At 43.8% G+C, this 144,179-nt stretch overlaps 3 pseudogenes across 1 annotated transcript; 1 reads left to right on the top strand and 2 right to left on the bottom strand.

The window, feature by feature from the left end:
• Positions 1 to 35,119: 35,119 nt before the first annotated feature.
• On the bottom strand, positions 35,120 to 142,695 carry PRKY (protein kinase Y-linked (pseudogene); annotated as a pseudogene). The gene is made up of 8 exons (NR_028062.1): positions 142,189 to 142,695; positions 112,562 to 112,730; positions 90,498 to 90,761; positions 75,433 to 75,552; positions 60,437 to 60,532; positions 49,234 to 49,311; positions 44,778 to 44,924; positions 35,120 to 40,955 (listed from the first exon to the last, which is right to left on the bottom strand). The product of NR_028062.1 is annotated as a protein kinase Y-linked (pseudogene) (transcript).
• On the bottom strand, positions 37,888 to 37,994 carry RNU6-941P (RNA, U6 small nuclear 941, pseudogene; annotated as a pseudogene).
• RN7SKP282 (RN7SK pseudogene 282) lies at positions 92,072 to 92,370 on the top strand (annotated as a pseudogene).
• Positions 142,696 to 144,179: the final 1,484 nt, after the last annotated feature.

Below are 144,179 nucleotides of genomic sequence, written 5' to 3'. Positions count from 1 at the left end.
CTGCTCACAGGCCTTGTGGGAGGTTTGACTGTGTGTTTGCTACATTGCCTTCCAGTTCTGTGGGTTTATGAGCAGGTGCAAACACAGCTAAGAATGCAGGCTGCTTGTGTTGTTTCAATGTCACATGTTTTGAACGGTGAAATGTATGTTCTTTGTGAACTGAGGACACATGCCAACATGCTATGGTTCTTATTTCCCTTTGCTTTAAGGAAATGATTCTCATATGTTAATATGTTGAACATGGAAGTTAACGTATTTAGCACATCCTATATCAAAACCATTAAAAAACTGAGAGAAAATGCTAAAGGGAAATAATTGTATTCCAAACAACTTGCCTTCTTCTATCTCTATAAACCTTTTTATTTATTTATTTTTAAATTTTTCTGGAGACAGGGTCTCATTCTTGTCACCCAGGCTGCAGTGCAGTGGCATAATCATAGCTCACTGCAGCCTTGAACTCCTGGGCTCAAGCAATCCTCCTGCCTCAGCCTTGTAAGTAGCTAGGACCATTGGCATGTCCCACCATGCCCAGCTATTTTTTTCATTTTAATTTTTAGTAGAGATGGGGCCTCACTATGTTGCCCAGGCTGGTCTAGAACCCCTGGGCTGAAGCCATCTTCCCACCTTGACTTCCCAAAATGTTGGGATTACAGGCATGAGCCATGCTGCTGAGCAATATTTATAAACCTGATTCTACATAATTGTATTTTTGAAACCCATACCTTACATATTTGCTTGTTTTCATTGCATTTATTAATCATTTCACAAGCCCCAAGGAACTTCCTATAGGTTAGATGAGCAAAAGCCCAGTTAACTTGGGCAGTCTCTCCTAAATGTTCCCTTCTTGAAAGAAAGAAGAATGTGCTGTGCTTGAGAATGCAAGAACGTTTTCCATCCCTAAAAACCAGCATTACTGGTCATAGATGACTCCTGTACAAATAGCCTTTTGAAATGTTTTTGTGGATTTCAGTTTTTGTATTGATAATATCTAGCAATGCACGCTTCTTTCTGCAAATGAGAATCCACATTTTCAGATTTTCCGGCGTAGGGAATTCATTCAAGTTTTTGTGCAATTGGGAGCCTTCCGCAACATCGATGAAAGATGTGTGCAGGCTTCATGCCCTAGTGTTGCAATTGATAGGCAAACAGATGGTGCTGCGGAAGCCATTCTTAGGTAAATAAAATCTGTGGTAACAACACAAAAGCCAAGGTGGGGAAATATTTGAAAGCGGCCTCTTGGATATTGGGGCTTTCTGTTTCAATATGGCCTTTGCCCCTCCTAAGATGAGTTTGTAATAAACTCAGATAGATGCCCTTGTCTGAACAAACCACACCTAGGATTTGCAAGCCACTGACCATCACCCATTGGTTGGAGGGGGACAGCTGTAGGAGACAGCTGTTTGCGGTTAAAGGCATAAACCACATTTATATGTTGTGAAATCATTTTTTCAGGGATCCAGCCCTGGAGCTCTTTTTCCCATGGTCTTCATTTCAGTGTCTTGGCCCACAGAGGTCACTGCATTGGACACGCCAAATTACGTCTATATTGCATCAATTTGGATAAAAGAATATTCTTGAAAATTTTTTTTTATTTTTCTCTTTAGCAAATTGCATGTGTTGAAGTAATTTCCCCTTTTGTTTTCATTATCATTAGCAACCTTTTAGCCAGAGGGATCTCATTAAAACTTGTCATATTTTCTGTTTTGGGCATAAGAGTGTAATGGGATATTTTCCCATTCATCTTGTCTGTTATTTACTGTTCAAGAAAATTACCTTTCCTCTGGGAACAAAAGAGGAGTGGCACAGTGTGAGCCAGAAGGTTGGACAAAGACAGGATTATATAGGGCTTTGTGAGACTTGGAAAAGTGTTGGTAGTTTATTGTTATTTTATTATTATTATTATTATTATTCTAAATGCAAAAAGAAGAGATTATAGAGAGTAACTTATGATTTCAAAGGCTTTGATGTATTATGAGTGATGAATAGTTTGGAGAAATTTATAATGAGAGGAACAGGCAGTTCTTCCAGTACAGCCAGGAAGCTGAGGATGCAAGCTTAAACTAAAATGGTCAGAGTGGAAATAAACAAAAATGAACTCATGAGATATATATGTTTGAAGGCAGAATGTTTCATCAGTATGTTGTTTATTTGCACCATAGAATTTTTAAAATTCTGTTATTTATTTCTTTTGGAGTTGAACGTTTTATAAAAACTGTAAAAGATTTAATAAAAAATATTGGAAAAGGCCAGGCACAGTGGTTCATGCCTGTAATCCCAGCACTTTGGAAGGCCGAGTGAGGCACATCAGTTGAGGTGAGGAGTTCAACACCAGCCTGGCCAACATAGTGAAACCCCATCTATACTAAAAATATAAAAACTAGCTGGCTGCAGTGGCACATGCCCATAATACCAGCTACTTGGGAGGCTGAGGCAGGAGAATCACTTGAACCCAGGAGGCAGAGATTGTGGTGAGCCACGATCACACCACTGCACTCTACCATGGGTGACAGAGCAAGACTCTGTCTCAAAAAAAAAAAAAAAAAAAAAAGAAAGAAAGAAATATTGGAAAAGCAGATAGCACTAAGAAGCGTTGGTGCTACTTCTAGAGCAAATAAAATTTGTCTCATTCTGGAAATAAAATGTCTTTTCTAAGTTAAATTAAGAGACAAATGTTTGGGGCTTTCTACTGTATTTTGGGCACTGAATAAAAATAAGAATACAATTTCCATATGTAATATAAATAAACATTCATGTAAAAATATGAACAAACTTCTAGGTAGGATGGTAGCAGGAGACTGGGCATATAAACCCACAGATCTCCAAGAAAACCCATGTCATTAGGCAGAATGCCACAATATTACCCAAACTTCACAGAATTTACCCCATTCAGAATTTGGCAGAAAGAAAATGAAGGGTTATGGAGAAGTAATCTGCAAACCACTTTCCTCTAATCCTAAAGAGCAGTAAACCAGTGCTATGGTCTGAAAGTTTGTGTTACCCCAAGATTCAGATGTTGAAATCTTAATTCCCAAGGAGATGGTGTTAGGAGATGGGGCTTTTGGGAGGTCATGAGATCCTGAGGGTGGAGCTATATGAATGAGACTAGTGCCCTTATAAAAGGGACTCCAGAGAGAGCTCCTTTGTCCCTTCCGTCATGGAAGGACACAGCAAGAAGGCACCATCTCTGAAGGAGAGAACCTTGATCACATACCAAATTTTCTGTCACATTAATCTTGAACTTCCAGCCTCCAGAAGTGTGAGAAATAAATTTCTATTGTTTATATATTTCCAGTCTATGGAAATTTATAATTGCAGCCCAAATGGACCAAGAAAGCTGGCAGAGTTGGGGGAAATGCAGAAAAGAGAAATAAAATGGATTCTCACTAATGCCCAAGGAATTGCAATGAAGGATTGACCATGGGGTGAACATTCACACAATCAGAAGACTAGAAAAAGAACAATGGCTCAGGTGCTGTCATTCACACCTGTAATCCTAGCACTTTGGGAGGCCAAGGAAGGCAGACCACTTGAGGTCAGGAGTTTGAGACCAGCCTGGCCAACATGGTGAAACCCTGTCTCTACCAAAAATACAAAAATTAGCCAGGTGTGGTGGCAGCGCCTGTAATTCCAGCTACTCAGGAGAATTGCTTGAAACTGGGAGGTGGAGGCTGCAGTGAGCTGAGACTGTGCCACTGCACTCCAGCCTGGATGACAGAATGAGACTCTGTCAAAAAAAAAAAAAAAAAAAAAAAAAAGGAAAGGAAAGAAAAAGAACAATGGTTTTCTGAGTTACTTCCACTCCACTAACCTTCCTTTTTAACCAATCCTGTCAACAGAGGAAAAACTACCGCTCATCCGAAAGAGGGAAGAGGACTCCGGGAATAAAGACAAATTGCTATTTCTGAAAAGGTTTATTGTGAAAGCATGCAAAATTTACTAAATTATGGTGAAATGCATAGACAAGAAAACCTACACTGATGTGGATAAATTTTCTTAGGAAGTGGCAAATGTCAGATTATATCCTGCAGAATATCAAGGCTGAGAAATGGAAGAAAACTCAGGAAGTTCAAAATCAAGAGAACAGTTTAATGTAATGAAATAATAGGTTTGTTGTTCAGCAAGAATATATAAAAAAAAGTTATCCCAGAAGACAAGTATATTCAACCAAAAGAAATCACAAAAAGAAATAAAAGTTTCTTGAATTGATGGAAGACCTAAGTCAACAGATGAAAGCAGCCCAATGAATTTGAAGATATGACAAGATGCATTAATTTTGAAACCTTAAGGCACATGATACAAGTAATTATGATAGAAAGGCAACATTTTAAATTCTAAAATAATGAGCTAATATGCAAGTTCACATTGATAAACTCTGGATAGCGAATGGGAGTGGCTGAGGATTTTCACACTCAGATGTCTAGCCAGTGAGTTAATGGCTGAGGCAGTGTGGGCTAAGGAGATGTAGGTGTAAATGCTAATATTTAGAACTGCATGCTGAATCACACTGAATCAATTTTAACTGACAGTTCTTACTCCAGGATGTCAGCCAGAGATGGTGGGATTTTTTTAAGGGAAATCACCCAATACAACAGTTTTATAATTCACAAATTCTTATTACATTTTGGAGAATTCAGCACTTCAAAAACCACATATATAGGCTGGCAAGCCCTGTTTTGCCCACAACTACTGGGTAATGACCTCAGCTCTGCATATCTGCCTCCCCCAAGCCACACACATGTAAAAAATGCTCAGCTTCTTTCCACTTGATACACACTCCCCTGTGCATTTCCTCTTTTCTCCTGTTTTTGAAGGTTGTACCATATCTTCATGTATGTCCCATGATGTCACTCTTCTGTTGGCTTTCTCCGTTCCCCATCTGCCACCTAAATTTGTAAGATTAGGACCAGCAGAGACAGAAGAGGGAAGGTGATATGGCTAGGCTTTGTGTCCCCACCCAAATCTCATCTTGAATTGTAATCCCCATAATTCCCACATGTCAAGGAGAGACAAGGTGGGTAATTGGATTGTGGGGATGATTTCTGCCATGCTGTTCTTATGATAATGAGTCAGTTCTCATGAGATCTGATGGTTTTATAAGGGGCTCTTCCCCCTTCACTCAGCACTTCTCCTTCCTGCCACCTTGTGAAGAAGGTGCCTGCTTCCCCTTCCTCCATGATTGTAAGTTTCTGGAGTCCTCCTCAGCCATGTGGACTGTGAGTCAATTAAACCTCTTTCCTTTATAAATTACCCAGTGTTAGGCAGTTCTTTATAGCAGTATGAAAACAGACCAATACAGAAGGGAAGAAAGGTAAACCTAACATGTGTATCCCAGTGTCTATGTCAGGAAATGCATCAGAAGGGAGCAGAATTGCCATCCCTAATAGAGCCAAGGAATTTGGGGGTTGTTGCCTGGCAGCAGTCCTTGAAAGAGGAGAAGGTAAATGGGAAAGAACCTCAAATAGAGAGATCAGGATGGCAACAGCACCCCAGGTCTTAAAGAAAAAGAACCATGGAGTGATTCCCCTTGACAGGAATAGTGAAGGGAGTTTTACAATCAGCAAATTCTGGTGTTCGTGTTGTGATGTCTATGGTGCTCTCACTGTATTACTAACAAGAATGTAATGTCTACAGGTTTAACAAAGAAGGGACAAACAGAAACAAGGGGAATGACGAAGGCAGGCTTCTGAACACAGATAGTATGAAGGAGGAAGGAAGGGCGTAGTGGTTGCGCCAAGAGGCAGAATTTGGAGAGAACGTGTCTTGGAGAATATAAGTGCCACTGCTGCCAAAATCCGCTTCCAGATAGCCTTGGAAATATTGGGAAGGTCATGAAAAAGTCCCTGTTGCAATGGAATGACTTCAGATCTTTTATCTGGGTAGAAAAGGGAAACGTGACCTCAAGTGATTGAAGAGCTCTAAGCACTCAGGCAACACTTCCCAATGCCAATCTGATAAAATCCCCTCTTGGGACTCTGTAGATGGTTCAAAATAAAATCCCAAGTTTTTTGTAAGACACCCAAGACTTTACTCTTCAGTCTCCTCTCTTTATGTCATCTTGATTTTCCTCTATTGGGCATCCCCAACAGGAGAGATTTCCTCTCCATCACCCACAGAGGACAGGAAACACTTTCTGGAGAGAGTTTTGGCTTTCACATTTGGGGTGCTAGTAGCATCTGGTGGGTAGAGCCCAGGGATGCTGCTCAAAACCCTAGAAGGCACAGGCTAGTCCCTCAGGACAAAGGATTATCCAGCTGTGAATGGTGGTAATACCAAAGTGAATAAACCTTGAAGTATATCCAGGATGTTGTTTCTAATCTCAAACCAATTATATACCCTTCTTTTCTTCCCTACCCCTTTGTGTTCACCTGGCTAAATCCTAATTATTCATACTTTTTTGGTGGTTCTTTCAATTTGGATATCAGTAGCAAGAGTTGAGTTGACTGTGCTTCTTATTCACAATCACCATCACCTATGGCAAGACCCTTTCCTTGTTAATATGTTTCTTCCCAATTCACCCCCAGATCCCCACTCCTGGAAACTCACAGTCCCCTCATGAAATCTGTTTGACACGTGGCCCTTAACTATGCCTGTTGTTTGTAAAATTGATAGTGTTGCCTTATGAGTGTATGTTTTTCATTTAGAGAAATGGTATTGTGCTATAAATGGCATTCTGGTTCTTCACGTCACTAACTCAATAAAAATGTTTGCAAGACTCAATGATGTCTCAAACTCCTAACAAGTGATCTGCCTGCCTCGGCCTCCCAAAGTGCTGGGATTACAAGACTGAGCCACCACACCCGGCTGAGAATTCTTTTAATAGTGATCTCCAGTTTAGACCTTATAATAGTGTGAATACCAGGCACACTAAATAGTAGAAATATGAACTGGGGTCTTCCCAGAAACTTTCTGCTATATCTTCTTGTGAAGGCAAGAAAAGGCTTAGCTATAAAGAAGCAATAAAGCATATTCACTACAGTTTTTAGCAGTTATTTTGCAATAATGAAAATTCTGGTACATTGCCTCTTTCTTCTCACTGGTTTCAAAGAACATCTTTATTTCTGCCTTCATTTTGTTATTTACCTAGTAGTCAATCAGGAGCAGTTCGTGCCGTTTCCATGTAGTTGTGTGGTTTTGAGTGAGTTTCTTAATTCTGAATTCTAATTTGATTGCACTATGGTCTGAGAAACTGTTACGATTTCCACTCTTTTGCATTTGCTGAGGAGTGTTTTACTTCCAATTATGCGGTCAATTTTAGAATAAGTGCAATGTGATGCTGAGAATAATGTATATTCTGTTGATTTGGGGTGGAGTTCTGTCGATGTCTATTAGGTCTGCTTGGTCCAGAGCTGAGTTCAAGTCCTGGATATCCTTGTTAATTTTCTGTCTCATCGATCTGTCTAATAATCACAGTGGGGTATTCAAGTCTCCCATTATTATTGTGTGGAGTCTAAGTCTCTTTGTAGGTCTCTAAGAACTTGCTTTATGAATCTGGGTGCTCCTGTATTGGGTCCATATATATTTAGGATAGTTAGCTCTTCTTGTTGCATTGATCCCTTTACCAATATGTAATGCCTTTCTTTGTCTCTTTTGATGTTTGTTGTTTTAAAGTGTGTTTTATCAGAGACTAGACTAGGATTGCAACCCTTGTTTTTTTTTTTTCTGTCCATTTGCTTGGTAAATATTCCTCTATCCCTTTATTTTGAGCCTATGTGTGTCTTTGTACATGAGGTGAGTCTCCTGAATACAGCAAGCACACTGATGGGTCTTGACTCTATCCAATTTTCCAGTCTATGTCTCTTAATTGGGGCATTTAGCCCATTTACATTTAAGGTTAATATTGTTATTGGTGAATTTGATCCTGCCATTATGATGCTAGCTGGTTATTTTGTCTATTAGTTGATGCAGTTTCTTCACAACATCAATGGGCTTTACAATTTAGTATGTTTTTGCAGTGGCTGGTACCGGTTGTTCCTTTCCATGTTTATTGCTTCCATCAAGTGCTCTTGTAAAGCAGCTCTGATGGTGACAAAATCTCTCAGCATTTTCTTGTCGGTAAAGGATTTTATTTTCCCTTCATTTAGGATGCTTAGTTTGGCTGGATATGAAATTCCGCATTGAAACTTCTTTTCTTTAAGAATGTTGAATATTGGCCCCCACTGTCTTCTGGTTTCTAGGGTTTCTGCAGACAGATCTGCTGTTAGACTGATGGGCTTCCCCTTGTGGGTAACCTGACCTTTCTCTCTGGCTGCCCTTAACATTCTTTCCCTCATTCCAACCTTGGTAAATCTGATAATTATGTGTCTTTGGGTTGCTCTTCTCAAGGAGTATCTTTGTTATGTTCTCTGTATTTTCTGAATTTGAAGGTTGGCCTGTCTTGCTAGGTTGGGGAAGTTCTGCTTGAAATATTCTGAAGAGTGTTTTCCAAGTTTGTTCTATTCTTCCCGTCACTTTCAGGTACACCTATCAAATGTACGTTTGGTCTTTTCACATAGTCCCATATTTCTTGAAAGCTTTGTTCATTTCTTTTCACTGTAATCTTGCCTTTTCACTTTATTTCATTGAGTTGATCTTCAATCCTTGATATCCTTTCTTCTGCTTGATTGATTTGGCTATTGACACTTGTTTATGCTTCACAAAGTTCTCATGCTATGTTTTTCAGCTCCATCAGGTCATTTATGTTCTTCTGTAACTTGGTTATTCTAGTTAGCAATTTGTCTAACTTTTTTTCAAGGTTCTTAGCTTCCTTCCATTGAGTTAGAACATGCTCCTTTAGCTCAGAGTAGTTTGTTATTTTCCACTTTCTGAAGTCTACTTCTGTCAATTCATCAAAATCATTCTCTGTCCAGTTTTGTTCCCTTGCTGATGAAGAGCTATGATCCTTTGGAGGAGAAGAGGCATTCTGGTTTTTGGAGTTTTCAGCCTTTTTGTGCTGGTTTCTCCCCACTTTTGAGGATTTATCTACCTTTGGTCTCTGATGCCAGTGACCTTTGGATATGGTCTCTGAGTGGATGTCCTTTTTGTTGATGTTGCTACTATTCCTTTCCGTTTGTCAGTTTTCCTTCTAACAGTCAGGCTCCTCTGCTGCAGGTTTGCAGAGTCTGCTGGAGGTGCACTCCAGGCCTTGTTTGCCTGGGTATCACCAGGGGAGGCTACAGAACAGCAAGGATTGCTGCCTATTCCTTCCTCTGGAAGCCTTATCCCAGAGGGGCACCCACCAGATGCCAGCCACAGCTCTCCCGTATGAGATGTCTGTTGGCCCCTACTGTGAGGTGTCTCCCAGTCAGGATACTCGGAGTCTGGGACCCACTTGAGGAGGCAATCTGTCCCTTATCAGAGCTCAAATACTGTGCTGAGAGATCCACTGCTCTCTTCAGAGCTGACAGGCAGGGACAGTTAAGTCTATTGAAGCTTAGTCCACAACCACCCCTTCCCCCAGGTGCTCTGTCCCAGGGAGGTGGGGGTTTTATCTATAAGTCTCTGACTGGGACTGTTGCTTTCCTTTTTTTTTTTTTTTTTTTTAAGATGCCCTGCCCGAAGAGGAGGGAATCTAGAAAGGCAGTCTGGTCACAGTGGCTTTGCTGAGCTGCGGTGGGGTCTGCCCAGTTCAAACTTCCCCATGAATTTGTTCACACTTAGGAGTTAGAGGCCAACCTGGCCAACATAGTGAAATCCCATCTCTACTAAAAGAACAAAATAATTAGCCAGGCCTGGTGGCACATGACTGTAATCCCAGCTACTCAGGAGGCTGAGGCATGAGAATCGCTTGAACCTGGGAGGCTGTGGTTGCAGTGAGCCGAGATTGCACCACTGCATGGCAGCCTGTAGGACAGAGAAATACTCTGTCTCAAAATAAATAAATAAATAAATAAATAAATAAATAAATAAATAAATGTCAGATTTCACTTTTACCTGCTATGAGTCTCAATAGGGGAAGTCCTTTTATTCCATCTGTATTCAATCATTGTCCCAGTTTTCTGAAAACTAGGAATGTGCTTTTGTGGTTTAAAGAGTTAATTCATAGAAGAGCTTGCACATCTAGTGAAATAAGATGCCCTCTGTCTGCTCATCATATCCCATGGAGTGTTTTAATATTGCTGATATCACTAAAACGAGATCATATGAGAAGATTCAATGAGAAGACAAATTCATTTAACACATATTTATTAAGTGTCTATTATGCTTCAAGCATTGTGTTAGGCACTGGGGATACAAGGATGAACATAGCTATAAAGAGTCTATTTTCATGGAGCCCACAGGCAGCTGTGGGAAACAAACAGCAATCAAACAATATCACTATGAAATTCCAATTACAACCTGAGGTGAAGGTTTGAAAGTAAAGGAAAATAAATCCAGAAAGCAATTGACAATAGAACAAAATCTACCTGAGTATGATGAAGAAGGCTTTCATTAGCAAGTAACATTTGAGCTGACATTTAAAAGATGGGAAAGAGTGTTAATTAGGTGAAAAAAGGAAGGTGAAAGAGGAAGACTTCTGAACCAGCAGCTTTTAAACCTTCTTGTAACCACAAATATGTACAAATATTTTAAATTATAATACTCATGCAAACATATACATATATTAAATTTAAACAAAAAAAGACTCAATGATGTTGCTGAATATGCAACAATTGTGCTGCTTATTGGTGCATGGTAAGCATCTACCACATTTTATGAGCTTGTAGAGTGATGAGTGCCTGAGATGACCTTCATATTCTATGCCACATGGAATATCTGGAAGGTGTCCCTTCATCCATCTCTAGATGCATGAAATTATAAGGTGCACCTTATAATTTCTCTAGGATTTATGCCAAGAAGTTATATTGCTGGGTCATGAGATGTCCACTTATTTCACAGAAAGCTAAGGCCTGGCAAGAATGCTCTTCAGATAGCCATCCCAATATTCATCCTTATCAGGTGAGCAGAAAAATTCCCATCCTCTCATACTCTTGAGAACACTAGGTATATTCCAGTTTTACAGAGTTTGCAATATTTATAGGTATAAAAATGTCTCTCATTTGTTCCTTTAATTTGCAATTCTCTGATCTTAGCTGTTGATAGGGCTTACTCTTCTTTGCATTGACTATTCAGACCTATTGCCTTTTTTTGTTTGTTTCTATAGGGTTTCCCATCTTTTTTCCCATTACTTTGAAGAAGCCCCATCTATAGTCTAGATAATTTCAGTTTTTTTTTAAATTTGGATTTCACAAAGAACTGCTGTCATCCTCTCAACTGTTAAACTTTGTCCGTGATACCCTTCCCAGGATAGAACATTTTAATTTTGACATCTTCAAATTACTCGATGTTATACCTAAGAATTTGTGCTGTTAGAAACTTGCTTTAAAATCTTTGCCCACTTCTAAGGCTGGAGAGGCATTCCTCTTCATTTTCTTTTACAAATTTTATGACTTGATCTTTAATACTTTAGTCCTGAATCCATCTAGAGATCATCCTTCTAAGGAATGATTAGACAAAGACTCAGCTTTCTTTTCCTTCATATAATGAATTAGTTTCCACAATGCTATTCACTATTAATGTGTAATGCCCTTTTTCTCATATAGAGAAGGCAGTAACTTGGGGCATTCCATTCTGTTCTATTTTTATGTTTAGTATATACTAGTCTGTTTTCAAGCTGCTAATAAAAACATACCCAAGACTGGGTAATTTATAAAGGAAAAAGGTTTAATTGACTCACAGTTCCACAGGGTTGGGGAGGCCTCAGGAAACTTACAATCATGGAGGAAGGGGAAGCAAACACGTCATTCTTAACATGGTGTTAGGAGAGAGAGGTGCTGAGCAAAAGGGGAGAAAGCCCCTTATAAAACCATAAGATCTCGTAATAACTCACTCACTCACTATCACAAGAACAGCATGGGGGAAACTGCCCCCATGATTCAATTACCTCCCACTGCGTCCCTCTTACGACACATGGGAATTATAGGAACCAAAATTCAAGATGAGATCTGGGTGGGGACAGCCAAACCATATCAGCCACATTCACCACCAGGAGCGTAAATTCTCTGGCTACTCTGATGTTTCACTATACTGTAACATTCGTTATACAAATCCCTTTCCTTGAATTTTATTTTTCCTCTACAATTGACTTACTTCTGTTTAGGAGTATTTTTAAAAAGATCTTTTAGAATTAGTTTCGCATTGTTAAGCTTAGTTAAAAAATATTTTCAATGGTAGTGTATCTTACCGTATAGTAATTTGCAAGGGAATTCTCTTTTTCATTTTTGCTTGGGTTCTCACACAAAAAAAGCATGAGACAAAAGCTTCAGTGTAGGTAAGTTTTCGGAGGATGTGCTCCCCAGGAGCAAAGCAGGAGAATGAGAAAGAACACGGAATGAGGAAGATTCAGTATAAGAATGCAAAGGATGCTGGGTGCAGTGGCTCACACCTGTAATCTCAGCAGTTTTGGAGGCTGAGGCAGGTGGATCACTTGAGGTCAGGAGTTTGAGGCCAGCCTAGGCAACATGGTGAAAATCTGTCTCTACTAAAACACAGTAGTGCACATCTGTAGTAGCACCTACTCTGGAGGTTGAGGCAGGAGAACTGATTGAGTCAGGAAGGAGGAGGTCTCAGTGAGGCCGAGATCACACCACTGCATTCCAGCCTGGGCAACAGAGCAATACCTTCTCTCAAAAAATAAAAGTAAACAAGCAAAGCCTGAGTCATGTGCAAGCAGGACCTCCTGGGAAGCTTATTGATTACTGATTGCTGCCATCAATTCTATCTTTTTTCTTCCAAGCTTGGCTCTTGTCTTTTTTTTTCAAAGCCCTCTTTGCATCTCAGCCCTGTCCCATCTGCTCTATTAGGTGATGCTTGTTAGTTGTAGCACCTGCCCTTCCAAACCAGGAAGAGGAAGTCTAGAGACTTTAGTTTCTCCATTATTTCTTCCTACAAGTTCCCCTCAATCCTCAAATAATGTCCATAAAAATCGGGTGTTCCCATGAATGTCCAGAGATCCCCTCTTTTCTCCAATGTGACATCTTCTGTTTCCTGCAATCAAACACTCAACAATTTTTACTGAAGTCATTTCACTCTTCCATCCCCAAAGTGCACACAAGAGCTGTCCCAGTTTTCTTTCTTTTCATTCCCAGATGGCCCTGTTAGTGTTGAGTTTCTTGGCTAGACAACAGCAGATGTACTCTCACACAGACAACAGCCTTTTGTACTATTTTGTATTGTAGAATTGTGCAAAAAGAAAGAAAGTGAGAAAGGGAGAATGGGGGACAGAGTAGGAGAGATTGCAAGGAGGGAGGAAAGGAAGAGAGGGAAGGAAGAAGGGAGAGAAGGAGAAAGAAAGAAAAAAGAAACAAAAAAGAAAGACAAAGGAAGGAAGGAATGAAGAGAGAGAGGAAAAAAGAAACAGGAAGGGAAAGAAAAAGAAAGAAAAACCAGGAAGAAAGAAAAATAATAAAAAAAGAGAAAGGAACTGAGAGAAACAAAAGGAAAGAAAAGATAGAAAAGAACAATTGAAGAAAGGAAAGAATGGTGAAAGGAGGAAGGGAATGAGAGATGAAGGAAGAAGGAAAAATGGAGGAAGGAAACAATTTTTAAAAATAAATAATATAGGCATTATATAACTACCTATGACCTCGAAGCCCCTACTTCGATTTGTTCCACCTTTCCCTATCAAACCATTGGACACCTTACATGCATGGATGGATTTAACTCCTAAAATAGAAATGTAATATAACCGCTTAGTTTTTCAAATTCATTCAATTCATTATGGCATGCTCTCTCTCTTACACTAAATTTTTTTTTTAAAGGTAGAGATACAATTATTATCTTCTTCCAGCAATAGAGACTTTGGCAGTATATAGTTTAGGCACAGGCTCAGCCACAATGACATCATCTAAGATCAGAAAGAGAACAGAAAGAAAAGGAGCCACTGCAGAGTGCACTAAGTTAGGGCAGAGTCAACCCTACTACACCTGCAACCCACAGCCTCTCCTCTGTGGGACTCACTGCTTCCTCCCCTCCATCTCTCTAGTGCATGAACCACATCTCTAATAAACACACGACTCTTTCTCTCCTGCCCCACATCAGGGATCCCCAAGCCCTAGGCCACACATGGGTACCAGTCCCTGGCCTGTTAGAAACTGGGCTGCGGGCCGGGCGCGGTGGCTCACGCCTGTAATCCCAGCAAGTTGGGAGGCCGAGGCGGGTGGATCATGAGGTCAGGAGATCGAGACCATCCTGGCTAACAAGGTGAAACCCCGTCTCTACTAAAAATACAAAAAATTAGCCGGGCGCGGTGGCGGGCGCCTGTAGTCCCAGCTACTCGGGAGGCTGAGGCAGGAGAATGGCGTGAACCCGGGAAGCGGAGCTTGCAGTGAGCCGAGATTGCGCCACTGCAGTCCGCAGTCCGGCCTGGGCGACAGAGCGAGACTCCGTCTCAAAAAAAAAAAAAAAAAAAAAAAAAGAAAAGAAACTGGGCTGCATAATAGGAGGTGACTGTGGGTAAGCAAACAAAGCTTCATCTCCCCATTGCTTGCCTGAGCTCCCCATTACTGCCTGAGCTCTGCCTCCTGTCAGATCCGTGGCAGAATTAGATTCCCATAGGAACTCAAACCCTATTGTGAACTCCACATGCAAGGGATCTAGGTTGCACTCTCCTTATAAGAATCTAATGCCTGGTGATCTGTTACTGTCTCCCATCACCATCAGATAGGACTGTCTAGTTGCAGGAAAACAAGCTCAGGGCTCCCACTGATTCTACATGATGCTGTGTTACATAATTATTTCATAGGTAGTATGACATAATAATAGAAATACAGCCAGATGTAGTGGCTTATGCCTGTAATCTCAGCACTCTGGGAGGCTGAGGTGGGTGGATCACCTGAGATTGGGAGTCCGAGACCAGCCTGACCAACATGGAGAAACCCTGCCTCCACTGAAAATATAAAAAATTAGCCAGGCATGGTGGTGCATGCCTGTAATCCCAGCTACTTGGGAGACTGAGGCAGGAGAATCTCTTGAACCCAGGAGGTGAGGGTTGCATTGAACTGAGATCACACCACTGCACTCCAGCCTGGGCAACAAGAGTGAAAATCTGTCTCAAAAAGCAAAAAAAAAAAAAAAAAAAAAAGAAAAGAAAGAAAGAAAGAAAGTGCACAATAAATGCAATACACTTCAATCACCCCGAAACCCTCTCCCCCAACCTGGTCCATAAAAAAACTGTCTTCCACAAAAACAGTTTCTGGTGCCAAAAAGGTTGGGGACTGTTGCCTGACACCATCTCTTTGTCCTTCAATACTCCTCTTATCTCCTGCCTCCTTCTGTCAGAGGCATTTGAACAAGAGCAACTCCATTTTGAGTGGGGACTATAAAAATGAGGTTGAGTCTTGCTGCAGTCCCAGAAAATTAGGCATTCCTAGACTCTAGATATTTATGATTAAGAAAACAAACTTATGATGTTTACTGAAACAGACTCAGACTTGGGAGTGTCGAGGCATCCTGTTGTCTGGAGAACAAGGGCATTCCTAATTTTGCTTTAAATATAATAATATCAACTCTTGCAACATATAGTAATTAGGAAAATTAATGCTTTATCACAAACCCATGTAGCAGAGCACATCTCCCCAAGAGCTATTTTTATCTTATGTATACACAAGTGTTAGAAACAAGTGCTCAGTGCTACAAAGAAAAACCCCAGCAATTAGACAGAAAATTTCTCAGCAAGGCAACTTTATTTCTGCAGAACAGTGCTGCCTGTGCCTGATGCAATTGCAAGAGCAAATCGAACAAAGGAAGGGGCTTTTAACCCTAATGCAGTCCCTGCTTCTGTGTCCTTCCCCTATTGGCTGGGGTTGGACCTCACAATCAAAGTTGATCCCGGTTGGCTTAGACCTAAATTTTTTCTAAATAGGGTAAATGTGCAATTTGTGAGAAAAAGAGAAGAAGGGAGAAGACAGTAGGGTTGATTTACAACTTGTATAACTTATTCCCAGGAAGTTGAGTCTTTGAAGAGGAACTTAGTTGTCCCAACAATTTCCCACTTTTCTGTTTTGTAGTTCTTTCTCTGCAAATTTCTTTAACAAGATCTGGCTTTGTTGCTCTTCTTGATCATCTAGGAACAAGAGCATATCTGAGTAGCAAGGGGAAGCAGTAGGGGGAGTTTTTGTTAGAGCTGGTTCTATGAGTCTTTGGGTTAACCCGTGAATACAAGGTATGATACAGCAGCCCACAAGGATAAGTACATCTGTAACAATTGCCAAGGAGGTAAATATTGAGGTCATGAATCCCTTCCATTTTCCAAACCACCTTTCCATGAGGCCCTTAAAGGGGTCATCTATTCCAGAGTTTTTGGCTAATTCATTTGCTAGGGTGGTAAGGTCTTGTAAGGCTTTTGTGATTGTTCCATTGGAGGCTGTAAAATTATTTGGGATAAAAGTACAACATTGGACTCCAATTATGACACAGACCCCACTGTTTTCTGCCAACATCATTTCAAGGGCTATCTGATTTTCCCAGGCCATTTCATGTGTGGGGCCTAACTGTTCAGCGATTCCCTTGATGGCATCTCTGGTATAATTGATGAATTGCTGTTGATTATAGTGTATAGTTTTTCCAGTCTACATTTTTATTCATAGTTGGCCACCAGAACAAAACAGATTTTAACCCAGCGGCTATTTGATTTTGAGGTTTAAATTCATTTAGTACCCCTCATGGGACCCTGATGGCATCTATGTAAATATGGGGGTCAAATGACCGGTGAGAGGTCTCTCTCTTTTTCCAGGTTAGTTCTCTATTCTCTTGTGGATGAAATGCCAGTGTGAAAGGGATAGCCAATTGGATTAGAGCACAAGTGCTGCTCCAATTGCTTGGCAATGTACCAGTAAAGGTCCTCCACAATACCACCACACATCTCCTCTGGGGTGGACAAGGGCCAACTGATTAGTGAGCTCTTGAAAGGCTTGGAATCACTACACCCCATTAGATTTCCAAGGGATGTCAAATTTTCAACTTTTCCTGACAGACATGAGGTAAAATTGGCATTGGGACCTAGAAACTGAATGGACCTTGTGGGCTGACCCACAGGACTCTTGATTTGTGGAAACAGTAGTGAAAGGTTAGGGCATGCCTTGTTTCCCTAGGCTGTGGGGTGCTGAAAGAGAGCCACCATATTGACCATAGCTGGCTGGTTAGCTTATCCGAGTGGAAAAGGAAAAATTTGGGTTTCTAGCCTGCCCATTGCACAAGGGTAACAATTGCTTTTATTTAGGGTGTAAACAGAATATTTAATCTATTCCAGCCAGGCCTTTGGATCTTGGTACCTGGTTTCAATGGCTAGAGTTTAAGTTTTTGACTTCTACTACAACACTTTGGTTTTATCACTGGGCATGGAGAGAGAAATGGTTTGATTTGGTGGGCTTGGGGAGTAGGAGGCAGTAAGAAGTAGAGGAGGGTGAATGAATTGCATTTCAAAGTAGCCTATAGGATCCCACCCAGCAACATTGCTTCCCATGCCATAGAAGCATCTTAAAGTATGACTAGAATTGTGGGGACATTAATAGAGATTTGCACTGGGTTACATTGTCGGAGTTGGCAATTAGAGGGGGTAGTTCCTTTGGTAAAGAGGACGTAGGGCTTTAAAGTGGTGCAGAAACCTTGTGTGGAGGTCCAGTCCTGATACTCAGTAGTCCAGAGAACATTTTCCCAAGAAGTACAGGACAGTAATTGGCCCCAGAGAACTGTTTACTACAAGGGTTGGGGCAAATATATTTTTTCTGAAGGGGCTAGCTGTCTTTGGCTTTGGAGATCTCCATAGGGTATGACAAGATAGGCATGAAGAAAACTGTTTGGGGAAAGGGTGATCAGGTTATATTGATAATGAAATGTCCTTGGGCAACTAGAGGGAGAAGTAAGAGACAGATTAAACTCTTTTGAATGTTAATTTGGAAGGTGTTGGTCCTGGAGTGATGGTCCATGATTCCACAAGGATGGGGCCCTTTTTACCCATGTGTGATGAATCCATCCTTTTTCGGCCACTCAAATTGTTGTTTTGGTTGTTATGAGCAACAGGTAAGGTCCTTCCCAGGTTGGCTGGAGTTTTCCCTTTTTTCAACTTCTGATAAGGACGTGATCCCCAGGCTGGTGTTGGTGAACTAGGAATTCAAGTGTTGGAGGTTGTGCGAGGAGGCCTTGAGTCCTGAGGGAGGAAAGGGTGGAAGACAGACCAAATATATAGTTTTTAAGAAACTGATCTTTTATTTTGAATGTAGGAAGGTCAGTAGTGGAATTTAGATAAGGCAGCCCATAGAGCATTTCATAAAGGGACAGGCCAAGATCTTTTGGAGGAGCAGTTCAGATTCTTGATAAGGCAATGGGAAGCCATTTTGTCCATGGTAACTGGGTTTCTAAGATTAATTTGGTTAGGTGGTTTTTTAGAGTTTTATTAATCCTTTGTATCTTCCCTGCTGAGGGTGGGTGCTGGGGGTATGATATTCCCATTTTATTCCTAATGCTTGGGTTAGTCCTTTAACGATGTGTGCACTGAAGTGGGTCTCATTATCTGAATCAATGTTCTCTATTAGTCCAAACCTGGGTATGATATGTTCCAACAGTACTTTTACTACCTTACTGACTTCTATGCTTGGGAAGGGGATGGTTTCTACCCAGTGGGTGAGGCGGTCTGTTATTACTAGTAAATATTTGAGATGGCCTATTGGGGACATTTCAGTGTAGTCAAATTGGACGCTTTGGAGTGACCCTCACCCTGGGTTTCTTCCCCTGGAAGGCTGCCTTTTTAGAGCTTGCTTATTAGTTTTTCTGCACGCTATAAAACCATCTGCCACTTGCCTAGCTACAGTATATATCCCTATACACTAATAGGTTCTGAGGGGCGCATTGCACATAGCTTGAGGACCCCAGTGAGTTCTTTGGTGAAGCTGTGACAGTATTTCCCAAATGAGGGGTTTAGACAACATTTCTCTTCCATCTGGTAATACCCACTTTCCCTCTGAGCTTTCCTCATCTCCTCATTTTTTTAGTTTTTCTTGGTCTGCGTGGGAGAAGATGGAGATTGCAGCTGGAGGGGAAGATGGGGGTTAGATGGAAAATGGGTGACTCCTGGGAAGAGGCAGCTTGCTTAGCTATTTGATCTGCAAAGTTATTTCCCTGGCTTTTAAAAGATTAGTTCTTTGGGTGTCCTGGGACATGGACAACTGCAATTTCTTCTGGCAGCTGAAGATTTTCTAGTACCTGTGTAATTAACTCCTTGTGGATGACATGTTGGCCTGTACTATTGATGACGGCTCATTCAGTCCAGATTTTTCCAAAGGTATGGACTATTCTGAAGGCATACTTAGAGTCAGTGTAAATGGTTCCCTCTTCATTTGCAGATATTTTAAGCCTTGGCTTAATGCAAAGAGTTCACGTTTGGGCAGATCAGTTATTTGGCAGTATTCCTCACTCTACTTCTGTGAGGGTTTCCCACCAACTACACAATACCCATTGTGCCTTTTTGCTTCAATGCCTGGGAAGAGACATCTATAAAGAAGTGACACCCTGTTTGGAAGGCAGTCTTGCTTAAATCTAGTCTGACTCTGGTTTGGTAACTGATTGGATCTAAGCATTTATGTTCAGGTTCTTCTGGGTTTGTGTTTCCTGTTAGGAAAGCAGCAGGACTGAGTGAATGATCAGTGGTTAGTGTTACATCATCCCTCTCAATAGCTTCATATTTTAAAATTCTTGAGTCAGTGAGCCACCTGTCTGCCTTCTGATTAAGCATGGTTCTCATGTCCTTCGCCCACTTTTTGATGGGGTTGTTTGTTTTTTTCTTGTAAATTTGTTTGAGTTCGTTGTAGATTCTGGATATTAGCCGTTTCTCAGATGAGCAGGTTGTGAAAATTTTCTCCCATTTTGTAGGTTGCCTGTTCACTCTGATGGTAGTTTCTTTTGCTGTGCAGAAGCTCTTTAGTTTAATTAGATCCCATTTGTCAATTTTGGCTTTTGTTGCCATTGCTTTTGGTGTTTTAGACATGAAGTCCTTGCCCATGCCTATATCCTGAATGGCAAAGCCTAGGTTTTCTTCTAGGGTGTTTATGGTTTTAGGTCTAACGTTTAAGTCTTTAATCCATCTTGGATTGATTTTTGTATAAGGAAGGGATGCAGTTTCAGCTTTCTACATATGGCTAGCCAGTTTTCCCAGCACCATTTATTAAATAGGGAATCCTTTCCCCATTGCTTGTTTTTCTCAGGTTTGAAAAACACATGAAAAAATGCTCACCATCACTGGCCATAAGAGAAATGCAAATCAAAACCACAATGAGATACCATCTCACGCCAGTTAGCATGGCGATCATTAAAAAGTCAGGAAACACAGGAAACAACAGGTGCTGGAGAGGATGTGGAGAAATAGGAACACTTTGACACTGTTGGTGGGACTGTAAACTAGTTCAACCATTGTGGAAGTCAGTGTGGTGATTCCTCAGGGTCTAGAACTAGAAATACCATTTGACCCTGCCATCCCATTACTGGGTATATACCCAAAGGACTATAAATCATGCTGCTATAAAGACACATGCACACGTATGTTTATTGTGGCATTATTCACAATAGCAAAGAGTTGGAACCAACCCAAATGTCCGAAAATGATAGACTGCATTAAGAAAATGTGGCACATATACACCATGGAATACTATGCAGCCATAAAAAAGGAGGAGTTCATATCCTTTGTAGGGACATGGATGAAATTGGAAATCATCATTCTCAGTAAACTATCGCAAGGACAAAAAACCAAACACCGCATATTCTCACTCATAGGTGGGAATTGAACAATGAGAACACATGGACACAGGAAGGGGAACATCACACTCTGGGACCTGTTGTGGGGTGGGGGGAGGGGGGAGGGATAGCATTGGGAGATATACCTAATGCTAGATGATGAGTTAGTGGGTGCAGCACACCAGCATGGCACATGTATACATATGTAACTAACCTGCACATTGTGCACATGTACCCTAAAACTTAAAGTATAATAATAATAATAATAAAAGAATGGTTCTCACTTGGTGAGGGGTACTTATGATGAGATTTCCCCCAAAGGTTATTTTCCTGCTTTCTTCTGTTAGCAAGGCAATTGCTGCTATGGAATGGACACATCTAGGGACTCTGTAAACCCCTGAGGCAAGACTCTTCGTCGGTACTGTTGTTTTCGACTGGAGTGAAGGTCCTCCCACTCAAACGCAAACATGTCCCGGCTGTCCTCTGCCAAAGAGTAAGCTCAAAATGCATCCTCTAAATCTATCATCATGAACCATTGATGGCCGTGTGGGATTCTACTGACAATGGTGTCAGGATTGTGAACAACAGGTTGGGTGGTTTGAACTATTTGATTAATAGCCCGGAGGTCTTGCACTAGCCGGTATGACCCAACTGGCTTCCTTACGGCAATATTGGAGTGTTATAAGGAGACATACAGCATTCAAGGAGTCCGTCATGGACAAGGCTTTCAATTAGGCTTTCAATTAGGTTTCAAATAGGTTTAAAACCTATCCTGGCTTCCAAGGGAATAAAGTATTGTTTTCTTTTTACTACTTCCCTGGGAGTTATTAATTTGACATGGTTTGGGGGAAACTATAGTTTTCCTTGATTTCCTTCCTTTGACCATACATCAGGATGGATTAGGCTTTCTTCAGAAGTGGTGAGCAGGTTTAAGGAAGTAAGTTTTCCCTGATTAACATATGGGCCTATTTCTAACCCTAACATCAAGTCCCTTCCTAATAAGTTAGTTGCTGCTTCAGGAATCAGCAAGAACTTAATAGTGGGTGACTTATTATTATATTTGACTTCAGTTTACTCTAGAACTTTTGCCCTGAATCCTTCCCCTTTAACTCCTGAGACAGAAAGGTCCACTGCTGAGCATGCTAAACCTGATGGGAGAAAACATAGGGAGCAGCGAGCTGCTCCTGAATTGACTAAGAAAGTGACTATCTTTGATTTGGGTCCCATGTTAAATTTATCAAGGGCTCTTGGTGGGACTTGAGATGAAAGCTGTAGAGTGCCTGACCCCCTACTATTCTTCAAATGTCATGAATGGAAGGACTTTCTTTTCTCTCTCCCATTCAGGATATTCCTTTTTTAAATGACCTGGCTTTCCACACCTGAAACATTTGTTTTCCCTTCCCTATTTCCTGATTTTCAGATTTTATCCTTTTGCCTCCTGGGTAGGGTGTGCTAGCCGGGTACTTAGGTTTACAAGTTATACTTCCCTGGTCTCCCTGTTGAAGAGTTCCCTTTTGTAGGGTGGACAGCATAATTTCTGCCTTTTGCTTCTGCCTTTCCTCATCCCTCTGTACGTATACCTGTTGGGCCTCTCTTAAAAATTCCTCTATGGGATGGTCTTTTTGGTTTTCTATCATTTGTAATTTCTTTGTGATGTCCAGCCAACTATTGATGACAAAGTGGAGCTTTAGCATCACTTGTCCCAGTGGGTCCTCTGTGTCTAAACATGCATATTTTCTCATCTGTTTCTTAAGTCTGTTTAAGAATTCCAAAGGCCCTTCATCTTTCCCTTGTTGTACATTAAATGCTTGGGAGATATTTTGAGTTTGAGGAACTGATTCCCTAATCCTTTTAATTCTCATATCTCTGAGATCGCTCAAGTTCTCTCGGTGGGCTGCATGTTGTTATCCCGCTGAGGGTCCTGGGCCAGGAATTTATGCTCTCCTGCAAGGATATTTTGACCAGGAGGGTGTTCATGCTCCCAGATTGTCATAGTGGCCTTGTGGAACATGGTTCTTTCCTTTCCTGAGAATATCTAGGATAGACATTAATTCAGCTCAAGTGTACAATTGTGGCCCTAGAAATTGGTCAATTTGACTTTCAACTCCAAAAGATCATCTACCAGTGATCTGAGTTCCTTTTTAGATTCCTAATCTCTGAGCTTGTTAAGGGGGTATTTATGAAGCCAATATCACCCCCTCCTAGTGGTACTTCGTTTAAGAGAAAAAGGGTTGGAACAGACTTCTTTGAGGAAGAGGGGAAAGAAAAGTGTTGAAGATCCCTTTGGGATTGTTCCATTTCCTGTTGGAGCTTTTCTAAGGAGGGGGATGTTTGAGTGGCAATCCAGAAGGGGTGTGTAGTGTTAAGGTCCTTGGGGCAGGATTATATGGAGAAGGGACTGAGTGTTCAGCTTGAGGCAGAGGGTTAGGTGGGGAAAGGTGGTCTAAAGGATCCCATGCATCTTTAGATGTAGAATACAACTTAGCTAGGTTGACTTTTGGGGGCTTTGAGTTCAGCTTTGCTTTTTCATTCTTTAGGGGGTAGAGAAGGACAAGTCCCTGTCTCCATAATCTATCTCCTCTTGAGAAACTGGACTTTTATCATTTACATACTGGATTAGGAGTTGGCATATCCAGTCCCCGCTCAACCCTAACTGTGGCCAAAAGACCAAAGGTTTCAGGATGGGTTCCTTAGTCCAAATAAAACAGCAATATTTTATCATTTGCTGTCTTTTCTTGTGTTTGGTCCTTTCATTATCTTTCCGGTATCTTAACATAAGGCCTAGCGGACTGTCAGGGGGAATTTTATTGTCTGCTTGGTCTTTTGTAGTCCCTGTCTTACCTGTCATTTCCCATCCTGGAGGTTGGTGAGGCTCAATCTCTTGTATTAGAGATTTATTGCACTCCCATTCCTGGAGGCTAAACCTCCCATTTTGGTAGGGTTCAATCTCTTGTATTAAAGATTTCTTGCACTTTCGTATCCTGGAGGCTAAACGCCCCTTTTTCCCAATGGAGTTTTCTTACTCTCTGCTGAGCATTTGCTTCAACCTTATTGGCTGCTTTCCTTGTGGGAATTTTAGGTCCCTCTTAGCCTTGGCAGTTCAGTATAATCAACTGACAGGAAAATCGCGCCGGGGCCATAAAAACAAGGCAGTGGGATGCATCTTCCCATGAAATATAATCACTAGTCCTTCCTGAAAGAGAATGGGATCCCAGATGAGCCCCTAAGTTGTTAGAAACAAGTCCTCAGTGCCACAAAGAAAAACCAGAACTTAGACAGAAACTTTCTCAGCAAGGCAACTTTATTTCTGCAGAAAGGTGCTGCCTGTGCCTGATGCAATTGCAAGAGCACATCAAACAAAGGAATGAAGGGATTTTTAACCCTAAGGCAGTTCCTGCTTCTGTGTCCTTCCCCTGTTGGCTGGGGTTGGGCCACACAATCTAAGCTGATCCCACATTGGCTTAGACCTAAACTTTGTCCAGATAGGGTAAATGTGTGATTTGTGAGAAAAGGAGAAGGAGGAAGAAAAAGGGGGTAGGGTTTATTTACACCTTTTACAACTTATAACCAGGGAGTCTTTGAAGAGGAACTTAGTTGTCCCAACACAAGCATTTTACCTAAGGTGGACACTTTCCTCCTCTGTCAAGAACATCCTACTCTGTCTATGTAGTAGCTCTGTTCTTTCACCACTTTACTTTCTTAATAAACTTGCTTTTATTTTGCACTGCAGACTCACCCTGAAATCTTTCCTGTGCAACATCCAAGAACCCTCTCCTGGGGTCTGGATCACAACCCCTTTCCTGTAACACTTCCTCCTTGGCCCATGTTGATGGATCCCATGCTCACTCACTTCTGTATCTGCAGTTCTTTGCCCTGCCTGCAGGGATAGCATCATCACATAAATACCCTCAAACACGTGGGTTTTCTGGTGCATAATATAAGTTGAAAATAACCAATGGAAGATTGTATGAATATGTTTACTGTTGCTAATGAAAAATGTCAAACTCTGTAAAATGTTTGAAGAGATTTGTTCTGAGCCAGATATAAGTAATTAATAGCCTGTGACACAGCCCCAGGGGACCCTGAGAATATGTTCCCATGGTGGTTGGGGCACAGCTTGGTTTTATACATTGTAGGGAGACATTAGACATTAATCAAAACATATAACATGTACATTGGTCTGGTTTGGAAAGTCAGAACAACTAGAAGAGTGGGCAGCTTCCACATTACAGATAGATTGAAAGATTTCCTTATTGGCAGTTGGTTGAAAGAGTTATTATCTAAAGACCTGGAATCAATAGAAGGGAGTATGTGGGTTATTGTTGATGTAAAGAGTCAAACTCTGTCAAATATTTGAAGAGATGTATTCTGAGCCAAATATGAGCGACCATGGCCTGTGACACAGCTTTCAGTAGGACCTGAGAATATGTCCCCAAAGTGGATGGGGTGCAGCTTGGCTTTACATATTTTAGGAAGGCATGAGACATCAATCAAATACATTTGAGAAATGCAATGGTTTGGTCCAGAAAAGCAGGAAAATTCAAAGAGAGGAGTAGAGGATAGGGGCTTTCAGGCTATTGGTAAATGTGAACATTTTCTCATTGACAATTGGTTGAGTTTGTCTAAAGACCTGGGATTGATGGAAAGGAAATGTTCAGGTTGAGATAAAAGATTGTGAAGACCAAGGTTCTTTTGAAGTCTTATAGTGGCTGTCCTTAGAGACAATAGATAATGAATGTTTCCTATTCAGATCTTCAAAAACGTGCTAGAATCTACGTTACTCTCTTTAGAATTGGGAGGGTCTGGAAGAAAAAGATCTAGCTATGTAAATAGAGATTCTCTACAGATGCAAAATTTCCCCCACAAAGGATGGCTTTGTAGGGACATTTTAAAATATGGCAAAGAAACATGTTTTGGGGTAAAATAATTTGATTTTCTTCATCAGGTAATGTTATGCCAGAGTCAGACTGGAAAGTAAGTCATGACATATAGAGTTAAATAAATCTGATGAGAATTTATGATTTGTAGGCATCACTCCTCAGACCACTCAGATAGGAATTTGGGCAAGATAAGAAAAAATCAGAACTTTGTCTTCATTATGAGGAGTTGTGGAGCCCCAGGTTCCACAGATACAGATGAAGCCTCCAGGCAGCAGACTTAGGGAAGAATAGATTGTATATGTTTCTTTGTCTTTTTTTTTTTTTTTTTTTTTTTTTGAGATGGGGTTTCATTCTTGTTGCCCAGACTGGACTGCAATGGTGTGATCTCAGCTCACTGCAACCTCTGCCTCCTGGGTTCAACTGATTCTCCTGCCTCAGCCTCCCAAGCAGCTGGGATTAGGCATGTGCCACCATGCCTGGCTAATTTTTTGTATTTTTAGTAGAAACAGGTTTCACGATGTTGGTCAGGCTGGTCATGAACTCTTGGCCTCAAGTGATCCGTCTGCCTCGGCCTCCAAAAATGCTAGGGTTACAGACATGAGCCACCACGCATGGCCTAGATTGTAAATGTTTCTTGTCAGAGTTGATTCTCTCCTGGATTGAGAATCAGGCCTAGAAAAGGAATGGGACTCTCTTCAGAATGTAGATTTTTCCCACATGAGACAGCCTGGCAGGACTATTTCAAAATATGTTAAAGAAATATGATTTGGAGTGAAATGCTTTGATTTCCTTAGTGCTTGCTGTCTGTCATGGGGTGATGTGCCAGAGTCAGGATGTGCTAGAATCAGGCTGGAATGTGGTGTCTTACTGCTCTCAAGAGTCCACTTTGTCAGTCCTAATGAGAAGTGAAGCCGGCTGGACTTCCTGGGTCGAGTGGGGACTTGGAGAACTTTTCTGTCTAGCTAGAGGATTGTAAATGCACGAATCAGCACTCTGTAAAAACGCACCAATCAGCACTCTGTGTCTAGCTAAAGGATTGTAAATGCACCAATCAGCCCTCTGTAAAAATGCACTCATCAGTGCTCTGTGTCTAGCTAAAGGTTTGTAAATGCACCAATCAGCACTCTGTAAAAACACACCAATCAGTGCTCTGTGTTTGGCTAAAGGTTTGTAAATGCACCAATCAGCACTCCATAAAAATGTACCAATCAGTGCTTGGTGTCTAGTTAAAGGATTGTAAACGCTCCAATCTGCACTCTGTAAAATGAACCAATCACCCTCTGTAAAATGGATGAATCAGCACTCTGTAAAATGGACCAATCAGCTCTCTGTAAAATGGACCAAGCAGCAGGATGCGGGCAGAGCCAAATAAGGGAATAAAAGCTGGCCACCTGAGCCAGCAGCTTGGGTCCCATTCCATGCTGTGGAAGCTTTGTTCTTTCACTCTTCACAATAAATCTTGCTGCTGCTCACTCTTTGGGTCTGCACTAGCTTTAAGAGCTGTAACACTCACTGCGAAGGTCTGCAGCTCCAATCCTGAAGTCAAGCGAGACCATGAACCCACTGGAAGGAAGAAACTCTGGACATATTTGAACACTGGAAGGAACAAACTCCAGACATATCATCTTTAAGAACTGTAACACTCACCATGAGGGTCCGCGGCTTCATTCTTGAAGTCAGCAAGACCAAAAACACAACTGAAGGAACCAATTCCAGATACATTTTGGTGACCCAGATGGGACTATCAACTATCGCCAAGTGGTAACCACCATTGGACCCCTTTCACTTGCTATTCTGTCCTATTTTTCCTTAGAATCAGGGGCTAAATACCAGGCAGCTGTCAGCCAGTTAAAAGCAACTAGTGTGGACACTGGACTAAAGACATGAGTGTCAGGCTTTCTGGGAAAGAGCTCTCTAACAATCCCCAACTCTTCAGAGTTGGGAAAGTTGGTTTGCCTGGAACCAGCTTCTGCTTTTCCTGTACTTCTGGGCTGAGCCAAGAGTCGACAGAGAGGAAAGCCATTCAGCTCCTGGGTCCTGACGCAAGTTGGTTGACCCTGTGGCCATGAGTGGAACTCTCAAAGTCATGTCGCCCAAGCGACTTGCCCATCTATCCTATCTATCCTGATCCTTGCTTGCTGGGTCCTAATGCCTTTCAGACAAACTTCCTCTCTCCTCTCTTCTCTGAGGCTAGTCTCACTTCTAAAAACCTCTCCTGGTCTCTGGTGCTTTTCTAGTTTCTCCTGTAAGAATGATTTCTAGTATAAATTCCAGAACTCTGTTACCTTTTTAAAGCACCTGGGCTCACCAATCAGAAAGACATAATATTTGCCCAAAGCCCTGTTATAGAGGGGACTATCTGGAATTTTAGGATCCTCCTCAAACTAGCAGGCCTAACAAAAGCTATTCCTGAAGCTATGATAATGGTGAGCTTCAGAAATGATATCCTTCCTATTCAAGTGAGGACAAAAAGTGTCACTCTTCCAACCCTGGAGATGCTTCCCTCCCTCAGGGTATGGACCTCCACTTCATTTGTGGGGCATAACATCTTTATAGGACAGGGGTAAAGTCCAAATACTAACAAAAGAATGTTTAGGACTCTAACAGTTTTTCGAGAATGCGTTGGATAGGGCTACTAAATCCGATCTTCCTCGGTCCACCTTGTGGTCTAGGAGGAAAACTAGTGTTTCTTCTGCTGCATCGCTGAGTGCAACTATGCAGATCAGCAAGGTCCAGAGACTGTTGTGGGTTCTTGGGCAAGAGATGTTTCTGCTGCTATGTCGGTGAGTGCAACTTTTCCAATCAGCATGGTCCAGGGACCACTGTGGGTTCTTGTGTGGGTGGGCAAAACAAACCAAAACCACAGGCAGTTTTGTCTTTCAAATGGGAAACACTCAGGCATCAACAGGCTAACCTTTGAAATGCATCCTAAGCCATTGGGACCAAACTGACCTGCAAACCCTGAAAAAGAGGTGGCTCATTTTTTTTTTTTTTTTTTCTGCACCGTGGCTTGGCCCCAATATTCTCTCTCTGATGGGGAAAAATGGCCACCTGAAAGTACAAATCACAATACTATCTGGCAGCTTGACCTTTTCTGTAAGAGCAAAGGCAAATGGACTGAAATACCTTATGTCCAAGCTTTCTTTTCACTGAAGGAGAATACACAACTATGCAAAGCTTGCAATTTACATCCCACAGGAGGACCTCTCAGCTTACCCCCATATCCTAGCCTCCCTATAACTCCTCTTTCTATTAATGATAAGCCTCCTCTAATCTCCCCCACCCAGAAGGAAATAAGCAAAGAAATATCTAAAGGACCACAAAAACCTGGGCTATCGGTTATGTCCCCTTCAAGCTGTAGGGGGAGGGGAATTTGGCCCAACCCGGCTACATGTCCCCTTCTCCCTCTCTGATTTAAAGCAGATCAACGCAGACCTGGGGAAGTTTTCAGATGATCCTGATAGGTGCATGGATGTTCTACAGAGTCTAGGGCAAACCTTTGATCTCACTTGGAGAGATGTCATGCTATTGTTAGATCAAACCCTCGCCTTCAATGAAAAGAATGTGGCTTTAGCTGCAGCCTAAGAGTTTGGAGATACCTGGTATCTTAATCAAGTAAATGATAGAATGACAGCTGAAGAAAGGGACAAATTCCATACCAGTCAGCAAGCCATCCCCAGTATGGATCCCCACTGGGACCTTGACTCAGATCATGGGGACTGGAGTCATAAACATTTGCTGACTTGTGTTCTAGAAGCACTAAGGAGAATTAGGAAACATCCCATGAATTATTCAATCATGTCCACCATAACTCAGGGAAAGAAAGAAAATCCTTCTGTCTTCCTCAAGGGGCTATGGGAGGCCTAAGAAAATATACTCCCCTGTCACCAGACTCACTAGAGGGTCAACTGATCCTAAAACATAAGGTTATTACCCAATCACAGATATCAGGAGAAAGCTCCACAAGTGAGCCCTGTGCCCTGAACAAAATCTGGAGGCAACCTTGGTATTGTATAATAGGGACCAAAAGAAACAGGCCCAAGAGGAAAAGCGAGATGAAAGAAAGGCCACAGCCTTAGTCATGGCCCTCAAATAAACAAACTTGGTGGTTCAGAAAGGACAGAAAATGGAGCAGGCCAATCACCTGGTAGGGCTTGTTATCAGTGTGGCTTACAAGGACACTTTAAAAAAGACTGTCCAAAGAGAAACAAGCTGCCCCCTCATCCATGTCCACTATGCCAAGGCAATCACTGGAAGGCAGACTGCCCCAGAATGCATTGGTTCTCTGGGCCAGAAGCCCCCAACCAGATGATCCAACAACAGGACTGAGGGTGCCCAGGGCAAGTGCCAACACATATCACCACCCTCACTGAGCCCTGTGTATGTATAACCATTGAGGTCCAGGAAATTGACTTCCTCCTGGACACTGGCACAGCCTTCTCAGTGTTAATCTCCTGTCCTTGATGACTGTCCTCAAGGTCCATTACCATCTGAGGAATCCTGGGACAGCCTGTAACCAGGGATTTCTCCCACCTCCTCAGTTGGAATTGGGAGATTTTGCTCTTTTCACACGCCTTTCTTGTTATGCCTGAAAGTCCCACACTCTTATTAGGGAGGGATATATTAGCCAAAACTGGACTTATTATCCACATGAATATGGGGAACAAGTTACCCATTTGCTGTGCCCTACTTGAGGAGGGAATCAACCCTGAAGTCTGGGGATTGGAAGGACAATTTGGAAGGGCAAAAAATGCCCTCCCAGTCCAAATCAGGCTAAAAGTTCCCATCACTTTTCCTTATCAATGGCAATATGTCTTAAGGCCTGAAGCTCATAAAGGATTACAGGATATTGTTAAACATTTAAAAGCTCAAGGCTTAGTAAGGAAATGCAGCAGTCCTTGCAACACCCCAATTCTAGGAGTTCAAAAACCAAATGGTCAGTGGAGACTAGTGCAAGAGCTTAGACTCATCAATGAGGCAGTAATTCCTCTATATCCAGTTATACCCAACCCCTATACCCTCATCTCTCAAATACCAGAGGAAACAGAATGGTTCACTGTTCGGGACCTCCAAGATGCCTTTTTCTGTATTCCGCTGCACTCTCTCAGTTTCTCTTTGCCTTTGAGGATCCCACAGACCACATGTCCCAACTTACATGGATGGTCTTGCCCCAAAGGTTTAGGGATAGCCTTCATCTGTTTGGTCAGGCACTGGCCCACAGTCTAGGCCACTTCTCCAGTCCAGGCACTCTGATCCTTCAGTATGTGGATGATTTACTTCTGGCTACCAGTTCAGAAGCCTTATGCCAGCAGGCTACTGTAGAGCTCTTGAATTTTCTAGCTAATCAAGGGTACAAGGCATCTAGGTCAAAGGCCCAGCTTTGCCTACAGCAGATCAAATATCTAGGCCTAATCTTAGCTAGAGGGATGAGGGCCCTCAGCAAGGAATGAATACAGCCTATACTGGCTTATCCTCACCCTAAGATATTAAAACAGATGCAGGGGTTCCTTGGAATCACCAGCTTTTGCCGACTATGGATCCCCAGATACAGTGAGACAGTGAGATCAATTATGGGAAGAATAAGCATTTACATCACAGAAGCTGTCAAAGGCTACAAGTTGGGGCTTTATTTTACCCAGGGGAAATGGCTCACCAGCACAGCAGCCTCTTCCTCTTCTTTATTTATTTTATTTTATTTTATTTTTTGAGACAGGGTCTTGCTCTGTCACCTGCACTGGAGTGCAGTGGTGCAATCATAGCTCACTGCAGTCTCTACCTCTGGGGCTCAAGTAAACCTCCCACCTTAGTCTCCCAAGTAGCTGCAGCCACAGGTGCACACCATCACCACACTCAACTCATTTTTTTAATTTTTTGTAGAGACAGGGTCTTGCTATGTTGCCCAGGCTGGTCTTGAATTCCTGGGCTGAAGTGATCCTCCTGCCTTTGCCCGCCGAAGTGCTGGGATTACAGGTGTGAGCCACTGTGTCTGGCATAACAGAGTTTTCCATCTTCTTAATGTTGTTCTCTTTTTTTGTCTTGTTTTTTGAACCACACAGGAGACTTAATAATCCCTTACAGTCTTGAAAGGACAATGGTAGCCTGATATTTAAGGAGTTCTTTTCATCTGGCCAGCTACTGGCTTGTTTTTAAGTTGTCAAGAGAATGCCAGTGATAGTGGGGATATATCAAAAAGTAAATGTGTGACAAAGTCTGGAATGCCTGTAGGAAAAACTCTGAGGTACTAAAGAGTTCTGGAAAAAAGGAGATTTCCAGCAGCCTAAATGTAAATTTTAGCAAAAAATATATTCCATGAGCAGCTATCACTTAACCAATACAAAGCAGATGGGTAAACCTAGGAACAAAAATAATTCTCAATATAGAAATAAAATGCACTGTAATCTATTATTCAAAATAACTGGCAGAAGAGACAATAAACTACTTCAACACATCTACTAATTTACTTCCAAATGTTACCTAAATATGGCAGGTCCACAACTACTAGCGAATATTCACGTTACACACAGACTATGAAATAAAACACAAAATGGGCACTCATAAAAAATAAAATTAATGAAAGTTTTATTTGGCATTAATAACCTAACATGACATGGAAACCCTTTACTATGTGATTAGTTGCAAAGTTCAGAAGTTGAAGGAATAGGGAAAGATGGTTTATAACAATTGTTTAGTTTTTGTTTTGTTTTTTTTTTTTTTGAGACGGAATCTCACTCTTGTTGCCCAGGCTGAAGTGCAATGGCGCAATCTCAGCTCACTGCAGCCTCCACCTCCCGGTTCAAGTGATTCTCCTGCCTCAGCCTCCAGAGTAGCTGGGACTACAGGCGCATGCCACCATGCCCAGCTAATTTTTGTATTTTTAGTATACAGACAGGGTTTTGCCATGTTGGCCAGGCTGGTCTCTAACTCCTGACCTCAGGTGATCCACCTGCCTCAGGCTCCCAACGTTCTGGGATTACAGGCATGAGCCATGGTGCCCAGCCCTGATTATTTTATGTAGTATTGTTTGTAACATAAAAGTGGCAAACCATTTAATTCTCTTTTTCTTAGGCAACTAGATAAATTACAATGAACCTTATTCATAATGTCATACCATGACTGCAAATGAAAATACAGCATGATGGAGGAGAATCATCACTAATACAGTTTCACATGAGGAATGCAACACCTACGTTATCAGATACTGTTCTAGGTGCCAGGGTTTCAACAAACCCAACCAAAGACCAAATTCCTTGCCTGCCTGGAGTTTGCATTCTAGTGGGATGAGGAAGACAATAAACAAAGTAAGTAAGAAAAGGGTACAAACCAGTAGAAAGTGCTCAGTGATGGAGAGAAAAAATAAATAACTTTGGGAAAGTGGTAGACAGTGTTGGAAACAAGTTAAAATTTTAAATAAAGTGCTGGAGGAATTGAGAAGATATTTGAGCAAAGAGTTGAAGATGGTGAAGGTGAACGCTATGCTGGTATCTAGAAGAAAAGGGCCAGAGCAAAGGCCCCATGGCAGGAGCTTTTGGGATGTGTTCTAAATCAGCAGAGTCCAGGCATTGGCAGTGGATGCCCTGGAGAGAGACTCTGGGACATTATTGACAGCGGATAATGGAGATGCTCCTACACTGTTGTTATAATGTTATTTTGTCTTCTGAGTGCAACAGAGAGCTATTGGAGGTTTCTGATCAGAAAGGGAGCCCACAGCAATAATTACTGCCCCTATTTGAAGATGGATCCATTAATACGGAGAACAGCTTAAGAAACATGCCCAACACGATGGCCCCAGTGAGAAGCAGAGCCTGACCCACGTCTCTGACTCATGACTCAAGGCACTTTCAGGCACCCGAGGCTCTTACTTACAATTCACTACGCTGTTCATAGAAATATTTCCTGTTTGGCAAAAGATCAAATGTTGACTTGGCGACATTGACTAAAATCCTGAGATGAATTCAGAGAAAGGAAAGGCAACACATCAGAAAAAAATATCCTTCAAATGCCCACTGCAAGAGATCTTTATACCTCTTTTCTATTTCTTGTTGTGAAAGCTTAAAGGAAGATCACCATTCAAGTTCTGGTTCTTTGTTTTGCTCTCAGTTGATGGCTCCCAAATGGTCCCCAATCTTATTTTTCTAAGTAGTGGTTTTCAACCAGGGGAGATTTTACCTCCCAGGGGCTTTTGGCAATGTCTGGAGACATTTTTAGTTGTCATCACAGGAGTGGGGGCCAAGGGGGATACTGGTATCTAGGGAGTAGAGGCCAAAGATGTCTATCAGCATCCTATAATGCATAGAATGGCACCAACGACCAAGAATCACCCAACCTCAGATGTCAGCAGTGCTCAGTTAGAGAAACCCTTGGCTTTTGCATGACAAATTCTATCGTTCAACCTATCTAACCATCTATCATCCATCCCTATAAACCTATTGTCTATCATCTATCCCTGTCAACCTATTATCTAACGTCTATCTATTCATCTATATCTATCTACCTGTCATCTACCTATCTACACACACACACACACACACACACACACACACACACACCCCTCCTGGGCTCAAGCAATTTTCTTACCTCAGCCTCCTGAGTAGTTAGGACTACAGGCATGCACCACAACATCCAGCTAATTTTTTCATTTTTTTTGTAGAGACAGGCTCTCACTAGGTTGCCTAGCTCAAGTTTTATAAATTGTAATAGAACTGTGAAGCCCATATAACAATTACCAAAGTAGATACTGATAGAGAACTCTATACATGATGAAGTGGTTTTATTTCTGGGATATGTTTTAAGACTTATTTTCATTGTCACAAATGCTGTAACATTTACAATACGAAACATGACAATATTTACATATTACAATATTAAAAAATTTTAAAAATAATTAAGCCATTTAAAATATTGACTAATTCAAATTTGAAAAGCTAACCAAACCCCTCAAAAAGATATAAATTTTTTAAAAATGAGCCATCAAAATTTATTCTGCCTGTCTAGAAAGAGTATATTTACTACAATCTTTGCAGCCTAGAATAAGGATGATCTGTCATTACTTAAAGAACACATTTAAAGGCAGAAAGCTAAGCTAAACTTCGGTGAAGATAAAGGGACAGAAAATGTTAGGGAATAGCCAAATCAGGTGAAGAGTAAGAAAATAAAGGTATAGGATCAAGATATAGGCAAATGGTTAAAATGTTCTGTGAACCCTGAAGGAGTCATCGCTGAAGGTGGGTCCCAAGTCACTCAATGGGACTACATTGTCCAGGCTGGTCTCAAACGCCTGGGCTTAAGCAATCCTCCTGCCTTGGCCCCCGAAAGCACTGCACTTATAGGCATGCACCTCCGTGCCTAATTATAGCAGCTTTTTTGCACCCTGTGCAGCAGAGACTGTGTATCCTGCAATGCGGAATATCTGCCATGTGGTCCCTACAGATAATTGCCCATCCCTGGATTAGACCAAAGGAGAAAAGTCACAGCTTGTTTGGAAACAGAAGCGACAAAACTCAGACTTCTGAAAAGATATAAAGTTTTATTAAACAAACCTAGAATCATCAGTATTATTACATAAATTAGACAGCGGTAAAATTTTCCTAGGGCATATGTACAAATCACAGTGATTTCCATTGCGCAACAAACAAGATTAAAAATAGGCACTCCCCTCCCTGACCCCCCATGAGAAGGTGGGGTCACTCCGCGGGGTTCCCAGTTCTGGCTCGCCAAGGGGTGCACAAACCTGCCAAGGCACTCTGCCTGTGTGCACAGCATCCGGCAGCAGTCACAGGGGCCCCAGAAGCACGTTGGCAACAAGGTGAGGCTGCCCAGTGTTCAGCACAAAAAAAGAATTCAGCTGTGACAGCTGAGCAGAGCTCAACAGCCATCTCAGAGCACAAGGACTGTGGAAAAGCTTCAAATCCCACCTGCTAAAACACAGATGTAATGCTTTTTATATACAGAACAGACATGTCCACCATGGAAGATCAAACTAAGCCTCAACAGAACTTCCCAACACACAACAATTTACAGAGAAACATGACAGAGCATCCCCGTTATTAGGAAGGACTGTACTGCTGGGGGCAAGGCCAGATGGTTTGCAAAGCAAACTTGATTATGAAAAGGCTTGGTGAAAATACAGCCCACCTTCACCAAGACACACACACAGACAGGCACACACCCCAAAGTATCCAAATGCATTAAGACACCTGTTCATGTGCTTTTCTTCTTGCTTTTAAGTGAATCCCGTCCATTTAAGTTATACTAATTAGAAGGCGTTCTTGCCTCCATCAGCAAGAGAAAAACAGTGCATACGACTCCTCCAATGTGTGTAAAATGCATGCTAGGTAGATTGAAGGAAAAACGAGAGGAACCCGGGCACCCCATTTCAAATCTGTACAACTGGAGAAATCAAAGGCTGCAAGGACTGTGTAGACCTGATGCAAAGTTAACTGGCTGCAAAAATAAAACCCAAGCCAGTGCTGTCTTGCACTCTGTTCACTCAGCAGCTGGAGCAATGAATGATTGTGACATTCTGGTGGGGTATTTGTGCAGCCTGAGTTGCACCTGGCTACAGAGTGGAGCCTTGGAGTCTTTAACAGTGTTAAGCCATAGTTTCACAGTTACAATTGTCCAAAGAACTAGAGACCATGTAGGTCAAACACAGAAATGGCGAACAACACATCCCAAACCACTCAACTGTTTAGTTCCACTGGTGATTTTTTTTAATGGGTAGTGATTTCAAATGATTTGGTGTTTTTGTTGCTTTTGCTTTTTCTTCAAAGCAAACAAATAATTTGGTCTTTAAGTATGGACAGAAAGAAACAAAACGCTGAATGAGAAATTCAGTAACAAGTGATTTTGCAGTTGTTTGATGGGCATGGAGAGGGAGTGGGGCTGAACTGCATTTTGAGGGGATGAAGCGTGCAATCTTACCCCACTGCTGGGGGGTTTCTGTTTCTTATTCCATCATGCTGACAGCAAATATAATTTGCCCATCGCTGGCTATAGATATGTTTAGGCTAAGCAGGATTTAGACTTCTGTTGTGAAGGAATTAGAAGAATTCAGTAGATACAGTGTATACTATTCGGTTGTGACTTTATTTCCTTCCTGGCTTTATCAATGCCTATGAAAGCAGGCCGGTGGCATTTCCCTTCAGAAAAACAACCTCTTGTTACTTCTTGTTTTAACATTTCCATTTCCTAAAGATATTCTCTTACTGTATCCCAATTTAAGAAAATACTGCCAATTCATAAAATTACATGGAGCAAAGTAAATTTGTAATGTTTTTCTGATACAAATTTTGTGATTATCGTAAGAATTTTCCTCTACATTTTGCACAGTGATTGTTTCACGATCATCTATGGGAACATTTTGGAATGCCCACCCGGGTCAACTATTTTTATTTATTTTTTTTTTTATTTTTTGAGATGGGAGTCTCACTCCTTCGCCCTGGCTGGAGTGCAGTGGCGCAATCTTGGTTGACTGCAGCCTCCGCCTCCTGAGTTCCATATTCTCCTGCCTCAGCCTCCCGACTAACTGGGATTACAGGCATGTGCCACCACATCTGGCTAATTTTTGTGTTTTTAATAGAGACAAGGGTTTCATCATGTTGGCCAGGCTGGTCTCAAACTCCTGACCTCAGGTGATCTGCCTGCCTTGGCCTCCCAAAGTGCTGGGATTGCAGGCATGACACACTCTGCCAGGTAAACTCTTTTTAAATTATTCAGTGATTGTTCCATGTTTTAGCTCATTTTGATTAAATTAACCTCTATATGACATTGGGACATTTAAATTATGACCCCGCCATGGGCAGTTTCCAGGTAGCCTGTGTCTCTTCAAATGCTGAAATGTGTGTGACGGTCAAAAGTGGGTTTCACACCATCACACGTTCTTGGAATTGCTTCTAATTTCTCATTTGTTCTGTATGGCTGGAGGCTGATCATGATGTCTGTAAAGAACAAGGTCACCAATGTGCTTACATATTTCATTTTCCTGCGTATCAGTTCACAATTAAGGCATTTCAGGCTTTCCTGATGCTAATGCTCATCTGAGTATGAAATCCTGGATAATAAAACAGACAACATAAAATTACACATATGGACTCATGGGTTTATGTACTTTTTAAAGTGTGCTCAAGTGTTTCATTTATGGTTTTATTAATAATTTTTAAAGTAGAATGTTCAATAATATTATTACTATGATTTATTTTTATAGTCAGCAAACATGAGACTTCATGCTTTTCCTTCTAGCTCCACGTCGGTGCACAGTGTAACCTTTTTTTAAAAAAATATGGAATGCTGCATGAATCTGCGGATCTTCCTCGCGCAGGGGGCCATGCTAATCTCCTCTGTGTCATTCCAATTTTAGTATACCTGCTGCCGAAGTCAGCAACAGTTTCACCTTTTCACATTCACAGTAAAACTGATGGGAAACCGCACGCTAAATGTTTAGGCAGCGATGGCCCTCAACTGTTAATCCCAACAGGATGGTGAGTGAGAAGCACAGGCTGAAAATAGAGTTGTCTAAAACATTTCCACATTTCACCATCTGAACATCATTTTCCACTGAGTTATTAATTGTAAAGAGTTTATTCTGCTGAACCTACTAATTATTCTCACCTACTGAGTTGACCGTCACGTGAAGAAAAGGTCACTGATGAAACAGGGTGGCTATGTTCTGTTTCTGTAATTTCACTGTTTTAACATCTTTTTTTTTATATAGAGATGGGGTCTCGCTATGCTGCCCAGGCCAGTCTCAAACTCCCAGGCTCAAGCAATCTTTCTGCTTCAGCTTCCCCAAATCCTAGGATTATAAAAGTGAGCCCTACAACCAGCTTCACTGTCTTTTAAAGCCTTAAAGTGGACGTTCTCTTCATACCACCTTCAAAAGCAAAAAGCCATTGAGGTTTTTTGGGTTTTTTTTTTTTTTTGGAACAGGGTCTCACTCTGTCACCCAGGCTGGAGGGCAATGGTGTGATCTCAGATCACTGTGGCCTGGACCTCCTCAGGCTCAAGTGATCCTCTCATCTCAGCCTCCTGAGTAGCTGAGACTACAGGCATGCTCCACCATGCCCAGTTAACTTTTTTGTATTTTGTAGAGATGAGGTGTTTCCCAGACAGGTATTGAACTCCTGGGCTCAAGCAATCCTCTCGCCCCAGCCTCCCAAAGTGTTACTTAGGATTACAGGTGTGAGCCTGGCCCAGTGCCTTCTTATCTGTAGGCGAACTCTGGCCAAATCTGATTACATTTCCCTTGACATTTTGCTACATTTTTAAAAATGTATGGCTTTTCCTAACAGAAACTCTCCACAGTACTGATGTGTGATATGTGTGCAGAAGAGAGGTAGCAAGTGCTAGAGGGAGAAATCTCTTCCCAGATATTGCTTGGAAAAACAGCTCCAATAGCAAGGAATGCACCGGATGGCTCCAGAGAACCTGAGCTACTGAGTTTTGAGAAGAGATTAGGAGCCGAGGGGACCCAACTGGCTTCTCACTGCACACATTTTCACTAACACATGGCAAGGGTATACTCCACCCCTACTCTGGGTGCAGAAGGAGACAGATGAAGGCAGGGCATGAGAAAAAGAAGAGGTGGAGAAGAAAGTCTTGGAGGTCTGTGTGAGTGTACCCCTGTTGTCAACAAGGAATTCCTGGAAGGCTCCAAAACCTACTTCTTCAATGCACTCACCCCTGCCACAGCTGGGCCCTGTGACCTCATACACAGCAGATTTGAGCAATGCCATATTTGAGGTGAGTCACAGTAAAGAGAAAAGGTGCACCCTCTTCAGATGTCTACAGCCAAGTTTCCAGCCAGGATGGTCCAGAGAAAAAGCAAGGGAGAAAATGAGTTATGTACAAAGCCAGAACCCACACCCTCAGTTTATGCTGTGTCTAGCATGACCCACATTTAGCAAGAGATGTTTCAGAACAAACTCACTGTATGGCTGTCATGACATCAACACCCAGGGAAGAACATCTGGAGGTTGCTCCTTTCAGGTGTCTCCCCAGTCATTTCCCAAGAGAACACTCTCACGCCTGGATTATTCTGCATAAAACAGCATGACTTGTCGAGGAGAGTATTAGGCACACTCAACATGAATATTTAAAAGGAGAAATTAGGAACAGGTGAGGTTCCTTTTGACTCTGCCACCCACTCACATCCTATAGATCATCTGTTTCTCGCTTTTCCCAAAACTAAAGGTGAAATAAAATCTCTGCATGAAGGTCAGCCTTATAGATGAGCTGATCTTAAAAGTTATTTGTGAACTGTGGGAGGTGTATTTTTTCAAAAAATTTCAACTGGGACTTTAATAGGTAGCCATTTCCCTGTGCAGGATGAATTTTTTTTTTAATACAGGGTCTTGCTCTGTCGTCCAGGCTGGAGTGCACTGGCACAATCAGGGCTCACTGCAGCCTCAACCTCTTGAGCTCAAGCCATCCTCCTACCACAGCTCCTGAATAGCTGGGACTACAGGTATGCACAATGACACCCGACTAATTTTTATAATTTGTGTAAATTCCATACAGACAGGGTTTCACTATGTTGCCCAAGCTGGTCTCAAACTCCTGGCCTTAAGCAATCCTCCCAACCCAGGTTCCCAGAGTGCTGGGACTACAGGAACAAGCCACTGCACCTAGCCTAGATGAAATTTTTTAATGTGACACAGGTTTTCTGAATACAATGCATTGCTCCAACAACTTCAAAGTCATTGTGGATTCCTGCAATAAATTCGCTCCCACATCTTCTCCATGTTTCTTCTTTTAAAGTCTCAAGTTACTAGGTAGGAAGAACTAAAGATACTGAATGTAGACACCCCCGGCCCCCGGATATCTTATTCCCCCAAACTATACAATGCATATGAGATGATTTTTTTAAAAATGCATGCAACATACCCTTCAGATGTTGTCCCCAAGAGAAGGGAAGATAATTTGAGAAACTGAATTGAAAAATAAAAATAATAGGCTCTGTGAAGTATGTATATTTACATCACTGCACAATTTGTGCATCTGCCATAATGACTTCTATATATACACACACACACACACACACAATTTGTGGTTATAATCAAATAAGTCCAGTTCAAACTTATAAAGTCTATGAGAAAAACCAAGACAACACCAAAAGATAAGATAAAATCTATAACGAAACAATTTTCAAAACCTTCCTACAGTGTGGAATTCTGGTTGCTTAAATAATGCCAGTTCCATGAATTTCAACTGTGCTCTGATCTATTTCTATACACACAGGTACAGAGAAAACTGGAAATGTCCTCAGGCCGTGAAGAAGACATTTTGCTTCTGGTCTGCTTAGGTGCAGTTCTTTGTTCCAGGCAGATTCCAATCTTCCTGTTTCTAGCATGAAATAGGATGAAAGATTTTATGAGTTGCTCAGTAACTGGATGAATTTTGTAATCATCATCTCAATGATAATACAAAGGTTTCCTTTTCCTAAGTGATAACAAAGAAAACTTCCCTTTGTAATTCTTTTTGCAAGGATCCATAAGCGTGAATTCTAAAAGGAGAGGCCAATAAAAAGGAAATGAAGAATGTTTTAAAGGTAAGGGGTTTTTTTGGTTGGTTTGTTTGAGACGGAGTACAATGGTGCGATCTCAGCTCACTGCAACCTCCGCCTCCAACTTCAAGTGATTCTGCTACCTCAGCCTCCTGAGTAGCTGGGGTTACAGGTGCCCGCCACCACGCCTGGCTAATTTTTGTATTTTTTGTAGAGACAGGGTTTCACCATATTGGCCAGGCTCAGCTCCAACTCCTGACCTCAGATAATGTGCCCACCTCCGCCTCCCAAGGTGCTGGGATTACAGGTGTGAGCCACTGTGCCCAGCCCTGTTTTCATTTTTGAGATAAGTCTAACTCTGCTACCCAGGCCAGAGTACAGGCACAATCACAGCTCACTGCAGCTTCAACTTTCCTGGCCCAAGCGAGCCTCCCACCTCAGCCTCTAGAATAGCTGGGACAACAGGTATGTATCACCACGCCTGGCTTTTTTATTTTTTGTAGAGATGGGGTCTCACTATGTTGCCCAGGCTTGATCTCAAACTCCTGACCTCAAATGAGCCTCCCACCTTGGCCTCCCAAACTGCCAGTATTACAGGTAGGAGCCACCACACCCAGTCTAGAGAATGTCCTATCACATGCTTATCTATAAATAGATAAATTTATCCACCGATAGATGAACTACACAAGAAAAATGGGATCCCTAATTCAATATGCTTCCTCAGAGAACCTTACAGCAAGACAGAAAATATTTTATTACAAAGTAAAATAAAAGACATAATGAGTCAGTTCTCCTAAATTCCTCCTCCACATTCAGAAAGTCATGCAGGGTGATTCAAACAAAGATGAACAGCTAAAGCATAGTGTGGTTTTTTTTGTTTTGTTTTTTGAGGAGTCTCACTCTGTCGCCAGTCTGGAGTGCAGTGACGTGATCTCAGCTCACTGCAACCTCTGCCTCCTGGGTTCCAGTGATTGTCCTGCCTCAGCCTCCTGAGTAACTGAGACTACAGGCGTGTGCCACCATGCCCAGCTAATTTTTTGTATTTTAGTAGAGATGGGGTTTCACCACGTTGGCCAGGGAGGTCTCAATCTCCTGACCTCGTGATCTGCCCACCTCGGCTTCCCAAAGTGCTGGAATTACAGGTGTGAGCCACCACGCCCGGCCTAAAGCACAGTTTCTAAGCTGCCTTCAAGTGCAGTGATTCATCTGAACTGGTGTCTTATTCACAGGAGAAGATTTGGTTTCATGAAGAAATATCTTCCTGCATAAAATTCCTGAACCTAATCTCTCTTCACTGAAAATGCCAGAGATGTGTTTGGTGTACAAATTACTTTCGATAAAATTACTGAGATAGATTAAAATATTGCATATGGGCTGGGAGCAGTGGATCACACCTGTAATCCCAGCACTTTTGGAGGCCAAGGCGGGTGGATTACCTGAGCTCAGTAGTTTGACACCAGCCTGGCCAACATGGTGAAACCTCTACTAAAAATACAAAAACTTAGCCTAGTGTGGTGGCATGCACCTGTAAACCCAGCTACTCAGGAGGCTGAGGCAGGAGAATTACTTGAACCCAGGAGGCAGAGGTTGCAGTGAGCCAAGATAGTGCCACCGCACTCCAGCCTGGGCAACAGAGCATGACTTTGTCTCAAAATAAATAAATAAATAAATAAATAAAATAAAATTCATTAAACAGAGCCCTGACCACTAGCCAAACTATATTAAAAATGATTCCAGCCGGGCACAGTGGCTCGCGCCTGTAATCCCAGCACTTTGGGAGGCCAAGGTGGGCACATCATGAGGTAAAGGGATCGAGACCAGCCTGACCAACATGGTAAAACCACATCTCTATTAAAAGTACAAAAATTGGCTGGATGTTGTCGCATGCACCTGTAGTCCCAGCTACTAGGGAGGCTGAAGCAGGAGAATCACTTAAACCCAGGAGGCGGAAGTTGCAGTAAGCCGGGATCATGCCACTGCACTCCAGCCTAGCAACAGAGTGAGACTCTGTCTCAAAAAAATAAACAAATAAATAAAAATAATTCCACTTAGCAAAAATAATACTTACACATGCTTTCTCAAGAATACATACCAGACTGAGAAAGGCTAGACCTATGTGTGAAATCTTTTTCAGGGACAGTAGGCGCAGCTGTGGACAGTATGTGATGAAACTATTCACTGATTATGAGACAAAAATCCATCAAGTGGAAGCTTTTTTGTTCTTTAAGTAAATTTTATACTTGAAGGGGTCTCTATTAGAGGAAATATATGGTTTATCAACTAGGGGTCCTTCATACTAAAGCAAACCAGTCTTTACATCATTTTAAAGATTTCCTGGAGAGACACAATTTGTAAGATGTTATGGGCGAGTCAGCTAAAATGTAAGCCCCAGAGTAGAGCAGAGAAACAAAAAGAAGAAAATAATTCAGGAACATCTTATGATTTTTAAAACCCATAAATGGATTTCATGAGCATTTATGAAGTTGGTAAAGTTACACGCTCTCATGTTAATACAAACCAGTCACCACTGTAAAAGCGTTCATCACACACTGAGAGGTGAAGCCATGCCATGGAGACAGGTTATCTTCTCAAGGTCATAGCCACCTATTCCTCTATCATTTTTTTGTCTATTATTTCAATTTGTATCCAGCTTTCCTCTTGGTACATCCATGTAAACACCTGCCCAGGACGGAGGGCTCTCATTCACCACATCTTTCAGCAGGTTGGTTCCTCTCCCCAGTCAGCAATTGTGACATTTGGTGTCTGTTTCAAATGGTGTTGGTTAGCCAATTGGCTTTCCACTTCACATAACTGGGAAGACTACAGGAAAATTACGGGAATGGAAATCAAAATGGGAAAAACAAGCTATGTCAATGAATAGACACATCACTGACAATATTTTGCTTCACTGGTATTTTTCTTGCTTGTATGTTACAGGAAGAAAGATCTAGTTAAAGACATACAAGCAGTTTAGAATTGAGGAGTAACTGGAAGCTCTTTTTAATCCATACTTAAAAACTAATAATAGATTTTCAAAGGCCCAAGGAAATAACACAGTCAAAACCCTTTTTCAGTCATCTTAAATTAAAGCTTAGCAAATTTCATGAGGGATTCTTAAAAAATATTATTATTATTTAAAAAATAATAGACCTTCAAAGCCTCAAAGAAGTAATAGATTCAAAATCCTTTTCCAGTCATCTTCAATTAAGCTTAGCAAATTTCCTATGAGAGTACATTTCTTCTTACTATTTTTTAACCAAAGGAGACCTAAAGAGACTTTTGAAAATACTTGTTAATTATTCTAAGGAAGCTCGCCTGTCACTCAGGGTTTCTGGAACAGGGACCAGAGGAGCTGGGCTTCTCAAATATTCAGGCACACACAAACCACCTAGCGGTCTTATTTAGACATGCAGGTTCTGATGCATGTCCAGAACATGGATTCTGGACTGTCATGCTGATGCCTCTGACGGTCACATGCTGACCTGGAGTCACAGGCATGGCTGTGTTTATTTCGCTGACCCTTGCAATCAATCCCCTTTGCTCTGCTTCACTGCTGACCTCTGTGTGCATGAGGTTAAGCCCCACTCAGTAAACACAGCCTCACCTGGATGTGGGGTCCAGCCAGTCTCATTTTCTGGTAATTACTAAATATAAAGATATACCTTCCAGATGTGAGCTCGTCCTCAGAAATTCTTGAAGATTTCTAAATCCTTCTGCGGCACGGGCGCGGCTGTGTCCCAGTCATGCTCAGGGTAAGTTTCGAAGTTGGAAGTGTCGCCGTTGCCAGCTATCGTGGGCACGATGGGAGGCTATAAGACATGGCCGAAGCATGAAGGCATGGTTAGAAAGGAACAGGACGCTTGGACGCTGCATATACCCCTTTACTTCTGTCACTGTACCTAAAAATGAAAATGATTTGCAAAACACTAAAGCTGTCTTCCCTTCATTTATGAATGAAGCAATCTTGGAATTAAAATATTGTGAATGAGGCTGCGTGTGGGGACTCACACCTGTAATCCCAACACTTTAAGAAGCTGAGGCAGGAGGGTCGCTTGAGCCTCAGAAGTTTGAGACCAGCCTGGGGAACACAGGGAGTCCCCTGTCTCTACAAAAAATACAAACAATTAGCTGGGTGTGGTGCTGTGTGCCTGCAGTCTCAACTACTCAGTAGGCTGAGGTGGGAAGACTGCTTGAGCTCAGGAGGTCGATACTCCAAGTGAGCCATGATTGCACCACTGCATTCCAGCCTGAAAGACAGAGTGAGATCCTGTCTCAAAATATATACATATATAGTATTAAGTAAGCTATGGTACAGTCATGTGATGGAATACAATGCAGTATTTTTAAAATGAGGAAGCTGGCTGGGTGCAGGGGCTCATGCCTGTAATCCCAGCACTATGGGAGGCCAAGGTGGGCGGATCGCCTGAGGTCAGGAGTTCAAGTCCAGCCCGGCCAACATCTCGAAACCCTGTCTCTACCGAGAATACAAAAATTAGCCAGGCATAGTGGTGGGTGCCTGTAATCCTGGCTACTCGGGAGGCTGAGGCAGGAGAATCGCTTCAACCTGGGAGGTGGAGGTTGCAGTGAGCCGAGATCGCACCACTGAACTCCAGCCTGGGCAACGGAGTGAGACTTTGTCTTAAAAAAAAAAAAAGGAAGCTAGCCAGGTATGTAGACAGGTCCAAATTATACAGTCAAGTGCAAAAAGCAAGACTATAATCATGTACATACTATGCTACTCTAGATTTGTATAAATGAGTGGCAAAAATAAGAATGCATGTATCCATGTGGGTTTTTATTAGCACAAAGAAACTCTAGAAGGATACACAGAAAAATTTAATAAAAGATGATTACCTACAGGTGGCTTGGAGGGGGTAAAAGGGAGACTTGGCAATATATCTGTTTTAATATTGACTTGGTTTTTGACCAATGTGGATAGATAAAATGTATTCAAACTGTTTTTTTAATGCAATTTAATACAATAAAGTATCTGAAAAGGTAAAACTTTGTGAACAAAATGATGTGCATCAGCCCAGTCCCGGTGGTTCACGCTTGTAATCTCAATACTTTGGGAGGCCAAGGAGAGTGGATTATTTGAGGTCATGAGTTAGAGACCAGCCTGGCCAACATAGTGAAACCCCGTCTCTTCTACAACTACAAAAAAAATCAGCTGGGTGTGGTGATGCACACCTGTAATCCCAGCTACTTGGGAGGCTAAGGCAGAAGAATCGCTTGAACCCAGGAGATGGGGGTTGCAGTGAGTTGAGATTGCTCCACTGCACTCCAGCCTGAGCAACAAAGTGAGACTCCATTTCAAAAAAAAAAAAAAGAAGTGTATCATCCCAGGCTCCAGCCCCAGACTCTGGTCTGAGCTGAGGACAGGTAATTAGCACTTCTAAGCATTCTCCATTCTTTTGACTCTGAAGTGCAAAGGTGAAAACACTACCATTGAACACTCCCATCAGTAACATATGCAATTCAGAGTGTTCACAAAAGCCAAGATATGGAATCAACCTAAGTGTCCACCAATGGATGAATGGATAAAGAAAGTGTGGTCCATACACACAATGAAAAACTATTCAGCCGTAAAATGGAATGAAATCCTGTCATTTACAGCACCATGAATGGAATGGGAGATCATTATGTTAAGTAAACTAAGCCAGGCTGGGTGTGGCAGCTCATGCCTGTAATCCCATCACTTTGGGAGACCAAGGCTCATGGATCACTTGAGGTTAGGAGATTGAGACCAGCCTGGCCAACATGGTGAAACCCCATCTCTAGTAAAAATACAAAAATTAGCTGGGCATCTGTAATCCCAGCTACTCAAGAGGCTAAGGCATGAGAATTGCTTGAAGCCAGGAGGTGGAGGCTTCTGTGAGCAAGATCGTGCCACTGCACTCCAGCCTGGGCAACAGAGCAAGATGCTGTTCCAGAAAACAAAAATAAATAATAAATAAACTAAGCCAGATGCAGAATGAGAAATACAAGCACATTCCCACTCACATGTGGAAACTAAAAATGTTGATCTCATGAAGCTTGACAGTAGCATGATGATTACCAGAGAGTGGGAAGGGTGTGTGGGTGGGGGATGAAGGGGAAATGAAGAACTCTTGGCTAAAGGGTACAAACATTCCGATAGATAAAAGGAGTAAGTTCTATTGTTTGACAGCATAGTTGGGTGGCCAGAGTTAACAACAATATATTGTATATTTCAGAATAGCTAGAAGATTTGCAATATTCCCAACCCATAAAAATGATAATGTTTGAGCTGATGGATACCCTGATTACCCTTAGTTGATCATTACACATTTTTTTTTCTTTTTTTTTTTCCTCCTTTTTTTTAGATGGAGTCTCGCTCTGTCGCCCAGGCTGGAGTGCAGTGGTGCGATCTCGGCTCACTGCAATTTCTAATGCCTGCATTCAAGGAATTCTCTGCCTCAGCCTCCAGAGTAGCTGGGATTACCGGCAAGTGCCACCATGCTCAGCTAACTTTTGTATTTTTAGTAGACACGGTGTTTCACCATCGTGGCCCAGCTGGTCTTGAACTCCTGACCTCATGATCCACCAGCCTTAGCCTCCGAAAGTGCTGGGATTACAGGCATAAACCAGTATGCCTGGCCAATACATTCTATGCGTGTGTTGAAATATAACATGTACACCCATAAATATGTACATGTGATAGTTACACCGCTTAGCACCTATGTAACCTTCAACACACTGCTTAACTTCTCTGAGGCAGTCTACTCATTTATAAAATGGACAAGTATTACATATTGATAAAAATGCCAGATTTTTTTTTTTTTGAGATGGAGTTTCGCTCTGTCACCAGGCTGGAGTGCAGTGGCATGATTTCAGCTCACTGCAATCTCCGCATGCCAGGTTCAAGCAATTCTCCTTCCTCAGCCTCTGAAGTAGCTGGGACTACCAGCATGCACCACCATGCCCAGTTAATTTTTGTATTTTTAGTAAAGACAGGGTTTCACCATGTTGGCCAGGATGGTCTCGATCTCTTGACCTCGTGATCTGCCCACTGAGGCCTCCCAAAGTGCTCGGATTGCAGGGTTTTTTTTTTTTTGAAATGGGATCCAGCTCTGTCACCCAGGCTGCAGGGCAGTGGCACAATCTCAGCTCACTGCAACCTCCACCTCCTGGAATCAAGCAATTCTCATGCCTCAGCCTCCCAAGAAGTTGGGAAGACAAGCATATGCCACCACGCCTGGCTAATTTTTGTATTTTTTGTAGAGATGGGATTTCACCGTATTGCTCAGGCCAGTCTTAAACGCCTGAGTTCGAGCGATCTGCCCAAACTGGCCTCTAAAAGTGCTGCAATTATAGGAGTGAGCCACTGCACCCAGACAAAAAGCCAGATGTGCAGTTTGGCCAGAAATGTTCCAAAGAATATTCTCCATGTAACACCACCATCACTGAACAATGACCATGGTGCTAGACACTTGCTTATCTCTGTAATCCTGCTTACCACTTTCCACTAGAGGACGGAGTGGGATTCACTAGTCACAGAGCTAGTCAGGAATCGGGCCAGGTCTTCTAAAATCTGCTTCAAAATCTGGGACGAGTGTCCATCCATGGATGAATGGACAAAGAACATATGATATATGACTGGGTGTGGTGGCTCCTGCCTGTCATCCCTGCACTTTGGGAGGCCGAGGTGGGAGAATCACCTGAGACCAGGAGTTCTGATCAGCCTGGGCAACATAGTGAGAACCCAATTCTTAAAAAAAAAAAAAAAAAAAAAAAAAAAAACAAGAAAGAAAAAATGTGGTATACAGACATGGTAGAATACTACTAGGCTATAAAAAAAAAATAATGAAATCTTGTTATTTGCAGCAACATGGATGGAACTGAGATCCATCTGTTAAGTAAAATAAGCCAGACACGGAAAGACAAACATTACATGTCCTCACCCCTTTGTGGGAGCTAATTAGCACTAAGACACTCATAGAGTGGGTAACTTGGCTTATGAATGGTTTTAGACAAAGAGTTGTGTTACATAAATTAATTACGTCTCAGTCATCAATAAAGAAGTCCCAGGATTCAGAGGCAGTCCCTGTTCATAAGAGAGCTCGGGCATACTGAGTCACCCACTGATACATGTTGTACCTTCAGTTTTCTCTGCGGAACAGCTTTCCAGTCCACGGAGCGGAACCACCGATGGTGTTTCACATCATTCGCCCCGTTCTTCAAAAGAAACAACACGTGTCGTCAGTGTACAGAATTTTGACAGGGCAGGAAAGAAAAATACCCCAAATAATCTCTACATTATTTTAGTATTGAAACAAACAGACCAAGTTTGCTGCATTTTGGAGAACTGTGCCTGGAGGGTGAGCTGCCAGGAAAACCTGCAAGCAAAGCTGTTAGTGTTTTGTTTGCCCTTTTTTGTCGCAGAAACAAATCCAGTCATTCTGCTCCTGTGCAATGCATTTGCATTCCGGACCAAAGACGAAAAAGGTAAATACGATTCCATCTCTCGACATAAAATTGAACAGCCAGTAATTTCTCAGTTTGTCTCCTGTTTTCGTCTTGGCAAACTTACTCAGTATTTTACAGACATAGAAACTAGGGTTCAAGGAATGATGTTAATTTGCTCCGTAGGACCCAGCAAGTAAATAACAAGACTGGGAACTCAAACCAAGGATGTCCAGTTTAAGAGACCTTAGGAACGACATTGCACGGCCTGGCAATTAACAAGGTGTGTTCAAGTCGGCCTGCTTCATGCTCAAGGGTAGCACCAGGCATCGCTGGCTCACACTGTGGCCATCACGACCTCTGAAATCCCTCCCAAGTGCTCATCCGTAAACCTCACTCTGCTTCCTTTTCTTATACTTGTAGTGATGTTGTTATCAATTAAATGTGGGACAGCAGAAGAAATAAACATAGGTTCCATGAAACAGAAGCCAGTACGTCTGAATTTAACACGTCTATCAGTTAGCATTTCTGTAGTTTTAAATTTCTTATCCTTAAAGAGGACTACGTCCACGACCATATCTTCAAAAGGAAAAAATGTGAATTTTTTCTATTGTTTTCCCATCCAGTTGTTTTGACAATTTTTTCTTTTCTTATTGCAAAACAGGTATTTTTGATCTATAGCTAAGTCAGGCAACAAACAATAGCTGTTGAGTTTTACCTTCAGCAATGTTGTGAATAAGAATAAATAAGAGTGCTGTGAATAAAATAAGAGAATAAAATAAAACAAATTTTATCCATCAGATAAAATTCTAATTTGGATACTAAAGGATGTGTGTGTCTGGGTATACTCACATGCATACATAGTAATAAATAAACACATATATTTATATACACACATATATATTTATATATACACATACTTATATACATACACACATTAATATATACATATATATGTATATATACACATACTTATACGCATACACACGTTAATATATACACATATTTATATATACAAATACTTATATGCATACACACGTTAATATACACACATACATTTATATATACACATACTTATATGCATATACGTTAATATATATTTATATACACACATACTTATATACATACACACAATATATACACATACATATATATACACGTACGTATACACATACACACATTTATACACACATATATTTATATGTACACATACTTTTAAATACACATAAGTATCCAGATTAGTGTGTGTGTGTCTGTGTGTGTATGATATAAAGTGTGTGGGGGGTGGGAGCAGTGGCTTACATTTATATTCCAGCATCTTGGGAGGCCAAGGCAGGAGGAATGCTTGAGCCCAGGGCTTTGAGACTAACCTGGGCAACAAAGTCAAACTTGGTCTTTACAAAAAAATATTAAAAATTAGCCAGGCATGGTGGTGCATGCATGTAGTCCCAGCTATTTGGGAGGCTGAGGTGGGAGGATCACTTGAGTCTAGGAGGTCAAGGCTGCAATAAGCTGTGATTACACAACTGCACTCCAGCCTGGGTGACAGAGCAAAACCTTGTCTTAAAAAAAAAAAAATTGTGTGTATGTGTGTGTCTACAGTCATGGGCCTCAAAATGACACTTCAGTCAACAATGAATGTCATATACAGTGGTGCTCCCATAAGATTATAATGATCTTAAAAACTCCTATCCCCTAGTGACATCATGGCCATTGTAACCACAGGACAGAGCATCCCTCCTGTTGCACTGCCAGCCATGTAACAGTCTAACACATACGTTATCTGCAGCACCTAATAGTTGGTAATGATAATAAATGACTGTTTCCCTGATTTATCTATTTACTATATTCTACTTTTTTTTTTTTTTTTTAAGATGCAGTTTCACTCTGTCATCCAGGCTGGAGTGCAATGGTGCCATCTTGTCTCACTGCAACCTACCCCTACTGAGTTCAAGCAATTCTCGTGCCTCAGCCTTCCAAGTAGCTGGGTTACAGGCATGCACCACCATGCCTAGCTAATTTTTGTATACTGTGTAGAGATGGGGCCTCACTGTTGTTGCCCGCACTGGTCTGGAACTCCCAGGATCAAACAATCCTTCTGCCTTGGTCTCCTGAAGTCCTGGGATTACAGGTGTGAGCCACCACACCCAGCATCACACTCTATATCTATATACCTATATTATATATCTATATATTTATACTTATATATGTATTATATTATATATTATTTATATTTCTAAATATAAATATATTTACATATTTCTAAGTATGTACACTATATATTTACAGATATATAAATATCAATATATAAATATATAAATTATAGATAAATCTACATAATGCACAATTATCTATTTATATAATGTACAGATAAATCTATATTCCTTTGACCTTTTTGTATGCTGGTTTGTATATGAAGTGTATAAAAATGCAATGTGTGTATATAGATACCCTTTATATTATATAAATTTGTACATAAATCTTTATATATTTTATATTATATAAACTGTGTGTGCCAATGCATGTGTGTGCCAATGCATGTGTGTGTATAAGGCCAGCTAATAAGAAAAAAAGGAACCCATGTGCTGGGGATTTTCCAAGCGTGAAGGGCACAGCAGTGTCCACAGAGGATGAAGGAGTTCAACAGAATGGATGTGGTTCCAGAAGAAGGAAAGACCCCCGAATGAAGAGGTGCCAAGCAAAGAGAGAAGAACAGCAAAGTGCGATGGTGACAGGTGCAGGAGCAGGTGGCTCATCCATCCTGGCTGCATGAGGGTTCACGGGGAAGACCAGGGAATCATCAGACGAGAAGCACGGGATGAGAGGAAACTGGAAGGTTCTGAGCACCAAGGTAAGGCCCTGGGGCTCCAGGCTATGAATGACAAACCCTTCTTCCTGGTGAAGAGGAGGGATTGATGGGGAAAGTCAGGGGCATGGGGGGCAGTGCCACAGGCAGCTATGAGAACTGCCTGAGAACGCAGTGATACACTCAGGCTGAGGATGGTGGTGCAGCTGAGAGTGGAGAGGTGGTCACAGCAGGAAAAAGAGTAAGTGTTCCTCTCCAGGGCACCCATAGACCAGGGGCTACCCACGAACATAACTCCATTTTAATCAGACAGTTTCTTCCCTGAGAACCTAAAAATAGAATGTAGGCTCCAGCAATCCCACTACTGGGCATACACCCAAAGAAAAAACAAATGAGTATATAATTTGCACCCTCTGCTCATTGCAGCAGGTCAAAACAGCCAAGATGTAGAATCAAGCTACATGCCCATCAAGAGGGCAGTGGATAAAGAAAATGTGTGATATATATACCATGGAGTACTATTCAGCAAGTAAAAGGAGGGAAATGTCATTTTCAAAACATGCATCAACCTGGAGGATAGTATATTAAGAGAAATAAGGTCCAGGCATGGTAACTCAAACCTGTAATCCCAACACTTTGGGAGGCTGACACAGATAGATCACTTGAGGTCACGAGTTCATGACCAGCCTGGCCATCATGGTGAAACCCCATCCGTACCCAAAAATACAAAAATTAGCCAGGTGTGGTGCAATCCCAGCTACTCGGGAGGTTGATGAAGGAGAAACTTTTGAGGTTGCAGTGAGCGGAGATGGCACCACTGTACTCCAGCCTGGGCAATAGAGCACGATTGTCTCACACACACAAAAAAAGAGAGAGAGAAATAAGCCAGGCACAGATAGACAAACACAGTCTGACCTCACTTACATGGGAAATCTAAAAAAGTTGAACTCATAGAAGCAGAGAGTAGAATGGTGGATACCAGGGGCTGGGAAGGGGCTGAGATGGGAAGTCATTGGTCAAAAGAGACAAAGTGAGAGAGACAGGAGGAACAAGTTCAGTCAGTGGCTTGCACAGCTCGGTGACTATAACTAATGATGTATTCTCAAGAATCTCTGGAAGAGTAGATCTTGCTGGGTGCAGTGGCTCTTGCCTGTAATCCTAGCACTTTGTGAGGCTGAGGCGGGCAGATCACTTGAGCCCAGAAGTTGAGACCAGCCTGGGCAACACATTGAGACCCCATCTCTTAAAAACAAATTTTTTCAAAGGGTAGATTAGATCTTAAGTTTTCTCACCACAAATAAATGGTAATTATGTGAGGTAATGCATATGTTAATGAACTCAATGGACCCATTGTTCAATGGGTACATATTTCAAAACTTCATGTTGTACATGATAAATAAAACCATTTTTATTTGTTAATTTTACAAAAATAAAATAAAATAAAGTCAGTGTTTTCTTAAGTCTTTTTCAGTTTATCTCCCTATCAGGAAGATTTAACTAGACTTTAAGACCTAGCTTGAGAGTTTGTGAGCTTTTCCCCAATTCCTTTGATGAGGAAACTTGTTCTTTCCCCTTGGAGGGTACCTATGATGGTCACTACACCACTCCCAGCATATTCTAGATATGGGTCATCTGTGATTCCCTGCAGTCCCAGCAAGAGACCCAGCTCTTTTCTAAATGGCTATGGCATTAAAACAGGACCCGTCCAATCTTATGTAGAGCCGTGGCACAGATGAGTCCACAACGTGCAACCTGGCTGGACAGGCTCCTTGGAGACCTGAAGGTATCGGTTGCTGTCTGCAAATAATGTAAAGGACAGAGGCTTGACTACTGTTATACGGTAAACAATGTCCCTCAAAAAGATATGTGCACATCCTATCCCCCAGTGCCTGTGAATATCACTTTATTTGGAAATAGGGTCTTTGCAGATGTAACTAAATTAAGGTTCTTGAGATGACATCATCCTGGAGAAGGGTGGGCCCTAAATCCAGTGACAGGTGTCCTCATAAGAGACAGAGGAGGAGACACAAACATAGAGGAGAAGGCCATGTGAAAATGGAGGTGGAGACTGCAGTGGTGTGGCCACAAGCCCAGGGATGCCTGGAGCCCCCAGGAGCTGGGAGAGGCAGGAAGGATCCCCCCCTAGAGCCTCTAGCAGGAAGTGGAAACAATTATTACACACTGGGCAGTGGCCCCCAAAATATATGCCGATGTCCTGACTCCCAATACCCGGCAATGGAACCCTACATGCAAATAGGGTCTTTGTAAATGTAATTAAGGGAAGGCTCTTAAGATGAGATAATCCTGCATTAGGGTGGCCCTAAACCCAATGACAGGTGTACTTCTGAAAGAGAGAACAGAAGACACAGACCCAGAGGAGAAGACTACATGGAGGCGGAGGCAGAGACTAGAGCGATGTGTCCACAAGCCCAGGGATGCTTGGAGCCCCTAGGAGCTGGGAGAGGCAGAAAAGATCCTCCCCTAGAGCCTCTGGAGGCCTGAGACATCTGATCTCAGAGTCCTGGCTTCCACGACTGGGACTGGGAGAGCATCAATTCCTGTTGTTTAAGCCCCTTGTTTGTGGTCAGTTGTTATGGCAGTCACTGGAGACTCCCAAACCACACAGAGGATGCAACATGAACCCAAGAGAGCCAAGTGGTTCAACCCTCACACCCTGGTGTACTGTGTCTCTCCAAAATGGAATTTACAGGGTCAAGATGAATATGGAAGACCCTCCATGTATAAGTCCCTCCAATGTTGTCCAGAGCTAGAAACAGCCTACAAAACGTCCATGAATTCTATCAAATCCAGGAATGCCAAAACATGCATATAAAGTATGATACTATTTATGGAACAGTCTGTTTGTCAATTATGTATTTGCCTCCATATAAAAAGTTTGTAGAAATCATACCTGATGTATAACTTCTAAAATCATTGCTTACATACATAAAAATATATACACCCATGTCCATGGCAGAACTACTGACAAAAGCCAAAGGTGGAAACAGCCCAGGCGTCCATCCATGGATGAATGGATAAATAAAATGAGGTCCACCTACACAAATAGAATACTATACAGCCATGAAAAGGAAGGAAGCTCTGACACAGGCTACAGCATGGATGAAACTTGAAAACATCATGCTCAGTGAAACAGGCCAGACACAAAACATTATATTTTGTACAATTCCATTTTTAGCAGAGCCCAGAATATAGAACTGTACAGAGAAGTCAGTAGATTAGTGGTTGCTTAGGGTAGGGGTCCCCAACCCCAGGGCCATGGACCAGTAGCAGTCCATGGCCTGTTAGGAACCAAAATGGGCCGCACAGCAGGAGGTGAGCAGCAGGTAAATGAGTGAAGCATCATCTGTATTTACAGCCACACCCCATCATTTGCATTACCACCTGAGTTGCACTTCCTGTCAGATCAGCCATATTAGATTCACATAGGTGCACACACCCTACTGTCAACTGCACATGTAAGGGATCTAGGCTGCATGCTCCGTGGAAAAACTGTCTTCCACGAAACTAGTCCCTGGTGCCAAAAAGGTTGGGGACCACTGGCTTAGGGCAAGAGAGGAGGAAAGATTAGAACAGTGATAGCTGAAGGGTGCAGGGTTTCTTTTTTTGAGCTGATGAAGACGTTCTAAGATTAACCACGGGGGTGGCTGTACAAATTGTGTGTATACTAAAAGCCACCAAATTGCACATTTTAGATGGGTAAATGGCATGGCGTGTGAATTCACTCTCCGTAAAACTGTTTAAAAAATAAAATAAATAAGTAAACAAAATAATGAGTAATAACTTATACATTGTTATTGCTCTATTAACCTTGCTTGAGGGGAGGGGAGATCTCCCAACATTTTGGGAGATCGACGGGCATGGATCACTTGACGTCAGGAGTTTGAGACCAGCATGGCCAACACGGTGAAACCCCACCTCTATTTAAAAAAACAAAAAACAAAAAAATTTAGCTGGGCATGCTGATGCTTGCCTGTGGTCCCAGCTACTTGGCAGGCTGAGACACAAGAACTGCTTGGACCCAGGAGGTGAAGGTTGCAAGGAGCTGAGACGGCACCACTACACTCCAGCCTGGGCAATAGAGTGAGACTTTGTCTCAAAACAAAACAAAAGAAAAACAGCAAGCTGCTTCAATTAGGATGGGTAGTTGGAGATGATGTTGAAGACTTCCAGGAGATTAGGTGAGTTCTAAGATGCATATTTATGGAATTAGAAATGATCATGTGTGTCTGTGTGTACACATATAATACACAGAGTATATTATGTATAATAATGTACATAATATGATATAATAATGTAATATATTGAAGTCCCCCAAAACAATCCAATACCTATGACTGCGGTGTTAGCATCTAGGCTCTCCCGGCATAAACTATGCCCCAGGGTAAGTAGCATGAACTTGGACTGGGCCACTCCTGGGTTCTGTGACAGACTGTGGAGTCTCTGCAAGCCAGGTGATGTCCCAGGGTCAGACTCCACCATCTAGACTGTGAATCTCACCAGTCCCATCTGATTGGAAATTTAACCAGAGTTTCCTGCTGCCGTGCTTTCTGAATTACGATGAGATGCTTGTCACACTTCACTGCTTCTCTGTCTCAAAGTAAAACTCAGAGACCATCTGTCTCCCTCCCGCTATGGCTGGGATTTTGTAACCATTGTAAGGCTGAAAAGCTTTGAGCAGGGTGGGGAATATAAACATCACTGAAAAGTTAGAAACCTTTACAGTACTTACCGAGTTTCTCCTTCATTATTTTGACATGCTGCCCCTTGCCAAAAAATATCAAGGTCATCAAACACTATACCCCCAAAACAGTCCCAAATAAATATGGGGCTTTTTTTCCCCCATAAAATTTACACCACTGTCTGCCCCGTTAGTGCACACACTAAACTTAAAGCTGACTGGAGTGGGATTATAAGACAGATTTCTTTATGCTTTTATATTTTAAATAAACTTGTTTCCTTATAATTCCAATCCAATCAGCTTTTAAGTATGTGTGCTAATGGGGCAGGCAGTGATGTGTAAATTATAGGGGAAGAAAAGCCCCATGTTTATTTCAGGATGTTTTGGGGATCACCTTAATAAACTTCATTTTGTTGTTGCTGTTGTTGTTGTTGTTTGTTTTGTTTTGTTTTTGGTGTCTGGCATGTAAGAAGATGACCTTGTTTTTTGTTTTTTGTTTTTCTTTTGGTGTTTGGCATCTAAGAAAATGAAGATTTATTTAAAATACAGGGCACAGTGGCTTGTAATCCCAGCTATGCAGGAGGCTAAAGTGGCAAGATCAGTTGAGACCAAGAGTTTGAGACTAGTGTGGGTAACATAGTAAGACCCCCCATCTCTACAAAAAATCAAAACATTAGTGAGGCATGGTGGTGTGTGCCTGTAGCACCAGCTACTCAGGAGGCTGAGGTGGGAGCATCATTTGAGCCCAGGACATTGGGGCAGAAGTGAGCTATGATTGTGCCACTGCACTCCAGCCTGGGTGACAGAGCAAGACACCCGTCTCTTTAAAAGAAAAAGTAAAATACCAAAGCAAATTCTTGTAAAGAAGTTTAGAAAGCAAACACTGTGGATGAGAAGGGGCCCCCCAAAAAGGCAAAGCCCTATAAAGGAACAATAGAAGTGTCCACAGCTGTAGATGGGTCCCTTGACCTCAGGATAGCAATATATCTGCTGGCACTCTTTTGATTCACCACAGCCAAAATTCTAAACTTTATTTATGATCCTGGCAACAGCTGGCTCCTCTCAGATCCAGATACTTTCAGGCATGAAAAAAACACTGGCAGATAAAACTTCTGCTGAATTGGCAACAAGTCCTAAAGCTTTGTTTTGGTGTTTTTCTTTCTTTTAAATGACATTTATTTCTATAAGGAATGTCAATTCTGACGTGCCATATGCCCAGGCAATATGTTTACCCAGTCAAATGTTAAAAGCTGCAGGAATCAGCATGACTTTAAAAGCTGAGAATCAAAATTCTAGCATCACAGACAACCAGGGACAGCAATTTGCATAAGAAATGTGTCACTAAGGCCAGGTGCAGTGGCTCACACTTGGGGAGGAAAAGGCAGGAGGATCACTTGAGCCAAGGAGTTCAAGATCAGCCTGGGTAATGCAACAAGACTCCCCCATACCCATCTCTACCAAAAAAAGGAAAGATATGAGTCATTGAGGCCTTGCTTCTCAGCCAATTTGATAAGATTTAACAAATAATGGAAAGAAGTGAAGTTTTACTCAACTACCACTGTTTCTGCTCTTGGTGGACCCGCACTGGGTATGTAAAGAGACAGGGGCATCGTGGGGAACACTGGAAGGGGCTGGGAGCTGCATAAAGACAGGCACGTTAGATTAGACAATACCAAGATGGTCACTGATGGTTCCCTACTCTCTAGGAGAGAAAGAAGGAAAAGTGGCAAGAAACTGGACTTTGATTACGCTTCTGGTTTGTTCTACTTCTGTAATTCCCTTTTTTGTTGTTGTTTCCACAGAACATTGGAAACCTCTCTGTGTGTTTGTGTGTGTGTGTGTGTGTGTATATATATACATACATGTATATACACACACACACACACACACACATTTTTTTTAATTTTAATTTTTTTTTTTGAGACAGGGTTTCACTGTTTTATCCAGTCTGGAGTGTAGTGGTGCAATCACAGGTCACTGCAGCCTCGACTTCCTGGGCTCAAGCAGTCCTCCCACCTCAGCCTCTCTAGTAGCTGGACCACAGGCACCTGCTACCATGTCCGGCTAATTTTTTAATTTTTTGTAGACATGGGGTGTTGCTACATTGTCCAGGCTGACCTCAAACTATTGGCCCCAACAAATCCTCCTACCTCAGGCTCCTGAAGTGCTGGGATTACAGGCATAAGCACCTCACCTGGCCAAACTCGATCATAAAAGTGCTTTGCCATCCACTTGATATAATGTCACTCAACTCAGATGGGATTTGGAGCCTGAGAGAGAGGTTCTATATAATCCTTTCTATTTCCTTCCAGAGCAGTTGGCTTCTGAGGTGCTGTTTCCCCTGACACCTCCCTGTCTTACCATTCACTGGACAGGGTGTCCCTTCTAGGTGACTCATTGTTAAGCAGAGCCTCATTTTCTTGCTAAAGTCTTTTAAAGCCTGCCTCTATTGTGTCAAACACAACACATGCTCAAGCCAATAAAACACGACCTTATCTTCTGTTCAGACAAAGGACCTCTGGTTAGGATGGGGTGCATTCGCCACCAAGAAACTCAACTCAACGTAGCCAGTAGCCCCACAAGGGCATATTCAAAACAACCTGGTCCATCACCCTGAAATAAGTCTTCTCTGAACTGAACTACCACCAGCTCATAAGAAAATAGGCCATGGAAAAGAAAAGTTTAATTCTCAACTAGATGCATTTAGCTCTAGTTTGTGCCCAGGGGGCTGGTGCGCCCACCAACTCATCTGAAAAATACAGTGAAACAAACAGAAATCAGTGCTTATTACAGTAAAAATGGCTACCAGTTGACCAGATTGGGTAAGGTAGCCAGAAAACCAAAAGCATTCTTATATTTAACAAAATGTCTTTTCTCCCTACTGCCACAACCTTAATAAAATGTGCATCCAAAGTTGCCAATATCTAGCAACTATATAAATGTTCTTAAAGCAACATGCTCAGAACTGAAAATGCTGATGTTAAAAAGGACTTAGAGGCTGAGCATAATTTAAGCAGGAGAGAAAGGATAAAACTCTGGTAAACCCATCAACAGCTCTGCAAGCCACAGAATTAGGAGGATCCTTCTTGTCAAATTGCAAAACTGCTCTCTTATAAAATATGATGACAAACTCATTAATTGGCTCATTTTAAATATAACATACCACCAAAAGAACACAATACAGCCAAGACTCATTAAAATGTGAAGCTATCATTAAAGTAGAATACTGAAAATCTTTTTCTTTTCTTGTGGAAAAGACAACTGTCCAAAATAGTTTATGCGCAGCACATTTAATAACACAATATGGTATCCTGCTGAGTGCGTGCTTTCATGGTGATTTTAGACACTTTAAAAATAAACACACCTCATGATGAGGCAAACGGTTTACTTACTTTACATGGAAATCCAAATGTCTGGGGAAATATAGTTTGCCTGCAAGAATTTTCTGATAAATGCCAAACGGGTTGTCATCAAAAAATGGAGGAAACCTGTTAGAAAAACAAACATGTATTTTTAGTGGGGAGTAAGCATGGAAAAAAATCCCTGCTTTGTAACGATAGCTATTTCTGCTTCACACAGGCAGAAGATAATTTATTTCACATGTTCTTCCCCACACATTGAAGTTGTCACGATCTGAAAGCACGTAATAGTCAGATGGTTCTAAGAGGCAAGGCACTGGGTGCCACAGTCCGATGCAGGGGAAGCTCCCTTGGAGAGAATATAAAGACCATTTGAGAGACATCTGCTGAGCAGAAGGTAACTCCTTTGGGCATCTTATTCAGAGGGGCCACCAGCCCATTCCTTAACTGAGCACTAAACAATGGATAGAAATGCTCTCTCAAGGTTACCAGGGTGAATCCATCACCATGACCAAGCATGGAACTCAAACGTTTCAACAGCAAAAAGATAAGCACTCCAATTAAAAAATGGACAGGTGGTCTTCACAGGCATTTCTCAAAAGAATACATGGAAAAGGCCAACATGTATATGAAAAAAATGCTCAACGTCACTAATCATCAGGGAAATGCAAATCAAAAACTCAATGAGGTGTCAATCATCTCAACCCAGTTAAGATGGCTATTATCAAAAAGACACTGTAATCCCAGCACTTTGGGAGGCTGAAAGGGGTGGATCACCTGAGGTCAGGATTTGAGATCAGCCTGGCCAACAGTGAAACCCCGTCTCTACTAAAAATACAAAAATTAGCCAAGTGTGGTGGTCAGCGCCTGTAGTCCCAGCTACTTGGAAGGTTGAGGCAAGAGAATCACTTGAATCCCTGGAGATGGACATTGTAGTGAGCCAAGATTGTGCCACTGCACTCCAGCCTGGGTGACAAGAGTGAAACTCTGTCTAAAAAAAAACAAAAACAAAAACAAAAAACAAAAAAAAAAAAACGTATACACACAAAAATAACAATGCTGGTGACGATGTGAAGAAAAGGGAACTCTTTTTTTTTTTTTTTTTTTTTTGAGACAGGGTCTTGCTCTATCAACCAGGTGGGAGTGCAGCGGTGCAATCTCAGCTTGCTGCAACCTCCACCTCCCAGGCTCAAGCGATCCATCTGCCTCAGCCTTCCAAGTAGCTGGGACCACAGTAGGTGGCACCCACCACCATACCAGGTAATTTCTGTATTTTTTTTGTAGAGGTGGGATTTCACCATGTTGCCTAGGCTGGTCTCAAAGTCCTGGGCTCAAGTGATCCACCCAGCTTGGTCTCCCAAATAGCTAGGATTACCAACATGAGCCACTGTGCCTGGCAGAAAAGGGAACTCTTATGCAATGTTGATGGGAATGTATACTAGTAGAGCCACCATAAAGAAGAGTATGGAGGTTCCTCGAAAAACTAGAAATAGAACTCCCATCTATTATGGAGTATAATAGATGGCTGGCGTATGACCCAGCCATCACATTACTAGGTATTTGTTCAAAAGAAAGGAAGTCATGATACTGGAGAGACATCGGCATGCCCATGTTTACCACAGCACTATTCACAACAGCCAACATAGGGAATCAACGTAGGTGCCCATCAACAGATGAGCAGACAGGTAAAGAAAAGGTGGTATCTACACACAGAATACTATTCGGCCATGAAAAGGAATACAATCCTCTGATTGGCAGCAACATGCATGAAACTGGAGGATGTTATGTTAGGTGAAATAAGCCAGGAAAAGAACATTAAACAGCACTTCTGTTTACTCATACGTGGAAGCTTAAAAAAAGCTCATCTCCTAAAAGGATAAAGAAGAACAGAGGATACTAGAGGCTGGGAAGGGAAGACATGAGAGACAGGGAGTGCTTTGTTAAAGGATATAAAATTACAACCAGATAGGATGAATATGTTCCAGTGTTCTATAGCCCTGTAGGGTGACTATAATTAGCAATAACATGTCGTATAGTTTCAAACAGACAGAAAGAGGATACTGAATGTTCCTAACACAAATAAATGGTAAATGATTGAGATGATGGATATGCTAATTACTCTGATCTGATTACTCCATTCTTCGTATCAAAGCATCACTGTGTACCCCATGAATATGTACAATTATTATGTATCAATTTAAAAAATAAAATAAGCTTGGGAAATAGGGCACAACCCAGTCTTAAAAAAAAAAAAAATTAGCTGGGTGTGGTGGTATACATGTGTGGTCCCAGCCACTTGGAAGGCTTAGGTGGGAGGATCACCTGAGCACAGGAGGTCAAGGCTGCAGTGAGCTGTGATCACACCACCACACTCCAGCCTGGGTGATAAGAGTGAGACCTTGTCTACAATACAATACAAAACAAAATAAAATAAAGTATTTTAAACAAGTCAAATAATACAATGCAGTGCAATGCAGTGCAGTGCAGTGCAGTACAGTACAGTAGAGTACAGTACAGTACAATACAATACAGGCCAGGCACTGTCGCTCATGCCTATAATCCCAGCACTCTGAGAGACCAAGGCAAGCAGGTCACTTGAGGTAAGGAGTTCAAGACCATCTTGGCCAACACAGTGAAAGCTGTCTCTACTAAAAATACAAAAATCAGCTGGGCATGGTTGTGGGTGCTTGTAATCTCAGCTACTTGGGAGGCTGAGGCAGGAAAATCACTTGTACCTGGGAGGCAGAGGTTTCAGCGAGCTGAGATTGTACCACTGCACTCCAGCCTGGGTGACAGAGTGAGACGGAGTAAATAAATAAATAAATAGAAATGAAATCAAATATAAAGTAATTGTTAAAGTAAAGTTTATAGTGGTGAATACGCCACTATGGCCAAGAACAGGACACTTGCAGAGGTTGCAGTGAGATGAAATTGCACCACTGCACTCCAGCCTGGGTGACAGAGTGAGACGGAGTAAATAAATAAATAAATAGAAATGAAATCAAATATAAAGTAATTGTTAAAGTAAAGTTTATAGTGGTGAATACGCCACTATGGCCAAGAACAGGACACCTTTCTCGAGGCTTCCTTCAGTCTACAGCACAAGCAATAGCCGATATGTCCTGCCTTGGAGAGCCCAGTACTGACCCTGCTTGCACAGCACTATAAGGCACCCACAATAAACTGCAACTGAACGTCAGTGAAGTCCTTTTTTTTTGAGACAAGGTCTTGCTCTGTTGCCCCCAGGCTGGAGTACTGCAGCGTGATCCTGGCTCACTGCACTGAACCTTGACCTACAGGGCTCAAGCTATGCTCCTACCTCAGCCTCCTGAGCAGCTGGGTTTACAGGTTCACACCACCATGCCAGGCTGTTTTTTGTTTGTTTGTTTGTTTTTAATTTTTGGTAAAGATGAGATCTCACTATGTTGCCCAGGCTGGTCTCAAACTCTTGGGCTTGTGCAGTCTTCCCACTTCAACCTTCCCAAATACTAGGACTACAAGATGTGAGCCACCACACCCATCAGTGAATTTCTTTATATTCCTCATTCACAGAACAGTAGGTGGCACACAATGTGTACAGGCCGAATGAAAGAGCCTCCAGTTATACTTTATCAAAAATTTCTTTTTTTTGCGACAGGGTTTGACTCTGTCACCCAGGCTGGAGTGCGGTGGTGCAATCATAGCTCACTGTAGCCTTGACCTCCCCCAGGAGGCCATCCTCCCACCTCAAACTCCCATGTAGCAGAGACCACAGGTGTGTGCCACCATGCCTGGCTAATTTTTTACTTTCTGTTGGGATGTGGTCTCACTATATGACCACTTTTAATGTGCAGGAGCAGAGTCTATACTTGTAACTGAGACTGGGTGGTCTGCAAAGCTGACCAAATCTCATTACCCAAAGAAAACCATTTACTGATCCCCAGAGACCAGAAGAAAGATGGAAATACAAAAGACAGCCTGGAAGATAGTGGTACCTGTGTAAAAACAAGATTGTCATACTACGCTCTGTCGACTGTAGTAAAACTACTGTAGTCCTGCTGAAGAAACCAGCAGACTTAGTAATACCTTGAAATTTTAAAAATATGTTAAATAAACTAAAAAAAATACTTAAAACTGCAAAGACCAAGCTAAATCCAAGAAAATCTAGAAGTCAACTGTATTAGTCCATTTTCAGTCTCCTACGACGAACTACCTGAGACTGTGTAATTTATAAAGAAAAAAGATTTAACTGACTCACAGTTTCGCATGGCTGGGGAGGCCTCAGGAAACTTACAATCATGGCTGAAGGCAAAGGAGAAGCAAGGCCATATTTACATGGCGGCAGATGAGCAACAGCAAGCAAAGGAGGAAGTACTACACTTTAAAACCATCAGATCTCCTGAGAACTCTATCATGAAACAATACTAGGGCAATGTTGCTAAAATGTCGGAAACCACTCCCATGATCCAACCACCTCTCACCAGGTCCCGCCTCCAACACTGGGGATTACTTTTAAACATGAGATTTGGGTAGGGACACGAAGCCAAACCATATCATCAACCAGTAAGTGTATACTAGATCCCTACATGTCCGAAGCACAAGTTATACTTCTGAGATTTTCTGATATCGCCCAGGACAGAGACTCATACTGATTCAAAGTTATGCTTTCTATTTAGCTTCTTTTGACTTAAATACTCTAATCCAGGTATTCAAGCAATAGAAATACCTTATAAAATGGAGCTTTCAAATGATACCCTCATTGATGATCAGAAATGCCAGAGAGCAAAATTAATTCTCTTGTAGCTTCCAAATCACTTCCTGACCTTAATGAAATTCAATGGAGTGGGTGGAATGAGAGGTCTCCAAAAAGATATATCTGTGATCCTGCCCCAACAACCTATGAATGGGACCTTATTGGGAAATAGGGTCTTTGCAGATAGAATTAACTTGAGGAGCTTCAGACGAAATCATCCTGGAATAGGGTAGGTCCAAATCCAATGACAAGTATTGTCATAAGGGACTGAAGAGGAGGCACACACACAGAGGAGAAGGCCACATGGGGACAGAGGCAGAGACTGTAGTGATGCGGCCACAAGTCCAGGGATGCCTGGAGCCCCAGGAGCTGGCAGAGGCAGAAAGGATCCTTCCTTGGAGCACAGTCCTGAGATACTTTGATCTCAAATTTCTGGTCTCCAGGACTAAGAGAGGATAAAGTTCTCTTGTTTAAACCTTCCAGTCTGTGATAGTTTCTAACTGCAGCGTCAGGACATTCATACGTCGAACTACACATGTGAACTGTCCAATACACTGCAGTGAAGAAAAATTCAAAGAAAAACAAAGAGGAGAAATATGAAGTACAAAAATGGAAATCAATGGGAGAGGTGACAGAGAAGTGGGGGAGGGTTACATGAGGAAATGAAAGTTACCAGAGAAAGGTAAATGATTAGGTATGTGTGACGTGGCCCTAACATAGCATTTCTTCCGTCTTAAATAACATTTCAGTTGCTCGTCTTGCACTTTAGCATGAAGGTGAGTTTCCCAATAGGGTATCTCTTTGGGCCGCTGGTCCTGGAGTTACGAGCCACCACAACGTACTGAAAAACCACCTAGGCCAGGCTGGGAAGCAGAGCTCTGAGTACAGACACTCATGCGATCTGCGCCAACCCTGCTGCCTCAGACGTTAACAACCTCCCGAGCCCATCCTCCCTCACCTGCCCGCAGCGTTCTAACAGTAGTTAGGGGAGTCGCATTCCTGTTTCTCTCTGGGTTTGGGGGGCGACCCTGTGTCAATACATTCAGCTGTGTGAATAATGCACAAATACAGGAATGGAGCATTAAACTCCAGGAGCAAATGTCTCATACATACCTAAAAACATCTATGGAGAATATTAAACGAAGTGCTCTTGGACAGTAGACATTACATAAGATTATGGGAAAGGTATTAATAAGCGGAAAAAAATAAATAATAAGTGAGCACTAACTGATGATCTTGCCTGAAAGAAAGAGCAGAGACAGTGTGTGTGTGTGTCTGAGAAACAGCACTCCCCCGGACGCCTGGGCAGTGCCCTCTGAAACCCTCAAATTTCTGTCTCTAAACATACAGACTGCTTCCAATTCTTACCAAGCGGAGAATAAATTCTCATTATACGGCATTTGGCATTATTAAGCAAGTTAAACTGATCTGTGGTGACAGCTACACTTGCAAGGACTATCTGCTAATCAGCATGAATGCAAGCTCAAGATTTTTGCCTGAAAAATTCATGCCCAGGCTAGGCACAGTGGCTCACACCTGTCATCCCAGCATTTGGGGAGGCCAACGCGGGAGGACTGCTTGAGCCCAGGAGTTCAAGACCAGCCTGGACAATAGAGAAGACCTTGTCTCTACAAAAAATTTAAAAACTAGCTGGATGTAGTGGTGTGCACCTGTGGTCCCAGCTACTCAGGAGGCTGAAGCAGGAGAATCCCTTGAGCCCAGGAGGTCAAGGCTTCAGTGAGCTATGATTGTGCCACTGTACTCCAGACTGGGCGACAGAGTGAGACCCTGTCTCAAAAGAAAAAAACACTGGGCACAGTGGTTCGTGCCTGTAATCCCAGCACTTTGAGAGCCCAAGGCAGGAGAATTGCTTGAGCCCAGGAGTTCGAGACCAGCCTGACAACACAATGAGACCTCATCTCTACAAAAAATTTAAAATTTAGCTGGATGTGCTGCTGTGTGCCTGTGTTCCCACCTACAGCCTTCTGTGGTCCCAAGAAACTGAGGCAGGAGGATCACTTGAGCCCAGGAGGTAGAGGCTTCAGTGAGCTATGATTGCACCACTGAACTCAAGTATGGACACAGAACAAGACCCTGTCTCAAAAGAAAAAATTGCTGGGTGCAGTGGCTCATGTCTGTAATCCCAGCACTTTGGGAGGCTGAGGTGGGTGGATTCCTTGAGCCCAGGAATTCGAAACTAGCCTGAGTAACATAGCAAGACCCTATCTCTACAAAAAAATTTTTAAAAAATCAGTCAGGCATGGTGGTGTGTGCCTGTCATCCCAGCTACTCAGGAGGCAGAAGCAGGAGGATCACTTGAGCCAGGAGGTGGTGGCTGCAGCAAGCTGTGACTGCACCACTGCACTTCTCCCTGGGCGACAGAGCAAGACTGTCTGAAAAAAAAAAAAAAGAAAAAAAAAAATTCTTGCCAATTGTACCATACTACCTCTATCATTTGCCCATAAAATTTTAATGCAATCATCCACCTATCTACATCTTCCCATAAAATAGATGGTCCTGGCAGAGGTGGTGTTGAGAGGAGGTCTCCTACTCAGAGACCTCAGCTGGAAAAACACCCTCCTAAACTATCAGCTGACACACTACCTGCCCCAGTTCTGAAGACCAGGGCTGGCATTGGAAGACACGTGCTTTGGAAATGCCTGCAAGAAAAGGAAGGCAGAGATTTTTAGAGAAAAGAAAAAAACCGTCACTAGAATTTCATCCCACCTTGACTTCTTCCTCAAAGATTCCTGTCCCGATACCTTCAGACTAAAAACTAAAATCTAGGCTGGGCACAGTGGCTCATGGCTGTAATCTCCGCACTTTGGAAGATTGGCCAAGGCAGGTGGATCACTTGAGGTCAGGAGTTCGAGACATCTGGCCAACATGGTGAAACCCAGTCTCTACTAAAAATACAAAAATTAGCTAAGCATGCTGACATATGCCAGTAATCCTACCCACTTGGGAGGCTGAAGCAGGAGAATCGCTTGAACCCGGGAGATGGGGGTTGCAGTGAGCCAAGATCACAGCACTGCACTCCAGCCTGGGCAACAGAGTGAGACTCTCTCCAAAAAATAATAATAATAATAAATAAATATAAAATCTGTGCTCCTCAGATAAACCAGTGTGGCTGAGGTGGCAGATGAGAAAGGGAAACTCGAGGGCCAGATAAAGTGGAAGGAGCAAGCACTGGGGCGTGTGAGGGTTGGGGCAGAGTGGAGGGTGAAAATATAGCCCCGGGCATGTTGACTTGGGCATCACAGCAGTGGCCCTCAAAGTGGAGTCCCAGGGTGGCTTCCTGACCTCAGTTTAGGGATGGCTGAGGTCGTTTTTCTGACTCCAGTTTTGAATAGTGATGAACTTTTCTCCTATGCCTCAACTAAACACCACGCAGCACAGCAGACAGGCTGCAGACAGAGGGAGGAGAGGCCAGCAGCCCTTGTGAAAGCTAGACACTAAAGAGATTCACAAAACACAGAAAATACAACCAACCTCCTCACGAATGTTTTCTCTCTTTTTAGAGACAGGGTCTCTCTGTCGCCCAGGCTGGAGTGCAGTGACGAGACCACAGCTCACTGCAGCCTCGACCTCCCAGCCTCAGTGATCCTCCCGCCTCAGCCTCCCAAAGTACTGGGGTCATAGGCATGCATCACCATGCCCAGCTAATTGTTTATTTATTTCATTTTATTGTTTGTAGATATGAGGTCTGGCTATGTTGCCCAGACTGGCCTCCAACTGCTGGCTCAAGTGATCCTCCTGCCTCAGCCGCCTAAAGTGCTGGGATTAGAGGCGTGAGCTTCCATGCCCAACCTGAATGGTCTTAGTTCTACAAAGTGTGGTTACACGTATTTATTTTTTCATTTAAAAAAGCTATTTATATTCACCTCTGCGACTATCATTTAACTTCTCATATATATTATTTATGTATTCTATTTATTTATATTTCAGTCCCACTTTAATTTCAAATGCAGTCAGCGTAGACAACTATAACACACAGAAATGAAAGTTCTGCGGGTTGTTAATAACTTTGAGCTGTGTGCTGAAGGGGTCCCAAGGCCAACATGTTTGAGAACCCACTGCACAATGCCTAATGCTCCCCGTGGAAGAGGCTCCATTGCAGACAGAGTCCACCTTCTCTAAAATCTTCTGCACCCTTTGTGCTATGTTGTATTGTCTTAGTTTGTTCCTATGAAGAAAATTCATCACTATTCAGATCTGTCGTTGGAAAAATGATCTCACTCATCTGCTGAAACACACTTCAGGAACCCCATAGTCCTCTGGGATGCCACTTGAGAATCACTGCTGTCATAACTAAGACAAGACACCCTGGGGGCTTTCTCTTACCCTGCACTCTGCTGTATGTCTTGTGTGTCCCTGTGTTTTGTTCTTGATGCTTTTGCTGATTTTATTTTTCCTTTTTCTGACACAGGGTCTTGCTCTGTCTCCCAAGCTGACGTGCACTGCTGGAATCTCAGGTCACTGCAGCCTCGACTTCCTGGGCTGAAACAATCCTCCCACCTCAGCCTACTGCAGAGCTGGGACTACAGGCACATACTACCACACCAAGCTAGTTTTATTTTTATTTTTTGTAGCAATGGGGCCTCAGTATGTGGCCCAGACTGGTCTTGAACTCTTGGCCTCAAGCAATCCTTGTGTCTCAGCTTCCTCAAGTGCTGGGATGACAGGCATTTGAGCCACCATGTCCAGCCTTTACCTAACTTTTGAGTTAAACACTCTGGGAGAACACAAACATGGAAATGGATGAGAAAAGAGAACATGATGGGAGAAATCAGAGCTGAGCTCGGGCCTTGGAAAGTGCACGAGTGATTTTGTTCCAGAACGTGCCACGCAATTTTCATCTGACCTAAACATGTCTCATTATGTGAAAATAAAATCTGCATTATGATATGATCTCCTTCCTAATCACATGAAAGATTTTACCACATAGATGGTTTTCTCTGTGCTTAGTGGAAGATTGAGATAATCAGTTAAAGCAATAAAACAGAGAAGGCACAGCCTCACTTGATCCTGCTAAGAGTGGGAATCCAGCAAATCGAGCTGCGATAGGAAAGGTGCAGACACGGGCTGCGAAGGGAGCAGGAGGACTCTGACTGCAGGCCAGCTCCACTTATGTGTGCAGCAGCGCCCTCCCTCCAGCCACCAAAAGTTTCCGGGTTCAAGGAGGTGAGGAGAGCAGTTTGGGAGCATTGCTCTCAGAGGCAGTCAACACATACAAAATCAAGTTGGTTTCAGAGCTGCTAAGCAGTATAAAGAAAACAGATGGGCTGATCGGACAGGGCATGGCCCAGGAGAACAGGAGGAGCCCCAGAGGGCTCTGGGAGCAAGTAACAGGTGAGCTCGCAACATGTGCAGTGGAAGAGAAAGGGCCAGCCCCAGGGACACCCATAGGCAGGGGGACAGGTCAGGCTTCCTGGCATGTTTAAAAAGCAGTGGGAAGACAAGGAGGGGTGAGGCTGTTGTCTAAGGCGGGTGGACAACCCACAGACAGACTGTCTCAGAACCTCACGATAACGAGCCTCCAATTCTACTTCAGTCATCCAGGAAGCTACATGTGGGCTCTCAAGAGAAGAGGGACACACATAGACAAGACACCTGCAGCTGCTTCAACGAAAAGGTACTGCAGGCAGGAGATGCAGGAGACTGTGAGAAAGCTGTATCCTGCATCTCCGTCAAGGCAAGAGCTCAGGCCAGCGAGAGTGGAGGGAGAGCCCAGAAATGCCTGGGGAGAGTTGGGGTTGGCGAGGCTTGCCACTCTTACAAAACCCACCTGTGCAAAGAGACACAAGGTTGCTGAGAAATAGGGGAAAAAATTCACCCAGAAATAGATTCTAATTAGGAAAACGGAAAATAAAAAAAGGCTTACTCTGAATCAACAGCTCCCTGTCTCATAAAATGCACAGGACAGCAGGCTGGGCTTTAGATTGGGAGATGTTTATTTATTTAATTATTCTTTTTTATTGAGACACACGTGTCATTCTGTTGCCCAGGCTGGAGTGCACTGGCGCGAGCTCAGCTCACTGCAACATCCCACTCCCAGGTTCAAGTGATTCTCCTGCTGCAGCTTCCCAAATAGCTGGGATTACAGGCTTCTACCACCACGCCTGGCTAGTATTTTTTGATTTTTAGTACACATGGGGTTTCACCATGTTGGCCAGGCTGGTCTCAAACCCCTGAACTCAGGTGATCCGCCAGCCTCGGCCTCCCAAAGTGCTGGGACTATATGTGTGAGCCACCACACCTGGAATATTAATTTTCAATTAGCCTAATGATATATTATAATTAGGTTATTTTCCATTCTATTGTATTCTAATATATTTAAATATTCTAATATACTATAGCCCATTAACAATTCTGATAACTTTATATAATAATTCCAATATAGTTCTGACTGTAATATTCTTTTCTTTTTAAATTTATTTTTATGTATTTTAACTTCAGCGTACCCTGAGACTAACATTTTGTTTTAATTATATTCTAATAATTTTGTTATATTGTAACAATATTATGTTCTAATAGTATATTGCATTCTAATAACAGGCTATTCTATCCAATCACCAATAAAATTTGAGGCACATGCACCTCACTCTTCAGACCCCAGCATACAATGAATGATCCTTAGGCAATGCTGCCCTCGTGTGGTCGGTGTTATCATAGAGGGAAAATGTGGTGCTTTTCCCTGGGTGGATGCCAATCAATATGCGTTTTTTGTTTTGTTTTGTTTTGTTTTTGATACGGGAATTTCGCTCGTTGCCCAGGCTACAGTGCAATGGCGAGGTGGGATCTCAGCTCACTGCAGCCTCCACCTCCCAGGTTCAAGCAATTCTCCTGCCTCTGCCTCCTGAGTAGCTGGGATTAAAAACATGTGCCACCATGCCCAGCTAATTTTGTATTTTTAGTAGGAACAGGGTTTCTCCACGTTGGTCAGGCTGGTCTCGAACTCCCAACCTCAGGGCCTCCCAAAGTGCTGGAACTGCAGGCTTGAGCCACTGCGCCCAGCCTGCCTAAGTTATTTTTAACCTTTTGGGTTTGCCTAGGACGTCATGGGCTCAGGTGCACATGGAGAAGTTTGATTCTATGTGATTTGCAGGCATGTCTCAGCAAAGAGTAAAGGAAAATTCAAAAGACCAGCGGGTAGGTAGGTAGATAGATGTTTGATAGCCAGACAGACAGGTAGAGATAGATGGATAGGTAGGTAGGTAGGTGGATAGATGATTGATAGATGAATAGGTAGATAGATATATAGAAAAGCAGACAGATGAATAGGTAGAGAGATGATTCACAGATGGATAGGTAAGTAGGTAGACAGTTACATAGAAAGATCAATGATTAACAGTTGGATAAACAGAAAGACACATGAATAGGAAGTAGATAGACTGATACATGAATGACGGATGACAGGTAAATATATAGATGATAGGTAGGTAGACAGATAAAAATATCATAGAGATAAAAAGATGGACAGAGAGATGGATATACAAATATCTAAATGAGAGCTTGGACAGATGATAGATAAGGATAAATGGAAAAACAGATGTGTATATACATACATAAGAGGTAGACCATAGAGATAGACAGGGGTGGGTGGGTGGGTAGATGGATGGATGGATGGATGGATAGATGGATGGATGGATGGGTGGACAGACAAATGGATGGATAGATGGTTGGGTGGATAGAGATGGAAAAGGAGTGGGTGGGTGGAAGGATGGATAGATGGATGGATGGATGAATGGGTGGGTGTGTGGATGGATGGATAAGTATACAGACTTAGATAAAAAGATATATGGGTGGATGGATGGATGATAAACAATACACGGATAGCCAGACAATGAAATACAGGTTTTCAAAAGTTCCACTCTCCTCCCTTTGCTTCTCATCGTGGAATTCTTTGATAATGCTTGTTCAACATCATTCAGATCACTAAGCTAGTGTGGGAATTAACGGATTCACTTTTTTCATAAAACACGGCAGAGATAAGCACATGGGGGCAATGACCCCTGTCTGCTCCCCAAACAAAGTCAGCGACTGCCTGGATTTCCTGAGGTGGATGTTAGAATGTCACATGCTCCACACCCTCAGGAACAAGAGCTGGGTGCTCCCCACCACCAGGATCTGGCTTAGACACACCTTCCCAGCAGGAGAATGCCTCTCTTCCTTCCCTCCTTTGTTTCCAACTGAAAGGGAAGTTTTCCCAGTAAAAATCTCTGGTCTTTAACCCCTGCAGGGAATCAGAGAGATGTGAGAGAGATCTGGCTTTTGCAACAACAGAGGGCAGTCAGAGGATATGCTGGTGTCTGTCTTTGAGACTCGGGGGCAAGCAGAAGAAAGAAGGAAACAGGAAAATAGAGAACCTAGGAGGCAGAGTGTCGGCTGTGGCAAAGCGCGGCAGAGGATCCCCCAACCAGTGTTCTGGGCCCTCGCTGGCTGGGCTTCCTCTCGTCTTCATCCTAGAGAAGAGTCTTTCGTGCAGAGCCACACGGTGCAACAGTTCCTCTGACACGTAGCTCACTCCTTCCTACAGGTTCCTATCTGGAAAAGTGCCACGCTACTGAGTCAACTTAGCACTAACAACGGAACGAGGATGACGCCCACGTCCTGGGTTTCCAAGTGTTGCGTGCTTCCTTTGCGTTTCTGGTCTAGTCATAGTGGAGCTGTCTCAGGCATATGCTAGACTTGAACACTCAATCATGCTGACGTCCCAACAAATGACCGACCTCTCTGTTATGTGGTCGCAGGGGGGATGGCACCTCTCCTGACTTCCAAATCTCACCCAACACAGGTATCACAGGCGTTGGAACGAGAGTAACTCCATCCTGAACAGGGGCTGGGTAAAATGAGGCTGAGACCTACTGGGCTGCACTCCCAGACGGTTAGGGCATTCTAAGCCACAGGATGAGACAGGAGGCTGGCACAATATACAGGTCACAAAGACCCTGCTGATAAAACAGGCTGCAGTAAAGCCAGCCAAATGTCATCAAAACCAAGATGGCGACAACAGTGACCTCTGATCATCCTCACGGCTCATTATACATTAATTATAATGCATTAGGTACTAAAAGACACTCCCACCAGGGCCATGACAGTTTACAAATGCCATGACAAGGTCAGGATGTTACCCTGTATGCTCTAAAAAGGGGAGGAACCCTCAGCTCCAGGAATTGCCCACCACTTTCCCGGAAAACTCACGAAAAATCCACCCCTTGTTTAGCATATAGTCAAGAAATAACCACCAAAATAGCCAAACAGCAGCCCTTGGGGCTGCTCTGCCTAATGAGTAACCATACTTTTATTCTTTTACTTTTTACTTTCTTTTTTTTTTGAGATGGAATCTCACTCTGTCACCAGGCTGGAGTGCAGTGGTGCCATCTTGGCTCACTGCAACCTCCGCCTCCCAGGTTCAAGCGATTCTCCTGCCCTAGCTTGCTAAGTAGCTGGCACTACAGGAGCACCCAACCAGGCCCAGCTAAGTGTTTTTAGTAGAGACAGGTTTCACCACATTGGCCAGGATGATCTCAATCTCTTGACTTTGTGATCCGCCCTCTTCGGCCTCCCAAAGTGCTGGGATTACAGGATTACGTTCTTAATAAACTTGCTTTCACTTGATCTATGGACTTTCCCTGAATTCTTTCTTGCAAGAGATCCTACAACCCTCTGTTGGGGTCTGGATCAGGACTCCTTCCTGGTAACATAAGTCAGGGGTTTTAGGAAAGAATACATTCTTGCCTTCCTTGCCAGCTGTTCATCCAGGAACCACTCAATTGTATTTGGCTGATTTACACTGACCCAACCTCTGCCCTCCTGAGCCCTGCAGATTGCTTCAGGAAGCGTCAGTGCAGAAGGTTATTTTTTGTATTTAATTTTTAAATTCTTTCTAAGACTAATCAAGCACAGAAGTGATAAGGGGAGAAAAAGCAGAGTAAGGAGTTCAACTGGTAGCTAACTGTGAATATCAACTGAGATAACTCACTACCTTCAGAGCAGCCCAGAATGTTAATTGTATATTTAAAGAAGATATGGATATTTCAATATAAAAATCTCAATGGGCATGCATGGGTGGTTCCTTCACAAGTTTGGGTTTTTTGCCTCTTATTCACACAAGCTCAATTGCTAATTCACATTGCCAACCTCAGCAGGGCAGCAGATGTGTGTGCAGCCACACTGTGTGTTTGCGACACTCACGTACTGTTTTCAAGGTTACAGAAATGCCGAGTGGACGAATGGGTGGGGGAAGGGGGTGCTGGCCTGTAAGATGAAGATTCTCTACAGAGACTCTACTTACCCCGAAAGCATCTCGAATATCAGGATGCCGAGGGCCCACCAGTCCACGGCCCTTCCGTGGCCCTTGCTCTGAATGACTTCGGGGGCTAGGTACTCGGGTGTTCCACAGAGGGTCCAAGTCCTATATGGGCGACAGAGACAGGCCCCCACAACACTCAGTGGTGCTTGGCTAATGCAGTCACCTTAGAAGCTCTGATTGTTACAATAACTTCGTTGAGTAAAACCACGCTCCCTTTACCGTCTGTGCACATATTTTACTGTGTAAAGACAGTAACATTGTTTTCACTGATTCCTTTCCATAGAAACATTTCTTATCGGGCTTGGAAACTAAGAATTGGTTTTACCATCCTTGCTACTGTTGCTGGTACTGTTACCACTGTTACTCAGAAGCAAAAAGACTCAGACTTTTTTGAGTTATTTTTACCTGTCTTAGTATAAATCATAATGAATAAAATTAATTAAAGGAAAAACAACGAGATCATGTCCTCTGCAGCAGCATGGATGGAGGTGGAGAGGCCATTCCCCTAAGTGGACTCACATCACGCACCAAATACCACATGTTCTCACTTATATGTGGGAGCTAAACACTGGCTATACGCTGACATGGAGAGGGGGAAAAACAGATACCTGGGCCTGCCTGAAGATGGAGGGTGGGAGGAGGATGAGGATGGGAAATCTACGTGTCAGGTATGATGTGTATTACCTGGGTGGCAAAATAATTCGTAAACCAAGTGGCATGCAGTTTACCCATATAACAAACCTGCACATGTACCTCTGAACCTAAAACGAAAGTTCTTAAAGTAAATATATGAATAAGTAAATAAAATTAAATTTTAAAAAATCCTTTATCCTTCAAACAAACAAACAAAAAAGTGTCACTGAAAAGAATAATTCAAGAACTCAGTTAGGCCAGCTCAGTAGCTCATGCCTGTAGTCCCAGCACTTTGGCAGGCCAAGGCAGGTGGATCACCAGGCGTTCAACACCAGCCTGGCCAATATAGCGAAACCTCATCTCTACTAAACATACAAAATTAGCTGGGTGTGGTGATGCATGTCTGTAATCCCACCTACTTGGGAGGCTGAGGCAGGAGAATCAGTTGAACCTGGGAGGCAGACGTTGCAGTAAGCCAAGATCACACCACTGCACTCCAGCCTGAGCGACACAGTGAGACTCTCCCCACCCCCAAAAAAAGTGCAAGAGCAGAGTCCTTACTTGTAATTGAGACTGGATGGTCAGCAGAGCTTATGTATGTGTTCTTTCACTCTCTACCCTCTGCAAAAAAAAAAACATTTCTTGCCCCCGGAAACCAGTGTAAAGACGGAAATACACTTCCTCCCCTGCATGCCATTTTAAAAGTGCCTGCTTTGTGCTCCGAAAACAAAGGGGTGGCCTCAAGCAGGAAGCCAGTACTTCTTACCCTAAGAAAGCTCTGGAATAAAAACTCACTTTCTTTACACTAGACCTTGCTCTTGCTAATTGCACTCTGCAAATGGCAAGGGGCTGAACCTGTGTTTTGGTTACAGAAGCAACTGCTAAACAAAGTCAGGGCAATGTAACAATGACTGTAGCAGAAGCTGGAAGACTCATGGGCTGGAAAGGAGCTGAGTATCAGTAACCTCAAAGAGGGGGCTGTGTCTAGGCCATACTCCATTGGCACTCTACTGCTGGGTAGAATGTCGCTTCGGGCTTTCAGCAATTCAGACCCATAGCACACCTGCAGGCCACATCCACCCTTCCTGACACATGCTTCCTAGCCTGGTGTGTGGGGCCCGTCTGTAGACAGGCAGAAAGAAGCAACACCCTTGGAGGGGAAAAAAATATACATGCTTTGCAAAGGCCCTTCTTTTTTATAATATATTTATACATATGTAATTTTTTTTTTTACATTTTAAAAAATATATACTTACATATTTTTTTGAATGTAAAGAGAACAAAAAGCAAGTTCCATAGAGCCTGGTAATGTACATGTTTATCCACTCTCGAGTTCTTTGCACAATGTTTCAAGCATATGCAAAGCCTATTTTATTCCCAGCACATCTTACCTGAGTCTGCCCTGTTTGCGGTGGTGTGGGCACGTATCTTGGCTTCAGCTCCTCACCTTCCTGCTTGCAGGAACCCACCCAAATTGTTGTTACTGTTATCTTTCCTTCGCTTCTCCACCACATCTCCATACCCACCTCTTTTCCGACAAGAGACTTTTCCACATTAATCTGTAAGCCCTTGGGATAACAACAAACTGGCTGCCATCCAAATTTCAAATTCTGTCGGCCATCCATGAAATAAAAGTACCACAAGGCCAAGCATGGTGATTCACACCTGTAATCTCAATACTTTGGGAGGCTAAGGCAAGAGGATTGCTTGAGGCTAGGAGCCTCAGACTAGCTTGGACAACATAGCAAGACCTCTTCTTTACCAAAAAAAAGACCAAGAACGGTGTCATGCCTGTCATCCCAGCACTTGGGGGGGCAGAGGCAGGTAGATCACCTGAGGTCAGGAGTTTGAGACCAGCCTGGCCAACATGGTGAAACGCTGTCTCTACTAAAAATACAAAAATTAGCAAGGCATGGTGGTGAGCGCCTGTAATCTCAACTACTTGGGAGGGTGAGGCAGGAGAATCACTTGAACCCAGGAGGTGGGGGTTGCAGGGAGCCAAAATTGCACCACTGCACTCCAGCCTGGGTGACAAGAGCGAAATGCCATTTCAAAAAAAAAAGCCAGGCATGCTAACAGGTGTTTGTAGTGTCAGCTAGTTGAGATGGGAGGATCACTTGAGCCCAGGAGTTCAAGGCTACAGGGAGCATGATAGTACTACTGCACTACAGCCTGGATAAGAGAGCAAGACCCTGTCTCAAGGGAAAAAAAAGGAAAAGAAAAAAAGTACTGCAGGCTCTGGGAGATACAAGTCAGGAAAGAAAGAAACAAGACAAGGAGAGAAATTAAGTTACCTTCCCATGGAGGAATGTGGGAAGGGGCTTACTTTATCTGCATGCTAGATCTAAGCATGGAACAAGGATCCCCTTGTGGTCCTATTAAGTGCTTCTCATTCATTAGACTTAAGTCTACAAAAGGAAAGTACAATGCACATTATTTTAGAAACATCCTCTCCCCTGCCCCTCCCAGCGGAATCAACTCCAAGTACACCCTAGTTGATTCAATGCATAACATTTCTGTTACTCTGCAAGACGACTGACTTATTGGCCTACTAATTTTGTATTTTCACCTTGCTAGCCCATCCAAAATGGCCTGAAAGTAGCTAAAAGCATAGAACTTAGCTGATATGAACCCAAAGTAGAAGTGGCCGCAAGTCACCCTATAGGCATTTAGTTGCAACTTCCACTTACCTTTAAAAAGATGAGGCTCTTTTTGGCTCCATGTTAGGGTAAGGACACACACCTAAGGTTGTATAAGTATCCAGGTTCTAACTTGCCTCAGGAGGACTCCTGCCCTGTTAGAATCAATCCTTCCTGCAAAAAGCCCCAATGCCTAGCTGAAAGTACAGAGAGACATGCGCTGCTATGGAGAGATGCTGACTGCGTGAATGAATATGAGATGAGACAGCCTGAGTGCTATGTGGAGACCACTGGTCGGGGCAGTGAATTATCCACTTCCCTGCTCCTATCTCCTTTTGCTCACCTGGCTTTTGGGTAGAAGGAAGGTGACACCTGCTGTTCTCAGTTTTCTCACTGTTCTTAGTTTCACTATGGCCGGCGGGAGGGGAAGGAGGAGGCCATGTTAACGAAGGAGAAACAGAGCTAAGGATAGGATTATCTATGAAGTATAGATATCCAATGACTCCTGTGTTCTTAATGCCCATGCCTTCCGTCACACCTGCACTGGCTGAACTGTGCACTCCCCAAAGTCCTAAACCCCAGTATTTGTGAGTGGGACCTTATGTGCAAACAGGATCTTCGTAGCTGCAATCAAGTTAAGATGAGATCATCCTGGCTTAGGATGGGGAATAATTGCTTAACAGATACAAGTTCTCTTTTGGGATCATGAAAATGTTCTGGAACTAGACAGAGGTGATGGTTGTACAACATGGTAAATGCAATAAATGCCATGAGATTGTGCAACTTAAGATGGTTCAAATGGGCTGGGTACAATGGCTCATGCCTATAATCTCAATGCTTTGGAAGGCCAAGGTAGGATAACTTGAGCCTCAGAGTTCCAGACCAGCCTAGGCAACATAGCAAGACCCTGTCTGTACAAAAATATTTAAAAATTAGCCAGGCATAGTGGCTCACACCTCTAGTCCCAGGTACTCAGGAGGCTGAGGCAACAGGATTGTTTCAGCCCAGGAGTTGGAGGCTGCAGTGAGCCATGATTGCACCACTGCATTCCAGCCTGGCTGACAGAGCAAGACCCTGTTTCAAAAAATATAAAAATGTAAATAAATAAAGATGGTTACTATGGTACATTTTAAGGGTATTTTACCACAATAAAAAGAGAAAAAGAGAGAGAAATGGATGACATCTCCCAGTTCAGTTTCAGTCCAGTCCCTCTTACGTCCTAGCAGGTGGCGTCACCAGCCTCACTTTCTGTCTCTCCTCATGGCTTTACGACATGGTAAGCATGTCACTCAGCTAACAGGGGCACAGTGGGGCTCATGAAGAATATGGACAGCTGATGACAGCTTTTACTCTTGATTACAGAAACGAATGGATTTTTTTCCTTTTTATCAGAAAAGTATGAGAGTGTTTTCTCTACATTTGGTAATGCAGGAAATAGATGTTAGCTCAGTACTCATGATGAAAATACTACACGCCTTTTCTTATAGGATCTTGGGTTACAATCAAGAAGCAGGGTGTGGGGGTTTCTCAGAAAAAGGAAAGTTTTTCATCGTTGTTTTTCTACAGGGACACAATCACAGTTCCTAGAACTGTCTGATGGGAACAAACAGTTGAGAATTTCAGGACTGTCAAGGGAGAAGGTACATGTCCGCAAGCATGGGACAGCTTCCGATGGCCAGCCCAGGCCCTGGGAGGGGTTTCCTAGGCGACTATGGTTCCGAAACACCACTGACCAGCAGGGAGAAGGGTGCCTGTCACCAACCTCGGCACAGTAATACCCACCTCCTAGTATGAATTATAGCAAAATTAAACAGGGCTGAAGGGAAAGTAACAACACTGACTGCAAACAGACTCGACATCTCAGGCCCTCCTTGGCTTCCATTAAATACTCAAAAGTAAGAAGCTAAGGGAAAACGTCCAAAGTAAGTAGAAAGACTTTTCTGATGTTATGAAATATATATAAAATAATTATGTATTTATAAATGTATACATTTAAATTTGAACATATAATCTAAACAATAAATGTGTAACACATACTAATATATAAATTTAAATTTAAAAAATTATAAATATACATTTATAAAATTATATATAGAAAACTATGGATACTGTATAATTATAGCTACATATAACTTTCTAAATATATATTTATATCACAATTTATGAGCATATAAAAGTATTTAGTAGTTTAATTACATATGTAACATTTAATTAAATATAAAGTATCAGTTTATTATATAATTATATTAAATATATATTTTTAAAATATAATTATGTTTAAAAATTACATTGTATTTGTTTCAAATATAATCGGAATATATTATATTAATACATTATGTTATCTTAATTAACACATTACATTAATATATTTATATATTAAATTTACATATGAATATATTTAAATATTTAACATATTAAAGAGATAAATATATTTAAATATATAAATTTAATACAGGATATATTATTTATGTCTAATTAAATATTACAATTATGTATACAGTTATTTGGTAAAATACATCTATCATAAAATTTTCCATTTTAATCATTTTTAAGTGTATGGTTCAGTGGCGGGAAGCCTATCAACCTTGTTGTGCAACCCTCTCTACCATCCATTGGTGGAACTTCATCATTCCAAACAGAAACTCCCTCCTCATTAAACAGTATCTCCCCCTTCCCTGCACCTCCCCAGCCCCTGGCACCCACCATCTACCTTCTGTCCCTATGACTTAGAAGAATCTAGGGCCCCTTTTTTGTCTAGCTTATTTCATCCCACATCATGTTTTGAAGGTTTACCAATGTGGAGTAGAATGTGTCAGAACTATATTCCTTTTCATGGTCAAATAATACTCCACTGCAAAAAGTTCCTGGTCAATTTAAAGTTCCTGGCTCAGGAGTGGGCAAATATTCTCTCTAAGGAGCCAGATGGCAAATACTTTAGGCTTTGTAGATCACATGGTCTCTGTTAGAAATATCCCCCAAGATGTGCCTGTGTTCCAATAAAACTTTATTAACAGACATACAGCAGGGTGGATTTAACCTATGGAAGGCTAATTTTTTTGTTTCTGATGTTTTGCAGAGATGAGGTCTTGCTATGTTGCCCAGGCTAGATTTTTTTCCTAAAAAAATTAGTTTGGTCAGATGTGATAATGCATTGAATTTCTTTTTTAAAGGGAGATATCTATTAGAGATAGGATGGAGTGCATCTGCTTTAAAATAACTCAACAAACAAATGGGCAAAGAGAAAGAAACCAACAAAGTGGCAAAGCTTTGATAACAATCGAAACTGGGTGATGGGACCACAAGGTTTCAATATGAACTACTCTCTATTCCTGTGTGTGTTTGAAAGGATTAAGTAGAAATTTTGAAAGATTAGGTTCAATATTACCCCTAGATGCTAGAAATAAAAACCCAGAGGACAGTAATCAATGTAACATCTGGACTTAAAATGCTACAACAGAAGAACTAGGAAAGAGCTGTTGCACCCAATGCAGTGGCTCACGGATACCATCCTGGCACTTTGGGAAGCCAAGGTGGGAGGATCACTTGAGGCCAGGAGTTCAAGACTATCCTGGTCAATACAGTGAAACCCTGTCTCAAAAGAAACACAAAAACACACACAAAAAAAACAAAAAATTGTTGTAGAGAAATAAAAAACACCAAAAACAAACAAACAAAAAAGAACTGTTGGAGAGAAAGAAATCATCTGTTATAGTTTAAAGACAGGTGTATACAAGTTGAGCATCTTTAATCCAAATCTGAAATCTGAAATGCTCCAAAAGTCAATACTTTTCCAGCACTGACATGATGCTCACAGCTCAAAGGAAATGCTCACTGGAGCACTGGATTTCAAATTTTCGAATTAGGGATGCTCACAGGTAAAGGTAATTCAAATATTCCAAAATCTGAAAAAACCCAAAACCCAAAACAATTCTGGTCTCAAGTATTTCAAATAAGGGATGCTTGTGTTATGCATTTGACTTAGAAAATCATATTAAATGCATCAGTATTTTATTTTGACCATTTCATAAAACCAGAAATAATTCTAGTTTGCCATCAAGTCTTTTAGGGGAGCTATCCAGATAATATATAATAAAGTGTGTGTACAAAATATTTAAAATACAAACATAAGAAATACTGCTGTTAGAAAACAAGAGCCTGACGAAAGCAAGCCACAAAAGAAAAAGAAAACCATCTCAACATATTGACAACCTAGGAAAGCCAAATACCAAGTCACCATGAGCAGTGGTTTAAAATAAGTATTATACGAGTCATTCAGTTAACAGGATAAAGAAAGAAAAGAGAGGAAGAGGGAGAGTAGAGGAAAAGAGAAGAGAGAAAAGAAATAAAAAAAAAAAGGAACAGGGGGAAGGGGAGTAGAGGAGATGGGCAGGGAGGGGAGGGGAGGGGTGGAAGGGAGGGGAGGGGTGGAAGAGAGGGGAGGGGAGGGGCACTGCGCCTCCCACCTGTCATCGCAAAACTTTGGGAGGCCAAGGCGGGAGGACTGCTTCAGCTTAGGAGTTAGAGACCAGCCCTGGCAACATAGTGAAACCCCATCTCCATAAAAAATTAAAAAATTAGCCAGGCACGGTGGTACAGGCTTGTAGTCCCAGCTACTTGGGGGGCTGACACAGGAGAACTGCTTGAACCTGGGAGTTCCAGGCTGCGGTGAGCCATGGTCTCACCACTGCACTCTAGCCTGGGTGACAGAGCAAGACCCTGTCTCAATAAAGAAACAAAAAAGAAAGACAGAGATTCATGTAGTGAGTAGAAAACTTAATCACAACATGCTTAAATGTGTTTTTACCCCATGCTATAAGAGAAAAATGAAAACGTTACCTTTCTGGGAAACGTTCAAAAATGTTATTCAAGACCTGGTGCGTTGGCTCACACCTGTAATCCCAACACTTTGGAAGGTCGAGGTGGGCAGATTACATGAGATCCGGAGTTCAAGACCAGCGTGGGCAACGTGATGAAACCAGGTCTTTACTAAAAATACAAAAATTAGCCAGCTGTGGTGGTACATGCCTATAATCTCAGCTACTTGGGAGGCTGAGAAGGGAGGACTGCTGAAGCCCAGGACGCTGAGGGTGCAGTGAGCTGAGATCCCACCACTGTACTTCAGCCTTGGTGACAGAATAAGGCCCTGTCTCAAAAAAAAAAAAAAATAAAATAATAATAATAATAATAATAAAACATAAAAAATAAAGGCCAGGCGCATTGGCTCACACTTGTAATCCCACCACTTTGGGAGGCTGAGGGGGCAGATCATGAGGTGAGGAGTTTGAGATCAGCCTCACCAACATAGTGAAACCCCAAATCTACTAAAAACACAAAAATTAGCTGGCTGTGGTGGCGCGTGTCTGTAATCCCAGCTGCTCAGGAGGCTGAGGCAGGAGAATCACTTGAACCCCGGAGGCAGAGGTTGCAGTGAGCCAAGATTGCACCACTGCACTCCAGTCTGGGCAACAGAGTAAAACTCCATCTCAAAAATAAAAAAAGTCATTCATGATGAAGCCTCCCTGTTTACTTCCATCTATTCTGTAGTGGTCCACAGTACACTGGTAAATTTCTTTTAAGTTTTATTCAAAAAGTACATGTACTGTTTGAATCCTGAACCAGGGGCAGGGCCATCTATCTGCCCATGAACACAACTTCCTTGGGGCCAGGCCAGAAGAGAAATGTTTTGTTAGAAAGAAGGTCAAAAAAAAAAAAAAAAGGAGAAAAAGCCCACACACAAAAAAGTTACAGAAGCTACACTACCCATACAGAGAAAGATGCAGTTCTTTGTAAAAGCAACCTATCAGTGGCTCATGCCTGTAATCCCAGCACTTTGGGAGGCAGAGATGGGTGGGTCACCTGAGGTCAGGAGTTCAAGACCAGCCTGGCCAACATGGTGAAACCCCGTCTCTACCAAAAATACAAAAATTATTCAAGCATGGTGGTGGGTACCTGTAATCCCAGCTACTTGGGAGTCTGGGGCGGAAGAATTGCTTGAATCCAGGAGGCAGAGCTTGCAGCGAGCTGAGATTGCACTACTGTACTCCAGCCTGGGTGACAGAGCAAGACTCTGTCTCAAAAACAAAAACAAAAAAAGAGAAAGCAATATATCAAGATGGTAATGAAGCATTTTCTAAGATTTTCGCATGTTCATTAAGTAAAATAATTGGTGCACGTTATATAGTAAACCATTTCATCCATTTAATCTTAAATAGACATCATGAATTAACTGGACAGTAACACGGTTTGTCAAATTTATAAACAAGTGAATATATGCAAGATTTTATCTCTGGTTTGTTGAATTAGACTTCCAAATAAAATAACAAAAGAAGAATTTACGGCCAGGCATGGTGGCTCACGCGTATAATCCCAGCACTTTGGAAGGCCAAGGAGGGTGGGTTACTGGAGGTCAGGATTACAAAACCAGCCTGGTCAACATGGTGAAAACCCATCTCTACTAAAAATACAAAATAAGCTGGGCATGGTGGTGTGGGCCTGTATTCCCAGCTACTAAGGAGGCTGAGGCAGGAGAACTGCTTGAACCCGGGGAAGCAGAGGTTGCAGTGAGCCAAGATGGCACCATTGCATTCCAGCCTCAGGTAACAGAGAAAAACTCTGTCTCAAAAAAAAAAAAAAAAAAAAAAAAGGACTACACATTGGATACAGTGTATACTGTTTGGATGGCAAGTACAACAAAATCTCAGAAATCACCACTAAAGAACTTTTCCATGCAACAAAGAAAACAAAAAAAAATTGTTCCCCAAAAGGTATTGAATTAAAATAAAATCAGAAAAAAAAAAAAAAAAAGGTGGGACTTTCATGACGGGAATGGGACTGCTGGCTTTATAAGAAGAGGAAGAGAGACCTGAACTGACACCTTTCCTCTTTCTGCCCATGTCCTGGCTTCGGCCACATTACAGCATAGCAACAAGACCCTCACCAGCTGCAGCCCTTTGACCTTGGACTTCTCAGCCTCCAAAACTGTAAGAAACACACTTATTTTCTTTATAAATAAATTTTTTAAAAAAGAAGACTCTGAGCAGTCAGGCCTGACTGGATTTCCCCACTCAGTCTATTCCCATCAGCTCATACACTTTTTTCCAATCACATTTCTACATGGCTGTCCCTGCTTCACAGAACCTAAGCATAAAAATAGACAGGTTTTTTTTTTGATTTTGGTATCTTTGGGTGTTCATTCTGGTTTTACATGATGCATCATGTAAAACTATGATCAAATAAATTTGTCAGGCTTTTCTCGAAAGGGAGGGGAGGGAGGACCCATTCTCTCTCTCTCTTTAGATGGGGTGTCTCACTATGTCGTCCAGGCTGATTTTGAACTCCTTAGGCTCAAGCGATCCTCCCACCTCAGCATCCCATAGTGCTGGGATTACAGGTGTGAGCCACCATGCCCGACCAGATCCATTATTATTTCTGATGAGAATCGGCACCCTGATATAAATGAACTGTGTGTGTAAAATAAACATGGGATTTCAAAAACTGAGCAGGAAAAATTCATGTAAAATATCTCAATTTTTGTATGAATCGTATGTTGAAATGAAAATATTGTGGATGTACTGAATTACTGAAATAAACTACATTATGAAAATTTTCTCCACCTGTTTGTTTTATATTTTAACACATGACTACACTAGAAAATTTAAAATAACAGATGGGATTTGCGTTGGACTTCTACTGGACAGTGTTGCCCTAGATAAAGAAAAATTTTAGGAGCATACATTACTAAAACTGTCTGGAGGCAGAAAACACCCCTCTTTGTCTTTGTAAATGGAGTGGTTGTGACTGCATGTTATTATCAGTGCTGTGGCGGTGTTAGAAAGAACACAGCCCAATCTCTCCCCAGGTCTGTGTGGGCATCTCTAACACGTCATCCTACCAGGCAATATGGTGGGCACACAGGACAGAGAAAAGAGAATTTGTGTTTCAATAGGGGTACTGACAAAAAAGAAACAGAAACAAATGAACCAACACAAAATAACTCAAAAACAAAACACATACACAGACCAGAATTTTAATCGATGAGATGAAGGAGAGAAAATGCCAGGATAGAGAAGGGAAAGATCCACTCATTCACCTACAGACATATCCCTCCCCCTATTATCTTCTTTGGACTAAAAGTCTAGGCTGGGCCCAGTGACTCAAGCCTGTAATCTCAGCACTTACAGAAGCTGAGGAGTCAGGGGGGATTCCTTGAGCCCAAAAGTTCAAGACCAGACTGGGAAACAGCATAGTGAGAACCTGTTTCCAGTTTTTAGAAAATTAAAAAATAGGCAATGGCTCACGGTTGTAATGTCAGCATTTTGGGAGGCTGAGGTGGGCAGATCACGAGGTCAGGAGATTGAGACCATCCTGGCTAACACGATGAAACCTCACTTCTACTTAAAAAAAAAAAAAAAAAAATACAAAAAATTAGCCAGGCATGGTGGCGGGCACCTGTAGTCCCAGCTACTCAGGAGGCTGAGGCAGGAGAATGGTGTGAACCTGGCAGGCAGAGCTTGCAGTGAGCTGAGATCATGCGACTGCACTCCAGCCTGGGCAAGACAGCGAGACTCCTTCTGCAAAAAAAAAAAAGAAAAAAGAAAAAATAGGCCAAAATAGGCCAGGCACAGTGGTGGCTCAAGTCTGTAATCACAGCACTTTGGAAGGAAAGCCAGCGGGTCACCTCAGATGAGTTCGAGACCAGCCTGGCCAACATGGTGAAACCCCGTCTCTACTAAAAATACAAAAATTAGCCAGGCGTGGTGGCTCACGCCTGTAGTCCCGGCTACTCGGGTGGCTGAGGCAGGAGAATGATGTGAACCCAGGAGGCAGAGGTTGCAGTGAGCTGAGATCACAGAACTGCACTCCAGCCTGGCGACAGAGCAAGATTGTGTCTCAAAAAAGAGGAAAATTTAAAAAACAATAATAATAAAAACATCTAGACTTGCCCTCAAAACACACCTTTAAGGCCAAGTGAAGCCCTTTGTGTAAACAGTATTGTTCTTGGCTTAACTGGGTGGGATTTAAAATATTAACAGTTCTTTTCTCCTACATATTAAACAGTGCATGTTCATTATATAGACAATACACTCTCTAGAGAGCCCAGCACCAAAACAGACACACAAGGCACCACAGTGGCTTTGCAAGGACAATACCTCCCATATGCTGAACACTATACAATTAAACAATTGTCCCAGTTTGGCATAGCATTCTGGACCATTGAGGCGAATTAAGCCAAAAGGCCCTTTACCTCATAAACTATGTAAGATTAGATTTTATAAAATAATTCTTGGCCAGGTGCAGCAGCTCATGTCTGTAATCCCAGGCCGAGGAGGGCAGATCACGAGGTCAGGAATTTGAGAACAGCCTCACCAACATGGTGAAACCCCGTCTCTACTAAAAATACATAAAAATTAGCCGGGCATGGTGGCACGCACCTATCATCCCAGCAACTCAGGAGGCTGAGAGGCAGAAGAATCGCTTGAACCTGGGAGGCAGAGGTTGCAGTGAGCTGAAATCGCACCACTGCACTCCAGCCTGGGCGACAGAGTGAGACTCCATCTAAATAAATAAACAAATAATAAAATGATACTGATTTAACAACTGTCTGGTGCTAAAAATGTTAAATTCAAAAATAGAATTGGCCAGGCACAGTGGCACATGCTTCTAATTCCAGTGCTTTGGGAAGCTGAGGTGGGACGATATCTTGGGGCCAAGAGTTCAAGACCAGCCTGAGCAATAAAGTGAGATCACATCTCTAAAATTAAAAATAAAAAAATTAGCCTGGTATGGTGGCACATGCCTGTAGTCCCAGCTACTTCAGAGGCTGAGGAGGGAGGATCACTTGAGCCGAGGAGTTTGAGGCTGTAGTGAGACAAGATTGTGCAACGGCACTTCAGCTTGGGTGACAGGATGAGACCCTGTCTTGGAAAAAAAAAAAAAAAAGAAACTAAGTATATAGTATTTCACTGCAGTATAGTATAATAGCACAGTTCAGAGTTGAGATCAATTTTCCAACCACAGCGTCTTTGGAAGGATGTAAATGTTCAGAATTACAAACAACTTGTTCAGATATAAAGAGGAGGTACCCTGAAAAATTGTGTTGGGTAACTGCAAAACAGACCTAATACTGAGGATGCCTGCAGCATGTTTACACGCCTGTAATCCTAGCACTTTGGGTGACCAAGGTGGGCAGATAACCTGAGGTCAGGACTTCAAGAGCAGCTTGGCCAACATGGAGAAACCACATCGCTACTAAAAATACAAAAATTAGCCCGGCGCGGTTGCGGGCGCCTGTAATCCCAGATACTCAGGAGACTGAGGCAGGAGAATCACCTAAACGCCCCAGGGGGAAGTTGCAGTGAGCTCACTGCACTGAACTTCAGCCTAGGCAACACAACGAGACTCAGTTTCAAAATAAAAAACTGATTCCAAGAAAACAAAAATAAGGTATAGTCACACACACACACACACACACACACACACACACAGACACACACACAAACACACGGCTACAATGTGGCAATTTCTGACTGGTAAGCTTACAATATACACAAAGTCCATTTTTTTCCCCTCGTGGTTGTCATAGAAAAGTATAAAAAGCTTTTTATTTCATAATATAGCAGGAAAAATAATGTAAAATTATATATAATAAAAATAACATTTCTCTTTTTTTTTTTTTTTTGCTTTTATCAACCTCTTTAATTAATGAGGATGGTGTCAAAATCTTGACAGGAACACATCTTGCTTTTTTTTTTTTTTTTTGAGACGGAGCCTCACTCTGTCACCCAGGCTGGAGAGCAGTGGTGCAATCACAGCTCACCACAGCCTCAACCTGCGAGGCTCAAATTATCCTGCCACCTCAGCCTCCCAAATAGCTAGGACTATAGTTGTATCTGGCTCATTTTTTGTAGAGAGGGAGTCTTGCTATGTTACCCAAGCTGGTCTTGAACTCCTGGGATCAAGCGATCCTCCTGCCTTGGCCTCCCAAAATGCTGGAATCATCACGCCCAACCTGTCTTGCTTTTGGTCACATCTCATTTCTCACTACATCTGTCTTCGGTCTTTCATGGTAGTTTACATACCTTACTCAAATTCACTCTTCATGTCATTATTCTGACACAGTAAAATGAAGTCACTGTCACCAAATTTGGCAGTAACAGGTTTTTCCTGCCAATTTCAACACTTCACCAAAACTCCACACCTCATCCCTCAAGGTATCATTTTGAGGCAGTAAAACAGTAATTAATGGAAACTTCGGAGTAGGAGAGTATAGATAGTTGTCGTCATTTTTGTCAGGGGAAATGTAAGAATAATTTTAACACTGAGGGTTCCCAGACTGTCTGTTTAAAAAAAAAAAAAAAAACCACACAGATACAATTGCCTCCTGAATCTGTAATCAGGAAATTACCTCTGTAACTGGCTCCTCCCACCCTCCCCACTTCTGAGTCTCCAGTGTCTGTTACACTCCTCTGTATGCCCTGCACACCCATAGCTTACCTCCCACCTATAAGTGACAACACATCCTATTTGGTTTTCCATTTCTGAGTTACTTCACTTAACGATAATACCCTCCACTTCCATTGAAGTTGCCAGCAATCGCAGCCCACCTAAAATGAGCTGTGGGTCAACCTGGCTCTCTCATCCCTGATTGCAAGTGTCTCCCACACATGAGAGTTAAACTCTGGTTCCCAATCTTTCCCTGCCTGACCTGCCACAACTACCACCACCTTTCTCATTGCCAAGCAGTGTAGATTCCATCGGAGTTCACGTTCCTCTTACCTGTCTACCAGCTTCTTGGCAAACCCAAAGTCCGTGAGCTTGATGTGACCATCCCTATCCAGCAGGATGTTCTCCGGCTTCAAATCCCTGTAGACGATCTCCTTGGAGTGCAGGTACTCAATGGCACAGATGATCTCCGCAGAGTAGAAGAGCCCCGTGGTGCTGGAGAAGTGCCCCCGGTTGCGCAGGTAGCTGAAGAGCTCGCCACCCGGCACATACTCCATGAGCATGTAGAGGAAGCGCTCCTCATGCCACGTCCAGAACCTGCAGGGACAGCATACGCTCAGGGCCCCGCCAGGGCAGGGCAGGGGGTACGCCGTCAGCTAGGTGTCAGCACACGCTCAGGGCCCTCCCAGGGCAGGGCAGGGGGTACACCGTCAGCTAGGTGTCAGCACATGCTCACAGCCCCGCCACAGGAGGGGAGGGGATATGCCATGACCTAGGTGTCAGTACACACTCAGGGCCCTGCCAGGGCAGGGCAGGGGTTATGCTGTCAGCTAGGTGTCAGCACAGACACAGGGCCCCGCCAAGGCAGGGCAGGGGTACACCATCAGCTAGGCATCAGCACACGCTCAGGGCCCCGCCACAGGAGGGAAAGGGATATGCCGTATGCTAGATGTTGGGGTAGAGACTCAGCTAGATGACAAAATGTGTGGACAGACACACAGTAATAGCTAGGTACAGATATTGGGACATGGAGCACATAGGTATGAGCACATGGGTAAAGACAGATATTAATATATGGGTATAGATAGGTGTTAGAATGCATGTACATATAAATGTTACAATCTGCTGAGAGACAGAGGTTAGTATACGGGTGCAGATGGGGGCTAATATATGGGTTTACACAGTGTTATAATATGGTATAGAATGTGGATATAGATATATGTTAGTATACAGATATATATGGATGTTAACATGTAGTTATAGATAGGTGTTAGGATATAGGTGTAGACAGATTAATATATGGGTGCAGACAGATACTACAACACGGATATAGATAAATGTTACGATACAAGTGCAGAAGGGGTTAATATGTAGGTACAAAGAGATGTTAGGATATGGGTATAGATGGATGCTACTACATTACTATATGGGTGTAGATGGATGTTAGGATATGGGTTTAGACAGATGTTAATATATGGCTGTAGGTGTTAGGACATGGCTGTAGACAGACGTTATATATGGATGTAGACAAATATTAGAATACAGATATAGATAAATGTTAGAATATAGGTGTAGACAGATGTTAATATATAGGTAGAGATAGATGTTAAGATATAGATGTAGACAGGCATTACAAAAAATATGGATAGATATAAATGTTAGAATATGGGTGAAGAGAGATGTTAACACATAGGTAGAGAACAATGTTATAATATGGATGCTAGGATATAGGTGTAGACATACGTTAATATACACATAAAGACCGATGTTAGAATATGAATGTAGATAGATATTAACATAGAAGTATAAAGAGATGTTAGGATATGGGTGTAGATGGATGTAGACTGGTGTTGCTCTGTGAGTGTAGACACATATTAGGATATGGATGTAGACAGATGCTAATATATGGATGTGAGGGCAATCTGGCTGCAACATCTGCCTGCCATTGATCACCAGGGTTGATTCAGCTGATCTGACTGGCTAGGCAGTTGTCCCCTTCCTCCTCACCGCTCCATATGCGTCCCTCCCAAAGCTGCGTGTTCGGTCAAAGAGGATGACCAACCCCAATAGAGGAGGACTGGTCTTCAGTCAAGGGTATACGAATAGCTGCATTCCCCTGCTAGAACCTCCAGACAAGTTCTCAAGGTCCATAGATGCTAATATATGTGATAGACAGATGCTAAGGTGTGCATACAGACAGATGTTAGGATACGTGTGTGTGTAGATGTGACTCTGGGTATAGACAGGTGCTGAGGTCTACATATAGACAGGTATAATTCATCAGTATAGGTAAGATGCTAAGACGTGTGTAGATGTTAAGAGGTGTATAATCAGATATTGGGATAAGCATGTAGATGGATATTAAAGTACAAGTTCCATAGATGTTACATAGATGTTGTCTTAGTCCATTCTGGCTGCTATCACAAAAATACCATATACTAGAGGGTCTTACAAACAAGAAAAATGTACTATTCTCAGTTCCAGAGGCTGGAAGTCTCTGGACTTCCCACTAATGAACTGCATGGTAAGGGCCCATTCCTGAGGGAAGGGCCCTTCTCACACTGTCCTCCCACAGACCAAGGAGAAACAGGCTCCCTCAGGCCCCTTCACCAAGGGCACTGGTCCTGTTCAACGGCTTCACCCTCACAATTTAATTGCTTCCCCCAATGCTCCATCTTTTAATTCCATAGCTTTGGGGGTTACTGTCTCAACATATGAATTTGAGGGATGCATTTAGACAACAGCAGATGTTAAGATATGTGTATCCTGGGAAATGGGTAAAGGTCTCATTGTCATGGAATAAATGGAGAGTAAATATCAACATCTTGTAATACACCAGCTAACAGTGCGCTATGGACTGAACTGCATCCTCCCAATATCCATATGTAGAAGACCAGACTCTCAAGACCTCAGAATATGACTGTATTTGGAGACAGGGCATGTAAAGAGGTGATTAAGATAAAATGTGGTGGTAGAATGCGCCCCAGCCCAACAGGACTGGAGTCCTTCTAAGAGGAGAGGATGAGGACACAGACACACACAGAAGGACAACCATGTAAGGACACAGGGAGAAGATGGCATCTACAAGCCAAGGTGCCTCAAGAGGCACCAGCCCTGCTAACATATTCTTCTCAAAATTCTAGCTTTAAGAATGGTAAAAAAATAAATCAATGTTGTTTAATCCACCCAATCTATGCTACTTTGTTATGGCAGCCCTAACCTACTAACCAACAACACATAGATCTTCAGAGATCACACCCAATTCAGTAACCTGGAACTATCATTAAAAGCCTGGGAATCAACAATAAACTTGCAGACTGCATCCCAAACCTACTGGGAAAAAGCCCTTTTAAAAAGCCCCAAATGAGGTATTCCTAATTACTTGCTTGTGGTAGCTTGCCCAAGGTGCCTTCTCCTTACAAAGGTGTTGATCAGTGGAAGAAAACACAGCAATGAGAGATCAAGGAAGAGGGAGGGGTAGAGATGAAAGTAGGGAACAAAAGATACTGAGGTACGTCTTGTGCATTCAACATCTCAGCACAAATATAAATACAGTTTGGAGAGATATGCATGGATAATGAAAGGTTTGCTCCTAAAGAAGAGGTGGGGGAAATGATGCAAGATGTGGAACTAAGGGTTTTGGGATTTTGTTTGTTTGGGGTGTTTGGGAACAGGTTCTTACTCTATCCACTAGGCTGAAGTGCAATGGTACAATCATGGCTCATGCAGCCTCAACCTCCTGGGCTCAAGCAATTCTCCTACCTCAGCCTCCCAACTAGGACTACAGGTGCATGTCACCACGCCTGGCTTATTTTATTATTATTATTATTATTATTATCATCATTATTATTATTATTTGTACAGACAGGATCTCACTGTGTTGCCCACACTGGTCTTGAACTCCAGGGCTGAAGTGATCCTCCCACCTCGTCCTCCGAAAATGCTGGGATTACAGACGTGAGACACTGTGCCTAACCTGGGCTTTGTTTTTGGAGAGGACCTAGAAGACACCAGCATGCCCATGTTTCCATTAGCACATGAGAGGGCCACCAGCAGACGGCACCCAGAAGAATCGGAAGCATAAAAGACAATCTTAACCATGACCAGGACACATACTGTTATGTTTCATCTGATCATGACACTATCATGGATGCTCCCTTGCAAGGTCATTCCAATGAGTTGCAGCCAGTCGGTGTACAAAGAAAACAAAACAATGCGCAGGAAACCTTTCCTGAGGACAGGGAAGGATGCTCAAGGTCAACCAGATGGGCTTGTCTGCCAGCACAGGCCATTCCACCAAAACAGTGTAGAATGAAGGCAAAGACCCAGGAGACAGCTTACAATGACACAGAGATTAATGCTAGGAAAAGTCATAGGCTGGGCACAGTGGCTCAATGCCTGTCATCCCAGCACTTCGGGAAGCCAAGGCAGGAGGATCACTTGAGGCCAGGTGTTCGAAAGCAGCATAAGCAGCACAGCAAGACCCCATCTCTACAATAAAAGAATCAGCCAGGCATGGTGGCGTCCCAGCAATTCAGGAGGCTGAGGTGGGAGGATCACTTGAGCCCAGGAATTGGAGGCTTGCAATGAGCTATGATCACAACATCACTGCACTTCAACCTGGGTGACAGAGCCAGATCCTATCCCTAAAAGAAAAAAATAAATAAATAAAACAACATGCTACTGTCAATTTTAAATAAACATTTATTTGACTAAACACAATGTTTATATGTATTAGCAAAATATAGGCCTCTTATATAAAAAAGTCTTACCTGATGCACTTTAAAATTTGCAGATTCTGCAAGGATGCTGGAGTTCGGGGACTAATGACCCACAAATACAGGTTGTAGGAATGCCTTCCGCTCTCCACCTTGCTGCTAGATTCCTGCCCCTCAGCAGCTGAGTGGCTGAAGGGAGCTCAGGAAGCTCAGGATTAGAAATTTCTTTTGTTTTTTTTTCCTTCAGTTACTGAAGGCTGTGCACCTGTGTCCCACCTCTCCACTCACTACAGCTCAGCAAGTTCAAAATCTGTGGTCTTGAGGCATAAAGGGATCCAGGGAGAGTATATGAGGAGGGAGAAGTATCTGTTGGAGTGGTTTTGTTGCTTTGTTTTGTTTGTTTGTTTTGAGACACAGTCTCGCTCTGTCACCCAGGCTTGGAGTGCAATGGCATGATCTTGGCTCACTGCAACCTCCGCCTCCTGGGTTCAAGTGATTGTCCTGCCTCAGCCTCCTGAGTAGCTGCGATTACAGGCACATGCCACTAAGACTGGCTAAATTTTGGTATGTAGTGATTGTTTTCTAGAGCAATCTGTTGGAGTTATAAAGACCTACCACATACCCACACTCCTTTCATCTTATAGCTGACATCTCAAGTCATTTTCTCCTAGCTAAATGCCCTATTGTTCTGTTTTGCACCATTATTGGTTGGGCAAGAGTGTTCCTCTCAGCAATACTTCGTGATTAAGCACATGGTATCTCAAACGCATGAGAGTCAAACTGTACTTCTGTGGATGACCTTAGAAGACAACCACAGTTTCACTGTTCTGGTGGGGAAATATTTTCCAAGATCCAAATACTATCGTACTGGTGAACTTTTACAATAAACTTCTGTGTCAGCTCGTGACTTTCTAAATTTCTTCAGGCCACAAAAATGGTCAAGGCAATAACAAGACCGCTGTGTACAACTATTAATGTGGCTGAAGAGAATGGCTGAAATATGCAAGAAAAAGATGCATTCCCTCCCTCATTCCCTCACCCCCCCATTAGTTTGCAACACATTCTTTGGATATATCCTGTATCCTCCCCATTCATCTCTCTCTCTCTCTCTCTCCCTCTCTCTCTCTCCCTCCTATTAGTTTGCAACATATTCTTTGGATATATACTGTATCCTCCCCCATCTATCCCACTCTGGGATAATAATCTGTACAGATCCTCTTAAGAATAATGCATCACCTTGTCACAATGTAGCAGCAGGTCACCTTTCAGGAGCATCAGAGATAATTAACCGTGGTGGGAGATTAGAAGGATTTGGGTAGGTTAGAAGCAAGGAATGAAAGAACTTTGGGGATTATGCAGGCATGTAGAATATGCAAGCCCTGACAATACAAACATCTCAGGTTCGGTCACTTGGCTTGCAGGGGAAGTTGCAATTTCAACCATGGGTAGGATGATCTGTAGAGGAAGAGAGCTAGGGCTTTGTATCAAATGAGAAGAGGAGGGAAGGGACGAGGAGAGGAGGGGAAGGAAGAAGAGGTGGGGAGAGGAGGAGAGAAAGCAGGGGAGAAAAAGTTACTGCACGAGTGGGGAAAACTACTGAGATGTGTAAGGTTGTATGAAAATACATCTGTTCCACAAGTGTCTCAGTAAAATCAACATCAACAAACCACAAGGCTTAAAAAAGTCACCTAATCAGTATATATGAAATGGAGACATCATTTTTACCTATACACTAATGCGGGATCACCCCTCAGCATCTTTAAGAAGCAATAGTTTACACAGAGAGAGGTACCAAGTAAAAACATATTCCTATAAGAAAAAAAAAAATCTAGAAAACTGGGATTCCCTTGCCCTTCCCCAAATCAATAAGATTAAGTAAATAGTATAAGAAAAAAAAAGTTCTCTGAGACATCCTTCCTTCAAATCTTTTATCAGACTTTGCAGGCGAGTGTGGTGGCTCACACCTGTAATCCCAGCACTTTGGGAGACTGAGGCAAGAGGATCACTTGAAACCAAGAGTTTGAAACTAGCCTGGGCAACATAGGGACACTCTGTCTCTGCAAAAAAATAAAAAGATTAGCCGGGTGTGGTTGTGCATGCCTGTAGTCTCAGGTACTTAAGAGGCTGAGGCGGAAGGACTGCCTGAGCCCAGGAGTTGAAGGCTGCAGTGAGCTATGACTGAACCTCTGCACTGCAGCCTCAGTGACAGAGCCAGACCTTATCTGGAAAAAAAAAAAAAAAGACTTTGCTTACATGGACAGAATTTGTGCAGGGCTAGGTCTTACCAAAGGTAAGGAACAAAATATTCAAAGAGATATTGACTTTACTATCTCCAAAAAACATTTACAAAACATAAGTCACCATGTGCAGGGGCTGTGGGATAGGACAGAGTTTAGTGACCACAGGTGATTTCAAATCTGAGTTTGGAAAATTAGAAACCGGTGCATCAGTTCAACGATTCCAGTTAAATGCGGGACTCTTTCCCTGACATCAAGTCTATAAAAGTTCAAAAGCAATAGACGATAAGAGGGTTTATCACGATAGATATGAGAAGCATGTTCAAAACCTAACCCTTACTGTACGTACTAGCCTCAGCAATCAATGAATTCATCAACACATTAATCAGTAACTCACCAGCCACATTCTTTATTGGTTTCCAGATGTTTTGGACAAGGGCCCCTTATGTGCCAAGCAATGTCCTCGGTACACAATATCAGGAAGGGCAGATCTTGTGACTATCATGAGCTTTGCAGGTTTGAGGGGGAACAGACATTACACTGTAAACTTGGAAGGATGCCTGGAGGGGGTCTTGCAAGACCAGGTAGAAGGTGGGGACAGGGAGGCAGGGGGCATCTCTGTCCCCACAGCTGAAGGCCAAAGGAAGACTGGGGAGGGACATAAAAGAAGGCTAGAGGCCAAAGTGCTCCAGCACTTTGTGGGGCCAAGGTGGCAGACCACTTGAGCCCAGGAGCTCAAAACCAGCCTAGGCACAAAGCAAGACCATGTCTCTATAAAAAAAAATTAAAAATTAGGTGGGCCTGAGGTGTACACCTGTACTCCTAGCTACTTGAGAGACTGAGGTAGGAAAATCACTTGTACTCAAGAGTTCAAGATCAGTCTGGACAACACAGCAAGACCCTCAAAATTTAAAAATTAGCCAGGCTTGGTGGTACAGGCCTACAGTCCCAGCTACCTGGGAGGCTGCGGTGGGAGGATAACTTGGGCCCAGGAGAATGAGGCTGCAGTGAACTATGATGGCACCACCGCACTCCATCCTGGGCAACAGAGAAAGGCCCTGTCTTTGCAAAAAAAAAAAAATTAGAGATGGGGTCTCAGTATGATGCCCAGGTTGGTCTCAAACTCCTGGTCTCAAGCAGTTCTCCCACCTCAGCCTCCACAAGTGCTGAGATTACAGGCTTGAGTCACTGCACCCAGCCTATTTTCATGTCAGAAAGGTTTGGGCTGATACAGCAGGAAGGGGTGAGTTCTGCAGAGATCGGAGATCAATGGAGAGAAGGGGAGGGAATTTAGATAAGCTACGGCGGCTTCTGTGAAGACATCATTGATGTAGATGGGCTCTGGAGATGTGTTTGAGAATTGGAAAGGGTCAAGGCATGGTGGTGTGCACCTGTAATCCTAGCTACTTAGGAGGCCGAGGCAGGGGAAACGCTTGAAACCATGAGTTTGAGACCAGCCTGAGCAACATAGTGAGATCCTGTCCCTACAAAAAAAATTTTTTAATTAGCTGGACATAGTGGTGTGCATTTGTGGTCCCAGTTTCTTGGGAGGCTGAGGTGGGAGGATCCCTTGAGCCTAGGAGGTCAAGGATGCAGTGAGACATGACTGTACCACTGCACTTCAGCCTGGATGAGATGGCAAGACCACATCTTTTCAAAAAAAAAAAAATTAAAAGGGCAGGATTCAGGATGAGAGTGAATACAGAGCCAAAGAAAAGGAAATAAAAAATGGTTCCTGGCTGAGCTCCAAGAGCAGAAGGGGCACTTATAAACGGGGAACTGCAAATGAGGAAATGACTAGGGCTGAGGGGCAAGGAGGAAGAGCAGGAACTCATTTTTGGTGGGAGGCACCTGAGCAGAAGGCTCAGAGAGTGGTCAAGTGGGCGCACACATGTAGCTTGGCAGGCTGAAGGGGTGGGCTGGCAGCAGCGCTTGGGAATCTTGAGACCAGCAAGACAGCAAATGCAAATACAGAGAAAGAGGAATGAGAGGGCAGAGGGGCTCCTGTTTTTCCCACTGTGGGGTCCAAGGAAACGTCACCAGGAAGTGCATGCCCACAGGCACACAGCCTTGCTCCTAGGGTCACATGCACCCTCCCATCCTCTCCAACACTGCCTTGCACAGCTGAGCTCCTCTCGAGGAGAAGTGAGGTCACCTCCCCTGCTGCATGCACTGGAAGACCTCCTCCGCACCAGCAGCGCATCCACGGCCACTTTCCTCCACTTCCACACCAACATCTGTTGTTTTCTTACTTTTCTGTTTTTTTCCTAGATAGGGTCTCACTCTGTTGTTGCACAGGCTGGAGTGCAGTGGTGCGATCATAGGTCACTGCAGCCTTCAACTCCTGAGCTCAAGCAATTCTTCCACCTCAGCCTCCTGAAGAACTGTGATTACAGGCATGCAACACCATCCCTCACTATTTCTTTGAGCTTTTTGTAGAGACTGGGTCTCACTATGTTGCCCAGGCTGGTCTAAAACTCCTGGGATCAAGTGATCCTCCTGCCTGGGTCTCTCAAAGTGCTGGGATTATAGGCATGGGCCACCATGTGTGGAATTTTTTGAGTTTTTGTAACAGCCATTCCAATAGATGACTGCATAAAGAAAATTTAGTATATAAAAGCCACAGAAAATACAGTATGTCAACATTGCTATAAAAAAAATCATGTATTTTGTAACGACAGGGATGGAACTGGAAACCACTATCCTAAGTAAAATAACTGAGACACAGAAAGTCAAATACCGCATAGTCTCGCTCAAAAGTGGGAGCTCAACAGTGGGTCCACATGGACATAGAAATGGAAATAACAGATACGGGGACTCCCAAAAGGGGAAGGCTGGGAAGGGGTTGAGGGCTGAGAAATTACCTATCGGGTACAATGTTCACTATTTGGGTAAGGGGTACCCTAGAAGCCCAAAGCTCACCATGACATGATACATCCATGTACCAAAACTCCACGTGTGTCCCTGAATGTCTAAAAATTAACAACAACACAATAATAATACAACTTCTCCTCCTCAAAATACCCCAGAGGGATCTCCAAGAAAACAAGAGACAAAAATGATGCATACTCTAGTGGCATGAGGCCAAACTGCATGGGGCATGCGTGCGCATTGTGTGTGTGCATGCATGCATACATGTGTGCGTGCATGTGTGCATGTGCACATGTGTATGTGTGCATGTGCACGTGTGTGTGCTTGTGTGCATATGTGCTTGTGTGTGCACATGCTTGTGTGTGTGAGGGGGCTTTTTAACACAAAGAACAGTACAGAAGGATCCATACCAGGCTGTGAAATACAGTTACCTGGGAATGAGGGAGGGTAAGTGGAAGACAGGAAAACTTGAGGTAAGCCTCAGAAAAAATATTTAACTAAAAACACTGCATAGGCTCCCTGCAACAGTGGGAAAAGCATTTAATTACAATACTAAAAATGTATCAAGGGGCCAGGGGTGGTGGCTCACGCCTGTAATCCTAGCACTTTAGAAGGCCCAGGTGGGTAGATCACCTGAGGTCAGGAATTCCAGATCAGCCTGGTCAACAAGGTGAAAACCTATATTTACTAAAAATACAAAATGAGCCGGGCATGGTGTTGCATGCTTGTAATCCCAGCTACTAGTAGGATGAGGTGGGAGAATCGCTTGAATCCGGCAGGCAGAGGTTGCAGAGACCCAAGATCACCACTGCACTCCAGCCTGGGTAACAGAGTGAGACCCCATCTCAAAATAATAATAATAATAAATTAAAAAAATGTATTCAAGCAGCTGAAAGCAGGCACTGGAACAGATATTTGCCGAACCTTGTTCATAGCACCATTATTCACTACAGCCAAGAGGTGGAAGGCACCCCAGTGTCCAAGGATGAATGAATGGGTAAACACAACATGCTGTATCCTCTATACGATGGAACGCTACTCGGGCTTAGAAAGGAGGGAAATTCCTTTCTACAGGATGGGGGAATCTGAAGGACATTACAGTAACTGAAAGAAGCCAGTCACAAAAGGACAAATGCCGTATGATTCTGCCTATATAAGGCTCCTAGAATCACCAAATTCATAGAGCAGAGAGTATGCGGGAGGTTACCTGGGCAGGTCTGGAGGGAGGGGCAATAGGGCATGTTTCATGAGGACAGAGTTTCAGTTGGGGAAGATGAAAAGGAGTTCTGGAAACGGATGGGGATGGGGTTGGGGTGGCGGTTGCATAGAAACATGAATGTGCTCCATGTCACTAAACTGTGCATCTTATATATTTTTTTTCTGTTGCCCAGGATAGAGTGCAGTGGCACAAACTCAGCTCATGGCAACCTCTGCCTTGTGGGTTGAAATGGTCCTCCTGCTTCAGCCTCCTGAGTCATGAACCGTACATTTTAAAAATGGTTAAAATGAGGCCAGGCATGGAGGCTCATGCCTGTAATCTCAACCAAGGCAGGAGGACTGCCTGAGGTCAGAAGTTTGAGAACAGCCTGGGCAACAAAGCAAAATCACAACTTTACCAAAAATTAAAAGGTAAACTGGGCATGGTGGCATGAGCCTGTAGTCCTAGCTCTACTTGGGAGCCTGAGGTAGCAGGACTGCTTGAGCCCGGTAGTTGGAGACCAGCCTGTGCAACACAGCAAAACCCCACCTCTACCAAAATTTTAAAAATTAGGCAGGTGTCGAAGTACACACCTGTAAGTCCCAGCTACTTGGGAGGCTGAGGCAGGAGGATCACCTGAGCCCAGGAGGTTGAGGCTGCAGTAAGCTACGATCACACCAGTGCACAGCGGCCTGGGCAACACAGCAAGACCACATTTCTTTAAAAAAAAAGGAAGTTAAAATAGCAAAATTTTATGTGATATATGTTAACAAAATAAACAAATCCTAAAGAACGTATTCCAGCATAGAGAGCAATCTATGAATCTATGAATGGGGGGAAAAGTCAACATGAAGAAAGGATCAATGTCGTCAACAACAACTGAGACAAGGGAGGTTCCCAAGTCCCCTCCGCCTCCTCTCCAGTGACCTCAGCTGAGCAGCTCTGTCCTCATCTTTAGCTGAAAGCAGCATTTTTCCATCTGCGAAGCTGATCTGCTGTCTTTTATTTGCAGGGTCTGTGGGGATGGCTTCTCCTCTAAAGGATTTTTTTGCTTTTGTTTTTGTTTTTATGAACAGGCAAATCAGCCTCACTAATTTGGAGACACCTTACCGTAGAAGTTGGTCCTCCTCTCTCCAGAGCCTGCCATTAAGCTGGGCTTTTGTGGTGAGAAGAAGAAAATGAGCCATCCTCATCCCATCTCCTCCAACATCTATGCCACGTGAGGCTCCAGAACGGCTCTACTTTCCGACCTGGCTGCACTGCAACTAGCCCTTAACCAAGGTGACCTAGCAGCCCTCGGTGGCTCCATCCACCTGTGGCTTCCTCCCTCCAAGGACCCTGCCTCAGGCTCTCTTCTGAGACAGTTGCTGCAGATGTTTTGCCCTCAAAGTTTCCCAAATTGGAATGCACTCTCTCTCCTTGGATCTCCTCACTGTCCAGCAGCCCAAATGCACAGCCAAGCCAGAGCCAGTCCTTCCTCATACCCCAGTCCCCACGGCAGTCTCCTACACATCTGAGCTCACTGCATTCCTGTGTCCACCTCCTGGCTGAACTCAGATTTGAGTTTCTCCTCCATGTCCCTCCTGCCCTGTAGTGACCCATGGCTTGCTTCCGTGTCACTCCCTGTCTAGAATGATTTTCCACCACCCACCCCTTTCAGCCAATAAACCCCTACTCCTCCTGCAAAATTCTCCTTAGGTGTCCACTGCGTCTTCACCCCCTACCTCTTGCCCTCCAGAGGTGTTAAGGCCCCTTTTCCACGTTATCGCTGGGACTCTTCTCACCCTATGCAGTTCTCCTTAGACCAAGGCACTGGAAGGCTTGGCATCAAATGGAAAACTCCATTCAGAAGACACTACAATTGCATTCTCTTGCAAGAATTTAAACCTCCCTTTTCATACATAGAAAAAGGGAATGAAAGTAAAAAATAATAAAAAAGAAAATTATAGATAATAAAATAAGCCTCCCTTTTTGAAGCATCTGCTTTGCCCTTAAATACTAAAAATGCAATGTATCCGTCTCGGACAATCACCTATCTCAATATCTAGCAATCATCAATCACCTATAGCTATCATCTACCTCAATATCTGTCACCTATCAAATATCTGTCTCAGTTATCAATATCTATCCATCCATCAACTATCTATCACAGTGGTTCAGAACTGGGGATAACTTTTTGTCCGCACAGAGGAAACCTGGTAGAATCTAGAGACATCTTTGGTTGTCACAGATGGGATGGATGCTCCTGGCATCTGAAGCCCAGGGATGGTGCTCAACACCCTACAGTACATAGAGCTTCCACCACAGAGAGTCCTCCATGATCCCGCCCCATGTGTCAGCACTGCTGTGGTTGAGAAATTCTCTTTTAGCATGAGAGCTCTGTCTATATGCAATCGGTCATCAATCTATCAATCACCTACCCATCTCAATATCTATCATCTATAGCTATCTATATTAGTATCTATTGTCTATCACCTATCTTAATAGCTATCATCTATCAGCTACCCATCATCTATTCACCTATCCGTCACCTATCATTTAGTCCTATATTAATATATATTATCTACCACCTATCCATCTCAACATATACCTACTATAGTATCCATCTATCATCTCTCTGTTGGTCATGTATAATAGAGGTTCACTAGTGGAGATAACTTTGCCCTCCCTCCTGGAAGGAACATTGGTGACATCTGGAAACATTTCCGGTTTTCAGAACTGGGGTTGCTGCTCCTGGCCCCTGCTGGGGGGAGCCCAAGGATGCTGTTCAACACCCTACAGTGTGCAGGATGGCCCCACCATAGAGACTCATCCAGCTGTAAATGTGAGGTACCTCCACTGAAAATCCTTGCTTTACACCTTCATCAATAAAAAGTCCAACACCTGGAACTGCCAGCAAAAGGTGGAGGCAGGTGGGCACCTTTAGCAAATCCCATCCATTCTGTACTGCCTTGGTGCAAGTCAAGTCAGCATTGCAACGGGGCCACCTAGAACGACAGCACAGCGGGAAGCACCATCTGAAGGGACCAGCAGCCTGGCCTCAGCCATGCTAAGGCACATTCTCTCCCCAGGATGACGATGATTCTAAACTGAATACAGATTCTCCCTCATGGCAGGTAGCAAAATGTATCTGTAGGCCAGGTGCAGTGGCTCACGCCTGTAATCCCAGCACTTTGAGGGGCCAAGGCACGTGGATCACAAGATCAGGAGATCAAGACCATCCGGACTAACACGGTGAAACCCCGTCTCTACTAAAAATACAAAAAACTAGCCAAGCGTGGTGGCGAGTGCCTGTACTCCCAGCTACTTGGGAGGCTAAGGCAGGAGAATGGCGTGAACCCAGGAGGCGGAGCTTGCAGTGAGCCGAGGTCGCACCTCTGCACTCCAGCCTGGGCGACAGAGCGAGACTCCATCTTAAAAGAAAAAAAAAAAGTAACTGTAACGGGCAAAAATGAGCAATTCAAGAAACTACTACGTGAGGGCCGGGTGGGGTGGTTCATGTCTGTAATCCCAGCACTGTGGGAGGCACAGACAGATGAATCACTTGAGTCAGGAGTTCGAAACCAGCCTGGCCAACATGGTGAAACCTGGTCTCTACTAAAAATACAAAATTAGCTGTGCACTGTGGTGAGCACCAATAATCCCAGCTACTCTGGAGGCTGAGGCAAGAGAATTACTTGAACCCTGGAGACAGCGGTTGCAACAAGCCAAGATTGCATCACCGCACTCCAGCCTGGGCGACAGAGTGAGACTCTGTCTCAAAAAAAAAAAAAAAAAAAAAAAAACTACCACGTAGCAAACAGTGACCAGTGACTGTGGTATCTCATCCTTGTTCAGAGAAAGCCTGCAACAACTAGTGAGTGGCAAAGCCAAGTCATTGGGTTCTAGGGCCTGTCCATCCATCCATTCATCCATTCATCTGTCTGCATCATCTACCTATCAATTTACCATCTATCTATACAAACTATCCAACTATCAGTCATGTATGTATTTATGAACACCTATCTATCCATCTGTCTATATCATCTATCTATTAATCTATCATCTGTCCTTATCATCTATTCATCTATCAACCTACCATATATCTATTTATGAATATTTAGCTATCCATCCATTCATCCATCTGTTTATATCATTTATCCATTTATCAATCTATCATCTATCTATATCATCTATCCATTTATCAACCATGTATCTATGAATAATAATTATCTATCATCCATCCATCCATCCATCCACCTTTCATCTCTCTGTTGCACTGGTTTGTAACTACACACAATTTTACCCCCACACCCTCCAGTCTCCCACGTGATATCAGACAACATCTAGAGAACTTTTTGGTTGTCTCGATCTTTCTGGTTGTCACCACTGGGGAAGAGTCCTGCTGCCATCTGGTGGGTAGAGCCCAGGCACATTGCTCAACACCCTACAGTGCACACAGGATGCCCCACCACAGAGAATCACCCACGCCCAGATGTCAGCAGTGCTCAGGTTGAGAAACCCTGTTCTGGATCCAAATGTCAGAAATTCCTGTATGCATCATGGTCATGGTCTCTGGGAGGAGCACAAAACTTTCCCTCTGGGAAAGTGACTTTGCTGGATTTCTTCTGCACCTTGAACACTTAGTTATTTGGCTCTTGTAAGAGTCTGAGATGGCCTTGAGAAATGGAATTATCACTGAACAGAATGTGGTCTTTCATGTACACTACATAAATTCCCTGGTGTCTTTTCAAACTTACAACCTGTAGCTGTTCAAATACCACATGCTGATAATGCCATTTGCAAACCTACCATGTTGTTCAAATGGCACTTTGAACTCCAAACAGTCACTGTTCAACTTGATTCCTGTCATGAGTAGCACTCCATGCGGCTTCCAGAAACGCAAGAAAAACAAGCTCAATGTTTTCCCATAACGTGAGAGCTCTGTCTATTTGCAATCTATCAATCACAAATCCATCTCAATATGTATCTCAATATCTATCATCTATAGCTATCTGTCTGTATTAATATCTATTATCTATCACCTATCTTAATATCTATCTTAATGTTAGCTACCCATCATCTATTCACCTATCAATCACCCATCACTTAGACCTGTCTATCTTAATATCTATTATTTATCACCTATCCATCTCAACATATACCTACGTATCATCTCTCTGTCGATTATCTGTCTATCGCAGTGGTTCACTAGTGGAGATAACTTTGCCCTTCCTCCCCCCAAGGAATACTTGGTGATGTCTGGAGACATTTCTAGTTTTCATAACTGGGGTTGCTGCCCCTGGCATAGGCTGAGCAGAGCCCAGGGACACTCCCCAACACCCTACAGTGTGCAGGGCGTCCCCACCACAGAAACTCATCCAGCCGTAACTGTAAGACACTTCCTTTGAAAGTCCTTGTTTTGTACTTTCATCAAGAAATCCAAGACCTAAAACTGCCAGTAGGGAAGCAGATGTTGAGCCAGGCAACCTACATTTAGAAGAGAAGCTGCACAACTGGGAGGATGAAATTAATTCCTCACAGAGGATCTAGGATTCTCCTCTAAGACATACTCCTCAGCATGCAACATTGGACACCCTCCAGCATCTTATCCATGGGGATACACTGGACACCCTTCAGCGTTTTATCCACGGAGCTAGCCAGATCAAGCATTCTCTCCTGTGTTATATATAGGGAACATCAAGTGCCTGGATGCCCTGGATCAACTTTAATCCACTTCTTAAAGCCACATGGTCTCTCAAGCATTCATGCACAGAAAACACAAAATGCTATAGTGGGTTATCGTAACACTGCAGGGTACTGAAAAATCAATTCTCAGCAAGTCACTACAAGGTCTCATGGGCTAAGTTACTCACCCTCTCCAACTGCATATTGGCTTTTGGATTCTTTTTTTGAGAAAAGGTCTCACTCTGTTGCCCAGGCTGCAGTACAGTGGCACAATCACAGCTCACTGCAACCTCCACCTCCCAGGCTCAAGCGATCCTCACACTTCAGCCTCCCAAGTAGCTGAGACTATAGGCACCCACCACCACACCCAGCTAATTTTTGTACTTTTTGTAGAGACAGGGTCTTGCCATGTTGCCCAGGGTGGTCTCAAACTCCTGGGCACAAGGAATCCTCCTACCTTGGCTTCCTAAAATGCTGACATTATAGGTATGAGTCAATGTGTCCAAGTGGCAAACTTGTTTTCTGTAAATTTTGGAAAAAGTCACCTGTAAATTGCTATCACTGTTAAAAGTCACCTGTAAATTGTTATCACCCTTAAGTCTTTAAAGGCTCATTGTTGACAATCATTTCTCTAGATCCAAAACATTTCACAAGAGCTGCAGATTTCAGAGCCTGCCTTGTTTTCTGCACTATTTCAAAATTGAATAATTTTATTTATTTTTCTCTGGTTTTTTTTTTTTTGAGATGAAGTCTTGCTCTGTCACCCAGGCTGGAATGCAGTGGTGCAATCTCGGCTCACTGCAATGTCTGCCTCCCAAACTTAAGAGATTCTAGCGCCCGAGTCTCCCAAGTAGTTGAGATTACCAACCTGCACCACCACGCCCAGTGAATTTTTCTATTTTTAGCAGAGACAGGGTTTCGCCATGTTGGCCAGGCTAAAATTTCTTTTCATATTTTTGTTAAGAGATGACATTCCACTATGTTGCCCAGGCTGGTCCAGAATTCCTGGTCTCAAGCGATCCTCCCGTCTTGGCCTCCAAAAACGCAGGTATTACAGGTGTGAGCCACTGAGCTCATCCCCAAATCATATAATTCTGAAATGAGCTCCTGCCATGTTTTCCCAAAACACTGAATAAAATCCTCCCAAGAATAATATCGAAAGTGGCCTTAAATTCCGTGTAGACTTTAAATGATGAGGAAAAATTCATGCTTTTTGGCAACACCACCACGCAGACCTGACATACAGCTCACATTCGACTGTAACCAGCACTCGGAGGAGCCGGTGAGCTGTACAGGCAAAGGACAACCCATGAAGCATCCAAACTTTCCACTCAGAAAGCTATCATGGTGCACAGAAATTTCACTCCTTAAGAAACAAAAATAGGCCAGGCACAGTGGCTCGCATCTGTAATCTCAGCATGCTGGAAAGCCAAGGTGGGAAGATCATTTGAGCCCAGGAGTTTGAAACTGGCCTGGCAGCAAAGTGAGACCTCATTTTTATAAAAGACTTTAAAATGAGGCAGGTATGGTGGTACATACCTGTAATCTCAGTACACTGGAAGGCCAAGGCAAGTGGATGGCTTGAGGCCTAAAGTTAAAGCCCAGCCTCGGCAGTATAGCAAGACTCTGTTTATAGAAAAAACCAAAAACATTACCTTCACCAAAGAAGTTGTGAAAAATATATACTTTTTTTTTTAATTAAAAATAACTAAAAACATTAGCAGGGTGTAGTGGTGCATGCCAGTAGTCCCAGCTACTCTGGAGGCTGAGACACGAGGACAGCTTGAGCCTGGGAGATTGGAGCTGCAGTGAGCATTGATTGCTCCAATGAACTCCAGCCTGAGCCACACAGCAAGACCCTGTCTCTAAATTAAGAAATATATATATACTTTTTTATATAAAAAGATAAAAATAAACCAACTTAAATAACTTTGGATAGAATATCTAAAGTCTCTAGGGCTTTATATGAGATTTAAGAAATATAAAAGACCTTACTGATACTAAAATAGAGATACAGACCAATAGAACAGAACAGAGCCCTCAGAAATAATGCCGCATATCTACAACGATCTGATCTTTGACAAACCTGACAAAAACAAGAAGTGGGGAAACGATTCCCTATTTAGTAAATGGTGCTGGCAAAACTGGCTAGCCATATGTAGAAAGCTGAAATTGGATCCCTTCCTTACACCTTATACAAAAATTAATTCAAGATGGATTAAAGACTTAAATGTTAGACCTAAAACCATAAAACCCTAGAAGAAAACCTAGGCAATACCATTCAGGACATAGGCATGGGCAAGGACTTCATGTCTAAAACACCAAAAGCAATGGCAACAAAAGACAAAATTGACAAATGGGATCTAATTAAACTAAAAAGCTTCTGCACAGCAAAAGAAACTATCATCAGAGTGAACAGGCAACCTACAAAATGGGAGAAAATTTTTGCAACCTACCCATCTGACAAAGGGCTAATATCCAGAATCTATAATGAACTCAAACAAATTTACAAGAAAAAAACAAACAGCCCCATCAAAAAGTGGGCAAAGGATATGAACAGACACTTCTCAAAAGAAGACATTTATGCAGCCAAAAGACACATGAAAAAATGCTCATCATCACTGGCCATCAGAGAAATGCAAATCAAAACCACAATGAGATATCATCTCACGCCAGTTAGAGTGGTGATCACTGAAAAGTCAGGAAACAACAGGTGCTGGAGAGGATGTGGAGAAATAGGAACACTTTTACACTGTTGGTGGGACTATAAACTAGTTCAACCATTATGGAGGTCAGTGTGGCGATTCCTCAGGGATCTTGAACTAGAAATACCATTTGACCCAGCCATCCCATTACTGGGTATATACCCAAAGGATTATAAATCATGCTGCTATAAAGACACATGCACACGTATGTTTACTGCGGCACTATTCACAATAGCAAAGACTTGGAACCAACCCAAATGTCCAACAATGCTAGACTGGATAAAGAAAATGTGGCACATATACACCATGGAATACCATGCAGCCATAAAAAATGATGAGTTCATGTCCTTTGTAGGGACATGGATGAAGCTGGAAACCATCATTCTCAGCAAACTATCTCAAGGACAAAAAAACCAAACACCGCATGTTCTCACTCACAGGTGGGAATTGACCAATGAGAACACACGGACACAGGAAGGGGAACATCACACTCTGGGGACTGTTGTGGGCTGGGGGGAGGGGGGAGGGATAGCATTAGGAGATATACCTAATGCTAGATGACAAGTTAATGGGTGCAGCACAGCAACATGGCACATGTATACATATTTAACTAACCTGCACATTGTGCACATGTACCCTAAAACTTAAAAGTATAATTAAAAAAAAGAAGAAAAAAGAACAAAAAAAGAAATATAGAAGACTTTGTTCCTTAATTGAAAGTAGGCAGGCTTGGCACAGTGGCTTACGCCTGTAATCCTAGCACACTGCGAGGCCGAGGTGGGTGGATAATTTGAAGTCACAAGTTCAAGATCTGCCTGGCCAACACAGCAAAACCCCGTCTCTACAAAAAATACAAAAATTAGCTAGGCATGGTGACATGCACCTGGAGTCCCAGCTACTCTACTTGGGATGCTGAGGTAGGAGAATCATTTGAACTCAGGAGGCAGCAGTTGCAGTGAACCGAAATAGCGCCACTGCAGTCCAGCCAGGGTGACAGAGCGAGACTCCAACGAAAAAGAAGAAAGCAGGAACATCAAAATCAGAATCCATGTCCCTGCAGGAATCCACCTTATCTGCTAAGGAAAACAGCTGTTGAACTATCCTGGCTTGAAGAAAGGAGAATTATCTAACTAAAGCTCTGTTTTGCAAGCTCCTCTTTATTTTTTAACTTGTGGGAGCTCAAGAATTCTATCCTAAGGAATTCTCTCACTTGCACACTCCACCCACTCCCATGTCTATGCGATTCTTCTGCGGGATTTTAGATTTTAAAATACCCGTAAGCCCATCCTCTACGCTGCTCTCCTGCACATGCCACCATGCCCAGCTAATTTTTGTATTTTTAGTACAGACAGGGTTTTGCCATGTTGGCCAGGCTGGTCTCTAACTCCTGACCTCACGTGATCCACCTGCCTTGGCCTCCCAAAGTGCTGGGATTACGGGTATGAGCCACTGCGCCCATCCTCTGCATATGATTTTGTTCAGAACTCAGGCCATGTTGGGTCTAGAAAAGGCAGGTGCACTTGTTCCAATACATACGAGGTGCTTCAAGAACATGATGGGAGGCATCCTGTGTCCTGGGGACTACAGGTGAATGAGGGAAAACAAGTGTGTGTTTCTCAGGTGGGGGAAGTGAAGGACAATGATAAAGGCAAAGAAGGAGGCCTGTCAAGGAGGAGTGGCCTAGGAGAAGACCCGTAGTGAGCGTGTAAACAGCACCTTCTACCTTCTACTACAGGGAGGTGCTGGCAGGAAGCCAGTCTGTGAGGATATTGATAGGAAGATGCTGCATCCTGGGGCTTTATATGGGATACTTCAGGAGCTTCCTGAGGATGACTGGAGAGAGACTGGTCATTGCAGAGGTACTTGGGGAGGATCAATGAGGCTATAAGGTGAAGGATGTCTTCAAGGGGAGCAAGGGTGGGAGGGAAAGACCAGATAGGAGGAAGTACAGTGCAGAAAATCACGGTAGAGAGATGGGACCTAGATAAAGCAGAAGATGGGAGGTGGACAAGAGAGGCGTAGTAGCAAGATGGTGGCGAGAGGACATGGGAATTGGATAAAAGGCACCCATAGAGGGAAAAGAGAGACACGAAGGACATCCTCATCTAAGGCACCTGGGTGGAAATGGAATTACCCTGCTGGAATGGCCTGAATTTCTTGTGTCCTCCCAAATCCCTATGTTGGATCCTCACCCACAGGTGATGGTGTTAGGTGGTGTGTCCTTTGGGAGGTCATGAGGGTGGAGTCTCATGAATGGGACGAGTGCCCTTATAAAAGGGACCCCAGAGAGATCCCTCACCCCTTCCACCATGTGAGGACACAGTGAAAAGGTGCCATCTATGAACCAGGAAGCGGGTCCTCGCCAGATACTGAATCCACCGTGTCTTGATCTTGGACTTTCCAGCCTCCAGAACCATGAGGCAAATGTCTGTCATTTGTAAATTACCGAGTCTAAGATCCTTTGTTATAGCAGCCTGAATGGACTAACACACTTACCCTAGGACATAAGACTGCTGTGTACCATCAGCTGGAAGTGTGTGGGCTGCATCTAAACGGGGTATCTCTCATCCACAGTCAACCAGAAACCCAACGAAACCTGAAGCCCAGCCCCGTCCACGTGACTGTGGTCCCTTAAAAACCAACTTAACCAGTTCTGCCGAGAGCTATAGATGCAGAACCCAAGGAGGTGAGGAGACAAAGATTCCTGCATCCTTTTCCGGGCAGAGATACTTCGCTCACCCAGGAGAGGAGCAAGGGGCCTTGGGCACGGACTTCTGAACACAGAGCATTTCTTTTTGGACCTGGTCAGCCATGGAGGTCAGGAGCCCTGGAGGTATTCCAGCTCTAAGATCAGAGGCTGATAAGACCTGACAGGTGGAGACTGCTGTGGCCTAAGGCTTTGCACGCAGGCCATGGTCTCGGCCCACCCAGCTTCTTATAAGAAGAGACACACAGGGGTCTAGGGAGAGTGCGTCGGGAGAGGCCTCAGGAGGGGACTCACAGCCTGATGAGGAACGGGTGGCTGACTTCCTTCAGGACAGACTTCTCATTGTGCACGTGCTGCTCCTGCTTCCGGCGGATGACGTCGGGAATGCTCATCACCTTGAGGGCGAAGAAATGCTTGGCTGTCTTCTCCTTCACCAGGTGCACCCGCCCGAACGTCCCAGTGCCTGGAGAGAGAAGAAATCGACAGAGGTCATTAAGTCTCCTGACAAAGGGAAAAACCACCGCAGCCATGCAATCAGTGGGGGGCTGCACCAGGACAGCAAACACAGACCCCAAGTGAAACTTTCAGAGACTTTGTGTCATGGTGCACGTGGGCTGATGGCATTTAGTGAGAGGCGATCACCTGGAATTTTCCACTGAATACAGAAATTGCAGAGAGAGAAAGAGCGAGAGAGAAGGAGACAGAGAGAGCCATCTGCTTCTTCAATTTGGGGACAAACTGGCCATAATTTCTGCAGATCAGTCTTTGCAGAGAGCACACCCACATATGCCCCACAGGCCCAGATATAGAAGCATTAGAGTAACAGTAAATGTATTTATGTAACATGTCTTTTTCTCTTCAGGCTCTCTGGTTTTATCAGTAATCCAGACAGGGTATAAAACAGGCAGACCTCCTCAACACTGCTCTCTTCTTAAGACACACTAACTTGCTCAAAGCATGGAGTCCATATTCTACAATCTGCCGTGGATTGCGATGAAGTGCTATAGGTACCCACAAACAGAAAGAAAGACAACTGCAACCACTACAAATACAAAAGAAAACCAACAGCTCTACTGTATTCTGCTGGGACATTTTCAATCCAAACACTTTCTTCTCTTCCTTCCCCTCCTCCTCCATCTCTGCCTTCTCTTTTTTCTCTTCCTCAATCTTCTCCTCCTTCTCTTTCACCTCCTCCTCCTCCTCTATTTCCTTTTATTTTCCACTTCCTCCTCCTCCATCTCCTCCTCTTCTCCCTCCTCTTCCTCCCACTGGGGTGCATCTAAATGAAGAAATCTAACAGTCAATGAGATATAAAAGAAAATCAAAATCTCTATAGTATCTTGGGAGCACTTTTTCAATGTAAACACGCTTTGCTTGTTTCTCCTTCTTTCTCCTCCTCTTCTTCTCTTCATCCTCCTCCTCTTCCTGTAACACATTGATCCTATAAGGTATGCATGTGTTCACATGCATATTGAAATATTCTTCACGTAGCATAAATGTTCTTCAGTTACTGGAATGAATGACTTTACTCTGTCGCCCAAGCTGGAGTACAGTGACACCATCACAGCTCACTGCAGCCTCTGCCTCCTGGGCTCAAGCAATCTTCCCGCCTCAGCCTACCTGGTTAATTTTTGTACTTTTTGTAGAGAAGAGGTTATACTACATTGCTCAGGCTAGGCTTGAACTCCTAGGCTCAAGCGATCCTCCTGCTTCAGCCTCCCAAAGTGCTGGGACTACAGGCATGAGCCACTGCAACTGATGCAGGATTTCTAGAGTATCCCTAAATTGTCTTTGATCTACCTTGATCCCAGAGTCAGCAGCCCCTTACTGACATGCAAGTCAATTCTCAGCAATATTTTTAGACAACCCATTCACAGCTGCAGACAGAGATGAGTAACTAAAACAAAACTGCCCTCCCGTATTATGTGATCACACCCACCCCAAACAGCAGAGGAGGCTTCTCAGAAACTGACTTTCAGAGAAAGGATGGTTTGGAAGTTTATCCTTCTGAGGAACCAACATCTGTTGACGAGCAAACTCACTAATCAATATTGATCCATTTACCTATCCATTCATTGGCTGATACTCCTGTGCCTGCTTTATGCTAGATTGCAAAACCCAAGAGAACTAGGATCTTCCAGACACCTGCACTCCCATGTTTATGGCAGCACTAATCACAACAGCCAAGACGTGGAAACAACCTCAGTGTCCGTCCAAGGGCAAATGGATAAAGAAAACATGGTACATATATACGATGGAATACCATTCAGCCCTAAAAAAAGAAGGAAACTCTGGCATTTGCAGCAACATGGATGGAACTGGAGGCCATTATGTTCAGTGAAATAAGATAGGCACAGAAAAACAAATATTAAATATTGCATGATCTCACTTATACAAGGAATCTGACATGGCTTGGCTGTGTCCCCACCCAAGTCTAATCTTAAAGTGTGGCTCCCATAATCCCCACGTGTTGTGGGAGAGACCAGGTGGGAGGTAACTGAATCATGGGGGTGGGTTTTCCCATGTTGTCCTCCTGATAGTGAATAAGTCTCACGAGATCAGATGTTTTAATAAATGGGAGTTTCCCTGCTCACGCTCTCTTCTTGCCTGCTGCCATGTAAGACGTGACTTTGCTCCTCCTTTTACCTTCTGCCATGACTGTCAGAACCTCTGCAGCCATGTGGAACTGTGAGTCCATTAAACCTCTTTCCTTTATAAATTAACCAGTCTCAGGTATGTCTTTATTAGCAGCATGAGAATGGACTAACGCAGAATCTAAAATAGTCAAACTCATAGAAGTAGAGAGTAGAGAGACAGTTATCAGAAGATAGGCCTTGATAGGGAAGGGGAAATATATTGATTAAAGGATGAGCAACATACATAAACCACGGAGATTGACCATACACCCAGTTCCTACAGTTAACAATACTGAATTGACATGTGAAATTTCATATATAAAAATCTCACATATACAATAGTGAAATTGTATACATGAAAATTTGCTTAGAGGGTGGATCACGTTATGTTGTTTCGTCTATTTTTTTGAGACAGGGTCTCTCTCTGTTGCCCAGGCTGGAGTGCAGTGGTGCAATCATAGCTCACTGCAGCCTTGACCTACCAGGCTCAAGCAATCCTCCCACGTCAGCCCAAGCATTTGGGACTATGGGCTGTGCACCACCAAGGACAGATAATTTTTAAAATTGTGACTGGGAATTTTTTATTGGTTTGAGAAGAAAAAAAAGAACACAACCATACAATGGATTTCCTTCCAAGAGTCTGGAATGCCATTGATTGCACATTGTAACATGAAAAGAATTTTTTAAAGTATTTGCTGTAAACTAAAATCCCCGTGTTGTAAAATATATAAGCTAATGAATGATGAATTTACTAGCTTATAGGGCAACTGGGAAAGGCGGAGAAGCAACCTTTGCTTTTTAAGTAAAGTTTCCAATAACGAATATTTTATTATGGCAGAAATAGAAAGTAAACTCCAAAATAAAGAGAAAGTGTAAGAAGTAAACAATGTCAATAGCTGACAAGTGTTCAATTTTTTAAAAAAAGTAAACAAATAATGAAAATAGTAAATTTTTAAAGTATATTCTCTTGGTTAATTTGGAAATAAAATAGGTTTTATTACTAACAGTGTAACATCCTGTGGACAAAATTAGGTGTAATCAGGTCAAAGACAGGAAGTGGAAGAAGGGCTTTCAGGACTGTGAATTAATAAAATTTAGGTGTTTTTAACTACAGCCACTGATGTTTCAACCGGATAAAACACAATTAGGAATCAGGAACACTGGCATCCAACCCAAGCTTATCCTGCCATTGGACCTATGAAATGGGCAACAGAGCAGCCTTTTAGTCTCCTGTTGCTCTTCTTTCCAACAGAACTTGCATATTATTAGGAAACATTAAATTCTTGCCACACCCTAAAATTCTAATAATGCAATAAATATGGTCCTTGACTTTTCTTCCTCTGTCTGCTTCCTTCCTCCTTATTTATCTTTCTCTATCACCCACTCCAAGAAAACCATTTATTACTTGGCTGTGTTTACCGCATAACATTCTGTCTTCTTAGCACTTGTATTTGACCCTCAATGGAGATAATTCTCCATGCCTACTTTAAGAACAACAGCTATGACTCCACAGATTTTTTACACTTCTGTGACTAAAGCCTTCTCTGAGCTGTGTGAGTTATAAACACACAAAACTCAAAACACGTTATTTATGCACTGCAGCAGATCTTTGTGCTACCCTGGGGTAGATGTGGCCAGTCCCACCAATGCCACAATCAGATTGCAGAAGTATGTCGGTAAACAACCTTATTCAAAGCAGACAGAAGTGGCATGCTGTAATGTTTAAAGTTTATCAGCTTAAGTGCACAGAAGACAAAGGCAACATTTAATGGTGCTGGTAGATTTTCCTGAGGCTCTCCAGTACACATTTGCCAGATAACCATTATCCCACTTGAGTAGAAAATGCCTATTTGTAGCCTTCTCTGCAGCTAAGGGTGGCCATCTGACCCAGCTTTGCCCAATAAGACATAAAAAAAGAGTATTTTCAAGTGTTTCTAGGCAGGTCAGATATTTCCTTCCTGATAAAGAGAGATCTTGAAGGTAAGTGGTCCATTCCCCACCCTAGAGATCCCCTCCATCTCTCTCCAAGCTAAGTAGTAGTGTTACGCACGAGGGAAATCTGATGTGCAGTTTATGTCTTTTCTTTTAATTTTAGTGAGACCGCGTCTGTAGTAAAAATACAAAAATAATTAGCCAGGCGTGGTGGCAGGTACCTGTAATCCCAGCTACTCCAGAGTCTGAGGCATGAGAATCTCTTGAACCTGGCAGGCGGAGGTGGCAGAGCTGAGACTGCACCATTGCACTGCAGCCTGGGCAACAGAAGGAGATTTTGTCTCATAAATAAATAAATAAATAAATACATAAATAAAATCTCTCGGTTCAGAAATCTAAAGAAAAATTAAATTTTAAAATGTACAAAGTGGGGTATGAGAAAGCGCAAAAAACATGTTTCTCACTGTGAAAAGAGATGGGCTTTTCCTCTCTTCCTCAAGCCCAGCAAACCCTAAATCCCTCTTGCCTGTGACTTTGGAGGGAAGGAACGTGGCGGCCAGCAGAAACAGAGGGAAGACAGCAGGCCATTCATACTAAAGAAGTGTCCAGAAAGAGGAGAAACAAGGATTTAAGTTTCTTTGGTTATATTTTTAAATTTTGCTAGAACTCAAAACACTTTAGGAGATCTGTATGGAATAAACACAGGGACCGTGACATGGAATTTCACGCGGTCACAAAACGGAAAAGAAACCAACCAACCCTGAGTACTTTCCCTTGGGGTCCATGGGTATATGGGATGGGGTGAGGAAGGTGACGGGAGAAGGACCGTGTCTCACTGCAGCACATTCCCGGGAGTAGATTCACGGATGATCTCAGACACCAACAGCTGACACCATCTGAGCCCAGTTCTTCCTCTGTGCTGCAAGAGCAACACCGCACAGCTAGCTCGGCCTTTCACAGGTCACCTAAACACAGCCAATCTCCCCTCTCCCTACTTTGTGTGCGTTGAATGGGGTGCCCTGGAAAAGATACGTTGACATCCTAATCCTTGGTACCTGTGAATGGGACCTTAGTTGCAAACAGGGTCTTTGCAGATGTGATTAAGATATACACAAAGGCTGGGCACAGTGGCTCACCCCTGTAATCCCAGCACAGGCATTCGAGACCAGTCTGGGAAAGACAGCAAGACCCCGTCTCCACTTTTTAAAAAAATGAAATTTAAAAAAAAAAAATATATATATATATATATATATATATATATATATATATATGGTAAGGTCATCCTGGAGGCAGTCCAATATGAGTGGTGAAACTAATAAGGAGACACAGACACAGAGGAGAAGGCCACCTGGAGAAAGACACAGAGAGTAGAGTGATGCGGCCACAAGCCCAGGGACACTTGGAGCCCCCAGGAGCTGGGAGAGGCAGGAAGGAGCTTCCCCTGGAGCCTCCAGAAACAACTGGATACAACTGTAGTGGACTGAACTATGGTCTCCCAGAAAGATATGTCCATGTCCTGACCCACAGAACCTGTAAATGAGACCTCATTTGGGAAAAGGGTCTTTGCAGATGTAATTAAGTTAAAGATCTCAAGGTGAGGTCATCCAAAATTGGAGTGGACCCTAAACACAATGACGGGTGTTCCTGTAAGAGAAGAAGAGAAGACACAGGCACAGAGGAGAAGGCCACGTGGAGACGGAGGCAGAGACCGCAGTGATGCGGCCACAAGCTCAGGGACGCCTGGAGCCCCCAGGAGCTGGGAGAGGCAGGAAGGAGCCTCCCCTAGAGCCCGCAGAGGGAGCACAGCCCTGCTGCATCTGCACTTCAGAGTTGTGGTCTCCAGGACTGTGAAACAATTAACTTCTGTTATTTTAAGGCACCCAGTCTGTGGTATGTTACCAAAGCAAATATGCCCAAGGGGTACAAATTCAACCAAATAGTTCCAAATTTAGCCAAGTACATTCCCTAGCAATGCTGCGAGCTCACGGTCAAAGGTATAACTCCACCATCTCTGAGAACCTGAGAGAGGCTTCCAGGGTGGTCTGAACTGTGCAGACCTCAGCAAACAGCAACATCCCAGGAAAGAGTGGGGCTAAGGAGCTACTAATCCCTATTCCTACAAAGGCAGCCTAGACATGTCTGAGCCTTCCCAGGCCGATCACTAAGGAATGTCCACAACACACAGCTGCCCCAAACATGGGAGAAGACAGAAGTCTTCAAAGGAGCCGAGATGAAAAACCAAGTTCAAATTGTAAACTAGGCTGGGCAGGGTGGCTCACGCTTATAAGTCCAGCACTTTGGGAGGCCAAGATGGTGGGATCACTTGAGGCCGGGAGTTCAAGACTTGCCTGGGCAACATAGCGAGATCCCAGCTACAAAAATAAAAACAAAAAATTACCCAGGTGTGGTGGTGCACAGCCGTCGTCCCAACTACTTGGGAGGCTGAGATGGGAGGATTGCCTGAGCCTGGGAGGTCGAGGCTGCAGTGAGCTAAGATCACACCACTGCACTCCAGCCTGGGCAACAGAGCAAGACCCTGTCTCCAGAAAAAAAAAAAAAAAAAAAACCCACCAAAAACAACAACAACAAAAAACAAACAGGAGACTAATGGCTGATATTTTAGTCATCTGTATGTAAATCCCTTCATAATCTCTGCTGATGTAAGAAACACATTTTCATCCAAAAAAAATAAGGTAGTTAAGCAAGAATTTGTTAGGATTGGTCACAGGGAGAGACTACTTTCTGTGTCTCAATCTTTCCCCCTATCAAGTGTTGGTTATTTCTTTTAATCAGTACAAATATTCTGAGGTGCATAAAGATCTGACTTAAGCTGTCGTCTAATTCAGCTTCTGCAGTATTTGCTAGTCTACTGAAAAAAAAATCTAGTGGCTAATAGTAAATGTAAAAAAGAACCTACGAACTATGCTCTGACCTCAATTCATCCTGGAAAGCATTACAGGGCCCTAATTCTGGCAGACTTCTATCTAAATAAAGTATTTTGCTCAGACTACCATAATAACACCACACAGACGAGGGGACTTAAAGAGAACTTTCTTCTCCCACAGGCCTGGAGGATGGAAGTCAGACATCAAGGTGTGGGCAGGGCTGGTTCCCCCTGAGACCTCTCTCATGGCTTGGAGATGCCATCTTCCTGTGTCCTCACCAGGCCATCCTCTGTGTGTGTCTGTGTTCTCGTTTCTGTTTTTATTTATTTATTTTTATTTTTATTATGTGAGATGGAGTCCTCTCTTTGGCTCAGACTGGAGTATAGTGGCACAATCACAGCTCACTGCAACCGCCACTTCCTGGGTTCAAGCAATCCTCTGGCCTCAGACTCCCAAGTAGCTAGGATTACAAGCATGCACCACCACAGCCAGCTAATTTTTTTTTTTTTTTTTTTTTTTTGAGACAAGAGTTTCACTCTGTCACCCAGGCTGGAGTGCAGTGGCACCATCTTGGCTCACTGCAATTTCTGCCTCCCCAGCTGAAGCAATTTTCTCCCTTACCCTCCCAAGTAGCTGGGATTACAGGTGCCCACCACCGCATCTGGGTAATTTTTTTGTATTTTTAGTAGAGACGGGGTTTCACCGTCTTGGCCACGCTGGTCTTGAACTCCTGGCCTCCTGATCCACCCTCCTTGGCCTCCCAAAATGCTGGGATTACAGGCACGAGCCACCATGCCCGGCCTGTTTTTTGTTCTGTTTTTCATTTTCCCTAAACCTCTTGTGTCAGTCTCCTGAGTAGCTGGGACTACAGGTACAAGCCACCACACTCAGCTAATTTTATTTATTTTTTATAGCGACAGGGTCTTGCTGTGTTGCCCAGGGCAGTCTTCAACCCCTGGCCTCAAGCAATCCTCGTGCCTCAGCCTCTCAAAGTGCTGGGATGACAGGCATGAGCCACAATGCCTGTCCTAAAACAATTCTTACACACTTTTCATCTTGGGTCCTTCCTGGGAATAAACTCACCTGAACAGGGGACCTGTTCCTTCGCCCTTCCCTCCTTTCATCGGTTTCCTTCCTACTTTCCTCTCATTCCTTCTTTCCATCCTTCCTGTCTGCTTCTTTCCTTCCTTTTCTTTCCTTCCTACTTTTTCCCTTCCTTCCCTCTCCTTTCCTTCCTTTCTCCCTACTTTCTTCCTTCCTTCCTTCTCTCTTGCTCTCCTTCCTACTTTTTTCCTTCCGCAGCCATCTCACTATTAAGCCTCATTCTAGAGGTGTCATCCCATCAAGATTAAAAGCTGTGTGACTGTGACAAGCCCTCTAACCTCTCTAAAATTCATCTACCAAATAGGGATCACAATATTTACCCCCACTGGGTTTAAGTGAAATAACACACAGAAAGCATATCACACAGAATAATAAACGTAGTAAATGAATGCATCTGTAAGCGTGAAAACATTCAAACATCGGCTTCCCAAATGTCCCATGTGGCAGTGGTTACCCAGCCCTATCCATTTAGCAAGGACTTCTCCCAGTGTGGGTGATTGTGTTGTATGTACATCTGAATAACACTGACCCACCTCCCCAAGATAGGCTAAGAGGAACTTAAAAAAAAAAAGAAAAAGTAAGCAAAACCAGGCTCGGTGGCACATGTCTGTAATCCTAGCACTTTGGGAGGCCAAGGCAGGTGGATCACTGGAGCCCAGGCATTCAAGACCAGCCCAGGCAACATGGCGAAACCCTGTCTCTACAAAAAATTTAAAAATTAGCTGGGCATGGTGGTGCACATCTGTGGTCCCAGTTACGCAGGAGGCTGAGCAGGGAGGATCTCTTGAGCCCAGGAGGTAGAGGCTGCAATAAGTGCCATGACTGCACCACTGCACTCCAGCCTGGGAGACAGAGCAAGACCCCCTCTCAACAACAACAACAAAAAGTAAGCTTCATAGAAACAGAGCTGGTGTGTGTTTCTTCTTATTCTGCGTGGCACTGAATATAGACATTCATGAGGACCTGTGGGCTGAACAGCACAGCTCACCTTCCAGAATCAAGGATCTCACACCAGTAAGTGGGGGCTGAGAGCAAAATCTCCTGCCACAGAGCAATGGACAAGAAGAGGAGTTTGCACTCCCAACTCAGCTCCTTTATTCCAAAAGTCTGATATGTCCAAAACATAAGTCTTAAGATGTCCATTGAAGACACATAGGCAGGTCTGGGTCTCTACTTATGATCCAGAAAGAAAGTGAATGTTTTCTTCTTTTGGTTTTTGTTTTTTTTTTAAGATGGGGTCTCACTCTGTTGCCCAGGCTGGTCTTGAACTCCTGGCTTTAGGCAATCCTCCCACCTCAATGCCCCAAAGTGCTAAGATTGCAAGTGTGAGCCACTACACCTGGCACTGAATATACTTACTTTGTTTGTTTTAAATCTATTATTTGTTAATTATGGTAAGCTATGCACAACATAAAATTTACCATCTTAACAATTTTTAAGTGTACAGATTAGTGGTGTTAAATACATTCATAATGTCATCCATTCCCACCAACACCACCAACCATCTCCATTTGGACTTACTTTTATTTATTTATTTTTAATTAATTAATTAATTAATTTTTTTAGAGACAGGTCTTACTCTGTCCCACAGGCTAGAGCACAGTGATGCAATCTCAGCTTACTGCAGCATAAACTGCTGGGCTCAACCCATCAGCCCGCCTCAGCCTCCCAAGCAGCTGATGCTACAGGCATGCAACACCATGTTTGGCTAATTTTGTTTTTGAGATCTCTTTGTTGCCCAGGATGGTCTCAAATTCCTGGGCTCAAGTGATCCTCCCACCTCAGCCTCCCAAAGTGCTGAGATTACAGGCGTGAGCGATTGCGCCCAGACTTAACTTACTTTTAATTGGAAAAGTCATATACAGGTCCCTAGTAAGCATATTAACTCAGCCAGTAATAAGGTAACATAATGAGAAATTATGTGGTGGGTCAGCAAATGGCTGATGTCAAAGTAACTTGGATAACAAAAAAATCACCATTTTTTTAAAGATGTTTTGAGGATTATACACTTAAAAAGTAAGTTCCTTAATAAATTGTAAATGTCAGTCAACTATAAGAATTCCTAAGCCTCAGCCGGGCACAGTGGCTCACACCTGTAATCCCAGCACTTTGGGAGGCTGAGGCAGGGGAATCACGAGGTCAGGAGATCGAGATCATCCTGGCTAAAATGGCAAAACCCCGTCTCTACTAAAAATCCAAAAAAATAGCCAGATGTGGTGGCGGGTGCCTGTAGTCCCAGCTACTCAGGAGGCTGAGGCAGAAGAAAGGCATGAACCCGGGAGGCAGAGCTTGCAGTGAGCCAAGACTGCGCCACTGCGTACTCTCCAGCCTGGGCAACAGACCAAGACTCCGTCTCAAAAAAAAAAAAAACAAAAACAAAATTCTGCATTTCTTTCCTTAAACTGAGGTGCTTAAAGAACCTTGAACATGGGCATTCCAGGTGCTAACAAAACAGGATGCACCAATTCAATGGGAGAGAGAAGGTGAGGATGGATGAGCCCCAATTCTCCCTAAAATGCAAGAGAAAAAAACCCAAACATTCAATGTTGAGACATCATGGACAGAAATCTTTGCAAGAAGACAGCGTCGCAGTGGCCCTGCAGAGACATCAAGAAGGACAGCATTGTGTTCCTCACAGGCACTCCAAGAGAGGTGGCCATGTGGAAAATGCACTTCAAAAAATGTAAAACCGGCCAGGTGCACTGACTCACGCTTGCAATCCCAACACTTTGGGAGGCCAAGAGGGGTGGATCACCTGAGGTCGGGAGTTAGAAACAAGCCTGACCAACATGGAGAAACCCCATTTCTACTAAAAATACAAAATTAGTCGGGTATGGTGGTGCATGCCTGTAATCCCAGCTACTCAGGAGGCCAAGGCAGGAGAATCGCTTGAACCCGGGAGGCACAGGTTGCAGTGAGCCAAGATCACACTACTGCACTTCAGCCTGGGCAACAAAAGCAAAATTCCGTCTCAAAAAAAAAAAAAAAAGTTACAACCCAGCTGGGTGCCCTGGCTCACACCTGCAGTCTCAGCACTTTGGGAGGCCGAGGCGGGAGGATCATTTGAGGCCAGGAGTTTGAGACCAGCCCAGCCAACATGGTGTAACCCCGTCTCTATGAAAAATACAACAATTAGCTGCACATGGTGCCAGGCACCTGTAATCCCAGCTACTGAGGAGGCTGAGGTGGGAGAATTGCTTAAAGCTAGGAGATGGAGACTGCAATAGGCCAAGATTGCACCACTGCATTCCAGCCTGGGCAACACAGTGAGACTCTGCCTCCAAAAAAAAAAAAAAAGGTAACTCAAGAAGTGGGCACAGCCCCCATCCATCTTGTCTACAGCCTGGGAGGCCAGTACATGCCACATTAGCTTGGGAGGGAACATGCTCTTGTACCACACCTACAGATGGGTGGAGACTGGGAGCAGTGGCTCATGCCTGTAATCCCAGCACTTTAGAAGGCTAAGGCAGAAGAATCACTTGAGCCCAGGAGGTCAAGACTAGGTTGGGCAACATAGCCAGACATCATCTGCACAAAAAAAATTTTTAAATGAGCAGGGTGTGGTGGTATGCATCTGTAGTCCCAGCTACTCATGAGGCAGAGATGGGAGAACTGCTTGAGCCCGGGAGTTGGAGGCTGCAGTGAGTTATGATAGTACCACTGCACTCCAGCCTGGACAACAGGGAACCCCACCTGTTTAAAAAAAAAAAAAAGTGAGGCCCTTCTCCATAAGTGATACTTGCTTCCATATGTAGAAAGGGCTTTGGAGAAATATACAAGACACATTAATATGGTCACCTGGGTGGGAGGAGAGGGCAAATTCTGCACAGGTGAGGCACAAAAACAGAGATGCATTTCACTATATAACTTTCTCACCTTTTAAAATGTGACTATCAAAATATTTCATCTACATAGGTTTATGTTAAATGAAACCGATGCACTGCATTAAATAATTGTTTCAAAGTAATGTTGACAGCAGAATGTATGAATTTAAAACTGTCAAACTCAGTTCCTTTCCTTGACATTTTCCACCCTGCGAAAAATCAGTAAAAGAACATTAAATACTATAATGTATGAAATAAGGGCGTGAAACATATGGAGATGGAGGGTTAATGGCCTGTTTATAAGGTGCTTGGGCAGAGAATGGGCTCAACTGGGCTGCAAGAGGGAGGGTGGAGATGATCACAGCTTAGAACTTAGGCATATAAGCAGTGAGTGCTGATGACCTACGCAAGGTGTACAGGTGCACAGGATCTCTTAAGTTGTTCTGTTTGGGGAAAGAAGGAGACACAGTTCATGTTGAACGCAGTGGACGTACTGAGGTTGAGGGGTGGATTAGGTTGAATGGTGCCCCCCAAAAATATGTCCACATCCTAACCCCTGGTACCTGTGAATAGAGCCTTATTCGAAAATAGGGTCATTGTAGTTTCTATTAAGTAAACAATCTCCAGATGAGGCCATCCTGGATTTAGGGTGGGACCCAAATCCAACAACGAGTGTCCTTCTAAGAGACAAAAGAGAATGAATAAAAAATGGCCAGGCACAGTGGCTTATGCCTGTAATCCCAGCACTTTGCGAGGTCGAGCCATGTGGATCACCTGGAGGACAGGAGTTTGAGACCAGCCTGGGCAACATGGTGAAATCCTGTCTCTACTAAAAATGGAAAAAATAAGCCAGGGGTGGTGGCAGGTGCCTATAATCCCAGCTACTCAGGAGGATGAAGCAGGAGAATCACTTGAACCCAGGAGGTGGATGGTGCAGTGAGTCGAGATGACACCGCTGTACTCCAGCCTGGGCAAAAGATTGAAACGCCATCTCAAATAAATAAATAAAATAAAGACACAGAAGACGAGACAGAGACACAGAAGAGAAGGCCCCATTTGGAGACAGAGGCAGAGACTGGAGTGATGTGGCCAGGAGACCAGGGACACATTTAAGGACACGCTTCTGTCGCAGGTGGCAGCTAACCTGTTTTCTCTGCACTTATTTCTGTGGCTTTTTGGGTAAAGAGGCAACTAGGGATACTGATTACACAGAGGAGGAAGCTGGAGCTCAAACAGCACCAGCAGGGTAACAGAAATTTAAAAAACGCAGAGCTCAATCAGTTTAATAGTCAAAAGCTATGAACACATCAGACTGTGAAACACCAAAATCAGGTGGTGAAACGTGGCGCTGCCCTGAAGACCTTTGAAAGGCAGAACGGATGGGGTTTCCTAAGTTTTCCTCAGTTATGATTCTACTTCTTCTAGGACCCTCTGGCTTGTGACAGTCAAAGCACCAGCTCAGAATCTGTATCAGCATGCAATGCTTCAGGAAAATTCCAGAAACCTAAAATGAGTGGAGAAAAACAAAAGAAAAACCAGAGCAAACTGCAATGAAACTGAAAACAGGAAGTCAACACAGAAACATTAAAGAAACCCAAAGTAGTTTCTTTGCAAAGATTAGTGCAACTGATAAACCGGAATCTGTGCTCAAAATAAAATACTGAACTGTTTAACAATGAACTAAACAAAAGCCTTAACAGATAAAATCACATCCAACAACAATTTCTATTCAACTGTGTAGGGAATATTTTGAGACATTACTGACTTTTTCTATATATTATTTTCTTTTACTTTTTTCTTCTTTTTTCTTTTTCTCCTTCCTTTCTCTTTTCTTTTTTGCTTTTCTTTCTTTTCTTTCATGGTTTCACTCTGTCACCAAGGCTGGAGTGCAATGGCGCAATCATAGCTCACTTCAGCCTCAACCTCCCAGACTCAAGTGATCCTCCCACAGCAGCCTCCCAGGTTGCTGGGACTGCAGCCATGTGCCACCATGCCCGGCTAATTGTTATTTGTTTATTTTTTTTTTGTAAAGATAGGGTTTCACCATGTTGCCAAGGCTAGTCTCGAACCCCTGGTCTCAAGCCCTCCTCCCACCTCGACCTCCCAAAGTGCTGGAATTACAAGTGTCGAGAGACCACGCCCAGCCTGAAAATCAATGAAGTTGACAAGACAGAATTTGTTCTCAAAAGAAAACACTAAACTTTACGGATGAACTAAAAAAAGCTTTAATAAACAAAATCACGCATAACAACTATTCTATTCGTGTCCACGGAATGTTTTGCATCATTACAGATTTCTTTCTATATAAATATATTTTTTTTTCTGTTTTCTTTCTTTTTATATTTTATGTCCGTTTCTTTTTTTCTTTCGTTTCAGAATCGTGCTCTTTTGCTAAGGCTGGAGTGCAGTGGCGCCATCATAGCTCACTGTAGCCTCCAACTCCTAGGTTTAAGTGGTCCTCCTGCCTCAGCCTCCTGAATTGCTAGGACTATAGGTATGAGACCCACCATACACATGGCTAACTTTTTTCTATTTTTGTAAAGACAAGGTCTCACTATGTTGTATAGGCTACTCTAGAACCACTAGCCTCAAATGATTCTCCTTCTTTGACCTCCCAAAGCCCTGGGATTATAGGCATGAGCCACTATGTGTCACTTATTTTCTCTTCTATTTTTATTATTTTGTTGTTGTTGTTGTTGTTGTTGTTGTTGTTAAGAAGGAGTGTTGCTCTGTCCACCCAGACTGGAGTGCAGTGGCACAATCTCAGCTCACTGCAACCTCTGCCTCCCAGATTGAAGCAATTCTCTCACCTCAGCCTCCCAAGTAGCTGGGATTACAGGCACGCACCACCATGCCTGGCTGATTTTTGTATTTTCTTAGTAGAGACGGGTTTCACCATGTTGGCCAGGCTAGTCTCTAACTCCTGCCTCAGCCTCCCAAAGTGCTGGGATTACAGGCACAAGCCACCGTGCCTGGCCTATTTTTTTCTTAAGGTGTGATTGCGAACAGAATCAACAGCCCATGAAGAGGAAATTCTAGACAAGTTGCTTTCTCAACACCCTTTTGATTTCTGGAATCTCATCCAAGCTGGATTTTGCAATCTTTTAAGAATAATTCCCTATGACATTGTCCCAACTATAAGCTAGCTCTGTCAGTGGCATCTGAACCAGAGCAACTCCATCTTGAAGAGGTGTTGGTTAACATGAGGCTGAAGCCTGCTGGGCTGTGTGCCCAGATGGTTAAGGCATTCTAAGTCACGGGATGAGATAGGAGTTCAGCACAAGATGCCGGTCATAAAGAGCTTGCTGATAAAACAGGTTGCGGTAAAGAAGCTGGCCAAATCCCACCCAAACCAAGACGCCGACAAGAGTGACCTCTGGTTGTCCTCACAGCTATACTCCCACCAGCGCCATGACAGTTTACAAATGCCACGGCAACATCAGGAAGTTACCCTATTTGGTCTAAAAAGGGGAGGCATGAATAATTCACCTTTCATTTACCATATAATCAAGAAATAGCCATAAAAATGGGCAACCAGCAGCCCTCGAGGCCGCTCTGCCTATGGAGGAGCCATTCTTTTATTCCTCTACTTTCTCAGTAAACTTGCTTTCACTTTACTCTATGGATTTGCCCTGAATTTTTTCTTGCGCGAGATCCAAGAACCCTCTCTTGGTGTCTGAATCTGGACCCTTTCTGTTAACAGTTCTGTTCCCTCCACTCTGGTCCTCTTATTGCCAAGACTCCAACATAAGCATGCATACCCAAATAAATGCAGGCAGGCTTCACAGAGTTCCCCTCTGCCTGCCCATCCAAAGAGATCCCAGGTGCCCTAAGCATGACAAAGCACTTCTTTCTTCTGTGCCAAGGTTTCTCTGGCCACACCTGTGTGCAACCCCTTTGTTCTGCAAAATGACTCCCAAGGGAACGATTCACCAAGGTGAAAACATCCACCAAATTAGTTGTCAACAATTTTAAAAGAACCCTCCACAGGTTGCCCTCCAAATCTCTTTGATGGGGTACCTCCCCAGTATAACATCCAAAATAACTACCTCGGAGAATAATGTAATGCCCACACACAACGCATGCTAAGTAAATGGTAGCGTGGGTTGCAAGGATCTGTGTGGACTTGTGCAATTTAACAGGAACTGCGTGAGACAACTTCCTTTTTCTATGTCCTGGTGAAAAATTCCAGTGGATTTTTAAACAGGTACGAGGGCATGGAGGCCAGCAGGGAAGACATTGTATAGAAGGAAGGTCTATTTTTCTTTTTTTTTTTTTTAATTGAGGCAGGGTCTCACTCTGTCACACAAGCTAGAGTGCAGTAGCACAATCGCAGCTCACTGAAGCCTCTACCTCCCGAGCTCAAGCAATCCTCCCGTCTCAGCCCCCCGAATAGCTGGGACCACAGGCATGCGTCCCCATGCATGGCTGATTTTTTTCCCCCTTTGTAGCAGTGGGGTCTTCTTATGTTGCCCAGGCTGGTCTCAAACGTCTGGACTCAAGTGATCCTCTCACCCTGGCCTTCCAAAGTGCTGGGATTACACGTGTGAGCCACCGTGCCCAGCCGTATTTTTCAAACATATTAAAGAATGACCAGGGTCTAACCTTGACAGTTCTGGATTAAGCAGGATGGAAAGGCCCAAACTAGTCATATGGACAGTTTTATGTCCTCCTCTCTTCTCTTCTCTCCATCTTATGAGAGAATGAGCTGTGCATTGTGGTGTGTCCCTGTAGTCCCAGCTACCTGGGAGACTGAGGCAGGAGGATCACTTGAGCCCTGTAGTTTGAGGCTGCAGCTGAGCTATTGATTGCACCCCTACTGCACTCCAGCCTGGGCGACAGAGCAACACCTTGTCTCTAAAAAACAAAAAACAAATAAAATCATGATAATCCCTTGACCTGGCCACTCTATCATCTGACAGAAGACATGAAAGGCGGGAAGAACTGCCCAGAGGTGTCCCACAGGAAATTCCTCCGTAGGAAACTCACCATACTGGCAACAGCCTCCCACACTGACAACCTCTGTGTGGTCTCCTTAGACCACAGGAAGGTGGAAGCCATCAGTGCTGGAGGGAGAAGGAATTTCCATCCTCGCACCTGAGTATCCTCTGCAGATCATTTACATCTTCGCTAAAGGTGTTCAGACAGGGTAGGGTGAGTCTCCTGGATGCCTATTCTGCCATCATGGGAGAATTGCTGGGAGGCTTCAAATGCATCTAATGTGTTTTTGGGTGTTTTTGGTTGTTTTTTTTTTTTTTTTTTGAGATGGAGTCTCACTCTATCACCCCAGGTTGGAGTGCAGTGGCACAGACTCGGCTCACTGCAACCTCTATCTCCCGGGTTCAAGTGATTCTCCTGCCTCAGCCTCCTGAGTAGCTGGGATGACAGGCACCCACTACCGTGCCCAGCTAGTTTTTGTATTTTTGGGTACAAACGGGGTTTCGTCATGTTAGCCAGGCTGGTTTCAAACTCCTGACCTCAGGTGATCTGCCCACCTCGGCCTACCAAAGTGCTGGGATTACAGGTGTGAGCCCCCAGGCCTGGCCTCTAATGGCTATTTATCATGTTTTCTCCTACTCAGATCAAATGCAAATGCCAACTGGACTTTCACTTAAGATCCTAATAGGGAAGCAAAATGTCCATCATCCTGTGTTACCCAACACAGCACAGAATCGGAGATGCCAGGAAAACATGCCCACCCGAGAAATGCAACGTGAAAACACTCCAGAAAGGAGGGGCTTCTTAAAAGTATTGGTTGCACTGGTTTCATTCTTTTTGCACAAGGGAACCTTGGAAAAAAAGGGGTCTGCCAAGTTTACCCGCACACACGTGAGTATTACCAAATTCATCCACATGCCCAGGTTTCTGTGCAAACAATCTGCCCTCTAGCACCTGCGTTTCCGTCTTGCTCCTCCAGCAGGATACGAGATTTGCTTCTGGAATTCTAAAGTACATAGGTCAGGCAGAGCGTGGTGGCTCATGCCTGCAATCCCAGCACTTTGGGAGGCTAAACTGGGAGGATCACTTGAGGACAAGAGCTCAAGACCAGCCTGGGCAACATGACAAGACTCTATCTCTACAAAAAAAAATCAAAACAATAGCCTGGCGTGGTGATGCACACCTGCAGTCCCAGCTACTCAGGAGGCTGAGGTGAGAGGATCCCTTGAGCCTGGGACGTCAATGCTGCAGTGATACCACATCACTGCACTCCAGCCTGGGTGTCCAAGTGAGACCCTGTCCAAAAAAAAAGGAGTGAGATAATGCCGTATTTGTCTCTCTGTGCCTGGCTTATTTCTCAGAGCATAATGACCTCCAGTTGCATCCACATTGTTGCAAATGACAGGACTTTATTGTTTTTACAGGCTGAATAGTACACCATTGTGTACAGACCATATTTTCTTCACCCACTCATCCGCTGACAGACACAGGGGTTGTTGACCTATCTTGGTTATTGTGTGACTCAGGCTGCAGTGAACCTGAAAGTGCAGGTATCTCTTCATTGCATGTGAGTTTAAGCCACTGTATTTGTGGTCCTTCATTCCAGCAGCCATGCAAGACTAAGACAGTGTGAAGGAACATGAGAGAGATTGCAGAAGTCAACCAACAAGGGGGATCTTCTAAGAAGCCAGCTTTAACTGGGGTGACACTACAATATTGCTTTAGGAGAAGTTCCAATGTATCCCTAGATGCATTACAATTTTCACAGGGGCAATGATCTGAATTATGTGCCCCAAAAAATCATATATCAATGCCCTCATCCCCAGACTTTAGCATGTGACTGTTTGGAAATGCTGTCCTTGAGGAGTTAATTAAGGTAGAATGAAGTCATTAGGGTGGACCCTGACCCAATAGGACTGGTATCCTAGTAAGAAGAGGAAGCTGGGTGCAGTGGTTCATACCTGTAATCGCAGCACTTTGGGAGGCTGAGGCAGGAGGATTTCTTGAGGCCAGGATTTGAGACCAGCCTAGGCAACATTGGGAGACTCCATCTCTAGGAAAAATATATATACAAAAGCTGAGCATGGTGGTGCACACCTGTGGTCCCAGCTATTCAAGAGGCTGAGGTGGGAGCGTTGCTTTGGGCCCAGGAAGCCAAGGCTGCAGTGAGCTATGATAGCACCACTGAACTCTGGGCTGGGCCAGAGCAAAATCCTGTCTCTAAAAAAATAAAAATTAAAAAAGAGGAGATAAGGACACAAAGGCGAATGGAGGGATGGCCCTGTGAGGACACAGGGAGAAGATAGCATCTACAAGCCCAAGAGAGAGGCCTTAGGAGGAACCAGGCCTGCCCACACCTTGATCTCAGACTTCCAGCCTCCAGGACTGTGGGAAAATTAATTTCTATTAAATAAGTCACTCAGTCTGTGGTATTTTGTTATGACAGTCAGAGCAAACTAATACAGTTACACCCTACATTCATTCTCGAAGGGGCTCCTGTGGCTTCCATCTCCAAAACAGAACAAGAAGACCAAGAATCCCACCACTCATGATCTCAATGGTGAAACCCCGTCTCTACCAAAAAGACAAAAATTAGCCGGGTGTGGTGGCAGGCATCTGTAGTCCCTGCTGCTCAGGAGACTGAGGTAGGAGAATCACTTGAACTGGGGGGTGGAGGTTGGAGTGAGCTGAGATCACGCCACTACACTCCAGCCTGGGCGACAGAGCTAGACTCGATAACAAAAAAAAAAAGTCTGCCACCATGCTCTGCAAGACCTGGCCACCAGTAGCGTCAAACTCTGTCTCTTTCCTTGCACAGTCCTGGGATTACAGGCTCGAGCCACCAGCTTCCTCTTTATCTTCTTTCCCATCAAGGTGAAATTCACTATAACATAAAATGAATCATTTTAAAATTGACCATCTAGTGACATTTAGCATATTCACAGTGTTGTACAACTGTCATCTCAATCTAGTTCCAAAATATGTTTATCGCCCCCAAAGGAGACTGGATATTCTATTCAGCAGTCCTCCCCATTTCCCCTCCCAGCTGTCTCCCTGAGCCACTGGGTTGGCTTTCTCCATCTCTCGGGATCTGTGTGTTCTATGTTCCTCTTCATGTTAAAATTTCTTCCTCTTCTTCAGTTTCCATCTCCAAGGAGATGAGCAACACGTGGGAGGCAAGGTAAGGAGACCCAGGGCCAGTAGTTTCTTGTTCAAGAGGATGGGGGAAATGCAGATCCCTGGAAAAGAAGACTTCAAAAGAGGCCAGAAACAAGAGGAATAATGCTGAGAAAATATAGCATGAAAAAGTGGAAGAGAACAGAACAGAAAAGCAGAGATGTTCAGTCTGCATGAAAGAGGTAATGATGGATCATCTCATCACAGCTGCCTTTCCATGGACCCTGCTGCATGGGGTGAATAGAGCCCCATCTAAATCCATTTGGGCTGCCATCACAAAACACAGTAGACCAAGGCTTAGAAACAATAGACATTTACTGCTGTCAGTCCTGGAGGCTGGAAGTCCAAGATGAAGGTGTGGAAGATTCAGCATCTGGCAGAGACCAGCTTCCTAATTAACAGTGCTATCTTGCTGTGTCCTCATATAGTGGAAGGGGCGAGGGAGCTCCCTGGGGTCCCTTTTATAAAGACACTGATCCCATTCATGAGGACCCACCCTCATGACCTCATCACCTCCTAAAAGCCCTACCTGCTAATATCATCATCTTGGGGACTAGGGTGTCGACATAAGAATCTTGGGGTGGGGGACACAAATATGATGATGGTGGCCCCAAACCTGGTTTTGAGTCTGGACCCACCACAGTAAACGACCACAGGGAGGCAACCTACAGAAACGGCAGAGGGAACCCGTCACACAGAAGAAACAACGGTTCCACCTTCTTACCAGGAAGCTGGCTTAACAGGAAGCTTCTAACCACAGACTTTTCTAACAGGGAAAACTCGGTCACAATTCCAGACAAAGCAAAGCACTTTCAGCTTTTTGGAAGGACTGCCTTGGGGCTTTCTCTGTATTTCCCCCAAGGTTTTTTGTTTGTTTGTTTGTTTGTTTTAAACAACCACAATGCCACCAACATTACCACCTTTTTGAAAGATTCTCTCTCTCTTTTTTCTTTTCAACTTTACATACGCAATTTCATGCTGGAGAGAAGAGGAAACTGATGGATAGAAAAGGTTTATTTTTTGGAGACCTACAGTGTGCCAGGCACTGTGTAATCATCTCCCTTGATACTTCCTTTTATTTTTGACATAGGCTCTTACTCTGTTGCCCAGGCTGGAGCACGGTGGCACCATCATGACTCCTGCAGTCTCCACCTCCTGGGCTCAAGTAATCCTCCTGCCTCAGCCTCCCTAGCAGTTGGGACTACATACAAGCCCATGCCACCACACTCAGCTACTTTAAAAAATTTTTTTTGGCCAGACGTGGTGGCTCATGCCTATAATCCCAGCAGTTTGGGACGTTAAGGCAGGTGGATCACAAGGCCAGGAGTTCAAGACCAGCCTGGCCAAAATGGTGAAACCACATCTCTATAAAAACTACAAAAATTAGCCAGGCACAGTGGCAGGAGCCTGTAATCCCAGCTACTTGGGAGGCTGAGGCAGGAGAATCGCTTGAACCTAGGTGGCAGAGGTTGCAGTGAGCAGAGATTGCAGCACTGCACTCTAGCCTGGGTGACAAAGTGAGACTGTCTCAAAAAAAAAAAAATTTTTTTTTTGAGATGGGGTATTACTATATTGCCCAGACAGATACTGAGCTCCTGGGCTCAAGAGATCCTCCCACCTCAGCGTCCTAAAGTGCTGGGATTACAGGCATGAGCCTCCACACCTGGCTTCCCATGAATTTTTATTTTTTTGAGACAAGGTCTCTGTCACCCAGACTGCAGTGCAGTACCAAGATCTCAGCCCACTGCAGCCTCAACCTCCTGGGCTCACGATTGTCATGCCTTCACCCTCCTTTGATTTTCACAAACCATGTCTCTTCCTGGTGGGGAGTGTCTGCTGCTTTCGAGAGTTTAACATCTCCCTTCTTTGCAGCGTGCCTATGAACTGCAGATGACATTGCTTTTGTCGTCTGATCCAGTGTGCATGCCCTACATTCCCAGGGAGGAGGCAGCGTGCTGCAGGCGAAACCTACTGCCACATAGCATCCCTTCTCTCAGACCCTCTTTCCATTAAGAAGACTACAAGCACGGTGGACACACCTGTAATCCCAGCTACTTCCGTGGCTGAGGTGGGAGGATCACTTGAGCACAGGAGTTCGAGACCAGCTTGGGCAACATAGCCATACCCAACTCTATAAAAATAAATAAATAAATTAGTTGAGTGTGGCAGTGCACATCTGTAGTTCCAGCTACTTGGGAGGCTGAAGTGGGAGGATCACTTGACCCAGGGAAGTGGAGGCTGCAGTGAGCTATGGCTGTAATACTACACCCTAGCCTTCACTACAGAGTGAAACTCTTGTCTTTAAAAAAAAAAAAAAAAAAAGAGGCAGCCGGGCGCGGTGGCTCACGCCTGTAATCCCAGCACTTTGGTAGGCCAAGGCAGGTGGATCATGAGGTCAGGAGATCGACACCATCCCAGCTAACACGGTAAAACCCAGTCTCTACTAAAAATACAAAAAATTAGCCGGGCATGGTGGTGGGCGCCTGTAGTCCCAGCTACTCGGGAGGCTGAGGCAAGAGAACAGCGTGAACCCGGGAGGCGGAGCTTGCAGTGAGCCAAGATTGCACCAATGTACTCCAGCCTGGGCGACAGAGCAAGACTCCGTCTCAAAAAAAAAAAAAGAAAAAAGAAAATAATGTTAATATTGTCATGGTGGAACTTCTGCCCATAAACTAATGTACATATTGTACCCGTCCAGTACTTGGCATCAGTGAGTGTCATAAAGAACAACTGCCGATAATGCCATCATCCATTCATTTATTTATTCACACACAGAGTGACCAGCTTGTCCCTGTCTCTGCCTGGGACTTTCCCAGCTAGCATTGAAGGTTTCCCACCTCAGGAAATCCCAGGCATATGAGGAGGGTTGATTTCTCTATTCATGCAGTGGATGGTCTTGGGCACACACTAAGTGCCGGGTCTGTTCTTTGGATGTGGGAGATGAAAGCGACTCCAACACACAGAGGTCCCTGCACTCTTGGCATTTATGTGCCAGCAGCGGAGGCAGGCGGAATGCTTGAGCCCAGGGGTTCAAGACTAGCCTGGGCAACACAGCGAGACCCTGTCTCTTTTATTTAAAATAAGTCCTGCACATGTATCTTAATTTAACTTAAATTTAATTTAACATGTATTTTAATTTAACTTAAATTAAAAAAATAAAATGAAATAAACAATGAAGAGGAGAAACCGGCAGGACTTCTATCCTTGGAAATGTTCTCTGACGTGTAATATTTGATCTCATCTCTTGGCATTTGCATGATGCACTTAAAGGAAACTGTCATTCACACATGCATGAGCCTGTCTCACACGGAGCACCCACACAAGATAAATAAGATCAAAGGGCTGAGCTCCACTTTCTGTGTATTGTTAGGCTACAAACAACACTCCTAATTGCTATGTCAACACTGCCCACAAGGCTGCTGATTTATGCACACAGTAGAATCTCACCAGTTCAGATGCCATTCGTCCCGGCAGCATGCTGTGTGGGGATGCCGTGGACTCAATGTCTGTGTCCCCCTAAAATTCCTGTGTTGAAATCCTCACCTGCAAGGTAATGGTGTCAGGAGGTGAGGCCCTAGGGAGGTGATGAGGTCGTGAGGTTGGAGCCTCATGAATGGGATCACTGCCCTTATAAAGGGACCCCAGAGGGCTCCCTCACCCCTTCCACCATGTGAGGACACAGCGAGAAGGCACCATCTATGAACCAGGAAGCAGGTCCCCACCAGACACCAAATCTGCCATGCCTTCATCTTGGACCTCCAGCCTCCAGAATTGTGAACAATAATAAATGTCTGTGGTTTGCTACTCTGGAGGCTGAGGCAGGAGAATAGTGTGAACCCAGGAGGCGGAGTTTGCAGTGAGCCTAGATTGCACGACTACACTCCAGCCTGGGTGACAGAGCAAGACTCTGTCTCAAAAAAAAAAAAAAAAAGCCACCCAGTCGGTGGTATTTTGCTACAACAGCCTGAATGAACTATCTTAAGGCATTAATAAGACCCAGCAACGAGGAGAGCAAAGGAAAATTCTGGCCAATTTAGGAGAACCAATATGAGATATGGCAAGGTTTCTCTTCAAACAGCCTGCTCAACCTTTTATTCTTTAATTCCCAGTATCCACCCCTGCATCTCTTTCTTCTCCTTTTCTTCTTTCTGACTTTACTACATGCCCAGGCATGCCACAGCACCAGTGGCATTATCAGCACCAGCTCACCCTCCTTCCTTTATTTGGGAAAAGACTGGCTTTCTAGTTCGCCACAGACGACCCCTCCCTCCTCTCTCCTCTCTCCAATCATGTGTCCACCTTATCATTAAAGAACGTTGAAATGTTTAGCCAGTCGGGTCTATTTTAGATTGTGCAGTCTGACCCCAGCCAATGGGGAAAGGACACAGGGGCAGGAGTTGCCTTAGGAATAAAAACTTCTACTCTCCTTTGTTCAGGGTGCTCTTGGGGCAACCAGCCACACAGGAGGCACCCTTCTGTGCAGAAATACATTTTTTTTGCTGAGAAATCCTTTCTCTAAGGGCTCGATTTTCCTTGCAACTCCAAGCCTTATTTCTAAAAACCAAGGACAGAATTAAAAACTACCAGTACAAGCGCTTTAGATTTCAGAACCATGCATCATTAATTATGAAGATCTCCTAGCTCTTAAGAATATAAAATATTTTCAGATGGTATATCATGTGAAAGTTACAAAAAAAAATGTGTTGAGGAAGACAGAGGGGTCTGCGGTGAGGGAATTCATCCTGTACCATGGTTTGGAGGGTGGTAGCTGCCAAATCCACACACTGGGTAAAACTGCACAGAACTCTACACACACACTCGCAAACACAAATGAGCACCTTTTGAAAACTAGTAAAAGGCTGAACAAGCCAGGCACGATGGCTCATGCCTGTATACAATCCCAGCACTTTGGGAGGCCGAGGTGGGAGGATCACTTGAGGCACCAGGAGATCAAGACCTAAGCAACATAACAAGACTCTACCTCTACAAAACATACAAAAATTAGCTGGGTATGGTGGTGCATGCCTGTAGTTCCAGCTACTTGGGAGGCTGAGGTGGGAGGATCACTTGCACCCAGGAGTTCAAGGCTGGGGTGAGCCGAGCTCGCACCACTGTACTCCAGACTGGGCAACAGAGTGAGACCATGTCTCAAAAAAAAAAAAAAAAAACAAGCTGAATGAGGTATGTGTTCTCTTTAATAGGGATATACCAACATCAATGACTTGGTTCTGATATTGTCCCATGGATATGAAGACGTCACCAAAGAGAAGCTGGCTGAAGGGTCTGTGAGACTCCAGGTACTGTTTTTGAAATCTCCTGTGAGCCTGTATTTCAAAATACGTATATTTTAGTACGGGTCCAGGAACTTTGGAGTCTTCCTCATAGTAACCGTGTAGGACAGGTACTGTTATTACTTCCCTTTTTTTCAGATGAGTAAATGTAGAACTAGGTTAAGAAAAGGAAGATGAAATGTGGACCCAAATCCTGGCCACTGGTTTACCTGCTGAATTACCTCCTTCCTGACAGGCTAACATGGGGGATACCCATGAGAAACAAGCACTGGGTTATAGATGCCAAATGATTCAATAAGGACACTTTTGGAATAAAACCTAAGTTTTTTGGGGTCTTTTTTTTTTTTTTTTTGAGATGGAGTCTTGCTCTGTTGCCCAAGCTGGAATGCGGTGGTGTGATTTTGGCTCACTGTAACCTCAGACTCCCTGGTTGAAGGAATTTTCCTGTCTCAGCCTCCCATGTAGCTGGGATTAAAAGCTCACGACACCATACCCAACTAATTTTTGTATTTTTAGTAGAGACGGGATTTCACCTTGTTGTCCAGGATGGTCTCGATCTCCTGACCTCGTGATCTGCCCACCTCAGCCTCCCAAAGTGCTGAGACTACAGGCATGAACCACCGTGCCTGGCCAAACCTAAGTATTTTTTATCTGATATACAGAGAAAGCAATTCTCAAACAGTCATTTTAAGTGGGAAGATTGGTAAAATAAGGCTGGTGGATTGCTGCACAGAGAGACATCCTCTTCTGTCTACGTAGTGTTAAGTTTTTCACTTCCATAAATTATTTTATTTTATCTTATTTTATTTCATTTTATTTTTTACACAGGTCTCACTTTATTTTATTTTATTTTATTTTATTTATTTTATTTTTTAGACAGAGGGTCTCGCTCTATCACCCAGGCTGGAGTAGAGTAGCATGACTATGGTTGACTACAGCCTTGACCTCCTGGGCTCAAGTGATCCTCTTGCCTCAGCTTCCCAGGTAACTAACAGCACAGGTATGCGCCAACATGCCCAACTACCTATTATTACTATTTTTTTTTAAGAGATGAGGGTCGCGCTGTATTGCCTAGGCTAGTCTAGAACTCCTGGCGTCAAGCCATCCTCCCACTGCAACTTCCCAAATACCTGGGACTACAGGCACGCCCCACTGTACCTGGCCCAGATTTTCCTTTTTTAAAGCACAATTGTTCTCCCTCATAGGAACAAGCACGGCTTGGTTATATAAACAAGAAATTTAAAGAACCAGACTGAAACCCATTTTTTCTCTGAGGAGTCGTATGGCTGTTCTGATCCAAAGTTCCTAAAACTATTAAATCAGCCTTTAAACCAGACGTACTACAGAATCCCTTCATGCACAAAAAAGAAAAAAAAATCCATTATCAGATTTTTCACAATTGCAAACTGCACTCTTTCTTCCTAACTACCTGAACTTGAGGAAAACTGGTCTATCTAGAACACTGACAGTTTCCTTTTTTTTTTTTCCTCCATTGCCCAGGCTGCAGTGCAATGGTGTGATCTTGGCTCACTGCAACCTCTGCCTCCTGGGTGGAAGCAATTCCTCTGCCTCAGCCTCCTGAGAAGCTGGGATTACAAGCGCCTGCCACCACGCCTGGCTAATTTTTGTATTTTTTCAGTAGAGATGGGGTTTTGCCACGTTGACCAGGCTGGTCTCGAACTCCTGAGCGCAAGTGATCCGCCTGCCTCGGCATCCCAAAGTGCTGGGACTACCAGCATGAGCCACCACGTCCAGCCTGTGATTGGCTTTAAGTCATAGAAAAGAGGATTGCTCAACTGGAAATCTGCATACAGATCCCCTCCACCCACCCCCCAAAAAGTTCAGTACTTCTGGGGATGCTTGTTTGGGGCCTGAGAGAATTAGGAAGGAGGGGGAAAGAGCGCTTAAAGGCAAACTTATGTTCCAGCGGTGACAGTTTAGGATGAAGAGGGGTCACACCCACACAGACTGGGTTTCAACTCCAGACTGAGACTCAAGCTCGCCCCTCACTCTTCTCCATCACGCCTTGTAAAAGAGTCCAAAGCTGCTGTAAATTGTGGCTCAGAGAGACAATCGTGAAGACTCTAAAACCCTTGGGTTTTTTAGAATTTATTCTACTACTTTTAGGTGAATCACAGTCACATTGCTCTTTAACCAACAACAAAGAAAGGGGCTTGGATAAAATGCTGCAGATAATGTCACCAAAGCTGTGAAGTTGTCATGAGAGAGTGTTCCAGACACACACACACACACACACACACACACACCCTGGGTCCTGGTCTCCTGTTGCCCAATTAGTGTAGGATACCTAGCTCTCCTGTCACATCGTTGGAGCTCACAGGAAGTTATCCTTGAGAAAGCAGCATCATCCTCATTAAGAGAGCACTGACTGGACTGAAAAAAAAAGCTGACCTCCCTGCCCAGCCAGCTTGGTCCCTAGAGACAACGACAATCTATTTTTAAAAATGAGGTTACCCGCTTGGTACCCTAAGCTGACTTGATGTCAAACTGAGTGGCCCCCTGTCACACGAGAGCTCCTCACCTCTGCCGCCCTCCTGCCCGCATCCTGCTCTCTGCCCCGGCCTCCAGCCCCAGCTCCACGTTTCCCAACGGACCCATGTGGGTGCCCCAAAGAATGACAAACTCTGGTGCTGAGTGCCAAGGAACGGCTGGACCTCATCAATTTTCCACTGCCGAGCTGTATTTCCACCTACTGTGGCGGCTGAACCAGTCAGGGTTCCTGCCCCACCCTTCTTCCCCGCAAAACACACCCAGCTCTAAGATTAGACCAGGACAGCTTTCCATGGGGGACCAGAAGAAGAGGGAAAGCAGAGAGAAGGCAGGGAGACAGAGAGACCAAGACAGTAAGGGAACAGACAGAAAGACTGAGAGAGACAGAGGAGAAGAAATGCAGATACACGAACAGGGTCACAGAAAGAGAAACAGAGAAAGAGAGAATGAGATAGGAGGAGGGAGGGAGCGCAGAAACAAAGAGGGCCTCGTCCCACACTGTCCTTCCAAACTCAGGCTTTCCTCGTGGGCCCTTCCCTCAAGGTCTAAGTGGCAAAGAGGTCACTGAAGGAAGCTAAGTCCTCTCTTCCTCAGCGGTTCTGAAGGCCCTCTGGCTATGCCCGCTGGTCTTCCTAAGCCCTAAGGTGTGACCTTAAGCCCTTGGGCTTCCCAGCCCAGCTTCCTCCTTTCCAAAATGAGAGGACAAACAGGAGTTAAGAGGGTTTGAGAGCCCCCGCCCCACCAACACACCCAAGACACCCCCCTCCGCTCTCCCATTTATTTTCTTGACAACCAACACCCCACTTAGCCATACAGAGTCCCTAAGAAGCACAGGCGGGCCGGTGACAACTGTTTAAATCCAGCGCCCACATGCCGCTGGGATATTCTGACCCACTCTGGGCTGCCCCCATAAACCAGCGCGTGTCCGGATCCAAACGCACTGTGAACTCGAAACCTCTGTCAAGCTGCCCATTCGAGGTTAAGTTCAAAGACAGACGACAAAGGAAACGGATAAAGCGTCCAATACAAGAATTACCCATTTCAGACGCACAAGACGAAGAGCACAGGCGGTGTCAGGACATGTTAGGATCCGTCCCCAACTCCGCCGTCTTCATCCCCACAAAGCCACGAACAACTGTCCCCCGGAGCCCAGCTGCTCCTGCAGCCCATGGAGAAATCTGTACATTCCCCGCCAAGGACCCTGCCGCTGGGCACACGGGGAGGCTGGCCTGAGGGACCCCGCGCCCGTGTCCCTGGGGCCGCTGCCTGGGAGAGCGCACGAGGTACTCTAGGCGAGATGTCCTACAGGAAGTTTTGTGACGTCGGACGGCCCAGGCCCCAGAGTGCTGTGTGTTCTGGGGATACAGAGTGGTCTTCCAGAGGAGCCCTCGGCGTTCCAGGGAAGGCCCCCAGCCAGTCCGGGGGACTCGCCGGGGCTGGAGGGTGCGCTCCAGTTCTCCGAGAGGCCCCCGGGGAGACCCAGGGCGCAAGGGCAGCCCCGCGCGGGGATCCCGCTGCAGGGCCCTCCCCAGGAAGCGGGCACCCGGGGCCCTTTGTCCTACTACGGGGTCCCGGCCGCGCCGCGAGCCCCTGTGGGCCGAGTTCCCGCGCGCACTCACTCACCCATGGTGACCAGCGCGTCGCAGTCCTGCAGGCGGTAGGCAGGCGCCTCCGGCGACCGCGCCTCGGGGCTGGGGCAGAGCGCGGGCGCCCAGTCGGCGGCATCCTCCGTCACCTCTCGGGAGTTGCTCTCCGCCGCGGCCGCCTGGGCCGGCCCGGGCGCCTCCATGGGGAGGCACTCAGGTCCGGGGCGCCGGGCCAGGCCGGAGCGCTCGGGAAGCCGGACTCCCCGGGACGCAGCCTCGGAGGGCGGCGCGGCAGCCGCGGCAGCATCAACGGAGGCTCCCCATGCGCGCCCTCGCCTCTGGGTGCGCGGCTCGGCACGGCTGACGGAGACACAGAGACAATGGCTGGGCGGTGCTCACGGCACTAGCAGCAATAGCCCCGGGAGGGAGCAGCCGCTGGCCTCGCGGGGCGTGCACCGAGTGCTGGATGGCTGCGAGGAAGGCGGGGGCCCCAAGCATTCCCGGTCTCACGCCCGCCGCCTCCTCCAGCTCGGTGGCCGCGTGCGCGCTGTTGGGGCGGGCGGAAGCAGCCTGGGCGTGACTACGCCTCTCCCCGCCCCCACCCGGCCGCGGGGCTTTGGGGGGCGTCGCCTTCGCGTGGGCTCCGCCCGGGCGGCGACCCAGCCGAGGAGTCGGAGACCCGGGCGTGCAGGCGACTCCAGTCACCAAGGGCAGGGGCGGCGCTGGGGAGGTGCCCACGCCCCCTCCGCGCCCGGGGCGCCCCCGGGGTGGGACCCAGGATGACTTCTCCCCGGAGTCGCACTGGCGGGCCACCCGCGTTGCTGCACCCAAACCCGGAAGATGGGGAGGCTGGGTGGCCCGGGGACAGGGAGGGCGTGGCTCAGCAAAAGTGAAGCTCAAAAATAGAAAGTGAAATTGGCGTTTGGTGAGGAGAGGGGCTGGAATTAGCCTGGCTACTCAGGACGCGCGCTGCGCGCGGATCCCCAAGAGGGGCTGCCGGGTCTGGGGAACAAGGTCAGCGCCCTGGTTTCGTCGTAGGACTGGTGATTCCACATTTTTACTTGGAAAGGGGGAGAAAGGGTGGGCTTGACTCTGTGCGTTTGTTTGCAGCTTCCTGTGGATCTAGAATTCTTTCCAAATAAACATTTATTTAAAGAACTAGGGAAAGACAGATTTGAGAGGTCGCCCGACCAAATGTAGCGTGTGAAACTTGATTGGTCACTGTTTAAACACCCCGGCGACAACCTGATAAAGAACTGTGCAGACACATTTCAATTTCAGAAACGCAAAGATTTTTTTTTTCCTAGCGTAAGTGTGGCTTAGGCAATAGTTGGACATACTTATATTTAAAACTCTTATCCGTGTGGATTTGAAATGCAAATATAGCTAGATATTTGGTCACCCCTTTCCCCAGGGAAATGCAGACAGTGCTTAACTTGCGGGCCTGGCACGGCCTAGACGCTGCTCCCCTGACCCGCAACCAGGGCGCCCCAGGCTGTCGGTTGGCCAACCACACATTGAGCAGCAAGGGGTCAAACTGGAAACGCCTTTGTTTTGAGGGATCTCAGCGATTCTGCGACTGAAAGCGGTCTCCAGTCCCTCAGTCCTCAGGTCAGGGGGGCTTTCTGAGAGCCAAAGCGGCCTCTAAGTTAGAACGGACACATTTTTAGGGGGACCAGGCCGAGCCATCCTTGCACAGCTAACCGGGAGTGGGAGTCAGGAAGTCTGAACCTGGCTCAGGCTTTGGATTTCTGGCCCCTGGCTGCTAGCCTCGCCCAGCCTCCACCTGCATTTTGTGGGTAGCATATCCCCCTAGTGGTGACGCCCGCTCTCTATGCGCTGCAAAATCCTGAGCTGGAATGCAAAACATATGCGACACCAGCAGGCCCCCGCCATCCCCTGAGCCTGGTTAGGACAGGTCACGGCCCTGCCAAGCTTCACCAGCAAGCCGCGCAATCCCTTGATCCTGGTTAGGACAGGAAACGGCCCTGCCAAGCCCTGCCTGGCCGAGGGGTTCAGGACCAGCAA

The sequence above is a fragment of the Homo sapiens genome, chromosome Y, assembly GCF_000001405.40.
Source record: "Homo sapiens chromosome Y, GRCh38.p14 Primary Assembly".
NCBI lineage: Eukaryota > Metazoa > Chordata > Mammalia > Primates > Hominidae > Homo > Homo sapiens.
This window is presented reverse-complemented; position numbering and strand designations above follow the sequence as displayed.